This window comes from Castor canadensis, chromosome 2 (genome assembly GCF_047511655.1).
Source record: "Castor canadensis chromosome 2, mCasCan1.hap1v2, whole genome shotgun sequence".
NCBI lineage: Eukaryota > Metazoa > Chordata > Mammalia > Rodentia > Castoridae > Castor > Castor canadensis.
The window spans coordinates 135,862,065-136,006,243 of record NC_133387.1 but is presented as its reverse complement, the minus strand read 5'-3'; the positions used below and the strand labels follow the sequence as shown (position 1 = coordinate 136,006,243).

The following is a 144,179-nucleotide window of genomic DNA, read 5'->3' as shown; positions in this document are numbered from 1 at the left end:
AACATGGTATCACTGTTCATGCTTGTTCACCAGCTGGAGGGAAAATTGTTGAGTCCAAGGCTCGAGCTCTGGGTCCTGGTCCAGTTTAGAATACTCGTGCAAATTTTGGCAAAGTACTTCTTCTAAATTTTAATTTCCTCTTATGTAAAATATGTAGGTTGAACCCCAAATTTCTACTTTTACCTTCAAAAATAAAGTATCTTACACTGAAACTAAGAAAGTTAGCTATCACTGACCCACTACAGAGGAACATCTAAAGGAAAACTTCAAGAAGAACAAAAATGTTCCCAAATGAAAAGTCTGAGGTGCAAACAGGAATGACAAGCAAAGAAAACAATAAATGTGAGGATGATCCAGAATATGACTATGAGGTTTGAGAAATTAAAACAAAAAAAGGCAAGACTAGCATGCAAGTTGAGTAAAAGAATTATTTACAAGGCATAGGGAATTTTTAGAATTGCATGAGTAAAGAAATTGATTAAATATGGACTTTATTATGGTAATGATTCTAAATTTGTCTTAGATATGCAATAATGGGATAGAAATACAGGGCAGAACTTCTGAACAACTAGACAGAAGATAACGAATACATTCATGTGTAACTATTTAAATAAATAACTTGGAGGAAACACAAATAAGCAAAACTAAAAAAAAATATAAAAACATATTATAAAATTATAATACATATAAAAACTTAAAATATCACTATAATAATTTTTTAAGTTAATGTTGACATACATTGAAATATGAAATATAGGAAGGTGGCTTCATTAATTGAATTAGGATGGCATCGTTCCAACAGTAGTTGAGAAAACCTCTTTTTTTTTTTCTGGTACTAGGGATTGAACTCAGAGCCTCAAGCTTGCTAGGAAGTGCTCTACCACTTAAACCACACTCCCAGTCCCAGGGAAATTCATCTTTGAAGACAAAAAATCTGGAACCTCAGATCATACCATAATCAAATAACCCAGATAGATGTAAAATTTAGATATAAAACTGAAATCACAAAATAAAATATGCTTCATATATATTAGGTTTCTCAATAAAAAAGAATTTTTCTATACATGAAAACAATGGGTAATACAAACCTCTGGAACTTCTACAAGTTAAAACATCACAAGCAAAATTACAGGACAAAATTCTAAGACATATCTGTAACTAATGAATGAAAGAGGATAACAATTGCATGTTATCTGTCACCTAACAAATAACCAAAGCCTCAAGATCTGAAGTCAGCGAGGCCCTGCTGTTCTTGATTGAGCTGATTCTCAATCAAGCAACTAATGTCTGCTCCTTTCCACCTGTCTCTCAACCTCCAGCAAGCCTGGCACGTATTCATTGTGATGGCAGAAGGAAGGAAAGTGGGAATATGTCACAGACTTTTAGGAGTTCAGGCCCCAATGTAGCATACATCCTAATGACCAAGGAAAACCATGTGGTGCTATGGTTTGGATGTGGTTTGTTCCCAAAGTTCATATGTTATAAACTTGGTTCCCAGTATGGCAGTGTTCAGGTGGTAAAGCCTTTTATGAGGCTGGTCCTAATACATGATAATTAGGTCCTGGAGGCATAAATCTTGGTGAGGATCAATGCTGGTCCTGTGGAGTGTGTTAGTTCTCACAAGGGTAGATTGTTAGAATGCAAAGCCTCTCCCATATGCTTGGCCTCTTCTGCTTATGGCCAGTTCCCAGGGCCCTTGCCAAGACACTGGCACTATGCATTTGAATCTGTAGAATAGTGAACTGAATAAATGTCTTCACTTTAAGGTTATCCAACCTCAGATATTTTGTTATAGCAACATAACAAATACATATGGGGTGGAAAGTAGACTGCTTTTAAGAAAGGATCTCCAAATTCGCAGGGCAAAATTTGTGATGGATCTAGAAAGAGGGGAAAATTTGATACCATTGATATAATTTTCAACCAAGAAAATAATCTCATCCTGATTGATAAATTGGTAAAGGGTTCAGGTTTTTGCTGAAAGGAAATATACAAAAGGCAAATAAAAATATAAAATCTTAACTAGAGCAAGAGAAATGTATCTTAAAAATAATATGCAGAGATAAGGTATTTTAAACTTTATTGTAATTTAATAAATTTTAAAATAAAGAAACATATCACTTCTTAATCTGTTTTCTAACTTGATGATGTCCAAGGAATGGAGATTTGCATGGAACTGGTGTACACACATGTTAGAACAACTTTGCTGAAGGAACTCTGGGCACTGTGCATCAAATGTGTTCCCTACATTACCTGTAACTTACAGGAGATAAATATGCCTGAAGAGGTTTGTAAAATATAGAACATTAAAAAAAGATCATTACCAAGCCATCATAGCAATACCAGGCTGTACTACAGGAATTTATTAAATTTTGAGAGGGAGAGAGGAGGAATGCGTATAGGAAGTCAGGCTCTAAGGTAAGAATATGAATGGATGGTCCCCAGATACAGGCCTTCCATGAAATAGAAGGGCACGGCTCCTACCCAACATCCACCTCTACTTTACATCCTTCCTAAGAGAGCCCCAATGTTGTCCAGGTATCCACTCCTGAATACCTGAAATTCTGATAAAAATGTGACAATTTATTTATTTTTTTAGATAAACTGCATTATATAAAATACAATTCTGCTGAATTATTTTATCATAAATCATTTATGCAATCTTTTATTCACTGATACTTGGTAATATAAACAGGTACAGTTTGAAAGCAAAACTAAAATCTGTAATCCCAGCAAAAAAATTTTGTGAGTAATTTGGACAAAACAATTTTTCAAATTCTTTGTTGTCTGAACTCTTTATTATTATTATTATTATTATCATATTATTGCTGTGCTGGGGGTACATTGTGACAAAAGTGCTTATAACATATTTTAGTTAAATTCACACCCTCCATCATTCTCCTTTATCCCTTTCCCACTTTCTTAGAATAGTTTCAACAGGTCTCATTTTCCCATTTTCATACATGATGTACCACAATTTATACATAGAATTTTCCCAACCAATGATTACTGGGTCTGGCATGGTCATATGACCTGAAATACGCCAATCATAACAAAAGGACAAACATAGATGCCATACTTGGGGGAACAGCCCTTCTTCCTGTTGGTTTTGAACAAGGAAGCATGTATACTGACTGCCATTGTTGCAACTACACAGGAATCAGCCCCAGAAGGAAACAGAGCAGAGAGATAGGAGGAACTAGGGTCCCTGATGCCATTGTTAAGTCTCTGATCACCATTTCTGGAGCATGCTCTCCCTCCCAGCTCCCAGTGATGTAAGATATGTCTCCCCATTGGTTAAGTCATCAGGATTCTAGGTTTTCTGTTCCTTTTGGCTAGAGGCATCCTAACCAATATATCTCCCACACACATACATACATCTTCTAAAATATCTCCTACCAAAACATGTGCACCTTTTTTTGCACTCTTCAAAACATGGTATAGAAAAACATCAGGCAGATCACTGGCCCCTTCTGTTCTCTTTGAGAGAAGACCCGGAAAATGAGACCAGCTTGCCTGGCTCCCTTCCACTAGTGTGTTAGAACCACTTCAGCACCCACCCACCCATGAAGTGAGGTAAATAAAATGGCAGAATCCCATCCTCTGTGGATCTACTTGTGTATACAGACACAAGTCCAAATCCCAGACTAAGTCTTTTTTATGAGGCCAATAGAGCCTGGCTTTATGCTACATCTCTAACCATATTCCTGATTCAAGGCACTTCCATCTTGCGCTCAGTTTTATGTATCTATGGGAATACTACTTGCCTCTCTACTAAAAATGGTTACAGTTCCAATATTTTCATATCTGAGAACCAAACTGATGAAAGATGTGCTACGGTAAATGTCTCTTACAAAGACATGAGTTGCAATTTTGTCCTCCATATCACAAGTTTTTAAATCTCCATTATAGTGATTATGACCTTTCATTTGAAATGTTCTTGAGATTTTTTTTAGGAAAGTCATATCCATATGATTAAATATAAAAAGAATATTTCAACACACTGCCAATAGGACATGAGGGTCCAATAAAACAAATGTTCTGATAGTATGAGAAAGTTCAAATTTTTATTAAGATTATATTGAGTTTTAGCACTAAGTTGTAAGCTATTCCTATAGCACAAATGCAAAACCTCATCAATTTTGACTACATGAGAATACAAATTCTCTTCTTCCAAGTACCTTAATGAATAATTAATATCATGTTCAATGATCTGACTGCAAGCACCAATCAGCTGGCCAAAATAAATTGGATTTGGATTGAAGAAATAGTTCCCAATGCTCATCACAAAGATTACTGTTTCTTTTAGGAAAAGCCTATAATAGTATGAAATAAAGCTCTGTTGGAATACCTCTTTACTATCTGCATGAATAATCATTCCTTTTGGAAACTACTGTGTCACAGCATGAGCTGATAGTAAAGGATTGTTTGTAAAAGATAATTGCAAATAACAACAAAAATTAAGTTGATTTTTGTGGACTGAGGTACACATCTCCTTTTCCTTCTGTTTAGAATGCTATTTTTATTGAAGAGAAATGTTGATAGTCAGACCTCTGTCCACTGTACTTCCTAATTACACTGAAGCTTCATTTGGTGGAAAGAAAAATGTGGAAAGGCTGCGAAATGTGGTAGAGCCCATCAGAGCAATGAAGTCAAAAAAGTGGGAGGTCATCAGATTTCCCTGCAGAAGGCTGCAAAGCATAAAATGTCAAAATTAGAAAAATACGCAAAGTTCATTCCATTGAATCATCCATCTAGATGATTTGAATTCTTATTACAAAAGAAATATCAAGTAGACATTTTTGTCAGAAGCAGAAAATCCCAGGGCCTACCTTCTCTTATTGGGTTCGGGGTGGTACTTGGTATTAATAATAATGAAACCACAGAATAAGCAAAGCAATTTGGAAGTGATAGAAAGAGTGAGATAGGCCAGCACTAATCCAAGTTACTCAGAAGGCAGAGGATCAGGAGGATCACATTTCAAGCCAGCCCAGACAAATAGTTCACAAGACCCTGTTTTTAAAATAACCAACACATAAAAAAAAAGGACCAGTGGAGTGGCTCAAGTGGTAGAGCACCTGCCTAGCAAACATGAGGCCCTGAGTTTAAACCATAGTACCACCAAGTAATTCAGAAAAAAATTTTTAAATATTTGCTTCCTTTGATCCCAGCACTATGGAACAAAATTATAATTTTCATGCTCATAACCAACTTCCACTTATAATATATATCCAATTTCATAAACTAAGAAAAAAAGATTGAGATAGGATTTTTATACATAAAAATACAGATATGCCAGTAGAAGTAAGGGTAATTCATATTTGAGCTAAATATATTGTTTCAAAGTCTAGTTACAGGAAAATTATAGGCATCAAATGCTCTGTATGCAAATGTATCACACTATTTCTACAGGGTTAATGTAATAATCCACACAACTAGGTAAATAAATAATAGTGACACTAAACTAATAATTTAATCAAAATAAACATTGTCATAAGTACTTCATAAACATTATCAAGTCATCATCATTGGAAAATAAAGACAACAATTAATTATGGAGCAAAGTGTTCCGGACTTCCCTGTGAGTTCCTAATCTCTACCTATAAGCATGCACAATAGGAGTTTTGCCATGTTGTCAATTGCTGAGTGCCATTTGTTAAATTACTACTCCTTGGTAAGCTGATAAGTGGACATATTTTAGTTTATGAATACTGAATTTAATAACCCTTAATTCAGGCACCTTCTGTTCCTAACAAAGATTAAAAGCGAATGAAATTGAGTTATCTGGGTGAAAACCACATAAAGAAAAACTTGAATTTTGCATCTATTGTTGACCCATCAGGAAGACTTTTGTGGTCTAGCAGTGAGCCATAGAAAGTTGAATAATTACTGCTGTAAAGACAACCTACTCCTTAATGACCTCAAATTTAAAAGTCAGCAATCCACAAAGATGAAAGGATTTTTTGTTTTCCATTTACTTCTGTCCACAAATCTGAACTTTCATAGCCTCAGGCTGAGTAAAACTACTCTAACCTCTTCCACTTGGCAACCTTTTAATTATAGAAGGCTGATTTTGTCCTTATGAGACTTCTTTCCTTTAGGTTAAATGTCCCTATGTCTTTGGGCACATCTTAGAATCTCACCACATCCTGGTCATGGTCTGCCAAACACAAGTCTTATGCTGAGTTTGAATAGCTAAAAAGGAGGAGATAATCAAGGAAAAAATTCTTAGTGAGAAAGATCTTTGGCACAGCCAAAGATATGACAGTAGGAAAAACACCTGGTTAGCTCAGGGCAGGGTGCAGTGAGCCAGATCCATGAGGAACTGAGGAGAAAGTGCTGGCAAGCTAGACTGGAGCCAGAGACCATGTACTGCCCAGCTAGGAGTCTGGACTTTACTCTGTGTTTGGGAAGAATCCAAGAAGGCTTTTGAGAACAGGAATAAAATTTTCAAAGTAGTATTTTTAAGAACATTAAATATGACAACAATCTAAGGCTAGCCAAGAGGCAAGACATTCAGTTAGAAGACCACAAAGCATTAGTGGCTATGGACTTGGCGCTGGAGCCAAATTGCCTAATATGGAATTTTTTGCTTTAGCATTCACTATGTGAGCTTGAGCAAGTTCCTCAACCATTGCAGGCCTTTTTTCACAGCTGCAAAGTGGGCATGAAAATATTACCTACTCCATAGATTGGTTATAAGCATTAAGTGAATTAATATGCACAAAGTATTTGCTATGTGACAGATCATAAGGACTTAAATGTTGTTACATTATTATAATCATTATTATTATTTATTATTATTATCATCATTATTAATAATTAATAATAATAATAATTAGTATTATTATTATTAGTCCACACAGGATATAACACCAGATCCAGAACGTGGTTATGGTAAAAGGAACAGAAAGGAAGGGGCATGCTGAAGAATTATTGCAAATGAGACTTCTTACCTTCCTTCATAACCTTCCTTTGTCTTGCCTCCCATTGCTCATCTGAGACATGGGTTTGGCCCTTTCTTCTAAGATACAGAACAAGGCAAGAATGTCCACACTCATCCCTTCTATTCAACATAATAATGGAACTCCTTGCCAAAGCAATTAGATAAAGAAAGATATAAAAGCCATCCAAACTGGAAAAAAAAGAGATAAAATTGTCACTGATGACATGATTTTTATATATAAAGATTTCACCAAAAAACCTGCTAGAACTGAAAAATATAGTGAAGTTGTAGAATAAAAACAAATCAACACACAAAAATCAGCAGTATTTCTTTAAACAACAAATTTTCCAAAGAAATTATAATGATACCATTATAGTGTAGATCTAATCTACAATAGATTCAAGAAACCCTTAAATGTTTACGAATAAATTTAATCAAAGACATGAAAGACCAGTGTACTGAAAACTGTAAAACACTGATAAAAGAACTTGAATATGACACAACTAAACGCAAAGATATCTCATATTCATAGATTGGAAGAATTAATATAGTTGAAATGTCCACAAAAGTGATCTACGGATTCAGTGCAATCCCTATCAAAATTCCCAAGTCATTTTTCATAGAAATAGAAAAAACAGTCCTTAAATTCATGTAATACTATTAAAAATCCCAAAGAGTCGAGACAATCATGAGCAAGAGGAACAAAGCTAGAGGCATCACACTATATGTTTCAAACCACAGCTGCTGCCTGAGTTACAAAGCAATAATTCCATCATGAGTTGCAAATGCACTTAACACACCTGACCTATTAAACATCATAACATAACAACACACTACATTGTACAACATCAGGCATTTAGCCTCCTGTTCACCTGCTCACTAGAGCTACAGCTGATGGCCAATGCCCACCATCCTCAGAGATGTACCACATATGGGTAGCCTAGGAAAGGATCAAAAGGCCAAGTATGGTTTCAACTGAATGCACATCTCTTTTATATCATCATGAAGTCAAAAAAAATCTTATGTCAGAGGCCATCTGTATACTACAGAGTGATAACAATTAAGACACCAAAGTACTTGCATGAGTAGAGAGTCCAGAAATTAATCCGTACATGAACAGATGATGGATTTCAACAAAGGTGTCAAGAAAAAAAGTGTATACTACATATATAGACATATACATATATATGCACATACATATATACACATATACACATATATATATACACATATACATACCCACACATATAATATGAATGAAAAAAAGAGAGTCTTCAAAAAACAGTGCTGGGAAAACTGGACATCCACCTGCAAAAGAATGAAATTGGGCTTTTATTTCATATCATACACCAAAATCAACATAAGATTGACTAAAGACTTAAATGTAAGACCTAAAATTGTAAAACTCCCTAGAAGAAAATATTGGGGGAGAACTACAGATCGTTACTGATCAGGTTAATGACTTGACTTGCTAGATTTGACCCAAAAAGCTCAGGTGACAAAAGCAAAATAGACAAATGTGATTATATCAAAACAAAAAGCTTCTACACAGCAAAGGGAACAGTCAACAGAGTGAGAAGACAGCCTGTGGATTTGGAAAACATATTTGGTATCCATATATCTGATTAGGGAATTACTCCCAAAATATGTAAGGAATTCAACTCAGTACCAAGAAAAGAAATAATCTTATTTTTTAAATGTGGCAAAGGACATTCTCAAGAGAAGACATACAAATGGACAAAATACATATGAAAAAGTGCTCAAAATACATATGAAAAAGTGTTCAGCATCACCAATTGTTAGTATATACAAATTAAAACTACAATAAGCTATGATTCAAACATATTCACATACCTATTATCAAAAAGATGAAACATAGGAAGTGCTGGTAAGGATGTAGAGAAAATGGAGCCTTTGTATAATATTAATGGAAATACAAATCAGTACAGTCATTATGATAAACAGCATGGAGATTCCTCAACAAAAGTTAAAAATAGAATTACCATGTAACTCAGAATTCCTTCTACCAGGCATTTAACCAAAAGATTTGAAATTAGTATATTGAAGAGATATCTTTCCTACCATATTCACTGCAGAATTATTTATAATAGCCAACCTACAGATGAAAGGAAAAAGAAAGTATATAATACCTATATATATAAATATATACAGTAGAGTATTACTCAGCCTTTAAAAAGAATGTTTACAACAACCTAGATGGAATTGGTGAACATTGTGCTAAGTAAAATAGGCCAAGCTTAAAAAGACAAACATTTTGATGTTCTCACTTATATGTGGAATCTTGCACAATTAAACTCACAGAAGCACAGAGTATAATGTTGGTTACCAAAGGATGCAGGTGAGGTGAGGAATGGGGAGATTATGGCCAAAGGGTACAAAACTTCAGTTATACAGGAAGAATAAGATTTGTTTGTTTGGAAATACATTGCACAGCGTGGTGAATTTAATCATTTTAAACTATAGAAAGAATAAATTCAAAATGCTCTCACCATAAAATGATAAGTATTTGAGGTGATGTTATATTATTTTTTATGTCTGTAAACCATCTTTTAATTCATAAACCAGAACATCATTCATATACTCCATAAATATATACAATCATAATTAGTCAATTTATACTTATAAACAAGACATAGGTTTGGGTTCAAGCATATGTGAGACTATAAAGTGATAAGATAAACTTATTTAGTAGGCAGGGTATTCATTCAATTTCCATCAATAAACTTTAACAGTCCCATCAACTTTGGACATTTAGAGAAAGGGTTCTATCTGTACAAACTATATCCCCAAACTCTTGGCTCCAGTATTATCTTGAATCCTCTATTTACCCCTCCTCTTTTAGCTGTTGTCAGGATCTAAAGCATTTCCTGGACCAGGGACATAAATACAAGGTTCTAGAACCTCACCATCATTCTCTATTAATTAGATAACTATGTTTATAACATAACATGTGGGAATTAGGGTTTGAATTATTTAAAATAACTTATTATCATATTGCATCATAAAACAAAAGAAATACTATCATGCATACAAACCTACTCGGCTAGGCTTACATCTTCTGGTCATCCATATATCTACTTGATTTACTGTCATAAAGAATTGTTGAATTTTTGTGGCCTAAAAATGAAAAGGAGGTTTCCTGATAAGTAAATTACATTCAATTTCTACAACCTCAAACCTTCTCCAGCCCTCATACCTAAGAATCAAAATGGCATTAGGGGAAACAGTATATTTATTAGTTTGTGATGTTACATAGTTGAAGAAATTCCAGAAGACAAAAAAAAATTGGAGTTGTCATTGAGAAATGTCACCTAGAAAAGAACGACCTCATAGAAGCTCCAGGAGGAAGGAGAAGTTGTATGTTAACTTAGGAAAGACAGCTAATAAAAATACCAGACTTCTTAATATGTAGGAGGATTAAAAATGTTTATTTATACACATTTGTTCTATGTGTTATCAGTACATTGCAGATGTTTCACTACAGTAGTGACTGGCATCTGTTTACAAAATGATGTTCTAAACTGTTATTCTGACTTAAATATGCAGAGTTATTCCCACCAAATGAGCCCCATGCTTTCTTCCAAATCCCGACATTGTAATTCATATTTTAGATTCTTATATTGGCTGGGTCTCCATCTGCCACTCCCCCCATCCTGCAGCATTCTTTGGATACTTTTTATGTTCATGCATGTGCCAACTCATATGTTCATCACACACTATGAACTTTTTATAGTGAGTCAGCCCAAGATGGCACAAGGTAACACCTAATGGATACCCTTCATCAGTGGACAAAACCTATGCAAGACCTGCAGCTATTCTACCTCTCTCTCTTTCTATCCTACAGATGCTACAGAATGGAGGTTCTACAAATGTTGATGATGTCAAAATATGCCTTAAACCAAGGACTTGATCAAGAAATGTCTACGGGTAACTTCAGGACTGGATGAGGTGGCTCAGATCTAAAATCAAGGCTGCTTGGAGGAAACAGATAGGAGGGCTGTAGCTCCAGCCCAGCTAGGCAAAGAGTTCATGAGACCCTCATCTCAATCAACAGCTGGAAACAATGCACAAGCCACATCCCAACTATTCAGAGCAGCACAAAGAGAAGGATCACAGTCCGGGCCAGCCTAGTCATAAAGCAAGACTCTATCTCAAACGTAATAGCCTATGCAAAAAGGGCTAGGGGCATGGCTCAAGTGGTAGACTGCTTACCTAGCAAGTGGAAGGCCCTAAGTTCAAATGCCAGTGCCTCAAAAAAAATAAAAATAAAGAAGTAACTTCAATTCCTGAGACCTAGATTCTCTGACTCCATCAATGTTTTTAACACCTGATTGTGCTACAGAAAGGCCATCTTGTCTTAGTAATGTCTGGAGGTTCTACTCAATACTTAGCCAAATTTACCCTTCTAAGACATAGAACCAGGCCATAATTAAAATATGGGTAACACCACCGACAAATGGATTAAGAAAATGTGGTATTTATACACAATGGAATTTTATGCAGCCATGAAGAAGAACGAAATGTTATCATTCGCTGGTAAATGGATGGAATTGGAGAACATCATTCTGAGTGAGGTTAGCCTGGCCCAAAAGACCAAAAATCGTATGTTCTCCCTCATATGTGGACACTAGATCAAGGGCAAACACAACAATGGGATTGGACTTTGAGCACATGATAAAAGCGAGAGCACACAAGGGAGGGGTGAGGATAGGCAAGACACCTAAGGGCGGTAGTTCCTGCAGCAGTGGCCAGCTGTGGGTCTGAAGGTCTCTGCGTCCCTCGGGTCCTTCCCTTTCAACATTCTGTAACCGCGTCAGCCTACCTCGCTCCTCAGCGCCATGACCACCACCACCACCTTCAAGGGTGTTGACCCCAACAGCAGGAATAGCTCCCGGGTTTTGCGGCCTCCAGAAGGTGGATCCAATTTTTCATTAGGCTTTGATGAACCAACAGAACAGCCTGTGAGAAAGAACAAAATGGCCTCTAACATCTTTGGAACACCTGAAGAAAATCCCCCTTCTTGGGCCAAGTCAGCAGGTGCCAAGTCTAGTGGTGGCAGGGAAGATTTGGAGTCATCTGGACTGCAGAGCAGGAGCTCCTCTGAAGCAAGCTCTGGAGACTTCTTAGATCTGAAGGGAGAAGGTGACATTCATGAAAATGTGGACACAGGCTTCCAAGCCAGCCTGGGGCAGAGCGAAGAGAAACCTGTGCCCGCTGCTCCCATGCCCAGCCCAGCGGCCCCTGCACCAGTGCCATCCAGGAGAAATCCCCCTGGTGGCAAGTTCAGCCTGGTCTTGGGTTAACTCTGACTGTCCTGAACTCTGTCATTTTGTTTGTTTGTTTTCTCCATGCTTGTGAACTGCACAACTTGAGCCTGACTGTACATCTTTTGGATTTGTTTCATTAAAAAGAAGCACTTTATGTACTGCTGTCTTTTTTTTTCTTTTTCTTTTTCTTTTTCTTTTGAAGAACAGGTTTCTCTTTCTGTGTCTGACTCCTTTGGGTCTGTGGGCCATGGCATGAGTGTTTTCTAGTAGTAGACTGGAGGGAAAGCTTTGTGACACTTAGTACCATGTTTTTAAAGAACAAATGATCTGTTCTCAGCGTGTTACAGGCTCTTTTGTACTGGGGGTTTTTGACAAACTGTACTTGGCTTATCGTGATGGGACGCACCATCAGCAGTGCACCGGCACCCCCACCACACCAGGTTGTCTTTATTCAGAGCTTCTCTTGGTGTGCCCTTTGCCAAAAGCATCCTCCTGTGCCATATGGAACAATAAAGAGGCCTGCTCCTCCCTCCTTGCTGCCTGCAAAGCAAAGGAACTGCCTTTTGTTTTTAACCTTAAGACCTAAACCATATCCTAACAGGACAGGCTGGCCCATGAGCAAAGCCTACTGTGTGATGCAGAGGGAGGCCTCGGATGTACAACCAACCTGCCTGGAATGACAAGTGGTGAAGCAAGTGGTCACTCCATCTAGGAGCCGGGCCCCGGGGCACTGTTCTTAGTAAGTAACTTGAGGCTGTGTGCATGATGCTGGTGCTTGACCATGAAAGGAAAGTCCCATCCTTAAATATGTTGTACTTCTCCATCCCGGACTGTTGCTTAAAGTAAACAATATCCACATTTTGAAAAAAAAAAATGACACCTAAAAAACTAGCTAGTATTTTTGTTGCCCTTAATGCAGAGAAACTAAAGCAGATACCTTAAAATCAACTGAGGCCAATAGGAAAAGGGGACCAGGAACTAGAGAAAAGGTTAGATCAAAAAGAATTAACCTAAAAGGTAACACACACACAGGAAATCAATGTGAGTCAATACCCTGTATAGCTATCCTTATCTCAACCAGCAAAACCCCTTGTTCCTTCCTATTATTGCTTATACTCTCTCTACAACAAAATTAGAAATAAGGGCAAAATAGTTTCTGCTGGGTATTGAGGGGGTAAGGGGGAGAGGGAGGGAGCGGAGTGGGTGGTAAGGGAGGGGGTGGGGGCAGGGAGGAGAAATGACCCAAGCCTTGTATGCACATATGAATAATAAAATTAAAAAATAAAATAAAATATGGGTAACAGTAGAATCTAACTGACATGCATACTTTGGTCACTCAATGAGTTCATTCACATAAAATGCTTAGCACAGTGTCTGGCTCAGAGTAAATGGTCAATAAATGCTAGCCATTATAACATCAACAAGAGGTGGTTGGGTTTCTCCCCAGCTTGCTGTAGACCTCCAGTGTGGCAAGAAGAGGGGTTGTTCCTACATACCAGGTTCCTACATACCATAGTCCAGGTCTAAAACATGGACTCTGGTAATGGGAGATTTTATGGATGGGCATCACTGTTAAACTGCTACTTTGTATTCAAATATGTATGTATATTAATAAAATGTCCAATAGAAAAGCTCCCACATTTTGGAAAAGAGCAAATATCAGGACCAAATCAGAAAGTAGAAAAGAAGAATCCAGAAAATGATACATTAGTCCATTTAACATCATTAACCCTGGATGGTTCTGGGACAGATTATCAAATGATCAGTTTATAATCACGGAGAAAATTAAGAGCTAACAAGTTCTATCAAATAGCTTCAAGAGCTGCAAATCATACTGAGTTAATTTGACCAGAAGGTCTGGTTATCTAAACAAGGACAGCAGGGATGGGAAAGCCAGAAATAAGTGTCTCCTGAACTCAGTGCTGTTTTGGCTTCTGAATATCAAGGATTTTCAGAGACAAATTTCCAAAACTTGGTCTGAACCACAGAACTTTTTTTTTAATTGTTCTAGAATTTTTTTTCTTTTTTTTCTTTTTTTATTATATTCATGTGCATACAATGTTTGCGTCATTTCTCCCTTCCACCCCCTCCCTTACCCACCCCCCGTTCCCTCCCTTACCCCCCCAACCCCTCACTACCAGGCAGAAACTATTTTTCCCTTATCTCTAGTTCTGTTGAAGAGGGAGTATAAGCAATAATAGGAAGGACCAAGGGTTTTTGCTAGTTGAGATAAGGATAGCTATACAGGGAGTTGACTTGCATTGCTTTCCCGTACATGTGTGTTACCTTCTAAGTGAATTCTTCTCAAACAAACCTTTTCTCTAGTTCCTGGTCCCCTTCTCCTACTGGCCTCAGTTGCTTTAAAGTATCTGCTTTAGTTTCTCTGCATTGAGGGCAACAAATGCTATCTAGTTTTTTGGATGTTTTACCTATGAACCACAGAACTTTCAGAGGGTTTTCTCAGAGGGTTTCTTGAGATGACTTACTTGGGTTATTGTTTGCAGGGACTGTTGCCTATTTCTATCCTTTATAGATGTAGTTGAACACAAGAGTACCAGAGTAGTCGCCACTGTGAGCTAAGAATTATGTACACACTGTCTATAATCCCCCTCCTTCCCTACTTCAACAACATTGAAAAGTAGCTCTTTTCATCACACATATTTGAAGGATAAAATGAATTATTAAAGTTCTTTACATTGCTGATATGTGGAATTGCTGAGGACCACACATCAGTCTGTGTCTCTAAAATCTGAACCAATACAAATTGTCAAAATCACAATTCATAACAAGTTATCATTAGCTTCTTTCTTAGGAAAGTGAATCAGTTAATCTACATATTTCTGTAGTCTCAGACTACTTTTGTTTAAGATGGGTGGACATGTTCAATCTTAGAGAAAGGAAATGCTTAAAAATATATAAGCCAGATGAAAAGGAGGGTATTGTATGAGGCATGCTATCCTCATCTGTAGATGATCATGAAAGAAGGGAAGGGTGAAATACAGGAAAGCTTACATCTCAACTTTTGAGTAAATGCATGATGTTGTAGTATAACTTCTTGGTTCCTCACTGATTAACCAACATAATTACCTCATCTTCGACAGCAGCAGTTACTCTATCCACCCCTCACATACAAGTTTAAAGTCTGAGAAAATCACTCCTATTTGTCATACCCTGGGGAAGGTCCTGGTACAGAGCACTGGTTTGTTTAAAGAGACATAGCATAAAATGCAAAATAGAAAAAAGTTCTAGAATGCTAACATTAGAAGGGGTTTTAGAGATCCAGTCCCACCTTTTCGTTTCACAGGAGGAGATTCCAAAATCCAAGGAAGTTGTGTCACTATTTGCTCAAGATCACACAGGAATTTGGTTTTAGTCAGGTTAAGAACCCTGAGGGACAAGAAAGTGACTCTATGAAAGATACATACATATCTCATACAAAAATGGTACCATATTTCCTCTTCCTCCTCCTCCTCCTCCTCCTCCTCTTCTCTTCTCTTCTCTTCTCTCTCTCTCAATAAAAATGAATAAACTCATGATAATGGCACACTAATGTCAGTTACTAGTGAGATTTTAGACACTAACCAATATACTTTGAATACCTGTCAATAAGACAATGTTTTGACAGAAAGAAAAAAAGGTAAGAGTCCAAGGATTCCAGGAAGGCAAGGCAATAATGTGATATGATGACCAAAGGCCCAGAAGCAATTTTCCTTTATATAACAAAATCCTTCTCAGAAGGTTGTTCAGTTCATTCCCCAAACTTTAAAAAAGAGGCAGTCACACTTGAGAGAAGTGAAAATAGAACAACACATATGTTTAACCTTTCATGTAGGATCTACTTTCTTTCCTTTGTAACTGAATCAAAGCTAGAAAAGAAATGGCTTTATAACATTACTCTCATCCCAAAACCAGACGAAGTCACCTCCAAAAAGGAGAACTATAGGCCAATTTCCTTAATGAATATCAATGCAAAAATCCTTAATAAAATAATGGCAAACCGAATCCAACAACACATCAGAAAGATCATACACCACAACCAAGTCGGTTTCATCCCAGGGATGCAGGGGTGGTTCAACATATGCAAATCCATAAATGTAATACAGCACATTAATAGACACAAAGACAAAAACCACTTGATCATCTCAATAGATGCAGAAAAAGCCTTTAATAAGATCCTACACCACTTCATGATAAAAGCTCTAAGAAAATGAGGAATAGAAGGAAAGTACCTCAACATTGTAAAGGCTCTATGTGACAAACCTACAGCCAACATCATAATTAACAGTGAAAAACTGAAACCATTTCCCCTAAAATCAGGAATGAGACAAGGATGCCCACTATCCCCACTCCTACTCAACATAGTACTGGAATTCCTCACCATAGCAATTAGGCAAGAAGAAGAAATAAAAGGAATACAAATAGGTAAAGAAAGTGTCAAAATATCCCTATTTGCAGATGATATGATTCTATACCTTAAAGACCCAAAAACTCTACCCAAAAATTCTTAGACACCATAAACAGGTATAGCAAGGTGGCAGGATACAAAATCAACCTACAAAAATCATTAGCTTTTCTATACATCAACAACAAACAAACTGAGAAGGGATACATGGAACCAATTCCACTTACAATAGCCTCAAAAAAAATCAAATACCTAGGAGTAAACTTAACAAAAGATGTGAATGACCTCTACAAGGAGAACTACAAACCCCTGAAGAAAAAGATCGAGGAAGACTACAGAAGATAGAAAGATCTCCATGGACTGGTAGAATTAACATAGCAAAAATGGCTATACTACAAAAGCAATCTACATGTTTAATGCAATTCCTATCAAAATCCCAATGACCTTCATCACAGAAATTGAAAAATCTACCCTAAAAGTTCATTTGGAAACACAAGAGACTGTGAATAGCCAAGGCAATACTCAGCAAAAAGAGCAATGCTGGAGGTATCACAATACCTGACTTCAAACTAAATTACAAAACAATAGCAATAAAAACAGCATGGTACTGGCACAAAAACAGACATGAAGACCAGTAGTACAGAATAGAGGACCCAGATGTGAATCCACACAACTATACCCACCTTATTTTTGACAAAGGGGCCAAAAATATATGATGGAGAAAAGACAGCCTCTTCAACAAATGCTGCTGGGAAAAGTGGTTAACCATCTGCAAGAAACTAAAACTAGATCCATGTCTATCTATCACCCTGTACTAGTATGAACTCAAAATGGATCAAGTACCTTAATATCAGACCCCAAACTGAAGTTTGTACAGGAAGGAGCAGGAAACACTCTGGAACAAATAGGTATAGGCAAGGACTTCCTCAAAAGAACCCCAGAAGCCCAGCAACTAAGAGAAAAAATGGACAAATGGGACTTCATAAAATTAAAAAGCTTCTGCACAACAAAAGAAATGGTCTCTAAACTAAAGAGACCACCCACAGACTGGGAGAAAATATTTGCTAACTATACGTCAGACAAAGGACTGATAACCATAATATACAGGGAACTTAAGAAACTAAACTCTCCCAAAAATCAATGACTCAGTTAAAAAATGGGTAACTGAACTAAATAGAACTTTCTCAAAGAAGAAAATCAAGTGGCCAAAAAACACATGAAAAAATGTTCACCATCTCTAGCCACAAAGGAAATGCAAATCAAAACCACACTAAGATTCCACCTCACCCCTGTTAGAATAGCCATCATCAAAAACAGCACCAACAACATGTGTTGGTGAGGATGTGGGAAAACAGGAACCCTTGTACACTGCTGGTGGGAATGCAAGCTGGTGAGACCACCCTAAAAAAAAATTTGGAAGCTTCTTAAAAATCTAAACATAGATCTGCCATATGATCCAGCAATCCCACTCCTGGGGATATACCCAAAGGAATGAGGCACAGGTTACTCCAAAGGCACCTGCACACCCATGTTTATTATAGTGCTATTCACAACAGCCAAGTTATGGAAACAACCAGGATGCCCCACTACTGACAAATGGATTAAGAAAATGTGGTATCTATACACAATGGAATTTTACTCAGTCATGAAGAAGAATGAAATCTTATCATTTGCAAGTAAATGAATGGAACTGGAAAACATCATTCTGAGCAAGGTTAGCCAGGCTCTGAAGACCAAAAATCATATGTTCTCCCTCATATGCAGACTTTAGATCTAGGGTAAATACAGCAATATTGTTGGACTTTGGTCACATGACAAGGGGAGAACACATACTGGAGGTATGGGGTTGGATAGAAAACCCAAAACATGAAAGCATTTGATGTCCCCACTCCAGAGGAATTAACACAGAAACCTTAAAGTGACAGAGGTCAACATGAGAAGGGGATCGGGAACCAGTGTAAAGATCAGTTAGCAATGAATCAACCTGGGTTGTAACACATTTGTACATGAAAGCAATGTTAGGAATCTGTCTGTATAGCTCTCCTTATCTCAACAAGAAAAATGCTGTCTTTCTTATTATTGCTTATTTCTACTCTTCAATGGAACTAGAGAAAAGCACAGAACAGGTTCTGCCTGGAAGGGAAGGGGGAGGGGGGAAAGGATGGGGGCGGGGGCAGGAGGGAGAAATGACCCAAACAATGTATGTACATGTGAATAAATGAATTAAAAAAAAAGATTTGGGAGGAAAAAAAAAAGGAATGGCTTCAGTGTCTGGTGGATTTTGTTGACAAAGAGAACTGAATGAGGAGGGGCAAAACTTGAAATGTCAAAAAGAAAATTAGATGATTCATAATAAAAAAAAAACTGACTTGACCATCCAGAAATAATGCTATGGGAAGGACTGCAGAAGTGTCCCAGAACCTGGTGTCGAACCTGGAGGTGCTGCTTAAAGGGCTTGCATAGGCTATGATAGGTGCAAAGAGGAGAAAGGAAGCCGGCTGTTGATTCCTAGGACACCCAACTAGTTGGGGACCAGAAAAAAGTCAAGCTGAATGGTCAGAGGTACTGCCCTCCCAGGGGGACAGCAGCTGAGGATATAAATGCCTCAGGAAAAAATGGGCAGTTGATTCTGATGATGGCTAGTGAAAACTTGGAAGAACTGCACCAACTCACTTGGGCCTTGAGAGAGAAGAGGTGAGAAGGGAAGAGCAGAGATAAAAGGTGTAACCTGCAGGCTGAGAATTTTGCAGTTAAGCTGAGTCAAAACTCTCCAGCACTCTCTTCCCCCATTCCTCCTCCTCACCAGAATGGCTTAGGGACTCTTGGTAACATCCAAGGCACACACAGAACAAGCAACTTGTGGGTCCTGCTAAAACATTTAAGGAGGAAGGAACTTTCATTTCACTGTTCTTATGACAGACCCTAAATTTGGTGCTCCAGAACTTTTTGCCTCATGCAATTCTCTCTACAATCCTAGCAATACAGTCTTTATCTTTACCTTTTTATAGGTGACACTCCAAGTTTGTCCCTTGACCAAAGTCAAAAAGCTTGGAAATTATAGAGCCAAAATTTGAACCTGTATCTGTCTGACACCGGTGTCTATATTCTCTGAAATAAGACAGGTATGTACTTTAAGGCCTTGAATCATCAGGATGTGTTTACTACCAAAATATATATGTTTCTGGGCTTTCTTTCCACTGAGGCCTAAGAAAAATAGGTAAAAAAAGAGAAGACTATTTTAGAAGATGAAATACAAGCTTTTTTGACACAGATGGAACTTCTTGAAAGTACTCAGGTTTTTAAAGTTAGCTCTCTTGGGTGTTCTTTTTAATATGCATGTCACAGTTGATAAGGTGTCAGCAGGAAGGAATCATGTAATACTTAACGGCAGACATCTGAAGAACATAATTGCCCCAGCTGACATGTGTGACTGCTCCTTCATTATCATGTCAAGAGGACAGTTCTGCTTATAAATTGTTTGCAGTGAAAATAAAATAGGAAGCACTTGCTTAAAGTTTATTACAGCCTTTTACAATTATAATTATAAAATGTTCTTCCTTGGTGTGAATACTTGTTCTTCAGAGGATTTCTCTTAAGATCAGAAAAGAAAATGTTATTTTGGTAGAAGATGTTAAGCACAGAAGTTCCATTCACAGAAACTTTAGTTGAGTATTCAACCAGATTCTCTAGAGAACATGAAGTATACACAGCCCATTGTGCATTCTTGCACAGATTTAAAAACATCCTAGCATGTTGCCTTGCTGCAGTTTTCCTGGGATATCAAGGACCCAACTAATCTTCAGGTCAATCTGTAGCAGAATTTAAATTTAAAAAGGAATGGGATTTATTATAGTCAGAACCAGGAAAGCTCTAACTTCCCAGCAAAACCAATCAAGCCAGGAAGTGGTTTTCACACTTGTTAAAGTGAAAGATCCCTGGAAATCCCAAAATCAACCCATGGTTCCTTAGCATGAATCAATTTCAGTTTTACAGTTGTCCCTTGTTATCTATGGAGGATTGGTTCCAGAACCCCTCCCCAGTAAATACCAAAATCTTTATATAATCTATACAGATCCTTCTGTATACTTTAAATTATCTCTGGGATACATTTAATACCTAACACAATGAGATGGTATGGAAATAGCTGTTATACTGCATTGTTTAAAGAATAATGACAAGAAAAAAGTCTGTACATGTTCAGTACAGACTCATGTTTTCCCCATTATTTTCCATCCATGGATGGTTGAATCTGAGGATATGGAGCCTCAGATACAGAGGGCTGGTTATATACTCAATAGTCATACAATCGTGGAGATTAAAAGGCTCTTAGAGATTTCCTTATCTAATGTAACATTTCATAAATTGGAGTAACTAAGCTTTGAGACATTATAGGCCTTATATGGAGTTAAATTGCTAATAAGTTATAGAGCCACGAAGCAGACCCAGTGCTTCTAACTCCAGGTCCAATCATCTTTCATCTAAAGATCATAAATCAAAATCTCTGGATGCCTGAGAGAAGAAAAAGGAATTAGAAGAAGAATCAGGAAAAATGTGTCTTTGGTACCTTCAACCTTTCTGTTCTGTTCCCTGTGATCAGAGAAATGAGAAAAGCATGTGCCAGATTTCTATGAAAGAAGCATTATAGTGGTATACATTATACTGCCTATATTTATTGGCCAAAAATCAGTTAATGGCCTTACCAAATAACCAAGGAAAAATATTTGACTATGTGACCAGGAAGCAAAGGAAATTGGTTGGCATAAAGACATAGCCTCCCTGTAATTTTCAAGCCCCTTGGCTTCTGAAACATTTTAATTTTCTTATACTTCTCTCATTCCTTGACTCAGATCCATTTATTGAACAAGAATATAGATCTTGTTAATGAAGAATCATGTAACCACAACAAGTTTATTCCATGAATATTTCCAAATTCTTCCCCCAAACAACAATATGAAGGTAACTATGATTCAGGAAAAAAAGGGATTTCCAGAATATCCAATTTTTTTGAGGATTGTGAGAAATAGGAACTGAGCTGCCACTAGTAATAAGAAATACAAATGTCATCATGAGTCTCTGGATAAAGTGAATATCTATGAAAGGCAAATGATAAATGTAATTTTGCCCCGAGACTATTTCAGAGAGGATTCCAAGTGTTTAATTGGATAAATATATCTAACAGTTAGAAGAATCCTCACATTTGTTCTCTAACTTTTGAAATGAGAGCCATTATAGTAGGAATGACCAAGTGGAATCCTTCAAAGTAGCCCCAGTCTTAACCAAAATAATAAGTCAAAAGCAATATTGTATACCAAGAAGAATTTCAAAGATTTATCACTATACTGTAAGACCTAAAACAACCAGGGGTGATACTCTCCATCATAAATGTTGGGCAGCTGAGGAAACAAGATTAAATATGGCAGATGTCAGTAGACAACCATAAGCTTAACCAAGGGGAAGCCCCAAGTGCAGATGCAATTGGAGCAAAAGAAAATGGCCTTGTGCACTTGCTATACAACTATTGATCTGGTGAATGTATCCTTTTCTACCCATTTTAAGACAAAGGATTTATTTGACTTCATATGGCAGGGACAGAATTGTACTCTAACTGTACTGCCTGATGACAAAACTAACTTTCCTGTTCTCTGTCAAAACATAATCAACAAGGACCTCGATCATTATGATATTACATAGAACATATTAGTGTTCCTCTATATTGATCACATCATACTAATTAGACTAATGTGGATCCACACTTTAGATGCCATGTAAGATTACATTATGGTAGACAATACAAGAAAAACCCAGACACAGGGGTCTCCCACAACCATGATTTTTTAAGGAGTGCAATGGCTTGGGGCATGCCATTACATCACCTTTAAGGTACAAAGACATATTGCTTCAATACTTGCCTCCTAGTCTAATACTTAGCAGTCTCTTTGGATTTTGAAGGTTGTATATGTCATATTGGAAAATATTAACAGTATACTTCACACCTGCTCCTTGCATCAGATGACTTAATTTTGGGTAAGATGAAGCCTGTGGTGCAAATTGCCTTACTATTTAGTTTGTATGAGAGCCAGAAGATATAACATCGTTAAAGGTATCCATAAGAGGATGTCAAAAGTGTCTAAAATCTTTGGCAAATTCAAATAGCAGAGGCACAGGATAGATCCCTAATACACTAGAGCACAGCTAAGCCTTCTGCAGCAGAAAACAACTGATTTGAAAAGTAGCTCCTGGTGTGCAGCTTGGCCTTAAGAGCGATAAGACAGATCCATAAGGTATGATTAAATTAGTTAAATAGAGAACTTGGCCCTATGTCCTTAACCACTATTACACAAATGCCTCTCCTTTAACTCACAACCTTGGCCTCCCTTGGAATTCTCTGTGATGAACTAAGGAAGAAGAAAAAAGTCGAGACTGATTCACAGACAGATCAACACAATATAGTGTCGTCAACAAAGTGGCCTATGAGCCACTCAAAAGTGGCTGAAAAGATGACAAGTAAAAGCAAAACATTCTAGTGAGCATACTTATATTCAGTAAACTTGGTGATCTAGTTTGTGTGGAGACAGAATCACCTAACTAATATAAGACACAGGTTCCCAATTTTTTGCTGGATAAGGGCCTGGAAGTAACAAGATTGGAAGCCTGCAGACAAGGAGTTATGGGGGAAAGGTATGTGGGTAGATCTAAGGGAGTTAAGGGCGGGGACACTTTGTTTCTCATATAAATGCTCATTATTTAATAAGCATTCTTCAGAAAGAATCCTTAACAACCAGAGAAACTAACTTATCCATGGAGATTAACCAGCCTCGCTGCTCACCATCGCAGTGTGTGCACCATGAACCAACGAGCAGACTATTCATGATGACAAGACAAGGCTGGATACAGAGGCTCAGGAATACAGGCCCCAACTCACCAAGACTGAGGTACCCTCTGCCAGTAACTTCATGTACAAATCTTGTGCCTTTTATATGAAACTATTTCTCAAAGACACTAACCAATCACTTCGTTCATTACGTCATACTCCTTCCACCCTATACAAAGCAACTACTGCCCTTCTAAATCTGCTACAGGACCTTAAGTGGTGCCCATGTTCACAAATGCAGAATTAGAAAATGTGGGAAGTTAATATCCCATGGGGTGAATCCTTTGACCAATGGGAGACAACAGTCAGTGGATAAATTCTTCCTATACCTCACAAAAGAAACTGTGAGGAGATAGAAGAAAAAAGGAAGATAAGAAGCCTGATTAAAAAAGAAAGAAAAGGTGAAGGCAGTGGAAGAAAGAAGGGAGGGAGAGAGGGAGAGAAGAAAAAGAAAGAAGGCAGGGAGGGAGGAAGGAAGGAAGGAATGAACGAACAAACGAACGAATGAAGGAAGGAAGGAACGAAGGAAGGAAGGAATGAAGGAAGGAAGGAACAAAGGAAGGAAGGAGAATGAGAGGAAAAGAGAAAAAAGCCAGAACAGCAGGCACAGATGTCAGCAAGAAGAAGCAGCAGCTCAGTTGAAGGAGGAAGAAGAAACCCCTCAGCCTCATCAGGAAACTTAGGGACATCAATTAAGAAAGTAACTTCATAGCAAAACATAATAGGTCCAGACAAACAACCAGAGGAAAATTTCTTTAGCCACTTAGACCCAAGATTGAAAAAAATACTGATTTTGGTCAAGGAACTATAACTATTCAGAACAGAGAGACTCCTTGTCCCAATATTTCAATGGCCTAAATTTAAGCAGACTCATTGAAGAAGCTCTCCCTTTTCCTATCCTCCTTCCCTCCCTCCTCCTCCCTCCCTCCTTGTGTCCTTCCCTCCTCTCTCTCTCTCTCTCTCTCTCTCTCTCTCTCTCTTTCTCCTCTCCCTCCCTCTCTCTCTCATTAGTGCTATGCATACTTTGCCCAGGTACTTCTTCAAGCCTGGAAAAAAAAACATTTCTAAGTAATTTCTAATATTACCAAGCTAAGAACTGCTTTGCATCTCACTGCAGAAGTGACAGTAGTTGGGATTTTCGCTGATAAGGAAGGGCTTTCCTTAATCAGTGAAGAGCTGAAAAATACTATTAGTGCTGATGGAAAATCCCACACTCGTTTCTGTGGTGATTAGTTTCTGTGGCCATTGTGGAAATGACATTCCTGAGCTTATACCAAGGAGAGTAAAGAGTGCTGTAGAGTAGTTTAATTTTGAGTTTTCCTCCTAGAGAGATAATTAATCCAGGAAAACAACAAACTCTCAAGAATCTTTTTAAGCATGCTTTACATCTTTGACCAAACACCTGAAAAAAGACCACAGGGAGCTCCAGATTACTGAGAGAGGAAACAGGTGAATTTTAAATGTTTCTCAAAACTGAAAAATTATTTAGGAACTCATACATAAAAGTGATTAAAGTCTTCATGCCACTGAAAAGTTACATTTCAAAGTATGACAGACGACATACTCTTGTTCAAATGTGAATCTATGGCAGATTTTGTTTCTGACGTTAAAAGAATTGTATCAAGTAGACAGTGGTTTTTGCTCTGTTTTTTCCCTGATTTTAAAATTCCTTAATATGGAGGAGTAAATGTTCTTTTTCTGTCAAAAAATAAAAGTTTGTTGCTTGACTGCTGGACAGGCTGAACTGGATTTTTTCTTGTTTTTTCCTCTTGGCATTCTTTGTTGTTCATCTCACCCATCTAGATGTACAGCAAAGCATAAGCTACTTGTCTCCAGTATTTCTTTTACATAGTTCTATGACGACTCCCTATCTAATTAACTAAGTCTTTTCTTAGGCAGAAAAAACTTCTGTTTTGGGAGAAAAGTACAAAAGAGCAGCAGGAGTTCCTAAGTCTTCATGTTCCAACTTATAGCCATCCTGACCATGCTGGCAGGCTGGGCACTCTGTCTTTGGTGAAGACCAGAGATCCTTCCTGTCTTGCACACCTTGGGAGGAATTTGCATGGTTATGTGATTTGCAAAAGAATCATCAAATTTGAGAAAGATGGCAAATATTCCCTCCATAAATATCCAATCCTAGACTTTCTATGATCCACACCTAGCAATTGGGTTGAGCATAGGAGTTTACAAACACATGATGTGGGGTCAAGTAACGTTCCTTCCATGCTGTCCCATATTTTCCTGTAATCATTTTCCTTGTCTGCTATAGCAGTGTTCATGTCAAAAACAATCTGCCTTCAGGACTGACTCTTGGTATTTTAATTTTCTCTCACCATTTTCAAAATTAAAGGGGCTTTATTTTTATTCTAGACTTGCCTTCCTCCCCCTCCCACCAGACTGCTAGGAATATAGTCTATCAAAAAGGAATAAAACCTGCTTTCTCCACCCTCATATCACTAACCTTTTCATCAATGCTAACCAGAGGGGGCACTATCTCTTATTAGGTCTCCTTTGTGTATATTGAACTCTAGGCATGATGAAACCCAAGAGATTAGTACACACTGTATACAGTCCCTCCCCAAGTTCATTACTTCTGCGGCTCACTTAAGTGTCCCTTAAAATAAAGGATTCCTCCATCCAAAGACAAATACCTTTGAGGACCTATTAAAAAAAGCAATCACTCTCAGCTGGGCACTGGTGGCTCACACCCATAATCCTAGTTACAAGGGAGGCTGAAATTGAGAGGATCCTGGTTTAAGGAGTACATAAGAGATTGGGAGGGTTGTGGTTCTAAACCAGCCAGACCAAAAAAGTTAGCAAGACCCCATCTCAACCAGTAGCTGGGTGTGGTGACACACACACCTGTCATCCCAACAACAGTGGGAAGCCTAAAACTAGGAGGATTACAGGCCAGGCCAGTGTGAGCAAAAAGTGAGACCCTAAGTCCAAAATAACCACAGTAAAAAGAGCTGGAAACATGGTTCCAGTAGTGGCCAGGCCAGTGTGAGCAAAAAGTGAGACCCTAAGTCCAAAATAACCACAGTAAAAAGAGCTGGAAACATGGTTCCAGCAGTAGAGTACCGGTCTATCAAGCACAAAGTCCTGACCCCCCAGTACTTCCAAAAAAAAAAAAGTCTCATGGATTTCTTTTCACATCAGATATTTTTAATTCTTGAAAAAATAAAGAATTTCAGCTCTACTTCTCTAAAAGTAACAGCAATTTCAAGAATTCTAAAGTTAGAAATACCCTTGCCATATCACTCATTATAAAAAAGAGGCAAGATGATGTACAGTTAAGAGCATAGGTTTAGGAGTTATTTGGAACTGTGTTCAAGTTCAATTCCACTAGCTGGTGGTTGGGAGCAATTAAATAAAATTCTTCAAACCAGAGTATTCTCTAGAAAAGGAGAATTGAATAAAATATAGTACAGAGAAATTATTTATGCCTGGGTCATCTTAAGTATTCAGTCAGTAAATGTTATAGTTGATTTTACTTATAAAATCTAGATTCCTTAATTTCAAAATGAATAACAGAAGGTCAGAGAGGTAAGATGAACTAGTTATGGTTGTGTATCAGCATATTGACATAGAGAAGTCTTGAACATTGAAAACAATAATTAATCAAAACTCATTTCTTAGCCCATACCATAAGTAAAGGATTGGATGTCCCAAACAAGAAAATGTAGACTACATCTATTAAATGTTTTATCTTAAAGACACTGACCAGAGTAAAAGTGGTAAATAAAAATAGGAATGAACCACAGTCTGATCTTTGAAGTACTTAAATTTTATTTAGAAAGTTGAGATAATCTAAATTCATTAACAAAACTTTTTCTAAGCAAGTGCCAGATACATGGAGCAAGCCAAAGGGTTTTCTAAGAATGAAGAGATGAAACGTATCACTTCCCCTGAGCAGTCAGAGAAAGCTTCTTGACAGCACTGAGTCCAAAGATGAGGTTTCTGATTGGGCAGCTAAGGAAAGAAGGAACAAGAAAACACAAGCAAAGTCCTAGAGGCAGAAATAGACAGAAGTCACTAAAGTCTTCAGGGATTTCACAGAAATATAGTCTTTGTATCAGTACAGTCTCACCTATACATGTTTTTCAGAAATAAAACTTTCTTTCAAACATTATACTTTAAGTCTTTTTCCATTACTTTTGGAACATAAACACTTTCATAAGTGAATGCAAAATGTAACTGACAAACCAAGGACAAAAGATACATGCCCTTTAGTGATATCAGGAATATGTTGTCGGTTATTGCCCTTAGCAGTTCCTTTTTTAAAAATATATATATAATTGTAACATAATAATTGTACATACTTATGGGGCACAATGTGATATTTTAATACATGTACATAATGTGTAATGATCAGATCTAGGAATACACATCACCTCAAACACTTGTTATTTCTTTGGAGGCATTCAAAATCCTTGCACTACTTAAACATTTCATTGTTAACCATTAGTTTGCTTTTAAAAGCTTCCCCTTTTGAAAGAAACCATTATGACAATACATTCCAATTCATCTTCTTAAATTAAAATCAGTGGAAGTTGGCTCCTCTGGGAAGTTGGTAGTGAGATAGAGTTAGGAGTACAAAACTTTGTTGCTGGGGAATAACACATGTGAAAGGAAAAAGGGCTACAGTAAGATGGGTTGAGTGGCAGTGTTAGACTATGACCCACATCAGCTAGCCTAGCAAGGAGCTATGAGTCATCTGTTGGGTGGAAATGACCAGACTCTTGTACCACAGTCTTGCTTAGTCACTCACAGGGGCCACCCTGAAAAGAGCATAACCTCAGCTCAAAAGATGGGATGACCTGGATATAGTCAACAATTGGAAACTTCAGATACCACATTACCCACAGTGGAGATAGAGCTTTTGTGAAGAGGAATGTAGCTGGCTTATTTCCATAACTGACAAGTTCACCCCTTGTATTATGTGGATCTATTTCTCCAAACAAGTTTGAGAGGAATTTTTCCTGGGTTCTCATAAGCCTCTTTACCTGAAAAGAAACTAAAAGAGATATTACCAAGACAATCTACAGCCTCATTGCTGCAATGAGTCTCAGGACCATAGCTGCTTCTTTAAAAAAAGAAAAAAGTTTTTATTAGTATATGATAGTTGCACAGAGGGCTTCATTGTGATATTTCCATATGTACATATACTACAACCTGGTTTGGTTCATTCCCTCTATTAATCTCCGTCGTCCCTCACTCCCTTTCTTTTTTTTTATTATTCATTTATTCACATGTGCATACATTGTTTGGGTCATTTCTCCCCCCTGCCCCCTCCCCTATCTCTCCCCCCACTTCTTCCCTCACTTCCAGGCAGAGCCTGTTGTGCCCTTATCTCTAATTTTGTTGAAGAGAAGACATAAGCATAATAAGGAACACAAAGCGTTTTTGCTAGTTGAGTTAAGGATAGCTATACAGAGAGATTCCTACCATTGCTTTCATGTACAAATGTATTACAACTCAAGTTTATTCATTTCTAACTGATCTTTACACTGGTTCCTGATCCCCTTCTCGTGTTGACCTCTGTCACTTTAAGGTTTCTGTATTAGTTCCTCTGGAGTGGGGACATCAAACACTTTCATGTTTTGGGTTTTCTACCTATTCCCATACCTCCCATATGTGCTCTCCCCTTGTCATGTGACCCAAGTCCAACCACATTACTGCATTTGCCCTAGATCTAAAGTCTGCATATGAGGGAGAACATACGATTTTTGGTCTTCTGAGCCTGGCTAACCTCGCTCAGAATGATGTTCTCTAGTTCCATCCATTTACCTGCAAATGATAAGATTTCATTCTTTATCATGGCTGAGTAAAATTCCATTGTGTATAAATACCACATTTTCTTGATCCATTCATTGGTAGTCGGGCATCTTGGCTGTTTCCATAACTTGGCTATTGTGAATAGTGCTGCAATAAACATGGGTGTGCAAGTGCCTCTGGAGTAACCTGTGTCGCATTCCTTTGGGTATATCCCCAGGAGTGAGATTGCTAGATCATATGGCAGGTCTATGTTTAGATTTTTAAGAAGCCTCCAAATTTTTTTCCAGAGTGGTTGCACCAGCTTGCATTCCCACCAGCAGTGTATGAGGGTTCCTTTTTCCCCACATCCTCACCAACACCTTCACACCCCTTCTTGAAATGACTTGGACAGGTTTCAATATTCCATATTCTATATTCATACTTGTATAGAAAGTACTTCAACCATATTCACCCACCTTTGCCCTCTTCACTTACCCTCTCCCACCTGCTATTGTCCTCCCCTTAACATGACCTGCTTTTATATTCCTATCTTTCATTGTTGTAGTATCTGTTCATTGTTCAGTGAGGTTTTGCCTTGGTATTTTACATGTAAATATATTGTATTTTAATCAGTCAACCCCCTATTTATTACTCTCTAGTTCTTAATGACTTCCTCCTCCATTATGCAGTCTGAACTCCCTTCACCCTCAGCAACCACCTTTCTTAGTCTGTGGCTTCCCTACTGGTGTGACTGAAACCCTCATTTCTGTGTAGTCTGAGCCCCAAGAAACCATATCTTTGTCAGCTTAGGCTTTCTGTTCTTGTCTATTGATAGACACAGTTGAGCAAGAATGTACCACGAAGCACCCAAGTGAATCACCCACCTCCATTATAAAAAATAGCTCTATCTCCCATGAAGTCCAAGTTTGATCATCCTTGACAAGATGGTAATTATTACTTGTTCATTTCTGTGCATCTTTTCTTTTTGATGGTGCTGGGGATTGAACCCAGGTCTTGTGCACACTAGGCAAGATCTTAACCACTGAGCTTCATCCTCAGCCCACCTGCTCATCCCTGGATACCAGGATCCAAATGTCTCAAAGGATAGCCATAGCTTATAATTTTATGGAGCTCTTGATGTTTCCCCTGGGAAAAGTGTGCATCTTTTGAAAACAGAGTTCCTTCTCTAATGTTTCAAAGCCTAAGGTTGCAAGGGTAAGAGACAAAAAGTCCCCAATTAGGTCATTGGGAATTATGGTAAATGGAGCCATTCTCACTTCCATCCCTTAGTTCCTGGGTCTATGTGTTCTTTCCTTTGGGGACATGGCATTCCATAAGGGCCTTTAATCATGTGTGTGTACTGCATCCTGGAAGATGGCACCATGTCCTCAGAGTGTTACCTTTGACCTACACTTCAGCTGCACCTTCAGCAAGCTATTCCAACACTCTACTAGGCCAGATGCTTTTGGGTGGTACAATGTATTCTACATGGTAAGTGTATACTGAAAGAAGAACTTTGGAACAACTATAGTGAGTCTGGGCTATTTGTTCACATAGGTGGTTTGTGCACCATGGTCTTACTGTTCTAAATCTGACCTATACCACTTCTAGCTTATAATAGAATGATTTTGTGGCTCACCAGGACCTTACATATCATAGGAAGTTCTCAGATCATGATTACTTGGTCCATGACCAAGTATTCTGTGTTTATTAGAAACTGTTAGGAATCCAAAAGCTGTTTTTCAAAAAGTATTATAACCTGGCTTCAAAAACTGATGGGGCTGCACTTTTATTCTCAAAGTTTTCTGAATCAAATAGTCTAAGCAACAGAGGTTCTTATATTGGAATCTGCACATTACATCTTTTTGTAATCTGCACACATCTTGATTTGAGCCCCATTCAAAGATGGTAGCCTTTGCTGTCACCAATAGACTCAAACATCATTCCTACACTAGAAAATTGGGACTTTCAAAACTTCATGGCTAATAATATTCTGCAGTAACCTCTACTGGTCCACAAAGGAGAACCAACAATGAAATTTTTAACAATGGTAGAACACCTTTTTAGAAAAGGTGCCTTCCTGAAGGCTTTGGTAAGGGGTATGTGGCCTCTGGTCCTTCTCATGGAATATAATCCTCTGACATATTTTCTTCCCTGACATTAGTTTCTCCACTCCATCATGTTCACTTTTCTTAGACTTTTATTACCTTCCTCCAGTATCTGAAATGGCAATTCTTGCATTTCCATTTCACTGCCCCATGTCTAACACCTTTGCCAATGTGTCAAATCCTTTGTTCAACAGTGTCTATAAGCCAGCAAACTAACTCCTCTTTACCCAATATCATACTCAATAACCCTCCAAATCCAGTACCATGGCAAACCTCTGGCTCCTGTTGGTACATGATAAGTCATGTAACTCCTTTGAAGTGCGATACTCTTCTTCCCTTATCAGTGTCAAGATATGACCAATTGGGACATGCTAAAATATAGGCCTAATAGCCAAGAGAATATGTAGGACAATATCTTGATAAGGTAGCACAGGGATCTTCTCCTGCAGAGGGCAGCCTACATGTTGGTTACCTGGCTTACAATGCCTTCTTATATAGAAGGAGTACATGTTAGCTCTTTAAAGGAGAAAGGGCAAACTCCACAAGCTCTGAGAGCTCAGAGGAGCCAAGGAAGCCAATATCTGGGAGGCAGCCAATAAGTAGTCCCCATCCCATATGTCAAAAACCCAGTTTTTCATCCAGAGCCCTGATCTTGGCATAATATATTTGCCCCATCTGTATGTATAGTCAATTGTCTTGGAAGCTCAGGGTTCTATTTCATCTTTTTTGATTAAAAAAAAAAACAAATGCTGAAAATAAAGACCTTTTTGTAAACTACCAATGAGGACTTCTGAACTTAGTATTCATTATCTTTCTAAGGCAGTAGTACAACTTAATAATAATAAAAGCAGGTTCCATTTTCCTCATATGGAATATTTCCCCAATTCTTTTCAAATGCCTAAATCATTGCTTTGGAACATTCTCTCAATTCATCAGAGAAATTTTTTGCAATAGGTGAAATACTTCATGCCAAAGACTAGCTGTACCCATACCCCAAACCACTTGGGATGTAGCTCTCATTGTCAGCCAAGTCATGAGTGATCCAGGTCCCAAACTTCATCTTAGCACCTGTTTCCTCCAAGCATTCCTGGAACCACTGTTGGTCAAGTCCTCTGGGAAGCAGATTTTGAGACAGAGTTAAGAATGCAAATAGTAGATTGAAGAGTAACACCTGTAAAAAGAAAAGGGAGAAAGTAGGGTTGAATAGGGGAGATGGCAGACTATATTCATATGGAGTATCTGCTGTCCCAGTGGGAAATTCTGGATCAATGATTGTCCATTAGGGCAATCCCAGTTCAGAGGCTGAAGTAGATTTGAAGAAGAAAACCACAGAAAGCTGCCAGAAAAATGTACTCCTTATGAATAAGCAACATGTCCTTTCTTGAAGGGGGATCTGAGTAATACATCTGTGTGTCTGCTACTATGATATCTAAAATAATAAGTTTTATCTTATATGTGAACATGAATATGCATTGACATGAGATCCATTACCACTAGTGGATATCTGGACAAATTCTATGTGCCTTAATGAGTCTGTTGACCCTCACACATCTCCAGAAGCCTCTCAGTTCACCTCAGTTGTTTCTTAGTTTGTATCCAGATATTTCCTTGGCATCTCCAGGTCAAAAGAGACTGGGCATAACCTGAAAGAGAGAAGCAAATAAATCCAGTAGCCTTACCTTTGAAATTGTATTTTGTTTTCTAACTATCTTCCTCTGAAAAGGAAGTCAAAGGACCTACAGCTGAATCAATCAAAGAAACCAATCATGACCACAGGCTCTCCAATCAAACTGAGTTGAGAAAGTTCCCAAGTTAGTAACTTGCAGGTTATACAGGAGTTACAATAGAAAGTGCTGAAGATAAACTCTGACTTTATGGTGTTTTCAAAATTTCCCAGAGTCAATAGAAATGCTACAAAACAGAGACCAGAATAGAGATGACACATTCATACAAGTCCCTGCTTGAGAACAATTACTTAATGGAGAAATTCTTTAGGAGATACAAAAAAATGTATCATTTCCAAGAACCATCCATTCACCCCATTTGTTGCCATTTTAGGGAAGCTGCAAACACACGTTTTCCCAAAAAGCAAATTTCTAGCCCTAAGACTTCAAGTCTCTTCTCCCAAGGAGAATTATTATTGATTTAAGAATGTGTGCAGGAGTGGGTCAGGGGAAATAAAGAATAGTAGAGGGGGTGAATTCAACTATGATAAATTGTAAGAACTTTCATAAATGTCACAATGTACTCCAAAACAACAATAATTAAATAAATAAACAAAAAATGTGTTTAGGGTAGGCATGGTGGTATATATCTATAATGCAATCACTCCACTGCCTGAGGCAGAAAGACTGCAAGTTCAAAACCAGCCTGGGCTACATAGTGAGTTTAAGGCCAGCTTAGAGTACATAGTGGGACCCTAGCAAAAAAAAGAAGTGTTCAAGCTGAATAGAAACAGTGATTAATTGCAAATAAGTTAAATGCTAATGTTATCAAAGAATGTTTTAGTCCAGAAGCTTCCCCAAAAATGTGGTAATCCCTAGAGAAGGTGAAAGAAATGAAGAAAAAAGAAACAATAGGGTTTGGATGCTCTGTGTCCCCATAAAGGAACAGAGATAATTAAGACCTGAATGTGTGAAGTACCCCTGAGCCTGGGGTGAGGAGGGGAGGAGCCACACCAGACAGTGACCACCAGCATACCCCGACTGTCTTCACCTCAGAATTCTGAGGTTACCAACTGAGCATATGATTCAAAAGACCAGAAGAAATTCATTTTGTCTAAGGAGACATAAAACGAATAGCTGTTTCCCACATTCCCACAGACCACAGAAAAAGAGTTCTCTAGGATATAGAAAGAAGACCAACAATCATGAAAGGCAGTGACCTCAAGGCTGTGGCAGAGCAGATAGGACTTACCACATAATGTGCACAAAAATGATTGAGAGCTTCAAGCTGCAGCAAATGAGCATTCTGCCTATTACAGGATTGCAGGGTTCTTCTGAATATGGGGCTCTGTGTAACTGTACACATCTGCACAGCCAAGAACCCACCTCTGAGGAAGCTGAATGTATTGTTTATTTCTGGGTAAAGAGATTTGAGTGCTGCCTTTAAAAAAAGAAGTTTTAAAGAATTTGTGGTCAAGGTGAAGTGCAGTGGCTCATGTCTATAATCCTACTAATCTTGAGAGGTAGAGGTCAGGAGGATTGAGGTTTGGGGCCAAGTGGGCAAAAAGTTAGTGAGACTGCCATCTCAACCAGCAAAAACTGGGTGTGGGAGTGTGTGCCTGTCATCTCAACTATCCAGGAAGTGTAAATAGGAGAATTGTGTTCCAAGCAGGAGTGGGCATAAATGTGAGACCCAATTAGAAAAAAATAACTAAAGCTAAAAGAACTAGAGGTATGGCTCAAGTAGTAGATGGCCTGCCTATCATGTCCAAGGCCCTAGAATCAAGCCCCAATACCACCAAAAAGAAAAAAATTGGGGACATATTTTAAACTTCAAAAGTTGCCTTCTGGTCAGAAATTATTTATATTCCTCCCACAGGCACAATGGTCACCTCCTAAAACCCTTCAAAAGTCTTATCCCTTTATGTCATCAACTTGAAATTCAGAACCCTGACATTAAAGTCAAGTCCAGTGTACACTAAAAAAATATCTATTTAATTATCTATCACTACATAACAAATTGCCTACAAATTCAATGGCTTAACACAAGAAACACTTACCACTGTGGTTTCTGTGACCAGGATTTCAGGAGCAGCTTAACTGGTAGGTTCTGGTTCAGGATCTCTCATGAGGCTGCATATAAGATGTCAGTGAGGGCTAACACCATCAGAAGGCATGATTGCAGCTGGACAATCCACTTTTAAGATGACTCCCTCACAGGACTAGTGGCAGGAGGCCTCCATTGCTTCTAGGCTTTTGGTAAGAGGCCACATGGGTCTTTCTATGCTAAAATGAAAAGAAAAATTCATAAAGTGAATGACAAAGAAGAAAACAGGAGAAAATCATAGTGCCTTTTATGTCATAACCTGAGATAACACACAGCATCACTTCTGCCATATTCTATTTGTTAAAAGCATGTTAATAAGTCTAGCCCTCCCCTGGTCAAGTAGAAGGTAGGTGAGGAATTGAAGAATGTGAAGACTTATGTTAGAAATGAGACCTGTTGAAACTATTCCAGGAATTAACTATCTCAGGAGAGGGATATAAAGACGAATGGTGGAGGAGGTAAATTCAAGAATAATATATTTGATATATTATAAGAACTTTTGTAAATGCCACAATGTACCACCAACACAAAAATAAAAAAGGAAAAACAAGAATAGAATATTTTCCTATAAGTATATTATTCTAAGTTGCATAAAAGGCAATAGTACTAAAAGCAGTGGACCAAGGAAACATTCCAAAGCCCTCCCATGATGATAAGAAGGAGCACACTAGCTTTCTATGAGTTCAAAGGCTAGGTCCCATCACTGACACTATTCTACTTTTACTTAGATCAATCTGGGTCTGACTATGACCCTGAACTAGGGGGAAGACAGCTATGGGTATTACATCTGCAACTTTAATTTATGGATTCCCCAGTCCTAGCAGAACCAACCAGTGAGCAGATAAAGTACAGGGAGTGACTGATGTTTCCTGGCTGTACCATGCCAGCCTCTGCAAAGAAGAACATGTCTGTCAAAGGAATTTTCATTGTTAACTTCACTGTTTCCCTGTTCTGTTTCACTGTCCTGTACTTCCTTTTGTCCATCCCATGGAGACCTAGATTCTTTTCCCTGAATTTGATCCTCTGCTCAGTATCACCAAGGATTGGTGAGAATCAGGTGAGGAGCACCACAATAGATCAAGAAGTCTATGGGGAAATCTGGAAGTTGAAGGAGGAGCACCCCGAAGAAATACTTACATGAGGTGTAAAAAAATTAAGAGATACAAATTAATACAATTTTGAGGCCAACATATGTGGATATGTTTCTAATGTAGATTATAAAAGCCACAAAGAAGCATTATGATATAATGGAAATGAAAGTAAATTTAAAATTAAGAACCCTGAGTTATAATTTTGGCTTTGGTATATCTACTGTGATATTGGACAAAACATTTATAATGAAAGAGAGAGAATATTTGCCCTAATTTTCTCACTCAGTGTTCTAAATAACAAGTAATAGATAGCAAGAACCTAAGCCACATATATATAATGAAGCTGAGAGATCTATAAACGTCTTCTTAGGAATGTAGAAAAATTCTGCAATTCAGGAATTAAGACCTCCCAAGTAATCAAAGGAAAGCACCTGTCAATTAAGTCCTCTGAACAGGGGTGGGAGGGAGGCAAGACGTCAAATGAATTGCAAGCTTTCCTTTGGATAAAAGACTTGATCTCCTTTGCCAGTTTTACCTTGAAAATCCTAGGATCAAACCCTAGAATCTTGAATCTTACAGACAAACCTGGACAGGTGTGTCAGGTAGGCACAGTGATGTGATTGTTTGGAGCCCTGGAGCCTATGACATATAAAGGAATGGAGAAATAGGCATTTCCAAAAGAAGAAGTCTATATATCTGAAAAGGTGAGGGAAGGAATTCTGGACAAATAAAACAACAGTTGAAGAAAGGAAGGGAAGGAGGGAGGAAGGAAGAGAGGGAGGAAAGAGGGAGGCAAAGGAGGAAGGAAGAAAAGGAAGAGAAGGAAGGAAAGGAAGGGAGGAAAAGAAGAAAGGAGGAAGGAGAGAAAGAGAGAGAGAGAGAGAGAGATTAAGAAGGTGGATAGCTGATGGACCTGAAACCCTGAGATCCATGATTCCATGATACTTCAGATTTGTGGTAGTAAGGATTGGGTAACCTGGCTTTTTTGACAACTACAGTACTGCCAATACATAGGGTACACATAATGTACAATGACTGATGCTTAAATTAGTTTTTTACAGCACATAACAGCCCCAAAAGCCCAGGCTCTGTGGACTGGCAACTGCTGCTGGCCCACCCGCTGGAAAACCATTTTTCTCTTTTTTTAGGCTTCTTTTCTCCTCTCTTGGAAGATCAGTAACACAACACAGAGAACTGCAAAACAAGTTCTGCAAGCATCTGGATGTTCCAAACCCACCATAATTCATGGACACAGAACCTCCACTCCTTCCTGACTGCACTGTCCTGGAACTGACCTGATTCCACCAAGTGACACTGCAAGCCCACTAGGTGAGCACAACAGGACATCTACTCTGGAGGGAACCACATAGTCCAGTGCAGCTGGTGGGCAAATTGCACCCCTCCTGGACAAAGCTGGTAGCCAAATAAATGGAAGAAAATTTTCACCTCCACCTGGTGGGGGTGGAGCAGAACACTGAGATGATCCAGCCTGTGTGGCCCAGCCAAAGTCTGGTGAAAACAACAACACATTCCACCACCATGGAGAAACTGGTAGTAAACTGAAACTGAAAAACTTCCAAGAGAAAAGTGGTGGACCAAAAAGTTCAATTCTAGCTCCCAGACTTGCTCTGTGGGCAATAGGGGTTAGCAACTGCTCACATAGCAGCTCCCCAAGAGATCACTTCACTTCAGAGAAACTTCCTACACCAGATAGCCCATCTCACCAAGAAAAGCCTGAGCTAAAACACCCTGAGCAGATCCCCCAAAGCTGTCCTTTAGGGAGGGGCAACATTCATTGCCACACAGCCCAGCATACCATCCTTAAGAAGGGGCAGAGACACTGAGAAAACTCCTGTCAAAAGTGTCAGCATCTGGATTAGAAATCAGAGTAAAGAGCACAGAACACACTGATCTGAAAAGAAACCCATTCCTACCATTACCAATGAAGGAATTTTGGCAATAAACACATATTTTTTAATTTTTTCATTTAAAATACCTATCTCCCTCTTCCATTCAGTTCATATGTCAATGTGCTTAGCCCTCACTTGTTCCACTTCCCTTTCCCTCTCCTCATTTTTGTCTTCTCTTATCTTCTTTTCTCTCTTCCTTTCTTCTCCTTACCTTTCTTTCCTCCCCATCCCTTTCTCCTCACTGTCCCAACCTCCTTCACACTCATCACTGACTGAATAGTCTATTATACCAATTTTATATGTTAGCACTAACATAATCTGCAAACCTTGACAATAGGACCCTCCTTAAAAACAACTAAAGTATACCGTTACACACATTAGGGCCTTATTACCCTGTAGCCCCCACACCTTATACCTCTTCTCCTCCTCACCCCCTCACCCCCTGATGCCTCTTCTAACACCATCTTTGCAATTACCTAAGTATTAATCTCTATGCAAGCAACTGTTTTCTCCCCCACTACCCACTTTTATAGATAATATTGCCAATGGTTTTTATATTATGTAAATAAAGGGTTTGCCATTGGATCTATGAAGGTGTTATTGCTAAGTTATGCCTCTAGGTGAAGGAACAGAAATATTACAACAACCTAGCTAACCACTAGGTTATTTGGAGCATAAAAATTAAGTCAAGAGAAAGTTAACAGGTGATTAAAATCCCCACCTAACTAATCAACATCACATGAGCAAACATGAGGTGTAAAATAAGGTAGGGAACACTACTCCTTAAAAGACTAACAATAACATAATAGAGGAATTGGTAGAAAGTGAAGGGGATGAACCCCAGTTGATGATGTCAGAAGAATAGTGATAAGAATGTCCAATGAGCTTAAAGAGGACATACAAAACAATTCAATGAATCCCAAGAAAACATGAATAAAAATTCTCAAGAAGACACAGAAACAACTAAATAAACTCAGAGAGGATTTCAACAAATGCCAAAATGAAACTAAGGAGATTATAAAAAGAAAAAGAGATAAATGAAATGAAGACAGCACAAGATATGAAAGAGGAGTTTAACAAAGACATGGAAAGTCTCAGAAAAAGCAATCAAAGAGAATTCCTGAAAATAAAAGTTCCTTACTAGTCGAAAGCCACTCCAACGGACTGGAACAAGTGGAAGACAGAATTTCAGTGCTCTAAGACAAAATAGTTGTTAAAGAAAAAACAGAAGAATTATTAGACAAAAGACTCAAGAGTTGCAAAAGCAATGTACAAGAACTCTGCAATTCCACCAAAAGACAAAACCTGTGAATCATGGGCATCAAATAAGGAAAAAAGGTGCAAACCAAAGGTATAGGTAATGTATTCAATAAAGTAATCCCAAAAATTTTCCCAAATCATGAGAAAGAGATGCCCATTCAGGTTCAGGAAGCCTCCAGGACACCAAACAGACATAACCAAAATAGAACCTCCCCATGGCATATTATAGTTAAAACAATCAGCACAGAGAACAAGGAAAGATTATTGAAGGCTATAACAGAGAAAAATTAAATAACATATAAATGCAAATCCATCAAAATAACAGGAGATTTCTCAACAGAAACCTTAAAATCAAAAAGGGCATGGAGTGAGGTATTCTGAGCACTGAGAGAAAAAAATTTCAGTCCTAGGATACTTTACCCAGCAAAGCTATTATTCAGAATTGAAGGAGAAATAAAAATCTTTCATGATAAACAGAAACTAAAACAATACATGACCACTTAACCGCCACAACAGAAGATTCTGAAAGGAATTCTACACAGAGAAGATGAAAACAAACATAGTTGAGAAAGGATGGGAATTATAAAACCTCAAGAGAAGAGCAGACAAGTAATCAGATAGCATAGAATTAGTTATGCACACACAAACCCTTACACAACAAAAACAACTAAATAGAAGGAATCACCACATATTTCTCAATATTAACACTGAACGTTAATGGCCTCAACTCTACCATCAAAAGACACTGATTGGCAAACTGGATTAAAAAAGAAGACCCAACATACAGTTATTTATTAGAAACCCACCTTATATTCAGAAACAAACATTCCCTTGGGGTGAAATGGTAGAAGATTTACCAAGCTGATGGTTCCCAAAAACAGGCAGGAGTTGCAATACTTATATCAGCTAAAGTAGACTTCAAATCTAAATTAGTCAGAAGAGACAAGGAAGGTCACTTCATACTAATAAAAGGAGTGATACATCAAGAAAAAATAAAAAATAAATTGTTAACTTATATGCACCTAATGTTGGAGCACCCAACTTCATTAAACATACACTACTGGACTAAAAACACAGATACCCCAACATAGTGGTGATGGGAGACTTCAATACTCCTCTATTACCAATAGATAGGGCATTCAGACAAAGAATCAACAAAAACAACTCTAGAATTGAATCACACCATAGATCAATGGACCTGACAAATGTCTACAGAGTTTTCTATCCTTCAACAGCACAATATACATTCTTCTCAGCAGCCATGGAACTTTTTCCAAACAGACCATCTTTTAGGTCACAAAGCAAGTCTTAACAAATATAAGAAAATTGAAATAACTCCCTGCATATTGTCTGAACACAACAAAATAAAACTAGAACTCATTCTATGAAACCAGTATTACCCTCATCTCAAAAAAGGACAAGGACACACACAAAAAAACAGAATTACAGGCCAATCTCTTTAATGAACTTAGATGCAAAAATCCTCAATAAAATATTGGCTAACCAAATTCAACAGCATGTCAAAAAGATCATACACCATGATCAAGTCAGTTTCATCTCAGGTATGCAGAAATGATTCAACATACACAAATCATTAAATGTAATACAGGATATTAACAGAACCAAAGACCAAAACCACACAATCCTTTCATTTTAAAAACTCTGATGAAACTAGGAATAGAAGGAATATACCTCAACATAATAAAGGCTATTTATGAAAAGCCTATAGCCAACATCATACTAAATGGGGAAAAACTGAAAACATTTCCTCCAAAGTCAGGAATGAGATAAGGGTGTCCACTTTCTTCATTCCTATTCAACACAGTCTTAGAATTCCTAGCCAGAGCAATAAAGCAGGAAGAAGAAATAAAAGAAAGACAAATAAGTAAGGAAATATTCAAACTATCCCTTTTTGCAGATGACATGATCTTATACCTAAAAGACCAGAAAAATTCCATCAAAAATTCCTAGACACCATAAACAACTTCAGCAAAGTAGCAAGATGCAAAATCATTTACAAAACTCAGTAGCCTTTCTATACACCAACAATGAACAGGCTGAGAAAGAATAAAGGAAAATGGTTTCATTTAAAATAGCCTCAAAAAAAATAAATACCTAGGAATAAACTTTTAAAAGGATGGAAAGACCTCTACAAGAAAAACCATAAACCTTTGAAGAGAGAAATCAAAGAAGACTACAGAAGATGGAAAGATCCCCCATGCTGATGGATTGGTAGAATCAATATTATGAAAATGGCTATACTACCAAATGCAATTCATGTGTTCAATGCAATTCCCATAAAACTTCAATTTCATTCATCACAGAGATTGAAAAATCAACCCTAAAGTTCATTTGAAATCACAAAAGACTGCAAATAGCCAAGATAATACTGAGCAAAAAAGAGCAACATGGGAAGTATCACAATACATGACTTCAAGCTGTACTCCAAAGCCATAGTAATAAAAACAGAATAGTACTGACACAAAAACAGACATGAAAACCAATGGAACAGAATAAATGACTTACATATGAATCCATGTAGTTACACGCACCTGATTTTTGACAAAGGTGCCAAAATCATACAATAGAGAAAAGACAAGCTCTCCAACAAATTTTGAAGGGGAAAGTTTGATATCTGCATGCAGAAAACTGAAACTAGATCCATGTCTTTCACCCTGTACAAGTATCAACTCAAAGTGGATTAAAGACCTTAATATAAGATCTGAAACTTTGAAGCTAGTGCAGGAAAGAATAGGGAATATATTGGAATTGATGGCATAGGCAATGACTTCCTCAGTAGAACTCAAATGACTCAGCATCTAAGAGAAAGGATTGACAAATGGGACTTCATGAAATTACAAAGCTTCTGCACAACAAAAGAAATAGTCACTAAATTGAAGAGGATTCCCACAGAATGGGAAAAAATCTTTGCCAGCTATATATCTGACAAAGAATTAATAACCAGAATATAAAGGGAATTCAAAAAACTACACTCCCAAAAAAATCAATGACCAATGAAGAAATGGGCAAATCAACCGAACAGAGAGTTTTCAAAGGAATAAGTCCAAATAACTAAAAAAAAAAACACATGAAGAAATGTTCAATATCCCTGGCCATAAAGGAAATGGAAATCAAAGCCACGTTAAGATTCCATATCACTCCTGTTAGAAATAGCTATCATCAAAAACACACACAACAAATGTTGGTGAGGATGTGGGGGGAAAGAAACCCTCATATACTGCTGGTGGGAATAAAAATTAGTACAACCACTATGGTAAACAGTATGAAGATCCTCAGAAAACTAAAAATAGAACTGCCATATGATCCAGCAATTCTACTACTAAGGATATACTTGAAAAAAATCTAAATAAATGCACCTGTACACCCATGTTTATTGTAGCATGATTCACAGTAAGTTAAGCTATGGAAACAGTCAAGATGCCCCAGATTAAGAAAATGTGGTATTTATGTACAATGGAAATAAAAAAATGAAATTCTTTCATTTGTAGGTAAATGGTTGGAACTGGAGAACATCATCTTAAGTGAAGTTAACCAAACTCAGAAGGCCAAGAATCTCATGTTTTCTCTCATATGTGGAATATAGACCTAATACAAATACAGCAATATTATGACAAACAGACTAAGGGAAGATCACATGCAAGAGGGGGAGGGTAAAGAAGAAAGTTAAGAGGGGAATATGGTTGATGTACTCTCTATGCAAGAATGAATATAGAACTTTTAAACCTGTTGAAATCAACATAAGAAGGGCACTAAGGTAGAAAGAAGAAAAATAGAGGTGATGAATCAATTCAGTTATAATACACATGTTCATGGAAATGTCACAAGGAAATTCCCTGTGCAACTATCTTAAACAAATAAAAATGTCTTTTACAAAATCAGAAAACAGGAAGGTGGAACAGGCCCTGTCTGGAGTGGGGATACCAGTGGGAGGGGAGAAGAGGTTAGGACAGGGTGGGGGGGTGGATACTTTGTACACATGTATATAAATGGGAAAATGACATCTGCTGAAACTATTCCAGGAACAGGGGGAGTAGGGGATAAAGGAGAATCACGAAGGGGGTAAACTCAAGTATGATGTATTTGATATTATAAGAACTTTTGTAAATGCCACAATGTACCCCCATGCAGCACAGGAAGGAAGGAGAAAAATTAGACAAAATAAAGCAGAGGTCATTGAAAGGAACTGAAAATATAAAGTCATGCCATCTATGTCATAGTTTCAAAGGTTAAAAAAGATGCAAGGTAAGTGTTTCTACCCACTGAATTTTACCTCAAATAGAACAAAACTGCCATCCCACTATGGGTAATGTCAAGTGAGATATGTTTGAGATAGTGAAGAATGACATCAAGCCATCGAAAAAGAATCACAGGTATTGGGAAAGCCTAGAGCTGGTCAGATGAGGCAGGCATTTAGGGGCTCTCAAGGTGGCTCTGTGGATGACATCAGAGGTATTTGGGACAAACACAGAAGAGACTATGATGTGAGTCTGAATAAAATTTTAACATGGATTTATGCCTCAATTATATCAGTTAGGCTGTTATTGCCTAGGAAACCACTGACTCCTGAAATAATAATGCTAAAGTCCTAAACAAATTAAAAGTATCAATTTTAGAAGTGATAGAAAACATCTATTTAAAAAGACATGTTTAGAGCAACTGCCGTGTCCAGCTCTGAACTAAGAGTTTCACATTCGATCTCATTTAATCTTCAGGGTCTTTAATGTGAGTGTGGAACGCAAACTCCTTGAGAGGTAGATTTTTGTCCATTTGGTCATTTTTGTATTCCTAGCACCTAGAACAATGCCTATAATGTAGAAAGCACTTGATAAATAGTTGTTGAAAAAATGAATCAGCAATTACTTTCATTTCTCAGACAGTAAGACAGGCTCAGATAAAGTAATTAAATTACTAAAAGAAACACAGATTGTCAAGATTTTAAACCTGATATATCCAATATCAAATCTTACCCCTTAAAAATCATTTTTTACCAAAAACAGAACTTCCAAAATTTTCCATATCCATTTATTCTTTAAACCATGCACACTTCCAAAAAGAATTAGAAGTACATAATATATGATTTGCTTCATTATTTATTTCATATTTCAGAAGTGAAGAAAACAGTTATTCTCTATTTTGGTCAGTGAGAAAATATTAGATGATGAAATATTTCTATCAGAACAAAACCATTTTATATGGCATAAAAATTATAAGAAGCTTGGTATAACCAGGCATGTACTATAGACATTTCCTGAATATTGGTAAAACTCCAGAGTTAGAGTATCTAAAAGAGAAGACAATTTTCCAGATTGGGGACTCTCAAAAGGAAAATTCTACCAATATGTGGGGAGCAGATTTATGAGAATCCTATGAGAACTTGACATAACCACAGTTGTGCTCAATGATCTATAGGATGAGTTTGGTACAGCCCCAGCCACAGAAGACAGTGAGAAGGCAAAATGCTGCACAGCTGCTTTTCCTAAGTTGTTTATGTTCAGAGAAGTAGGAATTCAGGTTTCCCTTGTTACAATGTCACGCCTCTCCCCAAGAACTGTTGCTCTACCTCCTTGTTTACCACTGGATATAAAAGACTCACTGAAGGAGGAGGCAAGATTTTTTGATGGGGGATTGATGGAAGATTTTTTCATGGGAGGTTGATTAACTGACTACAGGCTGCTTGAGACTGCCGCTGAAGCTGAGTTATGCTAGAGATTAGAGAAAACATGGGACAGTGCAAATCTGAACACTGAGACTTAAAGAAAAGCTAAAGAGAACATGGGACAGTACAAGTCTAAGGACTGAGACTTTAAGAGTTATGCTAATGCAGTTTTTAGATGCAGCTGCTGTTGTTTTTGTCTGCAAGTCTGAGCACCTAGACTTTTTTTTATTATTCATTTATTCACATTTACATACATTGTTTGGGTCATTTCTCCACCTCTGCCCCCCTCACCACCCTGTCCACACCGAAACTCTGAAGTTAGTACAGGAAAGCACAGGAAACACTCTGGAACTAATAGGTATAGGCAAGGACTTCCTCAATAGAACCCCAGCAGCTGCAACTAAGAGAAAGGATGAATAAATGGGACTTCATAAAATTAAAAAGCTTCTGCACAACAAAAGAAATGGTCTCTAAATTACAGAGACCACCCACAGAGTGGAAGAATATATTTGCTAGCTATACATCAGACAAAGGACTGATTACCAGAATATACAGGGAACTTAAGAAACTAAACCCTCCTAAAATTAATGAACCAATTAAGAAATGGGAAACTGAACTAAACAGAACTTTCTCAAAAGAAGAGATTCAAATGGCCAAAAAACACATGAAAAAATGCTCACCATCTCTAGCCATAAAGGAAATGCAAATCAAAACCACACTAAGATTCCACCTCACCCCTGTTAGAATAGCCATCATCAAAAACACCACCAACAACATGTGTTGGTGAGGATGTGGAGAAAACGGAACCCTTGTACACTGCTGGTGGGAATGAGAGCTGGTGCAACCACTCTGGAAAAAAATTTGGAGACTTCTTAAGAATCTAACATAGATCTGCCATATGATCCAGCAATCTCACTCCTGAAGATATACCCAAAGGAATGTGACACAGGTTACTCCAGAGGCACCTGCACACCCATGTTTATTGCAGCACTATTCACAATAGCCAAGTTATGGAAACAACCAAGATGCCCCACCACTGATGAATGGATTAAGAAAACGTGGTATTTATACACAATGGAATTTTACTCAGCCATGAAGAAGAATAAAATCTTATCATTTGCAAGAAAATGGATGGAACTGGAGAACAGGCTCAGGAGACCAAAAATCGTATGTTCTCTCTCATATGCAGATTTTGGATCTAGGGCAAATACAGCAGTGTGATTGGACTTGAATCACATGACAAGGGGAGAGCACCAAGACTTTAAAGGGAACATGGGACAGGGCAAGTCTGAAGGCAAAGACTTTAAGAGAGATTATGCTAAAGAAAAGCTAAGAGAGAATGTGGTACAGAGCAAGTCTAAGGAACGAGACTTTAAAGAATAGAAAGGAAGACTTTGAAGCAAGGTTTTAAAGAAGAGAGAAAAGAAAAGAAGTAAAAGAAGAGTTATTAGAGAAAAGAAACAACGAAGCTGCTGTGCATCTCCATCTAAGCACCTAGCACACCTGGCCCCAACTTTATGCATGTCTGTCTTCTATCGTTTGTCCTTTCTGAGTCTCCCATCACCCCCAGTTAGGTCAGGGAGGAACAAGAGAGCACAAGAAAGCTCTCCACACCAATACAAATTTCCCTACAGAATGTTAAAAGGGTAAGGTAATACACTTTTTAACATTGAACTCTGCCCCAATCACAAGTAACCATAAGCCTACCAATGTAACAGATAATAGTAGTTTGCCTCTTAGGAGTGGCAAAGGCACAGAGAGATGTCTCAGTGCAGAGGCATGCAAAGACCTGATGGATGAAGAAAGTCCAGGAATTCTGAGAAAATGCCTGCTTGCAGCCTCAGAGCTCATACAACAGCTGAATGCTGAAGGAATTTGAAGACTGTGGTATACTGAAGGTAACTATAACAAACTCAATTCCACAATAACAAAAGAAGAAGGATTTTTTTTGAGACAATGATATGTTATTCAAGTTGATCTTGAACTCAGGGGCTGAAGCCTTCCCAAATGCTGGGACAACAGGCATGCAACACCACTCCAGACAGGAAAAGACTTCTGCACATGAAGAGGACTGCCCACTTTATGGCACAAATTATATTTCTCTCAATCTCATTACTCTACATAGAATGTTCAGAATCCAATAAAAAATATGAGTCACACAAAAAAGAAACATACAATCACATATTATTAAGAAATAAAACAACAGAACCAAATTCAGTGACACCCTAACAAATATAAATATCAAATGTGAATTTTAAAAAAACAATTAAATTGTGTTAGACTATCTAATGGGAAATGTAAACATTGTGCATGAAAAAACGGGGAATTTCAGGAGAAAGATGGAAACCATTTAAAAGAATCAAATAGAAATGCAAACCAAAAGCACAACATTTGAGCTAAAGACTTCCTTCGACAGTTTTGTGAGCAGACTGGACATATTGAAATATGTGAAGTTGAATATAAAGAAAAAGTATTCAAGCCAGGCACAGTGGCTCAAGCTTATAATCCTAGCTATTTATGAGACAGAGATTGTGAAGATCACGGGTTGAAACCAGCCTACAAAAAACATTCACAATGACCACTGGCTTCTTATCACTTTTATACCATAAAATGTTTTTCAATCAATGGCTGAGTACAGTGATCCCAGCTACTCCGGGGAGCACAAATGGGAGGATCACAATCTAGGCCAACCTAGACATAAAGCCAAAAAATAAGCAGCACCAAAATGGTCAGTGGAGTGCCTCAAGTAGTAGAGTGACAGCCTAACAAGCACAAAGCCCTGAATTTGAACCCCCAGTAATGTCAAAGAGAGAGAGAGAGAGAGAGAGAGAGAGAAAGAAGGAAAGAAAGAAAACAGTATCCAAAAGGAAAACAAGGAAGAAAAAGTGGGATAAAAAAAGAACACAATGGAGCATAGAGCATCTAAAAGTTTGGGGAAAACATTAAATGATCTAATAAACATAAATTAGGAGTCCCAAAAAAGAGTAAGAGGAAGAAAGGAGGCAAGAAATATTTGAAGAATAATAGCTGAGAATTTTTCAAAATTAAAAATCGGTTATTCCAGAATTTTAGACCCCATGAAATTATCTTTCAAAAATGAAAGTGTGATAAAAGTCTTTTCAGACAAACAAAAGAGAATTTAGTGCCACCAATCTGCAATACAAGATATGCTAAAGGATGTTTATCAGGAAGACAGACTATAATATCAGATAAAGGTATGGATTTATGCATATAAAAGAAAGAGTATAATTTTAAATATATGTAGGCATATATAATTTCTTATTTTTGATTTCTTTAAAAGATAATTGTATAAAGTAAGAGAAAAGAAATCATATATATCATGAGATTTTTTTAAATATATAAAAGTAAAATGTAAAGAAGAACAAAAGGGATGGGAGGGAAGAAATAAAAGTATACTTTTATAAGGTCCTCACTCTATTATGTGAAGGTAGACTGCGATAAGTTAAAGATAGATAGATAGATAGATACATTTTAAGCCCCAGAGCAACAACTAAAAACTAAAATGGAAGTATAACTCTAATTACATGTGTTTGTGTCTCTGTGTGTGTGTGTGTGTGTGTGTGTGTGTTAGAGCCCTTTCTATCTGTGGGTTCCACATTCATGGATTCTATCAACCAGGGATCAAAAATATTTGGAAAAAGAATGGGAGGCATGGTTCAAGTGATAGAGCAAGTACAAGGGCCTGAGTTCAACCCTCGGTACAGTACAAAAAAATATCGGGGGAAAAATTGCATCTGGGGCTGGTTGTGGTTGTATACACCTGTAATCCCAGCTACTTGGGAGGAAGAGATAAGGGAGAACAGTTAGAGATCGGTCCAGGCAAAAAGTTAGTTAGACCCTAGTTCAAAAACAAGTCAGGTATCATGCAAACACCTGTGTTCACAGCTGCTCAGGAGGCAGAGGTAGGAAGATAATAGTCTGAGACTAACCCAGGCAAAAGAACCAGAGCCTATCAAAACAAACCAAAGTCCAAAGGGCTGGGGCATGACTCACAGATGCTTGCTTAGAGTGCTTGAGGCCCTGAGTTCAATCCCAATGTCTCTAAAAAAGAATTTTACATTTGTACTGAACATGTAAAGACTTTTTCTTGAAATAATTTTCTGTAAAAATACTGTATGATATCTATTTCATGGAATTTATGTTGTATTGTCTATTATAGGTAATTTAAAAAATATTTAATGTATATGGGGGGCTGTGTATAGATGTTATACAAACACCTGGAACTAATCCCCATGAATACCAAGGATGACACTCTGCGTGTGTGATATACATGGCACATATTACACATGTGATTCTGTATAGTGTTAGAGATGATTGATGATAGATAGATAGATAGATAGATAGATAGAAAGATAGATAGATAATGTAAAACTATATCCCCATAGTATAGATAAAATTCAATCTTAAAAAAATAAACTTTGGTTATTAAATAAAAAATAGGGTGGAAAAAGAGAAGGAAAAGGAGCAAAGAACAGATTGAATGAATGGAAAACAACTACCAAAAGAGTGAATTTAAATCCATTCACAGAAATACCTGCATTAAATCTAAATGGTCTAAACACAACTTTTTTTTAAAAGATTGGTGTTTAAGAAACAAGAAACAACTATTTTCTATGTATAGTAAACTCACTGCAAATATAAATATAAAGATAAGTTAGAAGTAAGATAATGGAGAGAGATATACCACACATACAATAAGCATAAGAAGCTGGAGTGAGTATACTAATATAAGAAAAAGACTGGAACAAGAACTGGGATGAGAGACATTATTTATGATTAAAGGGTCAATTGAAGAACTTCCTCCCTACCATCGTCTAGGCTATTATCACATATTTTGCTTCCATATATATTATAAAACTCATGACACATTTTTGCATTTATGTAGCTTTCTTACATTAACAATCTTCACTGAATAACCAAATAGTACAGAAGGAGAATTATCTCTTTATAAAAACATTTTAACTAATAAGTAAAGAATAAAATGTAACTACCTTAGTACTCCCTATAAATCACTGGATCTGCATATTGAGTATCAACCACTGCAAACGATAACAACCTGGTATTCTGTGTCTTATAGTGAAAGAACACAAGACTACCTACAGATGTATTAAAAGGATTGATCAGCTTTCAGGAAAGCTGAACAAGGGAACAAGGGAACACGAGGATCTGCATTGTAAGCTTGCAATCAACAAAATCCAGACTACTGAGGGGTGAAGAGGACGGAAGTAGGCTGCATATGTACATGTGAAGACATAATGAAACTCACCAAGCACTGTATGAAAAGGGGGAAGGAGAGACAGGGAAATGGAAATATGAAGGAGGAGATGAACTTGATTAAAGTACACCATATGCATGTATGGAATTATCACAATGAAATCTCCTTGTATTATTAATGTATGATAATTCAAAAATAAAATTAATTTAAAACAAATCCAGACTATGGGTAATGCTACCTGTTAAATGATACCCAGGTTCTTCAATAGATAAAGTATAAGGAAAATAAAGCACTAAAGAAGGAACTATAAATTAAAGAGACCTAAAAGTAAAATGAACAAATCTAAAATACAGCATCTGGAGATGGCAGAAAAGAGTACTACAAAATCTGGTGAGTGGCTACTTTGGAGGGAAAAAAGGAGGAATGGCCATTATAACAAGCACATGGAGAAGCTTTGGGAATAAATGACAAAATTTTGTTTCCTAACCTGGGTGATAGTGACAAGAGTGCTTGCCTCATAAATAACTCATTAAACCATACATTTGCTTTGTGTGGCTTTTATTATCTGTGCTTTAGTTTACAATAAAAAGGTTAAGAAAAAATCAATGTGATCTCAAATCTCAAAGCTCAAACTGAAAAGAATTTACACAAAAGTGGGAAAATAGGGGCTTGACCAAAGATAGAGTCTAACAAAAGACCAAAATCCCTACAGAGAATACAGAATAAATTCAAAGAAAATATTAAAAAATAAGAAAAATAGACCCGCTGCTCAGGGCAAAAGGATTAATGATAACAGATTCCTGTGACAGCAGAAGCCAGAAGCTCTCTTTTCACTTAATGAATAGGATCTTTGGCATTTCTTAACCAAAACTTCTCTGTCTTTTTGATTCAATGTCCAAGATTGGTAAAAATATTCAGAGATGCTAGCTATTCCCTGAGAATTCAGATTTCCATATTTAAATCCATTACATTCCAGGATGTAAGAGTGATGTGATTAAAGCAAGCTGTCAGACATCTCTGAGGGGTCATTTATTAGGATAAATTGGAAATTATAAAGGTCTTTGGACAACTATTTAAACTATCTAAGCCACAAAGATTACCATTAATGTGCAATTATATATAAATAACTGTACAAAATGATCATTAAACGTATTTACCTTTTTACTTTTTACTGTAGCCACAGTACTTGATTCTTCAAATATGGAACATTTGGTGCTTTTAGATTTCATTTCTTCATTTTGCTGAAGTACCTTGATGGGGTATGCTAACACCAGCATTTCTAGTTGTGATTACAGTTAAGTAACTGCTAATTATATTCTCACAGTCTAGAGCACTGTAATGGAAGTCAGACGGCCTGATGTTAGTCTGAATTCTGTCATTATCTAGTTCTATGACCTGGTCGAAGCAAGCTCTAGGAAAGAACTTAGTATCTGTAAAACATGGATGTTGGGTTATATCTTAGGGTCAAAGAGAGTATTTTCACTTTAATAAAAGGTTCTGAATTTTGAAGTATTTTCAGATTTCAAGAGAAAATGGTGTCATTTTCTAGCATCTTTTCCAAGTTTGTGGTTGATATTTGGTGAGGAAACCACATCCAGCTTGCTTTCTTCCTATTGAGTTCAGAACTCCAAACTCAGACAAGTCACACCCCAGGCTAACACAGGATGGGTTCCACCATAGACTGCCAACAGAAAGGTTTAAGAAATTAAGGATATTAAAACTCGTCTTTTCAAACTGACTTAAAGTTTATGTGTAACTGTTCACTCATCAAATTGGAAAAGTGACAATACCTGTGGTTGGTACAGCAGTGGAATGTACTGCTGGCAGAAGAACAGATTTGTAGAATCCTTTCGGATGTGAATTTGACAGTATCTATCAGAAGTTAGGATGCTATGCCCTCTGACTCAGAAATTCCAATTACAGGAATTTAACCTATGTAAGAAGCTGTATAAGTACATAAGAATATGCATGTAAGAGTGGATTTCATGGTTTGGATTGTGAGTGTCCCCCAAAGGCCTATCTATGCATTGAAGGCTTGATCCCCAGCTATGGCACTATTGACAGGTGGTGAAAAATTTAAGGGGTGGGATATAGCAGAATGAAGTTGGGCCATTGGGGCATGCCCTTAATGGGACCTCAGTCACCATGAGCCACCCACCTTCACCCTGTAAGCCTGACATGATGTGCTATGCTATCACACTCCTGAAGCAACAAAGCCAGTGGACCAAGGACTGAAACCATGAGCCAGACCTTCCCTTGATTAAGTTGATGTTCTCAGGCATTTTGTAACAGTGATGGAAAGCAGACCAACACAGATGACCTTATTTGTAATAATCAAAAATTGGAAGAGACTCAAATGTTATTCAGTTGAGGCTCAGTTGAATAAATTTCAGTACAAACAATGAAATTCCATTCAGTCAAGAAAAAGAATGAGAAATATCTTTATGTGCTGACATGTGTACTTAAGAATTATCATTGTAGAACTTTTGTAAATGTCACAATGTACCCCCAGTACAATAATAATAAAAACAATTTAAAATATTTTAAAAAGAAATTATCGGTGGGAGATGGGGGAGGTGGCACAAGCAATGTATACACTGTATACAAACAATGTAAGTAAATGTAAAAATGATAAAATAAAACAGAAAAAGGTCAAAAAACATAAAAATAATTTTTCATTGCATAAAAATTAAAGTACAAAAATATGCAGAGTATGGGCTCCTCCACAAAACTATAGATGTTTAGATATACATGCATATGTACATGTGTTGGTATATGAGGTTACATCAGCACAGAAGAAGTCTGAATTACTATGCATGTCAGCAAACATGGCAATGCACCTATTGGGTCTTCTGCTGTAGGGAGCATAAGTGACAGTGGACCCAAGCTATTGTGCCCTTAAATCCATCACTACATTAGCACCAAAACTCAGAGACCAATCCTAGTCAATAACTAAACACGGCAGAGATAAAAAACATTAAAAAGGCAGGCACATTCCTGGAGGGTGCATAACCCCTGAGGAGACTTTGTCTCAAAGATTGGCCATTACTTTGCTCTTAACTCCCTTCCTTCCTTCCCTCTTGTCCTTCACAGTGTTTGTTTCCCTCAATAAATCTGTTACATGTCTAATCTCCAACTTCCAGCTGCTTCTTAGAGTAACCAGAGTAACTCCAAGTTCAGAGTAGTTGTCTCAGAGAAGTGTGAGGATATATAAATTTTTTTCTCTACACAATATTACTTTAGCAAATTCTTTTTCTTAACAATCTAAAAATAATAATAGCAACAAAACCTGCATGAGTTCACAAGAACATTACAAAAACTCACACACAGGTACTCTGGTCCTTCCTGCTACTTGATAGTTTTCATTCTTATTAGATCTCGAATATAACCTCAGAAAATAGGTTGATTTTGCATTGTCAGCCTCTCTCTTAGAGGGAGACCTTTAGCTCTCTGAGTTCCAGATATCTTGATCCATTTCAGTGTTCTTTCTGTTTAGCAGGTTACTGTACTGAAGGTCCCAGGGATGAGAAGAGAAGCTACACTATCAGTGACCCAGCAAGCTGTGATCAGAGCTCATTCAGTCACTCAGTCCACCTGTTCTGCACTGGCTCACCCTTCTTGTCTGCTGATTGTGTTTAGCAAGCAATGTTTCATTCCACTGTTGTAAGCTATTGGTGGTTTAAATCCTTTCTTAAAAGATTTTCCAGATGTTTAGTGACAGATTTAAGGAAAGCCAGGCTGGAATTCAATTCTTGGGCACCCAACAAGCAGACACAGCACAGTCCTCATTTTGCAGGGAAGGAATTGCTGGCTGACTATAGCTGGAAACCACATCAGCTTGTTTCCTCTCCCATTTCCCAAGCATTTACACAGGATGCACAAACTTTCAGGTTCCTGAACTCCCCTAAGAGCCAGGCTTACACACATGCATCTCCAAATCCAGGCTACTCTAAATATTAGTTTGTGAATATTGTCATTGCTATCATGGTGATTTTAACATTAGCAAACTTGAAACCATATTGCTCATTTGAACTAACATTTGTTGGGTGTTTACCATGTTCTAGGCACTGTTCTCTACACTTTGAACATTGAGTCTTCACAATCATCCAAAAAGATAGATATTATCCTAACTTTACACAAGAAAAACCTAAGTCTAGAGAAGTTAAGTGACTTGTCCAAAGCCACACAGCTGAAGTTTAAACCAGAGTAGTGTGATTCCAGATAAATCCATTTCATGAAACTATGTGTACTGTCCAAGAAAAGCCAACTAAAAAAGATAGCAAAATAGGAAAATTTATCTTCTTCTGTATACATTTTCTGATTGCTGTTCCTCTTTTCCCTGCCCTAATAAATGCATCTTTTCATCTTCTCTTCCTGTTCTGTCTTTGCAAAGTGGTCTTTCATTCTATGGAAATCTTGTCCCATATCATCCTTGAGTCAAGACACCTGAGTAGATGCTGAAAAAGGAAAAGTTTCAACTTAGCCCCAAGGATAAATCTGATTACACAAGCCTAAAGGAGAGACCTAATGATAAAAGAGGAATTAGAAAAGATCCCATGGTGGCATGTGAGTCTGAGATAAGCTAAACCAAGATGTAATGGGGTAAGTGCCTGTAAGTGCTCCTAATGCAATCTTCAACTGAAGAAGAACTCAAGATGTTTAAATTATTCTGAGACCTGAGTGCTGTTACCCCCAGGAGCAACCCAGAAAAAATGAACACAAGTAGTTGTGGAGGGTGACACGTGAGAGGATGAAGATTAGAGCATTATCAATAAGAAGTAGGAGATAATTTTAGTATGAAAAATTGAATTTTTTCTTCCCTGGAAATAGAGCATTTTTCCAAAATTAGAGGTACCTATAAGTAAAATCAAGACCTAGCGCCACAAAAAAAATCACATACTGATATAGAAAGCTACATTAATTTTTTCTCAGACAACCTCCTTGGGGAGGACCAAATGTCAGTTGTCTTCTGCCCAGGAGAAATGGAAAAGGAAATATTCCCTGCATTGACACCAACCACCTACAAGCTAAGAAATCCTTTAAGTCAGAATCTCAAGGGGACAATAATCGTAAAATTTTTAAGTTAGCTCTCACTTTTTTTCCAGAGCAAGAAACTGAGAAAGGAGAGCATCAATTCCCTGGTGAGGATGGCCAGAAGCCAAGCAGAAGCTGAGGAGATTTCTCCAAGAACTGTGAGGCCAGTGGTTGGTCATAGTCAGAAGAACCTGACTCCCTCAGTACTCACTCACATCATGTATGCAGAATCAACATACATGTCCTCAAGGTGATTGAGATGAAACTAAGTACTTGGGGCAAATAGTGCCAACTGTTGGCCTGAGTATCAATGGGAAAGGACAAGAAGAATGCCAGGTAATGTTGCATTTAGTATATGACAGGTTGTGGGGACAATAGCACAGGAGAAAGTAAGTAAAGAAAGGTAATGTGAAAGGTGAAGCCAAAGTGGAGACACCCCCCTTTATTTCTTTTCTTGACAAAGCCACAAACCTTAAAGAAGACAACTTAGGAACTGAGTCTGATCTTTGGTGCACAGGGTCGTTTTGGTTCTGCTCTACACTAAAATGATACCCCTGGTTGACTGTGAAAGGTGGATGAGAAGTATAGGAGAGAAATTTAGCACCAGCCTAGTGGAGCAAGCACAGGATTGAGTAGTTCAAAATTTGTCAATTTCTAAATGACCCAATGAATGTTGGACTAGTGACAAGAAAATCATTTCATATCATATGATCCAGTGATACCACTCTTGGGCATATATTTGAAGGAATGTTAAGTCAAGATACAATAGAAATACTTGGACACTCATGTTTATTGCAGCACTGTTCACAATAGACAAGCTATGGAATAAGCCTAAGTGTCCTATAGATGAGTGGATAAAGAAAATACATACATATATATGCTTTATATGTAGATATGTATGTATATATGTATATATATGTACATGTATATGCATATATATAATGGAGTATTATTCACCCATAAGGAAGAATGAAATTGTGTTATGTGCAGGAAAATGGATGGGCTGGAGATCATCATGGTAAGAGAAATAAGTCAGTTTCAGAAAGACAAATATCACATCTTCTTTCATATGTAGAACCTAGACGTATATATGCCCACATATGTAAAATAAATGTGGGACTGTTTGAGGGAATAAGCAGAAGGGGAAAAGGAAAAAAGAATGATAGGGATAGAATGACACTGAAATACATTACGTCTATGCATGAAGACAGAATAATGGAACCACTAGAAACTCTTTAAAATAGAGGAGACAGGGAAGAGAAAAAGCAACAGAGGGGGTCAATCTGGTCAAAATATAATACACCCATACATAGAAATAGCATGGTAAAGTCCCTCTCTGCAATTAACATACACTAATTTTTAAAAACTGAAAACCATTTCAAGTGACCACAATCTTTGTTTTGGTGCAGTTTTCTCAGGTGGAGGTCACAGTGTTCCTTAATTTAGTTAGCCATGGTAAAACCATTTGTGTTCACTGAAAGGCCGGACTCAGTCTTGAGGAGAAACTTGCCTTCACAGCCTGACTAATAGAAGTTCTGCCCAGCTTGTGAACATCGTCCTTTGGGGCCATATTAGAACATAAGCGCTTCCAACATGACTGATTCCCTGCTCATGCCTGCACTTCCCAGACACTTCACCTCTTCTGAGAGGCTCCTTTCTTCCTTTCCTCCCTCCATCAGAATGCCTGCTCCTCCCACACCACGGCCTCAGATAACCTAGCATTCTTTCTTAACCCTGGAAGTTTTCAGGACAGTCTTCCTTTCAAATGTTTGGTTGTATACTCTGGTTTCTCTTCAGATGCTATAAATCTTTCATCTTTTTTTCCAAATGTTTGGTTGTTGCTGTAATTTGGAAAACTATGCTTGAAATTCCATTGTACCTACATCTAAATTATGTCTTCCTTTCAGATGTCCTCTTTACCCAGAAACGACAGACTTTTTGTCCCAATTTTTATTTAAAAAATAAACCACTCATCCATTGCCAAATATCTACGCTTTGCACAGCCAAAAATTAGTTAGCATGCCACAAAGTTCCCCTTCCAAACCCATGCAGAGATAGATCACTAACAGAACACAGAGCTCTGTCATTGATACCTCATTCTACTCAGAATCCTCAGAGCAATACATCTTCACAGCCAAGAGTAATTATTACACCTTTCTTCCACGTTTTGTCAACCTCTCTATACTGGTGTCTCACTGTCCAAAGGATTAATTAGCAAGGGTTTTCTATCACTTGTATATTTTTATGCCAAGATATCTGTATTTTAAATTCTGTCCTGCACAACAAATGTATTTTAAAAGAAGATACCTATGTGGTCAGTCCTTTATCTAAGGAATACAACTTTCACTGTGTTATTTCAACAGTTCAAGTAGATGGGTAGCACAAACTGAGGGCCCTCCTGGAGCTTCGAGTGGAGTCAAGTGAAAAATCTCAAAATCATCTCTGTCCAAAATCAACCCAAGCATACCAGTTTTTTGAAAGTTGTCAAATTAGGACATTGTATGTCTCACAGAAAGAAAATTACTACAACATGAATCCACTCCTTATCTACAATAAAACACAAAAATATAGGCACTCTACATTCTCCAGGACTGCCTAAGTTCTCTCTGAGGCCAGGAAAGTTCAGGAACAGTAGAAATGTGTTCTGACTCCCTACATCTTATCACTCTGTCAAAAAATGTATGCATACATGAATCATGCTTATAAAAGGTGATCAGCAGACATATTTATTATAGCAGAGCTGTTTCAGAAAGTGTTTAGTGTCTAGGGGATTATTTTAAGGATGATAATTAGCATTCACACACCACTTCCAGAAGTAGCTCTATATTAGCAATGCTGTTTAATTCCTGAATTTATAATGTCACATTTTATAAGATCAAATAAAGATGGAGACAAAACTAATATTGGGTGCCACTTCCAAACAGCATCACTGAACTGTCTGAGGACAGTTTACAGGGATAATAATAGCAACCTGAGACTTTTGGATTCGTTACTGTAACTTTCCATGATGGTCCCAATGTCAAATATTGAATTCCAGACTACAGAATGGAACCTGGTTCCTTCAGTAAATTTATAGAGTGGATGATTTTTTTTTTTGGAGTTTGAATAAAAGGTGTAGTGGGCTATTTCCCTTTAAACATAGAAAGACAGGTTATCAAGATGATAGATTCATAAGCTTTTTCCTCTTCAAGTTAAAGCCATTAGAATTAGAGTACGAAAATGTAAAACAAAGCTTTTTTGTGCATTGATATCCAACTTGGAGGTACTTGAAAAATTGGGATTTCAAAAGACATCAGGATTTGGTCTTCATGTATTTTATAGGTATGCAATAACGCATATTAGAAACAGTCTAAATGTCTACCAGTTAGATAATACATAAGAAAAGCCACTCATATTATTGCTTTTGAAAAATATGTAATTAAATAGGAAACTATGTGGAAGAGTACACAAACCTTTTTACAGTAGTAGATTTCCCCTGGGGAAGAAGTCTGAAAGTACAGGGTGCTTATTTATTATTATACTATCTGAATTTTTAATATAAGCATTTTCATTTAAAAAGTAATTGCATATGCAGAATAACTATAATTTTGAAGAAATGGACTTATCTCTGTATTTACTCCTCTAAACTTTTCTGTTTTCCAAATATTCATGTTATGTTTTAAATGGAGAATACATAATTTTAATATATCACAATAATCTTTTGATCAAATAAAAATCACTACGACCTATGGAGATCCTGCTCTCTATTTTATTCTCTGCTGCAATAACAAAGACACAAACCATTAAGTTTTAAGTGTCAGAAAGAGGGTTAAATAACCAAGTAGCACTTGCATCAAGAAGTCTGGTATTACACACAAACCCCAACTGATGTGGGAGTTTATTCCTTCTTATCATTGATTGCCCAGGAAGCACATAATTGGGAAAAAATGAAAATTAGCCATTATGAAAATTTAGAAGATATGAGCCTGATATTGCAATCGGTTTACTATTTTAAAAAATAAAGACAAATAATGGGGTATCAAAAATAAAGGTTTATTTTGCAAAGTATCTATAAGCTAATTTAAAAAACAGCTGATAAATGAGTTACACTGGCCCATTCAGATCCTTTTCTCTACAGACCCACAATAGTGACACAGAAAAACATTAAGAACACTGTTGAGTTCAGAAAGCAAATTACACTATTGATTCTACTGAATGTGTGAGTAGATGGATAGCTGGGTAGATGGGTGAATGGAAGGATGTACAGACAAATGGATGTACAGAGGGAAGATGGACATGTGGACATATAGTCAGATGAATGAATGAGTACGTGAACAAATGGATAAAAAGGAGAAAGGGTAGAAAGAAGGAATACAAAAATGTTTACCAACTTCTAAGAATAGTTGTTTTTTTCTTTTCTGAGAGGTAAAGCCATGATTAACTTTTAATTCCTTTTTGCTCCTTAGAATTTCTGATTTTTCCCACATTAAACATGACATTTTGAAATTTTCGACTAAACTTATGCTTGATATAGGAGTCGGACTTCCAGAGAAATTCAAGGATTTGCTAAAGTTCACCATATTAGCTAAAGAAGCAATTGGACTTTAATCCTGACTTGTGAATCTTATAGGAGATTTGGTCCTATAGTCTTGGGCATGGTCTTTGTTATTTGCAGCATGTTTTTATTCCTGCAAGACAAGAAGCCACCTTTCTGTGTTCTACACACTCTTCACACCATAACTTCCAGAACTAATGACCTCCATCAGTCAAGGGTAAATTCATATACTAGGTGCAAAGATCATTTCTGTTCTCCTTAAAGAAAAGACATTGGTCTGGTTTTGGCTCATTGCTTTTTTATACCTTCTGGAAGAACTAGGTTGAAGAAGTCCTCCCCAGAACTAGGAGGCAGGGGACCCTTGTTTAAAATATTGCTGTGTAGAAAATGAAACTGAGAGTGTTAGTGGCTGTTTTAAACTATGTTTCTCCACAATATATGTTCTCTTTCCACAGAGCTCAGCTCACTGGTTTTCAGAACAATCTGGTACTCTCAAGAAGAGTGATTACCACATCGGTTGTTACTGGAAACAGTATCTATTGTCCTGATTATTCATTGTCAAGAATTCCTTGTAATCAGATCAGTGAAACATTGCAATCCCAGAGCAGTCCCTGCAGTGTCTCTTACACTGTTTCTGTGAGCATGTGCAGAAGAGGAATGCAAGTTTCCAAATTGCTTCAGCTGTTCCTTCTGTTTGTTTTGATTTGGTTTTTGGATTTTTGAAACCGGGTCTCACTATGTAACCCAGACTGACCTGGAACTAACTCATTATGTAACCCAGCCTAGCCTCCAACTCACAATCCTTCTTCCTCAGCCTCTGAGTAATGAGATTGCAGAGGTGAACTACCACGCCCAGCCTTATGGAATGCAGTCCTCATGCCCATTTCCTCTTCCCATTGAACAAAACTATCCAACCCAACAATGCTGATGTACAAGTGAACCAGGCAGTCAGGATGATACATACATGTTTAGGTAAAGAAGCAAGTGAAATGCCCAGGAAACATAAAATTACCTTTCATTCCCAAAAGGCAGTGGTAGCAAAGAGAATGGAGAAAAAGGAAAAAGTTATTAGATTATCAGAAGCTATTGTTCAGAGCTTTGCTCCTTGAGCAGCCAGAGATTCTTTATGTGAACCTCAGCTGAGACAGACAGAAGAATTTCAGAACTTGGAATCTGAGTGAAAATCCATCCAAGACTTCTTTGGGAGCTAGATAAGGACAAAGGCTAAAACTTGCTCCCACATTCAGAATTAAGACTGGTATCCTAAATCCTGTACTTTGAGTCTGTGCCTGCTTGATGCATACTTGTGCCTATATACAGCTGGTCCTTTCCCAGATCTCAAAGGTCCACCTCATGAGCAGGTTAGCCACAACTGGCTTAGAACCCTGGAAAAGATCAGGGTTCTAATAATAATAGAATAATAGATACTAATAATAATAGTTGCAAACATTTATGTGGCTTTACAAGGTACCAGTTACTCATATATTAAGCTCTGCAGGCCTCATTTATCCCACATATAAAATGGGACCGCTAATAGTACCTGCACCCTTGTGTGAATAAGAATTCAATTCATTAGGGAAATGTGCCAAATGTCACATGACCAACAGATAGTATGGAGCCAAGATTCATGCTGAAGTGGTCTAATTCTGGACTCTGTGCTTTAACCACTTGTGTGAACCATATTTCTAACTTCTATAAACTTGCTGAAACATGTGCCCTTCATTCAGATGTCAGACCTACCTTATTCTAAACTGTTCAATAAGATGTATGAGTCACCTTGCTGTGGCCTCCAGTCTTCCTTGTCATTCAGTACCCTCTCCTTCCAGGACCACACTCTTCAAATATAAACCAACTAATCCAGAGCTCACATCTCCAACCAACTCCATTATGAGACTTCTACATTCTAGGCCACTATATGCCTGTTCTAATTATCCTGGGGCCACACACCCGATAACTAAGCAAAGCCCTATGCCCCAGTGCCTACTGAAGTTACCCAATCTAGGCAATCCTCAGCCTCTTCACCCTGCCTTTCCCATTCTTTCTACATAAGCCACAATAAAAGCTCAGTTCCCCCTGCCCCCTGCCTCCTAACTGACCATGATACTTCCTTGTGTGGTTCCCCCATGGTATGCCATGCTCACTCCTCTTGGCAATTGTAAGTGATAAACTGTCTTTTCTTTTTTTCAGTTAAGTGACTACTTTTTGTCTGTATTTTTTTATTATTGTTTTACTGGGGGTACATTGTGACATTTACAGGAGTTCTTATAATGTATCATAGTTGAATTCACCCCTCCATCATTCTCCTTTATCCCTCCTCGTCCATTCCTGGAATGGTTTCAACAGGTCTCATTTTTCCATTTTTATACATGAATATATAATATTTCCAACATATTCACTCTCCTATACCCTTTCCTTATATCTCCCCCACTGGTGTCAATCCCCAAACAGGATCTGTTTTACCTTCCTGTTCTCTCTTTTTTGAAAAAAGATATTTTTGTTTGTGTAAGATATCTATATAGGGAACATCATGATATTTCAATGTATATTTGTATTAACTGTCTTTTCAATGACAACATCTCTTGATCTGTTTGTTTTGCTATATACCTCAAATTTTGATACACATATTTACATTTATATTTATTTATATTACTATATGTTTTAGTTTTGTTTTTGTTTTGGCAGTACTGGGGTTTGAACTCAGGGCCTCACACTTGCTTAGCAGGTGCTCTTCTTAAGCCACACCCCCAGATCTAACACACATATTTTTAAGTGCTGTCCTGTTACACTCAGTAAACAAGTCCCTATGAATAAGATCAGGATATCTTATGTGTACTCAATTCAATTTATCTCTGAAGATTTTTTTTGTTTCCTACCATTGCTGGATGGAATTTCAAACAATCCATCTGTATATGCGGCCAGCCCTGGGACACTTCCCTAAATGAGTTCTATGAGCCTTGGTCCCAGCTTGTAATGGTGCTTCCTTCCCACAGAAGTAGGTAGGACCCCTTTCCTTAAGCAGAGTACTATCAAGGTTGCTATACATCCTCAAAATATATAGAGGTGCAAAATATGCAAAGTGTAAAGGATGCATATTTTCGTTAAGAAAAAAATTTAAATCTACAAATCCCCTGCTGAATGTATTTTGGTTAGTATTTCTGTTTGTTTGCTATTTATATGGGTGGGTGGAAATAAATATAAACCACAAAATAAGGGAAAAACTTTTTCCTTAGTAACTCATATAATGTAAAGGAAAGTGATGATTGGCTATACCTCAGGTTTTAGGAAGGTAATACATGCAGTCAGAATGTTTTTTCACCTTTTGTTGGAAGAGTCACCTTATGGTCCCCACAAAGGTTTAGGTTTTCACAATGGACTACAGACAAAACCCCATTGTGGGAGCCAATATGCATGCAGGCCAGCTCAAAATCCCAAAAGTGCCTGAACCAAGTTCTGAATTCATAATTGCTAGTTATAAGAGACATTATCTCACAGATCAGAAAATTTCTATATCTGTATTTGATAGGAAACAGAAGGTTAATAAACCTTGCCTGTTCCTTCACTCTAAAGGTCTGAAAATAGACATCCCCATATAATCAAAAGAATCAAAAATACAGTCAAACCAGAAAAGGAAGGTCCTCCTAATGTTGACAGTCACTGAGAAAGCCAACCTGCAGAAACCCAGTGCAAGCAAAATTTAAAATCATAGCATCTCTGCAAGGCAATTTGCTAAAATGAAACATTGAGATCCCACCATATCTAACTTGCTTCCTCATTTAAGTAAATGGTATTTGTGAGAAAATGCTTTATTTGCATCAATGTCATACGTATCAGATGTCAGGTTGTCTCAATTCAGATATGCATTTTAAAGCTGTAAACATATGGTTACAATTTCTGTGGAGCTGTTTAGGAAAATTTTATGGATCAAATCCTTAGTCCTGACATCCCAGCCAGGCTCAGAAATTTTTTAAAGTGCTACACAGCTCTTTACTTCCTAGAGGCTCATTTATAATAGGAATTGACTGTGGAAGTATTTATATGCTCTTTGGTGTTGTCTGTAATTACTTTCTCAGCTGAAGTGGTAGAAAGGAGGGAGAAAGGAGATGAGAAAAGCTTGACTAAATAAATAAAGGTGTCTTATGGGGAATCTCGTTCATCTCTTTGGTCTGGTAATTTTCTCTTATCCCTGCTACTATAATTGAAAAAATAAATGCCTGAGTTCTACCACAGATATTAAAAGAAACATCTCTGGGTTTTGTTATGTGGCTCCCCTAGGCTGGAAGTTGGAACAGCCTCTGTGTAAAAAGCAGTGTCCAGAGAGGCAACTGGGAGCAGTGATAACTGAGTTTCATCTCCATGGCTATCCAGACACACTTGAGAAAACCACTTTCACTTTACCTGGGAGAATATGAAAAATGTGTGTATATTGTATGAACAAGTCCAAGGTGGGGTACTTGAAAATGAAATTGCTATTCTGAGAGTTACTGATCTAACACTCAAAACCCCACACTGTGTCATGCGCTCTGTGCTTCATGATGAGGAAGTTTTGTAAAACCCAGAGACTCTGGGCTACGCACAACGAAGTCTGTGACACTTAAAGTGACATTCGAATAAAATTCCACCACATTTGAAATTAGTGAAGACTTTGAGACAGTAGTAGTCCTTTCTTTCTCTCTCATATTTCTTTTCTTCATCTTTTTTTCTGACCATAACTCACAGTCTTGTACTTGCTAGACAAGTGCTCTACCACTTGAGCTATGCCCCCCAGCCCTTTGTATATTAGTTATTTTTCACACTTTTGCTTGGACCAGCCTGGGACTGCAACCCTCCCATCTCCACCTCCCAAGTAGCTGCGATTACAGGTGTGAGAACCCCTCCCAGACCTCTCTCCTATTTCGTTTCTCAGATGGATCCATTCTGTCTAACAGAGCTCAGATCCCTCACTTCTATCACTTCATTTGCCTACTCACTGGAGAAGAACCAGTGAGGACTACAGAACATCAAGAAATAGACAGAAATCCCCCCAGCAGTAATCTGCAATCAGACTGCATCAAATGCAGGCAGCACTTAAATAACAAGGATACAGTGCCTTTTCATTCATTCATTCATCTGTGATGCTTATAAAGGCATGATTAGTGTTTTTAACAAGGCAGATGTGTACATAGTCAAACCTCTGTATCTGTTACTTCTACATCTGTAGGCTCAACCAAGTAGTGAAGATCAAAAATAATTTTTAAATTGTGTTTTTACTGAACATATATAATTTTTTTCTTATCACTACTCCTTAGGCAATACCACTATTTACATAATATTTTACATTGTATTAGGTATTATAAATAAACCAGAAACTATGCAGAATTGCAAAGGTTATATCTAAATACTCGGGGGCTTGAGCATTCTTCGTGCATATGTATGTGTGTGTGTGTCTCTGTGTGTGTATGTATACGCATATATAGTATTAGTACATATGTATGTATAATATATATGTGAATATGGAAAATTTTAGAAATGTTTTTAAATTTTAAAAGCAAACTTCTGAGCAATAAGTACAACACCACACTCTTTTTTTAAAAGCTAGTCATTACTTATATTCATGTGCTTTCCTGTGTATAGACAAGAAATTGATAACACGGTCACATCAGGGAAAAAGAATTGGACAAGTAGTGGCCAGAGATGAAAGAATATCACTTTTCAATGTGCACCATTTTGTTGTCTTTCCTTTGTGTATGTATATTAATAAGCCAGAATAACAAAACATTAAGAGAAGTAAAACAGTGACTCACATGGTCTTAGAACAGTGTCATCTCCCAAAGAAACAGAAATAGCGGACAAAACAATTCAGGAAAACTCAAGTGCTTTATTTGCATTTCCTGAAAACAGAGAGAAGGTTTGTTCCTCTGTTCCACATTCCTTCACACAATAGTTATTCCAGAACCTTTCTTATCTGTCTCTCTAAACTCCCAAGCCTAGACCCCAGAACTTGCTACTTTTTCCCCTCTTCTTTTCTCCAGACTGTGCATAATAAACAGATTTGTTGTGAATGCAGGGCCCCATTCTCAGGCAGGATGGAGAAAACTCATTGCACCAATCCAGAAACTTTAACTGGGTCAGCGAAGAGCACAGCTGAGGCCCAGCTGTATTGTTAATTTCTCATCCCATTTCACCATAACTTATTGAATGATGAGGAGAAATTGAGGACTGGAGCATGGAAAACTGTAATCAGGACTCCTGGTTATCTGTTTCATCTTCCAACGAGGATTGACTGTATAGTAGTAAGGCCAGATAGGGGACCAGGAGAGCCTTGTGCTCATAAACACGTTGCATGTCAAAAGTGGTGAAATGAAAACAGATATATGTACATGCATTGAGGCAGGCACACTACCATTTGAGCTACAACTCCAGGCCTGTATTGCATTTATATGTTAAGATGTCATGGTTTTTAAGAAATGCTTGATATTTTCTTCATCCCCAGCTCCCAGAACATAGCTCCTAAAACCTTGGTGATTTCCTGAGTGATAGTAGTGCTAGATTAATCTTGTACTTTAATCTTTCATCTTTAGTTCATATCACGGACTTCCTGGTCCCCTGGAATTTTCTGCATGACAGGAACATCTTTTGCTCAGATGAGGTGACTCTTGGTGGGCTCCTGGATGAGGACTGGTCCCCAGAAAAACCAAGTCATGATCAGAACCTTGGAACTCTCAACACTACTTCCCACCCTATCCTCTGGGTAGGGGAGAAGTCTGGAGATTAAGTTAATAACCTATCATGCCTATTTAATGAAGCCTTCCTATGAATCCCTACAGTACAGTGTTCAAAGAGCTTTATAAACACCACCACATCAACATGGGGGAGGGTGCACTCAACTCCATGAGGTCAGAAACTCTTGCACTTGGGACCTTTTCAAACTTCAACCTGTATTCCTCTTCATTCAGCTGTTCATCTGTATTATTTATTATTTCCTTTATTAAAAAAACAGTACACATAAGTGTTCCAAAGTTCTAGGAGCCACTACAGCAAATGTTCAAATGCAAGGAAGGGGTTGTGAAATCTTCCAATTTATGGCCAATTTGTCAGAAATACTAGAGACCTGAGTTTGTGATTAGGGTCTCGTGAGATTGTGCCCTTGGCCAGTAGGATCTGACTCTGACTTCAAGGAGATAATATTTGATTAGGTTGAATTTTAGGACAATCAGTTGGCCTCTGCCCAAGAATTGGCCAGTGTTTAAAAGAAAAAAACATACATTTTGATGGGCAGTGTTAAAATAAGAGAGTGTAATAAGACAAAACTGTTTCGTTTGCTTTTTCCTGTTATATATATATGTACATACATGTATGCACGTGCACACACACACACACACACACACACACACACAAAGATTGGTGATACATAAGCCTCAAGTATAAAGGAGAAGGTGTCACAAGTCAAAATAAGCTTTGAAGTTCTGCCAAGCTCCACTTTATGGGGACATCTTTTAGCCCCCCATCCTCCCAAGGGGGTCTTTAAAGTCTTGGGAAATTGGGTTGTAAAACAGAGTATAAGCTCTGATTCTATATGGCCCCCCCTTCAGCTAATTTCTGTATTCTTTATTAAATAAATTGGTAAGTTATTCACAATTAACAATGTATGCAGGTATGTGTGTGCCAACAGGAAGCCCACCTAAAGCACTGATATAATTAAAGAAAGAAGGTGACCATCACAAAGGGATTTAGTCAATCGAGGCAAACTTTGGCAATACTGTTCAATCTGAGTAGATAAGAAAACTCTACTGATTTAAAACTGGTGGCATGTCTGTCCCTGCTGTAGACCAGGGTGCCTCATGCAATTAAAACATGATACAATGAAACATTAACCTTTTATAATTAGCAGCATTATTTTGATACTCTGATCACAAGACAATGTTTGATTATAATCTAGTCTCCCATACAGTGAGCTACAGAGAGAAAATAAGTTAAACAGAAGACACAGAGCCTGGCTCTATCCACAGTTCTGTTTCTTACTACAAACTAATTCATTTTGATTTTATACATCAGTCTGTGAATTTAGTTAATGGGAATGTGTCCCTGTGAAATTTCTCTACATTTAGTGAGCTAGGAAAAAATGTACATTTCTCAATCTGAAAGACTGGGCCTTGGACTAACGAGCCTCACTTCAATAGACCTCTTGGAAGACAGCCTATAAGCCATTTCAGAATTCACCATTTGCAAAGATGCATGTTCAGCCTTTTAAAAAACATGTGCAGTAATGAACTTTCACTACACAAAGTTTAGAAAACATATAAAGTCAAAAGAAGATAAAAATCAGTCATGCAACCAACTTTAGATATCGCCCTCTACTTCTGATTCTGAATGTGTCTGTAAACACATACGAAATTTGAATCATACTAGAAATAGCTTTGTAATCTGTTCATTTCACTAAGCATTATATTTTGAACATGTGCCAGGTCATTAAATGTGTCTTGAAAATAATCAATCCTCTTTTGGAAACTTAATTCCTATGTTTTCTTAGAATAAAACATGTTCTGATGAATGTGTCATCTTCATACATAATTCTTGACTTACATCTCTGAATAGTTGCTTCAGGTAAGGTCCTTGAGGAAAACATTGATTCAAAAGTCATGAATGTTTTTAGTGGTTTCATCTGTATAGCCAGATTACATGCAAAAATTTACTGCACTGATTTTTATGAATAACAGCAATTTTTCTTTGGGGACCAGAATGAGAATTTTTCTAATCATTCACCAACAATGGAGGAGCAATTATAATTTTAAAAATTATAATTTGAAAGATAAATCTATTTGCTCTGTAATAATTTACACATATCTTATGCTTTGTATGAGTATCAACATTTTTTCAAATATTTGTGGCTATTGTAGTTCTTCATTTGTGACTTCATTCACTCTTGACTTTTGTACATTGTCTTCTGGGAGTGTTCCCTAATTTATATAGTGATTTCTAAAATATTCTCAAATTACTCTCATGTTACATATTGATTTTTTCTATCCAGTTGATCTCATGCAGACTATGCTATGAGAATGGGGTGGGGGTAGGGGCAGGTGCTTTTTAAGTTTTTTTCTTTCGTCTATAGATATTCTTCTCAGCAAATCAGCAGATTCATAGGAGCAGACTATGGCTCCTGCTGCTTAGCACCCACATTTTACACCAATTGAACCCCCCTTCTCAGTCAGAAATAGCAGAATTCACGTAACCTCATTACATCAGGTTGTTAGTAAGGTTAAATTCCATTCTTACAGTTAGCATCAGAGCAGGATCTGAAAGAAGTACTTTCCATGAGGAAGAGTTGGCAAGCCAAAGGAATGTGCCAGCAGAGGGAGTCAGGTTCAGAAACAAGAAACAGAAAATCCAGGAGTAGAGAGGAGACAAACACAGGTGTGGTCATGAGGGAAGCCCGGTAAACCCCACCAGACAAGCCAGAGAGATTCCAAAAGCAGTTTCTTTATCTACTTTCATTCCTTGGAATTGTCTGTTTCCAAGGTGAGGCTGTGTGTAAGCATTACAGTAAGCCACCCAATACTTGAATTTGAAAGGCTTTTGTTTCCCCCATATCCAAAACAAAGATTCTAGAATAGTGGTTTCCAGTCAGTGATGATTTTGCCCCATGGGGAAAACTTGGCAATGTCTATAAACATTTGATTGTCATGACTGGGGAAGGGGAGTAATGATGGCCACTGGTGTCTAAACATTCTACATTGCTCAACCTCACACAATCAGGCGTTATTTCACCCAAAAATGTGAATAGATCACAATAGCCAAGTTATGGAAACAGCCAAGATGCCCCACCACTGACGAATGGATTAAGAAAATGTGGTATCTATACACAATGGAATTTTATGCAGCCATGAAGAAGAACGAAATGTTATCATTCGCTGGTAAATGGATGGAATTGGAGAACATCATTCTGAGTGAGGTTAGCCTGGCCCAAAAGACCAAAAATCGTATGTTCTCCCTCATATGTGGACATTAGATCAAGGGCAAACACAACAATGGGATTGGACTTTGAGCACATGATAAAAGCGAGAGCACACAAGGGAGGGGTGAGGATAGGTAAGACACCTAAAAAATTAGCTAGCATTTGTTGCCCTTAACGCAGAGAAACTAAAGCAGATACCTTAAAAGCAACTGAGGCCAATAGGGAAAGGGGACCAGGAACGAGAGAAAAGGGTTGATAAAAAGAATTAACCTAGAAGGTAACACCCATGCACAGGAAATTAATGTGAGTCAACTCCCTGTATAGCTATCCTTATCTCAACCAGCAAAAACCCTTGTTCCTTCCTATTATTGCTTATACTCTCTCTACAACAAAATTAGAAATAAGGGCAAAATAGTTTCTGCTGGGTATCGAGGGGGTGGGGGGGAAAGGGAGGGGGCGGAGTGGGTGGTAAGGGAGGGGGTGGGGGCAGGGGGGAGAAATGACCCAAGCCTTGTATGCACATATGAATAATAAAATAATAAAAAAAATGTGAATAGTTGAGGAATTTTTCTAGAGCAAGTCAGATTTTTTTAATAGTTCCCCCCTTTGCATTTTTCTTAGAAAGTGATAAAAGAAAAATTGACCCATATTTTCTTTTATTTCTATTATTTAAGTTTTATGTTTTATTATTCTTAGAAATGTCTGGTAATAAGAAAGCCATGTGAATGGCCAGAAGATCAGGAAACTTACTAAATTTATAAAACAGGTAACAATATCTTCATGACTTTGATTAGCATATATCACAAGAAAATGTGGCAAAATTTCTTAGAACTTATTTGATTAAATCCACTCTTCTGTGAAGGTGAACTGGAGAGCATGAAATTCTATATTCTAAGTGGAGAGGGAAATGTTAATAAATTCCCTCAGCAATTGTACAGAAAATATGGAGCCTACATACTACAAAGTTGATAGCACACGGATACCATGTTCACTTGATCAAACAAATGTTCAAAATTGGCAGGTCAGGGTAGGCTTAAGAAGGGGTTATACAGGACATTGTGGTCAGTTCAGTGGCCATCAGGCGTATAGCAGATAACTATGGCAAATATCTCCTAATCGATGGGATTTTTAGACATGGCACCAAAGGGTGACACTAAGAGGATACTCCAGGAATGTTCCATGAAGATGTGAAAGTAACTTAGATAAATCTTGTTGCACATTTGCTCTTTTGAGCTGGTCTTCCAGTGTTACATCCTCTCTCCTTTATTATTGCCAATATTATGGGGTCCATAAACTTTCCTTAGATTCTGTGAGGCAGATGGTTTCTGTCCTCATATCACCATCACAACCCATATTCCACACTAAGCAATAAGCATGATTAAGAAAGACAGACGGAATGAGCCTGCTAATATAAAATATGCCCCACCATTTAGAATGCTTGTCCCTGGAGAGCAGCTCTCATCTGGAAATTTACTTGTCTTCTTGTAAATTTTTGATCACTTGAAATAAACAAGACTCACACATCATCCTTGCTCCTCCAGAAGTCAGATTCTCTTTTTTTTATTTCATACTTGAATTCACCCCTCCACCATTCTCCTTTATCCTCCCTGCCCCCGTTCCTGGAATAGTTTAATAGGTCTCATTTTTTCTGTTTACATACATGAGTACATAACATTTCCACCACATTCGCTCTTTCCTTATATCTTCCCCCTCTCACTGGTACCAACTCCCAGACAGGATCTGTTTTGCCTTCTTGTTCTCCATTAAAAAAAAAAAAGGGACAATTTTATTTGCAGAACTCAAATTCTCTTCTCTGAGTCTACCCCAAAGCAAATATTAATTCATTGTATCTGTCAGTGACCTGGGAAGTAGAAAAAAATAAGGCATTTTCTGCCCAGTTACTTTAGCTTCTTTTCCTACTGAAATGTAAGCTGCAGCCCAAGCAGTTCCTTGAAAATTCAAATAGCAGCATTTTTCTGGTCTGCACTTCCAGCAAATTATCGCCATGACTCTATTAGGTGCTTCTGTCGCCTTTGTCCTGCCCCTTGACCTTTGCATTCTTGTATTCCATCTTTCTTCAATACATTCCTTACTTGTATGCCAATCCCTTTAAGCCTAAGCACACTCACTTCCCTAGAACCTATGAACCAAATTAACACACATAAGCCCGGTTAGTGCAAAACATCCAAGAGGAGAAAAATGAATAACTGGGGTACACAATATGGCTTTTTTCCATAAAAATAGCAAAGATCGGTGACACAAATGTCATATGTAGCTCTAAGCAAAAAAAAAAAAAAAAAAAGGATTTGATATATAAAGATGTGTAAACCCTTCTCTGGGCCTGTCTATAAAACAAAATATACCAAAAATGCTCCCCCAAAAATATTAAATAAGCATTTATTTATTAGCAAACAGTCATAATTCTATGAGATTATTATGATCGGGGCTTTGGGGGAGAGATGATAGGAGCAATGTAACTAATGTACAATATAAATCTAATCAGGATTGTCACTATGAATCCCCCCTGTGAAATGAATATCTCCTAATAAAAATTTATTTAAAAAGAGATTATTAAGATCAGAGATTCTTAATGTTTTTCTTATGTAATGCTATTGTATAGATCAAAGGCTGGCAAATCTGTTCTGTAATAAGGTTTCTTTTCAAGCTACTCATCTCTGTTACGGTAACCCTACCATAAACAATATCCAAATGAATGAGAATGGTTGTGTTTTAATAAATGTTGTTATGGATGATGGAATTTGGACTTTATATTATTTTCACATCTCATGAAATTCCCAGGGATTCTTCTTTCAATTTTTTTGGCAGTTTAGAAATTATCCTTGGATCAGGGGACATACTGAACAAGCAGGAGGAAGGCTTCTGCCCATGGGCCATACATAGCTTGCTGTAGTTTGCCGTAGACTAACATCTCCTATTCAGGAAGTGATTCTGAAGTGCTTCACTGGGAATCACTGCATAATAATGCTTCTCTGTGTTGTTTTGTGATCAACACTTTCCTGGTCTGTATTCTAAAAGTTTGCACACAGTGCTTGCTTCTAGTGAGTTAGCTCAAATAAGAAAACCAAAGAATACATTCTAAGAGCAAAGATTTCTCTTACAGTGCATTAATTAGTTGGTTCTCAGATACAAAGTAGTCTTGTGAATTTGTCCCTTTCCCCCAAGTTCACATAATCATTCGAAGTTGTAGTATCTCATAACTGAAGGAAAAATGTAACATGAAGATAACAGCAAATGTTAAATCCCCAGACAAGGCAGAATCACTCAACATTATTACTATAAATTTTAGCACATCATTATCAACTCAAAAGAAGTTCAAATTATGTTAAGAATTTTTTTAAGTCTAAGTCACAATAACTTTCAAATTGACTCAATTGCTAGTCTGCTCAATGATGACAATAAAGACATAAATTAGAACCTTAAAATATTAGAATTCCCAAATAACAAAGTAGATGCACAAAGTCAAAATGTGCTAAAGGATAATTCCAACAGTCACATGGCCACAGTAGAGATAGAGTAGAAAATAAACAAATAGCTAATGATAGAAATATATAAGGACAAGTCTCATAAAATTAATGAAAGCCTCGCTATTCCCAAAAGAAGTATATAACAAATAAAATCCTAACTTAATCTGTGCCAAATTGTTCCTACAGTTGATCAATCATAGAATGATACAAAGCTCATGATTCCCAGACCTCACCAACTGGATGGTAAAAATGGGTTCCATCACTAATTTTCTCTCATCCTTGTCCTCCCACACTGTACAACCAAACTTATATGAATCTCATTTTTAAAATGTTATCTTTTTCATGAGGCTTCTAGATCTTCATTTAAATAAATTTCCAGTGTGTCTGTCCCCCAGTCCTTTAGAAATGGCATGCTAGTGTGAATAAATGAATAATAATAAAAAATTTAAATAACAACAACAAAAAAAAAGAAATGCATGCTAGAATCCTGACACAGTGGGAAGAAATAAATGAAATAAACAAAATGCTTAAAGTGCTGGCAGACCTGAAGTTTAAACCTTGTCCAGTGAATTCAACTAGCTTTGTACATTTGGGACAAATTGTTTTACCTCTCTGTACCATGGAGCAACACAGAGACCTCGTACTTATCCAGTGCAGCAGTTTTGAAGCCCTTCTGCAGCAAAAGAATCTTTATTTAGAATGTAGTTTTAACCCATAACCCCAAAATACAAAACTGGAAAAGCATAGCTGCTCTGTTGAGAAGCCCTTTCCACCTATGGTGACCCCAAACTCTCCTTCACAGAACCCTAGACTTTTGAAGAACAGGGTGAACACTGCTGTCCCTATGCAATTCTCTCTTTTTACAAGTGAGGAAATTACTAAGAAAATGAAAAATGACCTTGCCATCAACCAGTCAGTGACGTTTCCAAGTGAACATGAACAATGGATAAAAGTAATGCTTGGACAAGGCCACATGGCTGCTGGGTTTAGAATAAGAGCGATAAGACCACTCCACAGCCTCAATGATCATGAAACATTCCCTCTTCAAACACAAGTGACTGCTATTTCTCTTCCAAATGCAACCCCTAACCAGTTTTAATTCACCTTTCATCTTTTAATAAAACTGATTAAAATACCCAGTCACCAAAATGCCCCTACATTTTGATACCATCCAATCGAGAACTGGGCCCTGCTCTTCTAATCCTTCTTGAAAATAATCCAACATAAACCTGAGCGCTGTAACAGGGCATTCCCATAATGCCACTTTGTTGTTACTCCATGTGTCTTTGGTAGTCTTTGGCTTTAATAATATATTATTAGCATTCTAAGTAATGTCCTCAAGAGAAACAGAGAAGCACTAATGATGAGTTAAGAGACGAGCAGATAGATACGCTCCTGGAGTTGTAATTAGACATGATAGAAAAAACAGAGGCTAATTCCAACCTTTACCTGACAAAATGCTACCAACCCCTGGATGTTTAGCAATGGTGGTATGGGAGACAATGAACTACCCTGAATTAAAAAAAAAAAAAAACAGTGTTATTGCTTACCAGCAACTCTGAGGTAGAAAGGAGGTCCACCACAATCTCTGTCTGCCTTGTCCCACTCACAGCATCTGGCACAGAGAAAGGAATCTCCTCAGTAATGCACAAGCACAAAGAACAGCTGGGCAACTAGAAAAGGTCAGTCAAATGCTCCTACAAGCAAAGCCTACAGTGACCAGCATCATCCTGGGCTGGATATCAGCACAAAGTGCATTCACAGTAGCCAAGTTAGAGGGGCTTCCATGATGGTTCTGAAATAGAGGAACTGATTTTCTCTGGGCCTCACCCATAGTAAGAATTCAACAAACTTTTTTTAAAAAAAGGATCTCACCATGTAGCCCAGGCTGGTCTTGAACTCATGATCTTCCTGCCTCAGCCTTCCGAGTTACAGACCACACACCACTATGCCCAGCTAACATTTCTTAAGTTGAATCCTTGAGTTTCATTGAGCAGAAACTACCTGAAGTAGCAAAAGTAGAACTAAAACAAGCTTTGAGTTCTGTGTCATGTCCATGGATAAAGAGGGCAGGTTTTGCCCAGTCCTACTTTACTGACGGTAACACAGAGATTTGTTCAAAATCATTGCTGTTTTCATGAATTAGTAATGGTAAATGGTGAAGATGTGGGAGGGAGACTGAAAGCAGCAACTATACTGGGGAAAGTTATGAGGTCCATGATCTCCTGATGAAGCTACTGCCTTTTTGAACCTCCAGTAATTTCCTTTCTCATTCACTAAGAGGCTAGAAAGCATAACATCAGTAAAGCCTCTTCTAGTCTAGGTTCACACCTTTAAATAGTAAATGCATTTCTAAGAACTAAACTCCCAAACTAAAGCTACCTACTTGGATCCTGTTTAGACATCATCAGTCTCATCAATTTCAGTCTCTCATCACTGCCTTTCTGCTCTGAACCTCTGCTCATCCTTCAAGGCCAGAAAAAGTGCCAGATCCTTCCTGTGCTTTATCTGACTATCTCCTCTCCAACACAGCCCACCAAAGAAGTCACTACTCTCAGGTTTTCAAATACCTTGTGCAGTCATTGACCTGTACTTACTTTTTTCTTTCCTCATCTCATGACCAGTCTGTTTTCCTTGAGTACAGGAAATGCATATTCATCTTTGACCTCCAGATATATATAAAGAAACATTGTATGTGTTAGATTTAACTGTTATCCAAGTATGTGCTTTAATATAGCACTGAACTTCACCCTCTTCTTCCAGGAAACAGAAAGGGACTGAATATAAAGATCTTACTGCGCTGATATCTCAACCCTCTAGCTTGGTGTTTCTGTACATGGCAGTCTGTCCCCAGCACCATCTCCCACAGCACCCCAGCTCCTGTGATCCAGCTATGCTGACATGTGTTCCCTTCCTTCAAAGTCAGTCTAGGTGATATCAATGCTAGTGGTCCACAAACCATGCTTGCAGTGCCAAGGAGCTTGATAAACTCGAGCAGTGTCTTGCCATTCAGAAGCAGTAGAACTATCTGTAGCCAGAGCAACCTCAAAAAAGACCATCCATGTCAAGGAAAACATGTGTTGCTAAGACATCTGACAATCTGATTCTAAAAAACAACTTCTGAATGTCTATGATAAGTAAAACCATGGATTATAGAAGTTATTGTCACCTAATGGCCTAAACCCAGAGTGGAAAAGGGAATAATACAGAAAAAAATAGCAGCTCTGAAGTCCAAACTCCCAACTTTAGACTCCTCAATCTGTATACCTTTCGGTATTCTCAGTGTCTGGGAAAGACATTGACGATTCCACCACATTAGGAAAACAGCAGGAAGGATGTAATCGAAATGAGCAGTACCCAGCCAAGCACTGTAATAAGAATTGGTTGAAGCAGCAACTTCAAACGAGATAGATACCAGTGGGAAGTTGCGAGTGAGAACAATGAGAAAACTGGTCACTTGAACTCAAGGTCGATGGAAGTGTGTTGGGCCCTGGAATGAATTTAACCTTTCCCAAGGATGTCAAGTGACACTGAAAAATGTGCACGATGGCAGTCCAGCCTATTCTGATGTCTTTAAACACCTTGAAGTCAATAGGAGTGAAAATATAATATTAATGCTCCCAGCATCTAGTATAGAGCTTGACACACAGCATTCACTCACTAGAATGAAACCTAACCAGAGATAGCCTTCGGTTTTACATAATACTTCATCTGTTCATGTTATGGCCAGCCTCCTTCCCACAGGTTGAAATAAGACCAACTTTTTGACCATCTGTTGAGTAGAGAGATTTTCTCAAGTCCCTGGGTGATATAATCCATGATTCACTGAGTCCTCCAAATTTGTGCATCTAAGATACAAGGGTTAGGGTCTTGTATACTGTTTAATCACAGTAGTGACTGTCTCACTAAAGAGCTAGGGAGACATCAAGGGTTTCATTAAGTTGTGAAGGAGGAAGGAACTAGAGAACTCACTGTCCTTCATCCAGCAAAGGTTTTTCCCAAAGACAGGGGAACTATGAAGATGAAGTCACAGTGCCTAGAGGCCAAGAGCACGGGTTTTGGTATCAGACAAATCCGAGTGTCATCTCCACCACTTATTCATCACTGGGGGAAGTTACCCAACCTTACTAAGCCTCAACTTCCTCATCTATCACATGGATTAAGTAAGTAACTCCCTAAGAGGATTGTTGTGAGGATTAAATGAGATTTTTATATAAAGCACTTGGTACAGAATCTAGGCCACTGCACTAATAGTAGCTCAGTATCAGATATACCATGAACTGAATGTTTATGTCTCTCAAATATTTCATTTGTTGAAATTCTAACTCCCAAAGTGATGGTACAAGGGAGGAGAGGCCCTTTGGGCAGTGATTAGGTCATAAGGACCAGGGTGATCTCTCATGAATGAGATTAGTGCCCTTATCTAAGAAACCCCAGAGAGTCGTGCCTCTTTCTTATGAGGACACAGCAAGAATGTGCCATCTACAAATGGGAAATGGGCCCTAGACAGACACCAAAACTTCCAGTGTCCTAGTCGTGGGGTCCATAGCTTCTAGATCTGTGAGAAATAAATATCTATTGCTTATAAAGCACCCAGTTTCTAATATTTTGTTATAGCAGCCCAAACAGACTAAGACAGGCACCAATGGAGAAAGTCTTCCATGCCAATTATGGCTACATAACTAATTCTAGAATCAATGTTTATAGCATGAGCTGTACTTCAAATTTCCTTCCTTGCCTGAGTATGCAGAGACTAAGAAAGTATCTTCTCATTCTCGCTTTTCCTTTTCACTCTTCAAAAAAAGTTAGATTGCTATTTCATTCTAATTATATCAATTGTATTCCATTTTTCCTCCACTATTGTATATGAAATGGGTAGATGATAGTTAAATTCACGGAATAGGTAAGTGATGACAATTTTTTAGTATCTTAAATCCACTGGAGTTGGCGGCTTAGGCCACTGTGCTAAAAAGGATTTTGATGCTAAATCAAACAGTGAGAAAGAGCTATGATTAATTCCTCAAGGGGTATTTTTCACGCCTCATTTTATTCCACAAATGGTGAATAACAATGCCTAGGTAGCATTATAATGGAACAAAAGAGGGAACAGACAGCAATGGTAGATTGAAGTGCAGAGACTGGTGAGCCCTCTTAGACAGTGAGACAGTTTTCATACAGTCTCCATGTGCTTCTACCAGCTACCCCTACACACCCACCCTCTAGCCTTCTCTGCCCTGCTCCCTGTTCATCATGCAGTTCATCAGCATGGCTTGTGTGGCCCATTAGCTCTGGTTGGCTTTCACCAGTGGAGATTTTCTGCAGGAAATACACATGAGGAAATGGAGCACAGTCAGTATGTCTCTGGATATCTCCCTGCAGGCTTGCCTCAGGCTGACTATGTCTCCTGACTAAAATTATTTGATCCTCTCAAATGTAGTTATTCTATTGCAATTTGTCTCTTCTTCCAGGTTCCAAAACCCATTCCTTCTTCCTATCCCTTTGGAAATGAGGTGAAAACAGCTCCAATACCAAAAGCTCTGAGTGATTTTGTTCCAGTGACCTTGTGAATCGTGTGTGAGGCAATCAGAACAGTCCCATCTGGACTAAGGTGGTCCCACCTCTTGGTAGGAGGGAACTTCCCAGAACCATTAAGCCTCTTCCCAGTGTCCAGAATCCAGAGATAAGGCCTTCATAGCCACCGCAGGCAGGATAAAAAGTACAGCCCTAACCTTCTCTTGTGCAAAAGAAGATGATAAAACATCCAAAGAGAAAAGGCAATGCAGGATACCTCTGAGAAGGCAGGCTGTGAGGGAGCAATCAAACACTATTTAGGGGAACAAAAGGAAGAGGAATTAGGGCTCCAGGCCTCTGGCCCTTAAGCAGGAAGAACAGTAAAGCTCACCCCAATTCTATTTCAGTGAGACTCTTTTTAAGCTTCTCCAACACTTCAATTCACTATCTTCAATAGCCTTTTCATCTCTCAAAGTCCAGATCAAATGCCTTCTGCTCTGTGGAGCTTCTCACTCACAGAAAAAATTAACTGTTCCTTTTCTGTACTCTTAAAGGATGATAACCTGTCCTTTTGTTCTTACTTTATAAGATGTATACACCTTTGCCTCCCTCAAATGGTTTGTGAGCTTACTATTGGCAGGGATCTGTCTTAATGATTTCTGAATTAAAACAGGCCCTGGATCAAAAGTAGAAGAATAGTGAATGTTCACTGAGCTTGTCAATACGGACAAACTCCATTATCAATAGGACATAGTACAGTCCTTCTTTCCCTTACCCTGTACCCAGATTTTTCCAGGTATGTTATTAATGGGAAGATAAGTCTATAATGCAGGAGTAGCTGGTTTTTACTTTATCTTAACCTGGATTCCTCCCCCAAAAAAGTGGAACCTGAGACAGGAGCTTATGGTAATAGAAGTCAAGGTGGTGCTGGAAAGAGTAAAATAGAAAAGGAGAGAAAGCCAATATAAGCTATGGTATTAAGCCAGGTCATTGGGAAACTGGAATTCCCTCTCACTAGGGACACTGTAAAAAGCCATGTAGAAATTACTTCAAAATTCCCCCAAGGGAAAGATGAGAGGATAATTTATCCAGATGTTAATATTACCCATTGCTTAAGGATTGCTTATGGGTTCTTAGCTTTCTTGCTTTTAGGTGTGTAGCTATGAATAACCGGCAAATTTCTGGTGATGTCTCAGGTGAAGGTGGCAGAATGCCCCGGGGCAGAAAGCAAGTAATAAATGGTGCAGTTGAAGTGAGGTACCATCTAGTTACAGCTGAGCACAGCTGGTTGCCACAGCAACAGTTAGATGAGAAAGATGGGCCAAGTGGATGTGGGGCAGGGCACAAGAAGTGTTTGATATATACACCTTAGCATAATTTTTATCAGCCCTCTGTGATTTTCGTATCTCTTAGAGAATAAACCTCACTAATCCTAGGATTATAATTTTTAAATTATTGTAAAAAGAAATTTGGGGGATGATATAATTAGAGTTTCCCCACATCTCACAGGGCTGTGGGTAGTGTTATGATAAACATCCAAACCTCAATGAGGCTGAGTCTAGCTTGGGGTTCTGGTCCCTCAGCTTCCAGAAAACTTTGCCCAGTCATGTATCCAAATCTCTAGAGGTCACCTCAAACACATTACTATGTGCTCCCTTTCCCACTGCAGACTCTCTTTTGTAAGTCCTTCTGCAAGCAGAGCCTCCCAGCCACCCCAGCTGCCCATGCTCACCTTAAGACAGCACTGGTAGTTTTACATTCCTTGCTCCCAAAGTCACCAAACCCTTTGTTAACGGTGCTGGTATAGTCTGTGATTAGAAGACTTCCAAATTCTTTGTGTCCCACTGGAAGACTCCATCACAGGACATGTAGGTGTAAAGGGGGTTTATTAAAAATTAGGAAAAGAAACACAAGAGGGAGCCTGGTGGGCACAGATGGAGTCTGGAGGCCAAGAGACAGAGAGCTTCTCTTTCTCAGGAGTTTTAAAACTTATGCTAGTCTATGGGAAAGGAGGAACCAATTGATTCCCATCCAGTGATAAATGGGTGGGGAGAGACATGGGTGGTTCCCAGCCAGGTAAGTGTGGTCTGGGCTGTCCCTGAGCCAGACGTGGGCAACCCACATATACATATGAGTATACTCTACATGAGTCCCAAACTTTCCCTACTTCTAGCCTGCCTCCCCTCTCAGTGCCCAGATAGCATATTTCTTTCATTCTTTCTACACTAGAAACATACTGTGCTTCCTAGGTCATCACAAGCAAAAAGCATACAAGCAGCCACTTCAGAACCCATGACTCAGACATAAAGACAACTCCTTCAGCTTCAGCCCTAGTCCAAGGAGCCTCTCTCTCCCTTGTTCCCTCCTCCAGTCTCCACCACCATCAACACAGCTTACACAAAAATGGACTCCTTTCTCTTCCAGCCAAAAATGTATACCTTCCTGCAAATAAACAAAAAAGGCAGCTGCTCACAGCCCATTCCAGCAGTGCACTAGATGTGTCCAGGCCATAACCTCACTACCAGGCAACTATTTGAGAGTTCCTACATGCCAAAGGTTGTGTGCATTGTAGCTCAGAATCCCAAGGATGCAAACCATTTAGGCCAAACACTCGCAAAGATTTTTGTGTTTGTGTTTTCCCTACTGTTATAAAATGAAATTCTACCAGATGTCCTGATAGAATTATATACTAGTGTTCTCTCATATTGCTTCATTTTAAAGAGAAAAGTTTTGTTTTTGTTATAGTTGGTGGCTGGCAGAGGTACCTAACCTCCAAGTCCCATGTGCTATTAGTAACTCTAAAGAACAAAGGAGTGTCACTGGGTAGATATAGATATACAGATATAGATACAGACATATATGTCCAGTGTACATCCAGTGTGTGTGTGTATGTGTGTACGTGTTACTGAGATTTGAACTCGGGGCCTCAACGCTTGCTACCACTTATGTCACACCTCCAGCCCTCGCTGGATATATTTTTAAATGACTAACTTCCTTTAATATGAGCTTAATGAATATGCAACATCAGTCTTTACTTCTGGTTACAAAAAAAAAGTTCACTACTTGGTACAGCTTGACCAGCTATCTGAAGAACAACAGTTGGTAAACACCCAGAGCAGAAGAAAATAGCAATAAAATAAGGTTGCATATTGACAGCTGAGATCTTGTGTGACATCTGTGGGTGGTTCTGTGTCTCCAGGATTAGATTTTTCTCACTCCAAAGGAGTCATCCATGAATTCTGTCAATCAACAACTCAATCATAAGTTCATAAAGCCTTTTCCCTATCACCCCCTCAAAAAATATCCTTAAAGATGATGCTAAGGAAACAATTATATATCACATTTATTCCAGCAAAAGGCAACATTTTCCCCTTCACTAACTTACAAATTGAGCATGAATTTTTATCCAACATTTACCATGCCTCCCTTTTACAAAAGAATTCAATTTATTATTCTCCTTGGACTTCAAATTTAAAAAGTAACATCAAAGTCTAACAAAAAATGAAAGCTCTTGTTCAGACATTATTTTGTTTTCCTCTCCTAAGTAAATATTTGCAGTTGCTGGAGGAGCTTATGCTGATGTGTCTGTAAATTGAATATATTTTTTATGACAAGGTAAGTAGCTGGGAACAAAGGGATGCAAGGCAAAGTTCACCTGTGCTCTCTTCCAAGTGACCTCCAGCCCACTGTGCAGGTGACATGTTTAGAAAGAAGATGATTTGGTCTCCATGGAAGCTCAGTTTGTGGGCTCTTCTTTGGCAGATTGACAGCTGTGCTAAATGATGTTGAAATTACATGTAATAGATTTTAGATTATGACTATTGTCCTCTGGGGACTGAAGAGCCCCATGTAGTGAGAGGAGACTCTGTTTGGTTAGCTTCCTAAGCTTCATTCCAGAGTTAAAAAGGCTTGTCTTATTATAACTTGACCTTTTTGTTTAGGAGGGAGGTGGTAAGTACCGAAGTAATTTAACTAATTAGAAACGACACCACAGGTCCAAAATAACAAGTCATTCTTTTCTAAAATGAAATTCGACCATGCTCCATAGAGTTTTGGACACAATTCTTCCCCAGTTTAAAGCTCAATTTTTTTCAATGTTGTCATAGCAAATTAGCATACAAGTAACCTAAATTAGCATTTGAAATTTTACTCCTTGCAGGACTAGTGAAATGCTGACCAGGACCTCCAGATATTGATTAATTGATGAGCATGATTTATATTTTGTTCTGTTTTCATAAAACAGAGTGGAATTTGTGTGAGGAAGTCCAGGAGAGAGGAAAGCGATGGAAAGGATGCAGATGTCAATCCCAAGGAAATGAAGCAGAGAAGCAAAGACAGACTTGAACCTGAAGACACTTGAGATGGAGCCCCAAGGACCACCCCCCCCCCCGGAGAAATGATGGAGGAACTAAGAGCCTGAATGAGAAAACAGAGGTGTAATATGTGATAAATTTGACTTAAGAATATTACCTGTGATTTTACGCAAGGACTAGAAGACTGAGACACAGTTTAAGCACCTGAGTTGAAACAGGACTTTCTTTGTCATACATAGTACACTGTCACATAGGTCATACCCTGCCTTTTCCCTTTTAGGACAAAAAGGGTACGTTTGCTCAATAATTAACACCTCTGATCAAATAACTTGAATATCTTTGCAGGAAACAATCATTTTATGAGGCAATTGGATAGAGAAGTAGGAAGAGGATGGGAGGAGAAAATAAGTGAGAAAGATATTTTACACTTCACCAAAATATGAAATAGCAGTTCCTGTTTATCTCCTCTGGCATACCATCACCCCCACTCCCAAATAAAGCATTAGTCATATGGAGACAAGTTCTTTTTCTGAACTAAGCAGACCAGTTTAGACAAGAGTAGGCATTCTCTCCAAAAAGATATTTCTGTGGTCTGAAGTTCATTCAGAACCAGGGATATCTGTAAGGCCATCTGCCTACATCTAGGAGCAGTCTTTGGTCCTGCTATTCAGTGTAGCCCTGGACCAGCAGCAACTTCTTATGGGCCCCATCCTGGACCTAAGACCTCCTTGTTGCAAAACCCTACATGATCCATAGGAACATTAAAACTCACACCAAGCTCAGATGACCAGTCCTTGCACTAAAGGCATTAAGAGAGACAAAAAGGGAGAACTTAAATCAGAAGAATTCTAAACAATAGTGAGGGTAGCACTATTCCCTTTAATTCCTATATCCCCATTAAGAAAGAAACTTCCCAAAATGCACATTTGGCAAGGGAAGTTAAAAAGTACACATATATCTGTTTAGCATTTATAAAAAGAAATGTAGAATGAATAAACCAGAAAACAATGAATCTGGTTGTTTACAAGGCGTGAGGGGAGAGAATGGGTAGGAGGCATATGGAGTTAGACGCACACCTCTCTGAGTACATGCTAGTAGAGTTTTAACTGATAACAACATGTCAGTGTCCTTCATATTCAAAAAACAAATGACAGGAAGAGGAAAGAGAACCCCAAAAACCTAAAAGAATTGAAACAATGACCTTTCACGTGAATACCATAAACACAGTGAAGGAGAAAACAAAATAAAGTAGTAATCTGAGTAATTTATGGAAATGGTATTTGTATATTCTTAGTCTTGGGCAGATTGAAGATAGAGCAATAAACAAATATGAACTCTTTTTAATACATTTGGCAAAGCAATTCTGAACCTATTTTAAATGTATTATAAAACTGAACAAATGATGAATGTATTGATCTGTCAGGAGCCAAGTATCAATGCCTGCTTGAGACACAGAGTAAAGGTTGTTCCTCTGAACCCACCATCATCAGAACAGGCAAAGGGAGTTCAGAAAGATACACAAAGAAGAAGGTGAAGGGAAGATGGAGGCAGAATAGAGTGATGCAGCAACAAACCAAAAAATGCCTGCAGCCACTACAAACTAAAAAATAAGGAACAGAGCCTCCCTTTGGAATCTCCAGAGGGAGCCTGGTTCTGCACATACCTCCATAACTATCAGAGAATAAATTTCTATTGTTTGAAGCCAGCAACATGTGGTAATATGTTTTTTGGTTTGGTTTGGGCTTTTTTTTTTTAATTGGTTTTTTTGTTGCTGTTGTTATTGTCCTTATTTTTACATTGAGTAATTTCTTACAGCAGTCTCAGGAACCTGAAGAGCAGGTGCATTATTATCTTTACCCTCCAGTTAAGGAAATAAAGGCAGGACAAGGTGGAACAACTAGTAAATAGAAGGGACAGTATTTGAACCAGGAAATCTGACTCTGAAGATGACACATAGAACCCCTACTTCACAGTCTTTCTATCATGTAGTCATTTAAGAATATAACTATATTTAGTGGACACCTTTCTGTGTCAAACTGTGACTATGTAGAAAAGCAACCTACAAAACTATTTAGAGGGATACTTTGAAACCTCAGTAAAAGTTCATAGAAATGATGGGCAAAGAATTAAAAGAAACAAGTACCTAGCTGGGCTCAAAAGAAAGTAAGATTCTCAGTCAGTGCAGTAGCTCACACGTGTAATCCTAGCTACTCAGGAGGAAGAGATCAGGAGGAGTGTGGTTCAAAGCCAGCCTGGGCAAATAGTTGGCAAAATATCTTGAAAAAACCCATCACACACACACACACACACACACACACACACACACACACACACACACACACAAAATCCTCAATAGCCAGTAATAAAGAAGGAACTTAAATCTGAATTTATAAACTTGTGAGCCAGGGTGAGGTTTAACATCTGTGTGACACAAGAGACAGAACGCACAAGGCAGAGTAGAGGAACCGAGATCCCTGCACAAAGCTAGAATTCTTGAAGGGTGGACCCTCAGTGAAGTGGGCTAGTTATTCTCCACTAAATAGCTCAGGGAAGGAACAAAGAAAGCTCATCTTAGGGCTGGCAGAGTGGCTCAAGTAATAGAGTGACTGCCTAGCAAGCATGAGGCAAAGGGAAGGAAGGAAGCTCATCTTCATGGGAAAAAGCTCTCCCCACTAGGAGTAGCAGGTCCAGGCTTGTTCCGTTCCTGACATGTATACGGGAGTCTGAATTTATACTACCCACATGATGTGGAACTCTTTACCCAATAAATAAGTATAAAAATGGGCCCCAAATGAGTGAAACCCCTGGGACTTAAAGCAAAAGCAAGCACAAAACTGTTCAAAACAAACCTTCTTAAGCCCAAAGTAAGCAGAACATTCTTAGGAAAACACACACACACACACACACACACACACACACACACACACACAATGTATTCCAGCTGGAAATAAGTTCACTTTTTTTTTTTTAATTACAAAACGTAGGGGAAAGGAGTCACTACAAGGAAATATTGACAGTCGTGGGCAAACTCAGAGAGTTGCATGGTCCATAAAACAGCCTAAAGGAGACTATTAAGTAATTGTGTTTCAAATGACAAAATAAAAGGACTTTGAAACATAAAGAAATGAAAGGCCATACTGGGGGCAGGGGGGTGGAGAACTAGTAGATTTGAAAACCGCCAAAGAGAACTTCTAGAAAAGAAAATGTAAAATGCAATGAATAGATTATAGAACAGATTAGAGATAGCTGATGTGAATGCAGATATGAGGGAACCAGGCAAGCTGCAGCAATGAGAGATAAAGAGATAGAAAATGGGAGACAGCCATGGAGAGATGAAGAGATAAAAACATATCTTAACTAGAATTCATTCCAGGAGAGATGAGACAATGAGGTAACAGTAATAATCAATGTATAATGGCTAATAATTTGTGAGAATTGATGAAAAATGGGGATATTAGTCAGGGTCTAGGCAAAAAAACATGCAAATCAGATAACTGAAGTGACAATTTTAAAAGGTGAATAAAAGAAATGCAAATCAAAATGATATTGACATTCTGTCTCACACCAGTCATAATGGCTTTTATCAAGGAAACAAACAGCAAACCAACAAATGTTGGTGAAGATAGGGAGTGGAAGGGCTTATATACTGTTGTAGGAATGTAAATGACAGCAGCCACTATGGAAATCAGTATGGGGTTCTCTCTAAAAATAGGGACTACCATATGAGCCTGCTGTACCCCTCCTGGGCATACATCTGAAGGAACATAAATCAACATACAACAGAGATTCTTGCACACCCATGTTTATTGCAGCACTGTTCACAACAGCCAAGCTATGGAATCAACCTAGGTCCCCATCAACTGATGAATGGATAAAACAAAATATGGTATGTAGTATTATTTAGTCATGAGGAAGAATGAAATTATGTCATTTGTAGGAAAATGGATGGAACTGGAGATCATCATGTTGAATAAAATAGCCAGATTGAGAAAGACAAATATCACGTTTTTTTTTTCTCATATGTAGAATCTAGATCTGAAGAAAAAAAAGACTAACATGAGTGTAAAATGGGAACCATTTGGGTATGGGAAACAGCACAAGAGCAAAGAAGGTGAAAGGAGAGTGTGAACGTGGGCTGAACATGGTCAAAAGACACTACATGCATGTATTGAAATAGCAGAATGAAACCCATTAAAATTTGTTTTAAAGGGGGGAGGGGAAGCAGATAAGAAATTGTCATAAAAGAGAAACAATGAGTTATTAGAAAGGAGGGTCTAGGGAGAACAGAGAGTCAAAGGATACGGGGAGAAGGAGGTTACCAGAGCTCAGAGAAAGAGCCAGAACAGTAGCTGTGCTTTCAGTGGATCAATGCAGTCAATCCCTGCAAAGCTGAATTCAGGGAAACTGGGGAGAGTCCCTGGACTTCACCCTCCTCCAACCCTCAGAGCTTCTACTGGTGCCTCCCATTGAGGAAACTCAACCAGAAGCCAAGGGGGAAGGGAAGGTATACACAATCCACTGTTAGCCTTCTGAGTTCAGATCATCAGATGAAGGGGCTGTCATCCCCAGTACTACTTTCTCAGTTATCTTAATCCCTGCCCTACATTTGTAAATAGTCCTAGACAGGGTGAATAGGAATATGCCATCTGCTTATGGCCAGATCATGACAGCTTTACTGATAGGTGTGTGGTGTGCATGTGTGTGTATTATAAGTGGAATAGGAGAGTAGGGAAGAAAAAGGACAAAGAGAGAGTCTAACAATATCAAAAACTACCATTTTGATGATTTGGGATTTTTTTCTTTTTACTTACCATATTTCCTAATTCTGCACAGTGAATATGGAGTATAATGGCACAAAGATAGATCTTTTAATAATATTCAGCCTATCAAAAATATGAATTCCTAATCAATTCACTCACTGCTAGACTGACATCATCCCTAACCCAGAATCTATGCCTGATGTCAGAATTAGAGACATAAAGCAATGATGTATCTGGGGAGGGGGAGAAAGGGGAGGAATTCAAACCAGGTGTTAGGCAATGATTTGTAAATAGTGAATTATCTCATAAGAAGGGTTACATATATCCTTACTTAATCTCAGTAAAATATAGTATCCTAAATTATGCGTGGCCATACTTTATAGAGTTGGCATCCAGGCCTGTGAAAGGCAACAAAAACTCTTACAAAACCTAAGTTTCATCTTATGTTCCATGTATGTAGGAATGAAATTTCAATTTAAAAAGATAGCAATGAAATTACACCTTTTAATATCTAGAATATATCAAGAAATAGGGAGCAAAAAAAATCTAAAGGCCTATCAATAAGGGATGGTAAACTAAACAAATTAATACATTTATTAAATAAACTGTGACTATATGCCTCCCCCCAAAAAAAGAAATAGGGAACTGAACTTTCACTTTGGCCAAAATCAAAGCTTCAAGTTATATGCATAAATGCTTGCTAGCTTTTTTTTTTTAAATCTACCCACACAGCTAATCATTACTTGAAACTCAAATATCCATTTGATGGGGCTTGAGGTGAAATTTGGCTTTTGATGGATTAGAAGGCGGTCCTCATTTAATCTCTGGCTTCTGAATATTACTGCCTGGAGTGTGACACATCCCTTCTGCAGAAGGCACAGTAAACAGGCTCAGAGTCAGAGGAAAGAGTGCCATCTACTGTAATGCCACTCAAATCTAACACTGCACCCTGCCTCCCCAAAGACCTTCCACTTGACAGTGCCTGCTCAGACTAGTTTGTGAGAATTAACAAGATTTCAGCCGGGGGATGGAGGGACAAGATCCTATGGCCACAGGCCAACACTTAACTATATTAAATTCCCAAGCCTTTGGTGAGAACTATTTGTTATTAACAATGTAATGCTATTAGGCAGGAATAATGATTGATGGAAGTCATTTTACTAGGCAGTCAGGTACAAGTGTCAATTTCTGGCATTTATATGAGAAATGACATCATCAGCCCAATTCTCTGGTGAGGAGTGCAGGAAGATATAAAAGTCAGAAGAGTCAGCTATAAGCCTCCTGGTCCTGCTTAGTAATGTAAGGAACTACTACTCCCTCATACCCCTACCCATGTCCCTGGACAGATTACCCAAGTTCTGTTTTCATCTTTTATCTGACATAGAAACTCATGTTGGGGTGGGAAAGATAAAAAGAGTCATTGCAGCTACACATAGGTGATCTTCTGTGCTGTAGAAAGTACACTTTTGTACATCTCAAGCAGGGCAGAATACCAGGCTTAAGCTCAGTCAGTAACAGGAAAGCAACAGAACTTCGTGTGTAAGGGAGGATCACCAAAAGGTCCACCAGTAATTGACAGAAGGGACCAGCAGTCAGTTTCCAATGAGATGAAATCCAAATGAAGTTTGTTTTGGGGATTGGCATGCAAATCCCTTCCAGCTCTAAAATTTTATGTCAATTCACACCCTAATTAAACTGTATGCTAAAACACAAACCACAACCCAAATCAACATCAGAACCAGAGTATGCTGGCTTTTTTGCTCTATTTCATGAATTCCTACCCCATCACCCAAAGGTTTGAGGAGTTTTGTATTTAATATCTCTGCTCTTGAGCCCATAGCACTTCTTGATCACATTATTCTCTCACTGGATCCTCTTGATTATAGAACTGAAAACTTGAGGGGAGAGAAAAAATATACCTCATTGCCACCACCAGAAAGTTTAAGTATACATGAAGCAATTGCAGAAGACACGTTCCACAAAGCCCATTCCTTTGTGTTACATTCTTCCTGCCCAGTGAAGAGTCACCTCACCACTAATATGTCAGCCCATTCGTTTGTTGGGTTTTCAAACCATCTGTGGTGAATTCTGCCATCTGGCTGCCTTAGAATGCAGGGGGTTAGTAGCTGGGTTTTATGGATTTCTAGTAAAGAATGAAGTATTCTCTACTATGCCAGCAAAGTTTTAATACTGTAAATTGGCATGATGCTTGCTACTTTTCTTTACTCATCTTTGGATTTTTTTTTAATATATAGGATTAGACTTTGAAAAAGAGTCTGTTAGACAAACCCACTAAACCCACAGCCAGGCCTAGTTCTACTGACAACCTTTCCATTTCAACAGGAGGACTATCAGACAAGGACATACACACTTTGGGGGGATAGGGAAATAAAAAATCAAGTCTTTGACTTTCCATTGTGCTTTGCAGTCCTTCTGTGTGCCTTCTACTTATTCTTTGCATCAGCAATTTCTAAACTTTATATGCCTTTCTAAATCCCTTGTGTCATCATGCACACTAGTTTTGCTCAGAGGGGAGAATAAGTATATAGGAATAAATGCCTTTCACTTTCTGCTCCCCCATGACCCTGCCATTTCTACCTCTTGGCTTCCACTCCTAAGCACACTTCTATCCTTGTGAGATTTTCCTCCTCCTGTCCAGAACTAATCATTCCACCTGAACTTCCATCTCAAGCTATCCTACCACCTTAGAGACTTGGCTCTGTCATCATTGTCATCCCTTTTGTCTCTGCATCTCTAAAATTTCTTATTCAGAAATCTTACATATTCTCAAATATGAAAGGAAGAAAGAGACAGGAGAGAAAGATGGAGATAAGGAAAGAAAAGAGAACAGAAGAAGAGAGGAATGGAGGGAAGAGAAAGACAGGAAAAGGGGAGGAGGAGGAAGGGAAAGGGATAGGAGGGGAGGGGAGAGGAAGGGAGGAAAAGAGGGAAAAGAAAGAAAAGTTTTCTCAAGACAGCATCTCCTCTGATTTTCACTCAATTTTCTCCTCACTCTATAGACAAATTATCTATTAGAGTCTGATCTCTACTTATATCTCAATTTCCTCATGAACTCCTGTTCCATTAACTGTGTGCAACCTGGGTTCAGTCTTCAATACTTCACTAAAACCTGATTGAAGTGCATTTCTGCCATTGCATGTGTGATACACATCACACAGTGCCTGTCATATACTGAAAAAAACAATAAATGTTATCACAGATATAGAATTTCTCTGACAAATGCCCTCAAATTGGTAAACCAAGTGGGCACTTTCTAATTCTTCCCTTACCCCTCACATGGATTTTCTCCTTCAGCAGTGCCTCCTTCTCTGAAATCTCCCCTATTGGTTCCCAAGTCCATTCTGTCTCTCTCCTAGAGTCTTTTCTACCTCTGACTGTTCTTTCTTAATTGTCCTTTTGGGCTCCTATCTCCCATGCCTGGAATAAAAACCACTTTTAACCTTCATCATGACTCTGTGCTCTTACTAGGTGACTTCCTCAATTCCTTTTAAGTACAACTATAGAATAATAAATGTGGTGTGGTTCCTTGATGGCTAAGTAGATTGATTTTTTTTCCTCCTAGAACTCATTCATTTTCAGTGACAAATGCATATTAAGTCCCTACTATGCACCAGATCCATAGCCCACTGCACTGGACATCTCTATGGAGATGATTCATAATCATCTAAACTCAACAACTTGTTCAAAACTTAAATTATGTCCCTGCACACACACAAAGCAGAATTCTTTCTATTTCTTCTTTAAGTAAATAATACTACTCATCTTCCAAATATACCAAGTAATAAATTTATAACAATCTTCAAATCTATTTTATCCACCTCTATGTCCAAAGTCCTTTGGATTCTACCTGCTGAAATCCCGAATTACTCTTTTCCTCTGGAATCTACCAACCCTGCCTCAACCCAATTTAGCCCAGGCAAATAGTTCATAAGACTTTATCTCAAAAATACCCAGCACAGAAAGGACTGAAAGAATGGCTCAAGTGATAGAGCACATGCTTAGCAAGCATGAGGCCCTGAGTTCAAACCCCAGTACCACCACAAAAAGTGTGCAGACTGGCAGATTAGATTAAGGTACTTTTTAGACCTGACCATTTGTTGTCCTTAAGACAAAAAAAAAGTAGACTGCAATAAAATAGAAAAGAAATGTACCTCATTGGCAAATTCTGAGCACATGAACTCCAAAAGCAAGCAGGAATAGCTGTACTCATATCTGACAAAGAATACTTCAAACCAAAGCAGAGGTCAAGTCAAAAGACAAGACTACTTCATAGTGATAGAAAAAGGGGAATATAACATCAAGGGAATATAAAAAGTGTACACCAAACCTTGGCATACCTAATCTCATAAAACAAACTCAAGGGGACATAAAAGCACAGAAAGACTCCAAGACAATAATAGTTGGTGACGTTAGTGCCCCATTCCCACCAACACATAGTTCATGCAACCAAAAAATCCACAAGGAAACTTCAGCATTGAATGATTCTATAAACCAAATAGATTTAACAAGCAACTATAGCATATTCTACCCAACAGGTACAGAACATTCTACCCATCAGGCACAGAATACACATTCTTCTCAGAAGCCTACAGAACTTTCTCCAAAACTGATCATATTTTAAAATGTAAATTAAGTCTTAACAAATACAAGAAAATTGAAATAACCTCCTGTATTCTTTTTTCCATTTTTATTAGCATATATTCATTGTACAGGGGGAATTCATTGTGCCAATTCCAAATAGCCTTACACTGTACATTGGTTAAATTGTCCTACCATCTGTGCCTTCCAACCCCTACCCTGCTCCACCTAAAGAAATTCCAATATGCACATATGAATAAAATAAAATAAAATAAATAAATAAAAATTGAAAAAATAAAATTGTTATTTATTAAAAAAAAGAAAAAAAAAGAAATTCCAAGAGGTGTCATTGTTCTATTTCATATATGTATATGAAGCCTATCGACCCTATTCCCTCACCTTTGTCTCCTCCATTCACCCTCCCCCATCCTACGAATACCCACACAAACACTATTTTACAGTCCTATCTTTCATTTTTCATCCCAAAGTCAATGTTCAAAGGGGTTTCTATATTCTGGATGTACCCCAGCTGTAAATAAACTTTACTTTGGTCAGTTCAACCCCCTTTGTTACTCTTCCTTATCCCTTCCCTCACATCCCCCCATTATTCAACAGCTTTCAGTACATATTGTTATATCCTTTCCCTGCACAGATGTAATACATTTCAATATTGTTGACTATCATTCTCTTTTTCTTTCCCTCTGCCCCCAATTTCCATAGAGTAGTTACACTATTAGAAACATGTTCTACATATACATGTGTATATGATCATGTTTAGTTTTGTTTATACATTTATCTTTTGGATCTATCTTCCACATATGAAAGAAAACATGCAGCCTCTGTCTTTCTGAACCTGGCTCATTTCACTTAACATGATGTCCTCTGATTCCATCCATTTACCTTCAAACCACATAGTTTCATTCTTCCTCATGGCTGAATAAAACTCCATATGTGTGTGTGTGTGTGTGTGTGTGTGTGTGTGTGTGTGTGTGTGTGTGTACTTAATACTACATACATATAGTATCTTCTTAATCTGTTCATCAGTTGTAAGGCATCTGGGTTGTTTCTATAGCTTGGTTAATGTCAACAGTGCCTCGATGAACATTAGTGTGTAAGTGTTTGTATTATATCCTGACTTACATTCCCTGGGATGGTACCATTGGATCACATGGCAGTCCTAATTTTAATTTTTTAAGTAAACTCCACACTGCTTTCCATAATGATTGTACTAATTTGCATTCCCACCAACAGTGTATAGTTTCCTATTTCACTGCATCCTCACCAACATTTGTTGTTGTTTGTGTTCTTGATGATAGTCATTCTAACTGGGGTAAGAAGAAATCTTAGTGTAGCTTTGATTTGCATTTCTTTTATGACCAGGGCAGTTAAGAACCTCTTCATATATTTATTAGCCATTTGAACTCTTCCTTTGAAAATTCCCTATTCAATTCATGTTCCCATTTCTTCATTGGGGTGTTGATTCTTTGGAGGTTGAGGTTTTTTTTAACTCCCTGCAGATTCTGAATGTTGGTCCCTTATCAGATGAATAGCTGGCAAAGATTTTTCTCCCATTCTGTGCAACTCCTTGTGGTATAACCCTGAGGTATCCTATCATATCACAACATAATAAAACTAGAAATCAATAACAAGATAAACTACAGAAAATATTTAAACATATGGAGACTGAATAATTCATTTTTGATAAGGAATATTAAAAACTTCCGAGAATCAAATGAAAAACAAGCCATATCCAAAAGCCGTAATAGATGGAAAGAAATAATAAAAAAAAAATCAGGACAGAAATTAACAAGAAGGAGACAAAAAGAACAATGCAAATAATCAATGAAACAAAAAGCTGGTTCCTTGGAAAGATAAACAAGGCTGACAAACCCTTAGCCAAGTTAACCAAAAGAAGACCCTCATTAACAAAATTAGAGATGAGAGGCTGAATCTCATAACAGATACCGAGGAAATGGAAATTCAGAGGATCATTTTGACTACTTTAAAAACTTAAATTCTTAGAAAACTGGAAAATCTAGAAGAAATGGATAAATTTCTAGATGCATATGTTCTACTAAAACTGAACCAACGTGACATAAACTACCTAAAGAGATCTATAACAAGCAATAAGACTGAGGCAGTAATAAAAAATCTCCCAATAAAGAAAAGTCAAGGACCAGATTCACTGCTGAATTTTAACAGAACTTAAAGAAAAACTAGCACTACTGCTCCTCAAACAGAAGAAACACTACCAAACTTACTCTATGACATCAGTATTATCCTGATACCCAAACCGGGTGACACAACCAAAAAAAGAAATTTATAAACCAATTTCTTTGATGAAAACATCCAAAAATTGTCAAAATTACTCACAAACTAAATGGAACAACATACTCAAAAGATAAGACACCATGATCAAATTGATTTCATTCCAGGGATGCAAGGATTGTTCAACATACATAAATCAATAAATGTAATACAGTACATATACACAATAAAGGGCAAAAATCACACAATCATCTCAAAAGAGGAATAAAAAGCCTTTGATAAGACTCAACATCCCTTCATGATAAAAGCCAAGAAAAAAGTAGGAGTAAAAGGAAGAACCTGAACGAAATAAAGACTGTGTAAAATAAGCCTGCAGTCAACATAGTATCAAATGGGGAAAACTTAAACCATTTCCTCTAAAGTCAGGAATGAGATTCTCTCCACATTCAACATAGTGCTTGAATTCTTAGCCAGAGCAATAAGGCAAGAGAAAGAAATAAAAGGTATACAATTAAGAAAGGAATAAATATAATTATCCTATTTGCAGACAATATGTTCCTATTTTTAAAGGGCCTTAAAGACACCAAAAATTCCTCTTGGCTATGTTATCACAACCACATACCTCTGTACACCCTTGACTCTGCAAGAGGTCCCAGAAGAGATGAGTTGATGTCAGAGAAACCTAAGTGATGAAGACTGTGCTGGCTTAGTCACTTTTCCAATGATTTTATTCTTTACAGCTGAAACTGATCTCCCTGGTTCCTATCTCCTTTTGTACTAGTGCTCAGCTCCTCATCCCACCTCCTCCAGTGGTTCATTAGATTTGGTTTATTTTCACCTACCAAAAAGTTCAGTCACATCATGCCTCAGACACTGTGATTGCATCGGGCACATTATAGTGCACAAGGCTGGCACACCATCATGGATAAAATAAGGCATGAAGAAGAATGGCCAGGGTTCCAAGCTAGAGCACTTGGATTCACACTCTAGCTCTGCCACTTTCTAGCTTGAGTAAGACACATTACTTCTCTGTGGCTAGTTTCCTCATTTGTAAACTAGTGATGATATAGAACTACTTGGTAGGGTTGTTGTGATGAACAAGGTAAATCATGTTAAACACCATTGTCTAGCACATAGAAAGTGCTCTAAAAAGTTAGCTAGTTTTATTATTATAGTCTAGTAGGAGATAGAAAGTGAAATAGACAAATAAGCAAAATAATTGTTGATTGTAATACATATAACATAGACTAACAGGAGCTGAGAGAGTGGGTTATTTTAAACAAAGCCAGAGAAGACTCTGAGGAGGTTAATTTGAGGTCTAAAGGTTGAGAAGGAACCATCCATACAAATAGCTGGGATAAGAAAATACTTAGCAGAAAAATAGAAGGGACAGCCAGTACAGAGTCCCTAGATAGAAAGGAACTTAATAAGCCCTAACATTGAAAGAGGGTCAGGGAGCTAAGCAGACTGAGTGAGGGAGTGGCACAAGAGGAGCCAGAGAGGACCAGATTATGCAAGGGTGATGGGCTGCAATAGGAAGTTTCTATTTCATTCTATGATAAATAGCAAATGGAACGCCATTGGAAAATTTTAAGCCAGAGACTGACAGTATCTAATCTGCATGTTTTAAGATTACTCTGGCTAATGGATTGAATAATAAGCAAGAGTAGGAACAGAAAGATAATAAGAAGGCTATTGCGGACATCCAAGACACAGATGATGGTGACTACAAGTAGTGAGTGAGTGGAGGTACAATGAATAAATAATCAAGTGTTATCTGGAGAGAAAATGCAGTGATCTCTGCAAGAGACCAGAGCTGGCTGAGGCATCAAAGGTTAAGACAATCTGAATTAACCTCCTTTACTATAACCTGAAAGGAAGAACTGCCTTTATTTGTAAACATGGTTTTCCATGGAAGACAGGCTATCACTGTTACCCACAACATAAAGCCATGGCTTACTGGTGCCCACAATGAGGTATCAGTCTGAGGTTGATAGAAATGAATTTGTTACCAGGATGGATGGACAGATATCTTATTTTACTCCCGATATATTTCTGTAGCTGTTGTGTTTTTTTTAAAGTCATCAGCATTATTCTTACATATCATCTAAATAATAAAAAAGTAAACAAAATGGGCATTACTACAATAATCATGGAAGAATTCATAGACAGGTTTTAAACCATTTACAAAGCAATAGATATAGATCTCATAAATTATATTGTTCTACAGTGTTATGCAACTCCATTTGTAGCAAATATATATGTTTTATAAATATTTATAAAAATAATCTTATTTTAACTGATTAGATTGATTTTATGATATTTTTATAAGCGATAATGGTCATATACATGATATTTTTACTTTAAAACATTTTTATTGTAATAAATATCTTATAATACAAGATCCACCACTTTAAAGTGCCCAGGGAAATGGCTTGTAGTATTTCCACAATGTTATCTGACCACCAGAACTTCTAATTCCAGAATATCCCATCATTCCAAATAAATTTCTAAATCTATTAGCAATCAACCACTAACCTATTCTGTCTCTATGGTTTTTCCTATTCTGGACATTTTATGTATATATAGAATAGTACAATCTGTGATATTTTGTGTCTGGCTTCTTTTATTATACATGATTGCTTTTTATGTCACAGTCTAGTCAAGAATACATTCCTCAAAGAAGAAAATTAATCTTCCTTCATGAGAGGGTTTAGATTTACTCTAGACAAATGAGACCTGTCTATAGTCTCTATTTGCTTTTTCTGGCTCAGGTCCACACATAATACACATTTTAAAGTCACATTTTGGTATCTTCTTTCTCTGCTCCCAGTCAGTTGCAGCTTTCTCTCTCCTAATCTCTTGTCATTAAACAGTAGGTTCCATTCAAGAAAATCAACTTGTAATTTATCAAATGGCCAATACTTAAGCATATTTCTCTATATGTTCCACTCCCAAACTCTATTATTTCATCCCAGCTAAAAATTAAGTGCATTCAGAAATGTACCACTTAAGGAAATAAAACATTTTTAAATAAGGAGAGTAAGAGAGAGCTATCTAGGATCAAGGGGAAACAAGAAAATAAAAGAAACTACCCAAATTTAAGGGCTACTGATTCCCAGTCTACTTCTTTTGAGATGACTTTCAAATCAAAATCTTAAGGTAATTAGTGTTTGATTAACTTAGGGAACATTAACCTAATATGAAAACTAATGACCTTAGGAAGGGCATACTTCTTACCATTCTGAAAATAAGGAAACAGCAAATGGAAGGAATCATACAATGAAGAAAGTAAGTAGAGCCAGGACTAGAAGATAGGATGGGTTTTATGAGAAGTCAAGTCAATTATCATTTGTTAAGTCAAAGCATGAATGAATACTAACAGATGGGAAGACAGAAAGGGGACTCAAGGTTAAAATGTATTTAAAGAATATTTTGAATTGATCACATTCAAGCAATAATTCACAAGTAATTTGTCTGTATAAAGATGTCTGAATGAGGAGGCTTTCAACTCCATTGCTAGCTAGGAATTTTGTATACTATACCATATATATGTGTATATATATATATTATATATATATATATATAATTAATATATTTGTATATATAATTTATATATATATTTAATATATTTATATATACTTAATATATTTGTGTATATATATATAATTTTTATATATTTAATATATTTATATATACTTAATATATTTGTATACATATAATTTTTATATCTTTATATATGAATATATTTGTATATATGTAATTTATCTATATATGCATATATTTTTTTTTAAACCAGTACATGTGTGTGGTAGAAAGTGTGTATCCCCCACAATGACAATCCTTCAAGTTTATGTGTAGAAGGTGATCTGTTTCTGAACTTACTGAGTTCATATGAGAGGATCCATTTCATCCATTTGGTCCAAATCTAAGATGACAAATCTATCTGACTACCTAAAACACCAATTTCTAGGGCTGGACAAGAAGCTAAACAAAAAGTGCAGAGAAATAATAAAATCCAAATGAAAGCAAATACAAAATGGTTGTTTTTATGTGAACCACATAATTTTTGAAGTCCAAGAAATAACCTCAGGGTAGGGAAGGAGAATAAGAGTGGAGAAGAATGTAGCACCATTAGAAATCACTACAGAATAGCAGTGTGCCCTTCCCCCGGAAGGTTTGAAGGAAAGCCCAGTTGGCCCCCTGGTTTTGTCCCTGTATCCCTGAGAAATCTCTTCTTGACCCAGGAGCAAGGTAATTCTATTAAACATAAGTCAGATCACATCCCTCATCTCCTTTACACTTTCTTATCATTTCTTTCCTCTTTCAGACTAATTGCTAAATCCTGCAGAATCCCATAAGATGTTAATTGGTGAGGCCCTGAGTTAGGAGCCTCCATAGAACAAATCCCTCTGTTTTGCTTCCCCAGCATCCATATACCCTTTAAGGCTGATGAAATTCCAAGGTGTGGCTCTTAGTAGGAGGCAGGACCTCCAACAGTGTTGAAAAGACCCACCATGCCCTGTCTCCACTTTCTACCTGCCAGAAGAGAATTGCATGACGCAGGTTAGGCCAGTACAGTTTGTGTTTTTATAGCACTTCTTTGAGATTTGAGGACAGAGGCTATTTTCAGTAATAAAGTTAAGCACACAATGGCTGTCATGTTGCATATGGTGGCAGCATCACCATTCATGACCATCTCCAGTGGTACCCACAAAAGCATCCCCATAAGACTACTCTTGTGCTAGAGCCCTCATGTTCTTGTCTCCTGAGCTTTCTTTGGCTCCTGTCCACTCCCTATAGCCTGAATCAGAAGTCTCCTTTTATTCTGAGAATTACTATGGCCTCCCAATAAATTCTTCTCCTGCTTAGATAAGCCAGAGTTATTTTCTGTTGTTCACATCAAAAATCATAACCAGGCCAGGCACCGGTGGTTCATGCCTGTAATCCTAGCTACTTGGGAGGCTGACATCAGGAGGATTATGGTTCAAGACCAGCCTGGGGAAATAGTTCATAAGCCCCTGTCTCCAAAATAACCAGAGAAAAGGTGGACTGGAGACATGGCTCACATGATGGAGTACCTGCTTTCAAGTGAGAAGCCCTAAGTTCAAACCCCAGTCCACCCAAAAAAAAGAAAATCAAAACAAGTATGATGGATGAATCTTCAAATATGGAGAGGAAGAACAGGAGTCTAGTAAGGTATAGAAAGCCAACTTGCACTGCGTAGAAAAAGTAGACAGAATTGTGTATCCAAAAGGAGGTGGCCTAAGGTGGAGTCTTAAAGGAGAGAAAGGAAGTCTGAAGAGTATAGCAGGAGCCTGTGGAGGAAAGGAATCAGGAAAAAAAAATTCCAGCAATCAAGAAGAGAAGGAGGGGAGGAGAGTGACATGGTAAAGAAATATGCTATCAAGTCTTAATCTAAACTACCTTATCATTTGGAATCTCACCTCCTGCCTTGCATCTTAAATGCCCATAGTTCCTTTTGTCACTACAACTACTTTTAAATAAGGTTTGCCCTAGGAAGGATGTCATCTGCTAGAGCTAAATCAAGCAAGACCAACGTATAAGTAATTCTGACTTAATTAAAAAATACAGTGGAATACAGGCATGCATTCTGCTTCTATAGGATTATCCACAGGTTCTGTCATTTGGTTGAGTAATTAAGGCATTTTATAGATTGCTGGCCATTATTCAGGAATGGATTTATTGAAAGCTGAAACCTTGAAACAGTTAAAGAAAGCTATATTTATGAGGTTTATGAAGTTAGTTGTGGCAGGAATTCCATAAGCCCCATAGGGAAGTGACTGTATTATTCCCAGTCTCACCTTCTTGATTCCTCTCCATCCCTGTCTCTTTTCCTAGTGTCTTCATGTTTCTGTCCTACTCCACCTGTATGTGTCTCTCTGCATGTCTCTTTCTTCTGTGTCAATTCCTCATCTCATATTCAAAAGGATTTATTCCATCTCATAAATATTTATACATGATAACAAAATAACGCAGATTCAAAGTGAATAAGAAAAGAAAGGAAAAACAAAAGAAAGACACAAAGTAAGGTCAGAAGTGAGATTAATACAAAAATGGATGAAGTCCTACTCACAAGCTACGAGAGCCATAAATTTTGCTCTACACTTTCTAGCAGTCATTCCAAAGATGGAAATAGAATTCAGTGTCCATAAGATAAAATTATACCAATTGCTTAAGCTTCCTAAATCTGCATAGTAACATAGTTTATGAAAATGATCCATCGCAATGACACAATTTGTCAGAAAATTCCTCCACCTCACAAATGGCCCTGCCACACTTAATGAGCAGAAATAACTGGCAGAAAGTTCAGTCACCTTCCCTGCTGGAAGAGCAGGTTTCCCAGTGCACCTGATGGGAGTATTATTTCACACAGCAGGTAATAAATTTGTGGAATTCATTACCCACAGGAGAAGGTGCAGGCAGGAAATAGAAATGGTTTCAGAAAGGGTTGGTCAAATTTATAAATGGTGAAGCTGTAAATGGCTCTATTCTATTTTATTTAATAATATTTTATAGTGTGATCCACCCTGTCTCTTGACCTGCTATCTTAAAGTGCATCCATATAGCTCCTTACCTGTCTGATAGAATTTGATACATATAACATTTGATGTATCTTTATTTCTACATAGAAAGATATTTTTATTCAGTCTAAAATATTCAAATTTCATTAGCTTTTTTTAAATGCAGATGTTTTAACAGTCTTTACTTGCAGTATGTTTCATAGCATTATCCAACACATAAGTAAATTCATGATTCCAATACTGTGGTCCCAACTTAAACATGATTTTAAAACAAATTAATCATGTTTTGACAACCCAACTGAAGTCAACTTAGCCCTGGGAATGTTTTGGAAACCTCATCACTCCAGGCACAAAAGGAAGTGAGGAAAGTAATGGGGATGGATTCAGCTTGAACAACAGCCCTGTTCATAGGAAGGGTGTGCTGAGGCTCTGCTGTTTTCTATAGCAGCTGGTGTCTCTCTGTCCTATGCTCCTGCTTGCATCTAAGAGAAGGGAAGAAGTCAGGGGTGGCTGCATGCTCAGCTTTGCTGAAAATCAGCATGGCTCCTGCTGGCCCATCTCCAGGGGTCACCCATCAGTGCACCATGGTAGTTTTGAGAACCAGGCACTCACTCAGTCAAAACTGGCCATGGGGCATGATGATGAGAGGCAGGGCTCTGCTGGGCTTCGGAGCCACTATCTTCTCTTAATTTGGGGGAAATACTGGAGAAATAACCAACTTTCTAAGTGGAAAAAGGTAGCCAAGCTTTACTGGCTTATCAGGATAAGAACTTCTGAGCATCCAGAAAAGGAATTGCTATTGTGTGCTTTGCTTATAACAGGAGACGCTGAGGCTCAGATTGGCCCTTTGGGCCCTTTGGGATTCCATTTGGGATGATTTTGGAAGAGAAAAGGAGGAGGAGGGTGGTAAAATAGTTTTACAGCAGTAAAAAGTCAGCTGTTAGTTGTGTTAAAATTTTGATAACTTACAACACAACAGGAGTACATGTGTGAGTTAGGCACAGGCCAAGATAGAGGCCATAAGACTCTCCTGGGTTGGCCTTCCCCTTGGTGACAGAATCCACAGAGTCCCAAGTAAATAGGAATATCACCTTGGACAGATTCTTTATGGCCTCTTCATCTTCCTCCTCATCTATAAAATTGGGCAGTTATACCACATTATCATGAAGGTCCTTTCCAGCTCCAAGCTCCTATCTCTCTGTTCCAGGCTCCTTGTACTGTTTTTGTAGACAACAGAACTAAGTCCCCTGTTGAGGATATTCCTGACACTTCTCCTGGCTGCCTGTGAGACAAACATGATGCAACTAAGGATTGATTTTTCTTCTGGTAGCAAAAAAGCAATACTCATCTCACCAGTATACTCATGATGAAATGTGAATGCAAATCTTCACACACTAACATTTGTACCAAGTCAGAGCCATTTGAAGGAATCCAAGGTCATACCAGGAGAGAGCTGTCAAGACCAAGTGGGCTGCTCATTTCCCATCACTTTGCATTAAGGATGAATATGACATCTATCTCCAGTGCTGATCTTTAGATCCAACGAAGTCTTACTTAGCTACCATAGTGCCTGCCCTACATACACTATGCTACGAATCTGTGAAAATTATTATGTAAAGCACCTAACACATGGTAGGCCTTCAGCAGATGGTGGTTTTCTTCCTCTTTGAGTTGCGATGTCTAAATGCAGACCTTGACAAAAGGGCTTGGGTACAATGGATTACTTGGGAGATGACCCTCAATACCAAAGGAGGGAATAGGAAAAAGTGAGACAGAGAAGGTAGGAAAGTCAGTAGAGGGCATGATAGCATCCAGAAAACCACTGGAGACAGTGAGTCAACGTGTGGGAGCAGCTCAGAATCAACCCACCACGACAGACCCCAAACCTGGGTGTGCAGCAGAATCACGTGGAGGGACCCACCCTGCCTCTGAGTTTCTAGGCCAATAGGTCTGGCAGAAAGAGGGGGCCAGTAGGAGTGTTCATTTCCAACAGGTTTCCAGGTAAGGTTGGCCTGTAGTCTGGGCCACACTTTTAAGAACCTCTGCATAAAAGATGGAAAGCTGGGGCATTTAGCCACTGAGACCCATCCCCTACTAACTGACAGGGTCCATTGTTTGAGAATTATCCTCAGGGATTTTCTGGGGGGAGGAGTACTAGGGTTTGAAGTCAGGGTTTCATGCTTTCTAAGCAAGCTTTCTACAACTTGAGCCACACCCCTACCCTTTATTCTTTGGTTTATTATCAAGATAGGGTCTTGTGCTTTTGTCTGGGGACAGCCTAGGACTGCAATCCTTCTATTTCCTTCTCCTATGTGGCTAAGACTGTAGGCATGTGCTACCATGCCAGGCTTGTTTTTGTTTATTTGATTGGTTGGTTGGGTGGGTGGGTGGGTGGGTGGGTGGTTTTGTGGTGCTGGGGATTGAATCTAGGGCCTCAGGCATGCTAAGCAAGTGCTCTATCACTGAACCACATCCCTAGCCCTGAAAGATTTATTTTTTGAGATAGGGTCGTGCTAACAGTTTTGCCCCAGCTAGCCTAGAACTGCAATCCTCCCATATTTGCCTCCCATGAATCTAGGATTACAGGCATGTGCCACCATACCCAAACCCTCAGGGGTTATTCACACAAACACACACACACACACATTTCCCAGTTGGTAAAGCAAGTTTGAGCAGTACCCAAGCAATCTTTAAAGGCAGATCAAAAGAGAAACAGATGCTCAGCCTACAGGCTACTGTCTCTCATAGGTGTTGGTGAGCACAGATAAACTTAGGGGTAGAAACCAGGCATCAAAAGCAAGGGCTATGCTTTCCCTTTGTTGTTGCTATATTAGTCTCTAAGCTGAAGAGCTGTGGTTTCTTACTGGTTGAGACAATTCCAAATGCAATGATTGTGAATGTAGAGAACTCCCTCAGCCCAAAGGTAATAGCTGTGATGAAGGACTTTTCCATGTTAGTAATTTCTTTAGCAAATCAAGGAATGAGGAAGAGAAGAATGAGGCCAGACCCACAATGGTCAACTGTGAGTGACTCTTCAGGGACCAGCAGACCCACTGTGGCCCAATGCAAGCTCCTGACCCCGCCAAGGCACTTCTAGCAGGCAAAGAGCACATATTTCACATGCAAATCATGCAGAGCACAGAGCTCACATGCTCTTTGTGCCCTGTGGAGAAAATAGCTAACACTGGTGATAAAACGGAACTGCTCCACTTTTCTGTTCTGCGTGTACGTTTAATTGTCAACACTGTAACCGCTTTAACTGCAAGTAAGCAGTCTCATTGCCCACCAATCGCCTGATGGGAGAAGAGCAGGCAGTTTGGAAATGATTTTGAGATGAGAAATATCATTATTATCTTTTTGCATGAAGTTTTGTTTGCATTCTTCACTCCCCTCATCCTCTCCTCAGCAATTATATTTTTCCACAAATTCAACATCAAAATGTTGCTACAAGCCAAAGCAAAATATTCCAGCATTCATCTGAGTCCTGAGGCTTTCATTTGCTAATTCTAAATAACTGCTGTCATTGGGGTTTTATTTTAATCTTTCTCCAAACGCTTTTATACCTCTTAATCCATTCATTCTCCTAACAGTGCCTTGGGCTTGGGATGTTGACAGAAACACTCTTTGCAAATGAGGAAACTGAGTTACAGAATGGCAGCTTGACTTGTCTAGGAACTGACTGGCAGTGGATGAGTTGATTCTCCTTATTGTGCAGAAGGACACACTCAGTTGTACTCATGTGGCTAGAAAATATGGAGAAATATTAATCAGAGGGGAGAATTTCCCATATTTCTTCTTCCCTTTATTCAAGCAAGTAACAGAACTTCCTGCTCTGCTCATTGCTCCAGGGAAGGCATGAACTTAAAAAATCAAATTAGTTATGCATGTCAAAAGAGCTAGAAGAAAGGATTTTAAATATTTCACCACAAAGAAATGATGTGTTTGAAATGATGAATATGCTAGTTACCCTGATTTGATCATTACATAACATATATATTTAGGACATCACATTGTACTCCGTAAATTTACACTCTGTATCATTTGAAATGAATTATTAAATCATAATAATAATAAATAAATTAGACCTGGATAATTCCATGGGCTTTCAGAGGAAGATAAACAGCAGAGCAAGAGTCCTGAGGAGATGTAGCAGAGACATGAGGTAACAGAGACAGGAAAGAGAAGCCTTCCCTGAGATATGGAAAGAGGGAACTGGGTCCCAAATGAGCAGTGGGATCTAAGTTGGCACTTAGGAATAATACCTGGGATCTTGACCCTAGAAGCAGAGCCAAGCAGTAGTGTAGGAAGAGGAATCCTCAGAATGAATGAATATTAATTATCTGACAGAGGAAAAGTGACTCTGAAATATAGGATATTAAAATAAGTGGTTTTCACACACCAGAGTTTGGGGTTGAGATTCAAACCTACCATGATTATCTTGGTATCAGTAGTATCCCTGAACTGTCACCAGGACACATCTTAGATAAAATGATGAAGCAATGAAGGTTTTTCTGGACTCTTCCACCCCAGAATACTTATGTCCCCTATAGGCCTTCCCTCTGCTTCTTCCTAGCTCCAGAGCTGCATCTTCCAAAATCTTTGCTCAGGACATACCTTCCACTACCACCATCCAAACACTTCCCTGTAGTACTGACTATGTTACTTAACAATCATCCTCAGTCTTCTCCCCACCCTAAGCCTCAGAAGCAGTAGATTTATCTGCAGAAAGTCTCAATGAGACCACAAGGTTGAGGAATGCAAGGATCTAAATAAAATGTTAGTTAAAAAAAAAAAAAGATGAGTTGTGAGCTTTGTATGTTATCAGAAGAGACCTAGGTTTGAACCTCAGCACAAAACAAGCATTTTCAAGTACATATATAGAATGAAATAATATTTGGCAATAAAGAAGAATGAAATTATGTCATTTGCAGGAAAATGTAAAGCAAGATAAGCCAAGCTCAGAAAGACAAACAACACAATTTGCTCATATGTGGACTCTAGACCTACAACATAATCTGGCATGATTATGAAAGGGGTCTCTTTGGGGGACAAACCAGTGGGAGTGGGAGGGAGAAAGAAGTGGGTGGTGGGGGTGAATGTGATCAAAGTGCATTGTATATATTATGAAAATAGCATAATAAAACCCAATAAAAACTGTTAAAAAGGAGAGAGATGAGGGAGAGGGGTAAAGAATGATTAATATAGATGGGGTGAGTTTGATCAAAATACATTACATGTATGGAATCAAGTATCACAGTGAAACTCCTTTGTGCTGTTTGTGCTAATAAAAAAGTGTTACGCATTTTCCAAATGTGGACGTGGCCATTAGAGTGTTTCAGACATTTGGTCAATGCAGGTCAAACAGTTCAGAACCACTACCTGATATGAACTCACAGAACACTGAACTGATGGAGAGCTGAGTGAACAGGGGAGACCTTAGCTCTGCCATTTACATCCATGTGAGTTAGGACAAGCACCACAGGTAACTACTATCTCACAGATTCATAGTGACATGATCATCATCTCTACCACTCTTTCACTGATACTTACTGAAAATTTGTCATGGAATGGGTATTAAGTGCCTTTCAACTGCACACAAACTGTTGGTGCAGTTTAATATGAGGAAACTAAGGCAGGAAAAGCTGAACAACTTTCCCAATATTGCAGATGACAGTAATTTGCAGACAGAGAGCAAATTCCATGGTGTAAGATGGAAGTTCTGAACCATCCTACTATTCCATGTGTGGGGCTGTTAAGAGGATGGCGTGAGATAGTTTAGGACTATGTTACATGTGCTTGTGCCATGCAAAAGGGTAAAATCATGGGAGAAACAGGTTTCTTCTCATTCACAGTGTTCTGGTCAAGGCTCTTTGCTGCAAATAGACAATAAATCATTGGCAAAACTTAGGCAAAAAAAAAAAAAGAGAATCAACCCCCAAAGATATTAAGTGACTTGCAAAATCTTAGAATACCCACCATATAAGACAGGTAGACAATGATAGTGAAGTGCTATGAGAACAATCCACTCAGGACCCACCACCATCAATGTTGTTCTAGCCTTCAACCATGGCTCTGTAGGGTTTTGCCACCCCAGACACTCCCTGAAGAGTGTCACTCACAGGCTTCAAGAATAATAGTTAGCTAACTTGCCATCATTTACCTTTCCTTCAAGTTTCAAGGACTCAGTCAGAAATAGTTGGTTGGCCACACTTAGGTCACTCCATATCTTGCTAGTCATCTAACTAGTCAACTATTACCACAGTCATGCTGCATGCCAACCTCCCTAAAAATAGAAGGGTTTAAAACAGCGAGCATTTATTTTTCTGGTCACAGACTGCAGGTCAGGTCCTGATTTGTTCTATGTACCTCTCATCCTCCTTGAAACAGAGGCATCATGGGAATCTTTCCTCATGTATAATGTCATTAGTAAAAGAGTGTAAGTTGAAACACATGGTGGCCTTGTGAGGCCCTGGCCCCAAACTAGTATACTGCCACTCCTATCTATATCCCATGGCCCAAAGCAAGTTGTGTGGCCAATCCAGCAGAGTAGGGAAATAGGCTCTCCCCACTTTATTGGGCAGGACCATGAAGTCACACAACAAAGGACATGGATTTTAATGAGGGATGGTATAGATAACTGCAAATTTACTTCACCATGTGGATCAGGGGGGAAAAAATGAGTGTGTTTCTATTTTCCCCACAAATAAAAAGTCAGCCAAGATCAAGAGTCCGCCACTCATTTTAAGGGCACAACCTCCTGTAGACAAGGGGAGCAGCCTACAGAATCTCAGAAACTGAGACTCTCCCCCAACTCCTCTTCCCACTTCACATAGTGAGTTACAATCCCAACACAAGATCCAGCTTAAGGTCAAGATTCAATTTCAAGTTTTTGAAGACGTGTGCTTATTCAGTCTATGTTAGCCTGTGATACCCATCAATTCTGTTATTTCCCTGGGTAATTTTTTTCAATTTTTATTAGAAATGACAGCTCTTTTATTAAAAAGCAGGAAACATTATATTGAAGAAAAAAAACAGCAACTGTAATCAAGTGCTAAAGGATATGAAAGTCCTATCTTGTAACAGAGATGAACTAGCTATGTCTTTAAAGGATTTGCAGCTTCAGTGGTTTATTAAATCTGACACCAGGCTTGCAATTACTACCAATTATTTGGTCATAGTGTCAGTTCCATTTAAAGTGAGAAAGTTAGTGATGGCAACAGCTTATTTTTAATAACTGATTTCAGAGAAAACCATTTTGTGTTCAATTGCTACTTTCTGACTTCCTGACCTCCACATAAAAGTCTTAACCTGTGGGGTTACTTGCATGAACTCACCCCAGGAGAGCAGTCACTAGATGTTATTACAGGCTGACAGTGAGTTATATATTCACTCAACCATTCATGCATACTACTATACATAGATGCTCCCACCAGGTGCTAACCCCCACTGTAAATGCCTTCTAATATGCTGCATTCAATGAAATGCTCAACCAGAGAATTCCCACCCATGTAATTAAGCAAACCTTCATCCTCTGAGCAGGAAGAGATTTCAAAGGCTCTGTTGTGATTATGTGTGAGAAAATGCATCCTGGCCAGTCTATGAATCAACACACTCTACTCACTAACTAAAGAACTGAAAGGATTTGTTTCATTGTTTTTGTTTGAATTTGTGGTCCATTTTGTGAACAAATGGATCACTTGTTTGTTCGTTTCAATTTGTGGTCCTTCAAGTGAACAGTGCCTCACCCCCCACAGGCAGAAGTAACTTCAAATATAATATTGCCAAACTTAAATAAAGCCACCTTTTCAAAATCCACAACTTTTTTCTATTTCAAGGCACTATCTCCCACAAACTATCAGGTCTAGGTACTTCTGTCACTATTTTATACCTTAAAATTCTTCCCTTCTACTTCTAGGTACTTGTATTATCACATTTACTCCCCACTCTACCTTGGAATTTCTTTCGTAGCTTGGCTTCTTCTGTTCTCTTGTTTTCTTAAGGTACTATTATGATTCTGAAATATAAACAATAACTAAAATAATCCAGAAAACATATATGTTATGTTTTAACTATCCAATCCACCAAGGTGTCTGAATAAATAAAGTGTCTAGATTTAGCTTTGGCATAAAGAATGACAACTAGCAAGAGACTAGTTTGAGCACACCATTTTCAAATTCTGTCACATCTTTTGATGAAGTGGAAGAGAAAAGAGAGATGGGGAAGAAGGAGTTGGGAAGAATGGTGTCTATTCTTATTTAAACAGACAAGCCAAGGAAGACTGAGAAGACCAATTCACCTTTTGGTAAAGGCTTCTAACTTGAGGCAACACATGTAGTGCTTGCTCTGTCTCATGTTCTGAATCTCACTTCAGCACAAACACAGCTGCTTTAGGAGACTGAGACTGAAATAGAAACCCAGCCATGGTGATGAAATGTGACAACCCGTCACAGAAAGGACATGTTTGATGTGTTTTCCAACTGGATGTTTCTAAAATTTATGGCAGTTTCAGACAAGATTTCCAAAGACATCCTTTCTCTTCCTCATTTCAAGCTTCTGCATCTATAATACCCTTATCACAGCTGAAGAGAGGCACCAAGGGCAAAGATTCCTCCCAACAAGTTTCACAAATTACACTTCACTCTTCAGAAGATGTATCTTTTCTTGGCATATCAGGTACCTCTCTCAGACCCTCCTCGCTCACCTTCCCCACCAGCACCACCTCTGATTGAGGCTGAATTATTTGCCCCCTAAAGGCCTGGTTTTCTCTTCTATGCAGTGAAGAGATTCAGCTAAACAATCTTTAAAGCCCCTCTCAAAGTGTAACATTAAGGAACACAGATTTTACAGCAAGCCTAAGAGCATTTTCAAGGGTATATTCTACTGTTAATAGTGTGTGGGATGGAAGACATTCCAGAAATGTGATGAGAAAAAAGAAACATATTTTATAATCAAGATCAAACTTCCAGTAATAGTCAAAATCCTACCAAAATAAGCCCTCCACAGACAGCTACTCTGAAAAATGGACATAACAGAAGAAGCAGCTACATTGGGGCATAAGAGGGTGAAGAAAAGTAGATCTAGTGAGACTCCCATGAACAAGGGAGGGCATTATATGGAATAAGTACTTCAAGAAAAAGGAAAAAATATCCATGATTTCTCTGCTCTAGGAAATCAGAATACTGGCTCCAGGGTAATGGCAATCATTGAAAAAAGGAAATTTTGGAAGGAAAGAGCCAGAAAGGGGATACCCAAATTCTGTCTGTCCACATCATGAACTATGTATGCACAGGGTAGACTGAAAGTACCTCAGTTAAAGGTGGAAGATCTGAAGCGAGTTTGGAACTGGAAGAAATTAAAGCTCATATCCAACCAAGTTAATTGTGCACTAGAATGAAAAAAACAGGACACATCAAAAGAAGTTAACAGAACCCAGAGTCTCTACAACATCAAATTCATTATGCCCATAACACAAGCAAAAAAATATTCAAAATACAACAAATCAGTTTAATAGGGAGTGCTATCATAACAGTTACAGAGAAAGTGGAAAAGAAGAATGTATGGTATTTATTCACCAACTCCTTTTCCAGGACATCTGGCTATGTCAGATCACCCAGCAGTATTTTAAATTATCACCTTCATAGTTTTTAGTCATTTCTCTAAAATTTGTATTCAATGAGTTCTCCATTCTAGGTGATCACAAGAGATTGTTACTGCACTTCATGCCCTAAGCTGACAGATGATCATTCCCTTAGTACACAGGACTTTTGTCACCGTTTGTTCCATCTAGCAAGCATGGATTCTCTCACTTTCCCTGAGGATCTGTTGCTTGAAATTTTCAAGATTAGAAATGAGCTCTAGCTAATTAAACAGAAAGGAAATTTATAAGAAGGATCAAAATAGTTCATAAAAGTGAGAAGGAGTAACATCCTGCTTTCAGCCGTGGTAGACTAAGAAGAAATCTCTTTTAGTTCAGCTTTATTGAGATATGATTTTACTTGAGTGCAAATAAAAATTGTACATATTTAAGATATACAACTTATGTTTATATATATATATATGTACACACTGTGAAATAATTACCACAACCCAATTAACATACACATCACAGTTATCTTTTTCCTGTGTGTGTTTGTGTATTTTGAAAACACATAATACCTTCAAAATTTCAGTTATGTAAAATGAATAACTTATGGAGTTCTAATGTACAGTAATGTGATTATAGTTAGTAATACTGTACTTCACACTTGAAATTTGCTAAGAGGATAGATCTTAAGAAATCTACTTTAAATATAAAGATATAGATAAGTTAAATAGTTAATATAGATAATAGGTAATTATCTATATTATTATGAATAAGTGAATAGGAAAATGTACCATGCAAAAACTAACAAGAAAGCTACAGTGGTTATCCTAATGCCTAACAAAGTTGACTTCAAAAAAAGAATATTTTGAGGCCCAAAGACAAGCGTTTCATAAGTACTAAGGGGTCAATTCAAAAAGAAGTGATGGAGAGACTAAAGAACCAGTCTTAGAGCATAGGCAGGAACCATCAGAACCATGGTAGAGGCAAGGACATAGTCAACCATGCAACAGCTAAGGCCACCTACATGGGACACTTCTTCCATGGTAATTTCTACCTCAACCAGCATCACCTGTGACTGGTTGCAGCAGTCTTGAGCCATGAGGCCACCTCAACATAAGAATTCCATAGTAGTGTAAGCCTTGTCCTACCCCAGTGATGTGCTGGTCTTGACAGGCTGTAGGCTCAGGCTGCAATACAGCCTTGCAGTATTAGTGGACACAGGAAAGATATAGAAGTCTGGGGCTATTCCCTCCACAGTGATTCTACCTGGAAACTGGCAGAATCCTACAGTACCTTACCACAGGCAGGTGACTATGAATGAAGCATTTGGGCCTACCCTGGTCTCAAGGAGAAAGCTTTGAGAACAGATTGCCCTTTCTAGATTCTCCTCTGGTTCATTCTGAACAATAAATACACAGAATGTGGGCATGAGGCAAACCTCAGCTTGGATTGCCCTCTAGTGCTGATGATATAGTAAACTGGCAAATCTGGGGCATAAGGCATCATCTAATACTAAAATAATGGAAACAACTACAGGCTCAGAGGAAATCAGCACCTTGCTTAGAACTTTGGGAAAGACAGACAAAAACAAAGCCAAACCATAAAGACTGGAATAAATACTTAATCCTTCAATACCCAGTCACATCACATACAAAGCATCAAGAGTTTTCAGGAGACTATGACTAACCTAACAGACAACATAAGGTACCAGAAACTAATGTGACAGTGACCAGTGCAGGATAGAAGTCACATGGAGAATTTTAAAATAGCTGTTGTTGAAGGAAACAACAAGCTTTAAGAAAACACAGAGAAACAATGAACTTATTGAAGAAGGGAGTATAAAGGAGAAAGATGGAGGGAATAATTCTAATTCAGGTATATTGTAATCACTTAGGTAAATGTCACAATGTACCCCTTGTACAACTATAATATGCTAATAATAAAAAGAAAACACCAAGAAACAATTAAATAGTCTGACAGAGAAACTTAAAGATGGGAAGAATTTCTAAAAATAAACAGACTGTGCTAATGTGTGTTATTGTTCTTAATTTACTTTCTAATTTATTGTGTTTTCCAAAATATCTCTAAGTAATATATGTTGTTCTTATAATCAGAAAAAAAAATAGAGATAAATAATGATAAGAACCAAGACTCCTTACGAAAAAAGAGAGAAAAAGTAAATAGTATAGTTTCATGGAGTTGCCATTCATATTTGATTCAAAAAACAATTAGGGACCCCTTGTCACATGTCAGACATATTCTGGGTTCTGAGGTACATAAGAATAGATGAACTTCATCTTCAGGGAGTTTATCTTCTCCAAAATGGTGTGAAACATTGAATTACAGAATGGATTTGGACAGGGAAGGATGGTGGTTGGAGCACGGCTGTCTATGATGGCACTCAGTGCAAGTTACCCATGTTTAGGATGTGTGTAAACCTCACAGAGACACACAGAGGCAGCGAAGAACCAGGAGCAACTGACTGGAGCATGTGCTGAGACTCTACCACATGCTGCAAAAAAACAAAAGAATTGGAAATGTGTTCAGCACTATTACTGCGCTGACATCTAAATCAAAATCATTACATCTGACCACAGTATAATCAAGGAGAGTCTTCCAATAGAGATTCTTACAGAATAAAGGCATGATGTCTGGAAGAAAAAAAAAAGAGGAGGTAGACAGGATGAAATTTATGTATTTGTCACATAATAGGTGTTCAATATATTTGATACTGATAAAAACAGCCTGTCATACTTGTTTTTTAAAATGAGCAGTAAGTATAAGTGTGGTCCCAGAATTGAGATGTCCTATAAATGTGATTAGTTACCAGAAAAGTTTTTAACATCAGGAATTAGATATAACTTTTACAAAAATTATAGGTTACAGAACTTTTATGGGAAAAATATCAGGAAGAAATTAAGCTATGAGTCACACAACTATGTAAAGACAATCAAGCAGAACCAATTTCAGGCTTCTGTCAGGGCTGTGTTTATGATATGTTATAGCTAGGTCCGTCCTGTTAAATAATGGCCATGCATTAAAAGTCCTAATTACCATCCTTGGATGCCTGTCAGCAAGACACCGATCAGCCTGATGATCAAGTGGTATGTGTGGTCATGTTAAAGAACTGGTAGAAGAAGCCTAGAGGCACCCAGGGTGGGTTGGACATTAATGAAAGGAAAGAAAGGAATCTGGCTTATTATCCTCCTGAGTGATGCATGCTACTTTCAGTCTTTAAGTCAAGAAATAAACCATCCAGGGGATGTGCCTTCAGCTGAAAGCATACCTCAATAGGACCCCACCCACAATGAGAACAAGAACCACACAGGTATCTGTTCTTCATAGTATGACATTTGTTTCCAGTCTGGATGCTCCACTGTTAACAACCACAAAAACAATCTACAACGTAGAATTTCTGAAAACTGTGAGTGGATAAGTATTTCTTAGTAGACTCTAAGTTTTTTAAAAACAATACTTATTTCTTAAGTTTTGGATAATTTTTAAATATGATTATTGATATAATATAGCTCTGGAGCTAAAGTGAGTTAAAAGTCCATTTAAGAGTTGTAGTGTGTGGCTGGGGACATGGCTCAAGAGGTAGAGTATTTACTCAGTGTGCTTTAGGTCCTGGGTTCAATCCCCAATACCTCAAAAAAAACATGCATTGTGAACTTGGGAAAATTATAATCACTGTGCTTCAGTTTCCTAATGTAAAAATGGAAATGGCAATAGTAACCTCCTCATAGGGTTATTACAAGGATTAAACATGTGGATACAATTAAAGGATTTACATGTAGTAGGCACTTTCTGAATATTAATTATTATTATTATTATTTAAAATCATGTTCCAGAGAAACAATGAAGCATCAGAATCTCAAAACCTATTTTAGTTTTTATATTAAAAAGCTTTATTGCATGTCTTAGAACATGTTCAAAGACCAACTCTTAGCCAGGTTAAAACCAGCATTCATCATCATGGAGCCTAGTAAATGATAATAATGCTGTAGTTTTATATCTAGTTTGATTTGAGAACAATGAAAGAATTTTGAAACCATTAATGTTTTCAAAATATATTTTAAGCTACTCCCATTCATAGGAAATAGAGGTAGTAATCCATGACAAAATATAAAAGACCTTCAAAAAACACCTGTCCACAAAATATCTCATGCATTTATTCAAAAACATTTATACAAAACTGAATATGATATGGCCTTGTCCTTGAAAAAATCATAAACCATGGGACCAATCAACAAAGGTAATTATAATATTAATATGATGTGCTTATTAGTATAACAGGCAATGTAATAACTACAGGGTAAATGAGATGAGGTGATTATCGCCAAAGTATACTAATGCTCCTTAGAAATAAACTAGATGCTAAGGAAAATTAATAAGAAACTGGAAACCAAGTATAAATGCCAGAGGACACTTTTGGTAACATAGCTAAAACCTTATCTTCTATAGTACAAGGTCAGAGAAAAAACAAAAATCAGGATGTAATAGTCAAAGTGACTGAACTTCAAAGAAAATTGAGTGCCTAATAAAGGCAGTCTGTTATACCAAAGTCAGGGCCTTATTTGGGAAAAACCTATTGGGAAGGGAGGGAAGGAAAGAAGGAGCACTAAATATAAATGCCAGGGTGCTTGGTCCAAAGCGTTTATTAGGGAAGCCTGCTTACAGGATGTTGCACTTTACCCACATGAAGTACAGTGAGAAGAGATATTCTACCTAGGTATGTTCACAGCAAGGCAATCAGAGCACGGAGTTAATATGAGGGTTTAAGGAACTTTAGCTCAGATCTAGGAGCAGTATCTTTCTGGGTAACAATCAAAACTCTTTATCAGTATCTGGGAATGTTGGACCCTGGCTAGTGCTCAAGTCTGCTGGGGAAAAAACTGCAGGTGCTGGGTAACAGGGAGTCAAGCCACTCTGATTTTTTTCAGTCAGAACCAGAAAGCTGGGAATCTATGGGTCCTACACCTCCCTAGTAAGTGCTAGTACTCACCCTTCCAACCCATCTCTGAAGACAACGCAAAGACTTCTCCTCAGCAACACAGTAGAACCTACTCCACCTCCCCTCTGACCACTAGGCCTATAACTAGGGTTAAATCACAGCCTAACCCAGCTGAGAATGCACTGGACCTGATAAGGAAGGAAAGGGACTATCTGCCAGAAGAGTTTCAAATTTAGCCACATGTTCTATTTCATACCAGCATGTACCAGAGTAGTACTTATTATGATAGTGCTTAATCAAGGTGACTGAATGGAACGTAAACTTAGAAAAGCAGTCATCAACTTGAGGGTAGTCTCCCAAGATACAAAATTTAATACCTTGGCAAAGTCCCAAGGTATTCCATTCAATTCTCCACTACCCCCACAGAAAATATGGATTCTGGAGGATGGATGTAAACCAGGGGCGGCAAATTTTGTCTGTAAAAGGCCAGATAATAAGTATTTTAGGTTTTGTGGGTCAGTGTAATTCTGTCAGTGTAATTCAACTCCTATTTTAGTGTGAAAGTGGCCACAGACAATATATAAATAAATGGCCATGACTATATGTCCTAATAAAACTTTATTTATATATTAAAAAAAAAGCAGCAGACTGGATTTGGCCTCCAGAATTTTCTGTCCCTCAATGTGGACTACCATCAACTTGACTAAACATTATACCAACTTTAACCAGCCACTGTGTCATGTGTGGCACCTGCTAGAGCAAATTCATACAGTATAATATAGCTGCCCTATGGTTATGAATCTAAAGACTTAATCAGGAAAAAGTGGTACAGCACCTGCCTAGCAAGCATGAAGCCCTGAGTTCAAATCCCACCAACACCAAAAGTAAGAAAGAGAGGGAGGGAGGAAGGGAGGGAAGAAAGGAATGAAGGAAGGAAGGAAGGAAAGAAAGAAAGAAAGAAAAGCAATTCTCTGTTATCTCAGAGAATGAAATCCATCTTTCAAAATGCAGTATAGACATTGAATCAAGCACTACATGGATCTCTGTGCTCCAAGTAGAAAGAACACATTAATGTAGAAATCACTCCACTTGCCATCACTCCCACTGACCCACTTAGGAAATTTGTGTTTACTGTGCCCACAGCTTTATGCTCTATAAGGAAGAGAAGAAATACTTCTACCAGCCCCATAAAACTATAAGCTGCTGCCTGAACACTCTAGTTCCTTTACTCTGCCTTCTTTCCCAGTCCAGTTCTCACCAGAGGCCATGGCTCTCGGGTTCTCATTTCTAAGTAAAAGGGACTTCTAATCACATCTAACATTCAGTAAGTTGAAAAACCTAGTAGACTTATACACTCGGGTTTCACTTAGGTCACATGGATTTTATTTATTGATATGAAATTTAAATGACATAGAATTAAGTATTTTGACCTGTATAATTCAATGGCATTCAATACATTCACATTGTGGTACGACCATCTTCTCTCTCTAGTTTCCAAACATTTTCAACATCCTGAGAAGACCAACGTTTCTAAGGCTCATATCCCCCACAGTCTGGGTTCTGGTTTCAGTCACTAGTGAGCCTAGTAGACATGGTCCCTGAAGGTGAGAAGAATCCAGAATTAACAGTGCAGGAGAGGGACAATGGATGCCAATGACATCCATCACCAGTGAGAGAATCCCACTGGTATCCTGCACTGTCCCAAAAATACATGGAACAGTGGCGCTAAGGGGACTGTGAATGGTAATATATAGCAGAGGTGCACCACCCAGATTTCCCCTTTAAAGCAAGGCAAATAAATAGATAAATGAGAGAGATTTTTTTAAAAGTTATTCTTGTGCTTTGGAACCACAAATTCACTAGAATATTAAAAGCAATGTGAGGTGATGAAATAAAACACACTACTAAAAAACAGAAGCACATCATATAAGCCCACTATTATGAAATGAGCATTTATATGTTCATAGGAAAGAAAAGATCAGATAGCCAATGTGTCACTATCTGTTATTTGGCAGGGTGATTTTTATTGCATTTTCCTTATCCATATTCTCTGAGTTTTCTGTAAGGATTTTGTGTTTTAACAACAAGGAAAAAGTTACTGTTTTAAATTTACTGAAGTAACAAATATATTTTCCTCAACAGTTTTACTCTAAAAAATGCAAGCATTTCCCTTTCTTTCATTTTAGATAACTAGAACAGGGCTCCTGGGTTGGAGGCCATTTTAGATGTCAATCTACGAAGTGGTATAGAAAGACAGGAACTAATCCGTGAAACATTTTAATTGCCTTCATAACCTGAATTACAAAAAGGAGCTATCGCCTTTGGGATTTCTGCCAAGGGCTCACATGTGCTCAGACTCTCCCATCTCCTCCCATGAGCATTACTGAAGAGAAGACATCACAGAGAATGGTGGAATAATTAATGCAGTGCCAATCAAATGCTCTGTGAGCTCTTCTTACAATTCAAGGGCTCATCCCTTCTTCGAGATCCCTAAGAGCTGGCCTTGCAACATCAATTTAAACATCTGTATTGGAGAAATCATCCCCTGCTGGTCAATACCATACACAACTACCTTGAATACAATGGATTCAAAACTAAATTTACCAAATTTTCTCCCTCAAAACAGTGCATTTCATGTCTTCTACCCTGAATTCCACCCCACCACAAACTATGAGCAGATCAGTGACCCTCTTCGATTTCTCTATATCACCAGTGCCTAGAAGAGTGCAAATAATGTAATAGCTGCTCAATACACACCCACAGAATTATTACCAAATAAATAACATGTGCCCCAATGGTTTTCTTGACAAATATAGATCTTTTGATAAGCTTTTGTCTTTGATCGGCTTGTCTATTCGAGTTCTTCTGCCCTTCCTTTGATTGTGACCCTGTGCTATCTTCTCAGAAGTAGTTGGTTTCCGTCAATTCTTCCTTTTTGATAATTGTCTCAGAGTCTACACCAAGGTCATCTATTTCAAGGATCCTGTTTGGCGTCAACAGTCTATGTATAGTCACATCCTCCTGTTAACCCTCCCAAGTAAGATTTGACAGAAAAAGGCATTTTTGAAATTTAAGGGTGAAAGAATAGCTCAATACGATAAAAGCTCAGTAATTTGAACTAAGTGAAGGGAAGGTCAGTCTGACAGTGAAAAGTACAAATTATAAAATCATTTTTTCATCGTTCTCAAGTATAGGAGGCTTATAGACCAAACTAAAATGTCCCTTTAAAAAAATGAAATATATATATGGTTGAGAAGAGTGAAGGAAAGGCAACTAGAAGCAGAGAGGTAACCAGTCAGGGGCCAGGACTTCAGGACACCAGAAAAGATCCAAACAATAAGAACCAGCGTCTCTGTAGAGGCTGCTGACCTTTCCAGAAAGATGAGAGGCAGCTTGGGCATTATAAGGAGAGAAATGTCTCCATATTTTAACCTAACTGTCTCCAAGAAATCATGACCAAAATGAATGCAGAGACCAAAGCCAAGCAAGCTTCACTACTGTAGTAGTTAGAAAAAAGGACTGTGGATCAGGACTGAGCAGCTACTGGACGTCACATCAGTCCTCTCTTGAGTATAGGGTCCTTGAACGATAAACACACCTACAAGCATCAAGCATAAGACCTAGACCTCCATGAGGGCAAACACCAAGACAATGTTGATAACTGTCACCCAGTAAACAATATGGAAGACATGGAGCTCACATATAGTTAGATGGGTGGGATTTGGTTAGACAGAGGGAAGCGGCTTCATTGGGAGGACAGTGTGAGTATATGAGAGCTAAGGAGACAGAGTCTAGGGACTGGCCAGTTATAAGACCAACCTGCTGAAGTGAGAAGAATCAATCACCATGCAGTCGTGGTGTGCCATCTGCTGCTCACAGCAATGGAGACACAGACAAGACAGACAAACAAGACAGACAAAACCCTGCCCTTAAAGAACTTACCAGGAACTGTGCCTGTTATCATTTCCTAAAAACAGAGCTCTTGTGAAAAAATTATTAGTGAAAGGAAAAACACATGTAAGAAAATTGAAAGGGAAGATGTACAAATAAATCACACCATCATAAATAAATAAATAAATACAGAGTTTTTCCAGCTGATATTGGCCAAGAAGTGGGAGGCAGTTACATAAATCTATGAAAATGTCCAGCTCTGCTGCTGTATTTCTTTACAACTGTGAGTAACCTGGAAAGAGGTTAATCGAAGATAAAGAAAGGAGACAGCAAGTGTAAAAAAGAGCCTCCAAAATAATTATACCACTGTGAAAGACTCACCATCTCAAAACAAATACAGTCCTGATTCTTTTTTTTTTTTTTGAGAAATGCTGAATCATGCCTTAAATTATACCTTTATTTACTTATGAAATTATTAAAATGTCAAACATTTGCAAATCAATCAAGTTTCTAGGAAGAATTTCAAATTGAATATTTTCTCATTTGCATGGAAAAGCTTTTCACAGGATTATCTAAGTACAGTATAATAATACATCTTCAAACATTTTGATTCCTACCTATTTTGTTCTCTTCTTATAAAATAATGACAGATTCATTTCAATTTTTGGCTGCAAATATTATTTCAGAGAGCTGCCACCAAGTGTAAACATCTTCATTCACTTTCTCTTAAATTAAACCATTTTATTGAATAAATTATTCAATGTCGAGGACCTAGACAAGGGACCACATTACTCTGAAAAAAAGTTGAAATATTTGTGTTAGACACTAGCAAATTGTCATGGCAAACAGGGTATGACCCACTACCCCTACTCCCACCTTCAGCATTTAAGTTCCTTAACTCTCTATGACTGAATTATAAATCCGGAAAACTCAATTTGGTAACTGTGGGAAGACAGATCTTAATTGAAAAGTTCATTTCTAATGAAATGCGAGGTGGTAAAAGGTTGGGCTGGCAGGGTGGATCATTTGAGTCTTTATTAATAACACCAATTCATTTTAAATCAGTGAAGCACCTAATTAGCATCAAGCTTTTCAAGTTCACCACACATTCCTGTGCTTGGAATCCATAATATTTTTTTAAACTTTTTTTATTTGGTAATAGATGTTTTAATAATTTGCTTTTTAACACAAGGTTACTTGTAGCCAGCTTAAACTAATTATAAGTGTGTTGAGTTTTATTAAGCCACTGGTACCCATCGGCCAGTGACAAATCTTTCTAAGTCTTAACTTGAATTCCCTGTAATTATTCTGCAGTCAGCTAAGACTCCAGCAAAGAGATGAGTGAGGCCCCTTGAGATTATAGCACCTTGAATAATCAGAGGTGGTCACAGTGGTCAATTACTGTTTCAGTTTGTTTCATAGCTGCTGCATGTAAATCCGTTTACTGGGAGCTTAGAGAAAGCCTTGATGGTATGTGTTTCATTGCCTTTATCTCTGCAACTGCAGCCATTCTGTGATGCTAGGCCCTGAGGGCTCAAAGGGACCATCTCCATAAGAAGTAAGGGAGCAGCAAACAGAGCTGTGTTTTTGAGCAGAAGACAAAAGAAAACTTTCTGTTATTCTCAGGGTGGAAGAAAAACAGGATTGCCAGTATAGTGGAAAGAGTTTAGGACTGAGGGTCCAGACATGTGACTTTCCTAATCCTCCTTGGCTGAGATAACCAACTAGTCAGTCCAATCACAACAAGATGATTTTCTTCTGGATCCTTATACTGTCATGCAATTTTATACAACAAGAAATACAATGTCGAGTAGCAAATGAAAAGTGTTAAAAAGAAAAAGGAAGAGGAAGAAGTCCTATCAAGATAGTAAATACAAACAAGTGAACACACTCCATAAAACCTGACTATTCTACTGTGCTTTCTTATGAGCAGAACAAATGTGCACCATTTCTGGTTTAATTTTCTGATAGCTTTTTAATACCTACAGGATGTTACTAAGCTTATGAAGATAAAGAAGAATAACTATCTTCAACTCAAAAAAGAAAAGTCAGGCACCAGTGGCTCAGTAATCCTAGCTGCTCAGGAGGCAGAGATCAGGAGGATCCTGGTTCCAAGCCAGCCTGGGCAAATAGTTCATGAGACCCTATCTGAAGGGGTGGGGGAGCTGGTGCAGTGGCTAAAAGCACAGACCCTGAGTTCAAGCCCCCGTACTGCAAAAAAAAAAAGAAAGAAAAAGATATACACAAAGAACATAATTAGCAAGTGATGTGGATAAATATTGTTCATTTAAATAGGTTTCAATAATCTTGCAGGATACATCCATGTTTATTGCGGCACTATTCACAATAGCCAAGTTATGGAAACAGCCAAGATGCCCCAGCACTGACGAATGGATTAAGAAAATGTGGTATCTATACACAATGGAATTTTATGCAGCCATGAAGAAGAACGAAATGTTATCATTCGCTGGTAAATGGATGGAATTGGAGAACATCATTCTGAGTGAGGTTAGCCTGGCTCAAAAGACCAAAAATCGTATGTTCTCCCTCATATGTGGACATTAGATCGAGGGCAAACACAACAAGGGGATTGGACTATGAGCACATGATAAAAGCGAGAGCACACAAGGGAGGGGTGAGGATAGGTAAGACACCTAAAAAACTAGCTAGCATTTGTTGCCCTTAATGCAGAGAAACTAAAGCAGATACCTTAAAGCAACTGAGGCCAATAGGAAAAGGGGACCAGGAACTAGAGAAAAGGTTAGATCAAAAAGAATTAACCTAGAAGGTAACACCCACGCACAGGAAATCAATGTGAGTCAATGCCCTGTATAGCTATCCTTATCTCAACCAGCAAAACCCCTTGTTCCTTCCTATTATGGCTTATACTCTCTCTACAACAAAATTAGAGATAAGGGCAAAATAGTTTCTGCTGGGTATTGAGGGGGGGAGCGGGAGGGGGTGGAGTGGGTGGTAAGGGAGGGGGTGGGGGCAGGGGGGAGAAATGAACCAAGCCTTGTATGCACATATGAATAATAAAAGAAAAATGGAAAAAAAAAAAAAAAAAGAAAACCTGTGCCCCTTAGGAGTCAGTAAAAACTACCTCAATTATTTCCCATTACCTCTGGCAATCACCAACATATTCTGTTTCCATATATTTGCCTATTTCTTACATTTCATTTAACTGGACTCATCCGATATGTGGCATTTTTAATCTGGCTTATTTCACTTTAGCATGATGTTTCCAAGTTTCACTCCTACTGTGTATTAGTATTTCATTCCCCTTTATGGCTGAATAAAATTCCATTACGTGGAAAAAAAAATAATAATAATCTTGCAGGATTCAGGAAGTAAACTTCACAATTTAGAGATTTCTAAGCCTGGCTGTATATTTGAATTTTAGTGCAAAGATTTTTTTTAAACCGCACAGGTGCCCAGGTTCCAATCTAAACCTCAGAGAGTAGACACTTGGAATTTATATTTTGAACCAGTCCCCTAAATTGTTCTTATTTGGTCATCCCAGCACCAGAAAAGTTTCAAATTTTGAAAGCAATAAAGCCATTTTCATAACTTTCCTAGTTCTAAAGAAAATCAAGCCAGATACAGTGGTTCATCCATGTAATCCAACCTACTCAGGAAGCAGAGATTGGGAGGATCTCAGTTCAAGGTCAGCTTGGCCAAAAGGTAGAGAAGTCCCATCTCAACTAATAAGCTGGCAGTGTTGGCAGGAGCCTGTGATCCAGGTATGTGGGTGGCATAGGTAGGAGGAGGATTATGGTCTCAGGCAAGCCCTGGGCAAAATTGCCTCAAGGCAGGGAAATGGGAATACTTCTTAGTCAATCCCACAATCTAACTAACTTCATCCCAATTCATTCTATGCCAGTCCTCTCCTTCCTATAATCTTTAACCTGAAGCATGCTTTGTTTGATACAGTCAGTGATAGGAAGAAAAGAGAAAGGTGTATGATTCCCCTTTTTAAAGCAGGTTTCTGTGAGTGTGGGAAAGGATCAGTGGGCAGCACTTAGATTGCCTAAGGACAGTTGAGAACACTTGGAAAGTAAAAGCAGCTAGTGTGGCTTTTAAAGCCTGCCAAAATCATTTACTATAGATGAAGAGATAAATAAGAAGATCAACACAATAAACACACTCTACGTGGTGATAATGACAGATGTAGAACCCTGATCCCTAAATTCCTAGTATGTTCTCTCCACAAGATGTTCCCCTCCTCGCCCTTATTGGCTTGTGGCTGGCAGTAATAGAGGGACATGTGGTCTATGTGCAGTTCCTAGACCATACCAGAACATTTCTTTATATAAGAACTTGATGGCCATACAAATAAAGCATTCACCTGTGCTTTTAAGTATCTGCTATCTCAGTCTGTCCCTTCATCAACCAGAGAGCAGAAAGTTTACATGTTAGTGGCTTCATTTCCCCACTAACAATCCATTTATAGCTAAGTAATAGGTTTTGAAATTGTGAGCCACCATCCCTGGCCTCTGAATTTATCTAAGGTTGAAGGAAACCAGGTCTGACACTCTGGGCTGCTAAAGGCCACAGGAAAGGATTGTTTAGCACCCCACAGCAGGACCAATATGTGCTTTCATCTCCATGTTGAGAAATATAGAATGGCTGTGAAGCCAACAACCTACATAAGAACCCAGTTTGCCCAGCTACAAGGGGTTCTGTTCTACTCTCAGCAAAGTCCCCTCAAAGGAGGGAACTTCATTTCACATTCCCTACCAAATAAAACTACTGGAATGATTAGATACCCACACGTAAAAGAATGAAGCTGGGCCCTCATTTCATACAAAAATTAATTCAAAATGGATCAATAACCTAACTATAAAACTCTAAACTGTGAGCACTAAAATTACAAAAGTTTTAAAGAGAAGCTTAAAGTCTTATGACCTTGAATTTGCAATAGATTCTTAAATATGACACTAAAATGATTATAAGAGAATGAAGAGTAAGCCACCCAAAAAAAGGAAAATGACTTGGGAATCAAGATGACAATGGTGAGAGGCTTAGTTATCCAGGATAAATCTCTCTATTAAGCTGGAACAAAAACACCTACTGTTTTCATGTGGGTTAAACAAGTTGCTGCTAAAATTCAAGAAAGCAATGCTAGTTATTGAGTCAATACTAACAACAATGCTTAAAAGTAAGGTTTTTGGTTAAAAAAAAACATAATAAGCAAAAGGAAAAATAGATAAACTAGACTTTATCAAAATTAAAGACTTTTTGTGCACCGAAAGAGATTTTAAAAAGGGAAAAGTGGCCTGCAAAGTATGAGAAAGTATTTGCAAATCATCTATCTAGAACATAGAAAAATTCTTACTACCCAATAGCCAAAATGAAAAAATTACAATTTAAAAATGATCCAATAGCTATTTCTCCAAAAAAGATGTACAAATTCTCAAGAAACACAAGAAAATATGCCCAGCATCAATAATGATTACAGAAATGCAGATCAAAGCCACAGTGAGATATATTCCACATCTATTAGATTGGCTATAATAAAAACAATAATAATTTTTTTAATGGAAAATAAGTTTTGGTGAGGAGATGGAGCAATCAAGACCCTCTTAAATTGCTGGTGGAAATATAAACCAAAGGTGCCACTGAGAAAGGCAATTCCTCAAAATTCCTCACAGAATTATCATATGATTCAGTCATTCCACTTTTGAGTATATACACAAAAGAATTGAGATAAACACACATTTCATTTCAGGGATGCAAGGATAGTTCAATATATGCAAATCTATAAATGTAGTACAACATATAAACAGAAGCAAGGATAAAAAAACTCTTGATCCTCTCAATAGATGCAGAAAAAGCCTTTGATGAAATTCAATACCCTTTCATGATAAAAGCTCTGAAGAAACTAGGAATAGAAGGAATGTTCCTCAACATAATAAAGGATATATATGACAAACTTGCAGCCAACATCATACTAAGTGGACAACAACTAAAACTATACCAACAAAAGTCAGGAATGACACAGGGATGCCCACTTTCCCCACTCCTATTCAATATAGTTTTGGAATTCCTAGCCAGAGCAATAAGAAAAGAGCAAGAAATAAAGGGATTCAAATAAGGAAGGAAGAAGTCAAACTATTCCTATTTGCAGATCACATGCTCCTATACCTAAAAGACCCTAAAAATTCTACCAAACTCCTTTGGCAAAGTAGCAGAATACAAAATAAACATGCAGAAATCAGTAGCCTTCCTATATGCCAACAATCAACAGACTGAGAAAGAAATCAGGAAAACTATCCCATTTACAATAGCCTCAAAAATAATAAAGTACCTTGGAATAAATTTAACAAAGGAAACCAAACACATTTTCAATGAAAACTATAAACCACTGAAGAGAGAAATTGAAGAAGACATCAGAATATGGAAAGAACTTCCATGCTCATGGATTGGTAGAATCAACATTGTGAAAATGGCCATACTACCAAAATCAATCTACATGTTCAACACAATTCCTATCAAAATTCCAGTGACATTCTTCACAAAGATAGAAAAATCAATCCTAAAATACATATGGAAACACAAAAGACATCAAATAGCCAAAGCAATTCTGAGCAAAAATTCCAATCCTGGAGGTATCACAATTCCTGACTTCAAGCTATACTACAGAGCCATAGCAATAAAAGCAGCATGATATTAGCACAAAAACAGACAGGAAGACAAATGGATAAAAATAGAAGATCCCAACATGAACCCACACATCTATATCCAACTGATCTTCAAGAAAAAAGCCCAAAATATATGATGGAAAAAAGACAGCCTCTTCCACAAATACTGCTGGGAAAACTGGATATCCACATGTAGAAGATTGAAACTAGATCCCTGTCTTTCACCCTGTAATAAAATCAACTTAAAGTGGATCAAAGACCATAACATAAGGCCCCAAACTTTGAAACAACTCCAGTAAGTAGCAGGAAATACACTGGAACAGATAGGTATAGGAACAACTTCCTAAACAGAACTCAAAAGGCTCAGCATCTAAAAGAAACAATGAACAAATGGGACTGCATCAAACTAAAGAGCTTCTGCACAGAAAAGGAACCAGTCACCAGACTCAAGAGACAGCCAACAGAATGGGAGAAAATCTTTGCCATCTGATAAGGTACTAATGTCCTGAATCAATAGGGAACTCAAAAAACTCAGCCCCCAAAGAATCAACATCCCAATGAAGAAATGGGCACATAAACTAAACAGGGAATTCTCAAAGGAAGAGGTACAAATGGTCAGTAAATACATGAAGAAGTGTTCAACTTCCCTGGCTATAAAAGAGATGCAAATCAGTTAGATTTCATCTCACTCCAGTTAGAATGGCCAGAATCAAGGGTAGTAACAACAACAAATGCTGGCGAGGATGTGATGAGACAGGAACTCTCATACACTGCTGGTGGAAATACAAATTAGTACAACCACTATGGAAAACAGTATGAAGTTCCTCAAAAAGCTAAAAACAGAACTTAAATATAATCCAGTGATATCACTCCTGGGCATTTACCCAAAGAAACATAAGTCAGGATACAATAGAGACACCTGCACACCAATGTTCATCGCAGCACTATTCATGATAGACAAGCTATGGAAACAACCCAGATGCCCTACAACTGATGAATGGATCATGCAATTGTGGCACATATACACAATGAAGTTTTACTCAGCAATAAGGAATAATAATATATAATTGGAAAGAAAATGGATACATTTGGAGGACATCATGTTAAGTGGAATAAGCTAGGCTCAGAAAGACAAAGGTTGCATGTTTTCTTTCATACTTGGACAATAGATCCAAAAGATAAACATATACACAAAAACAAGCATTATAATATACAAACTCATATGTATAACATGTTTGTAATAGTAGAACTGCTCCATGGAACTCAGGCAAAGAGGGAAAGTCAAAGAGAATGATAGAGTATAAATAATATCATAAAACATAACATCTGTGAAGGTAGAGGATATAAGGATTTGTATTCAAAGCTATTGAAAAATGGATGAGGTGAGGTAAAAGGTAAGGGGGAGTAATGGTAGGGGTTGGACGGACCAAAGTAAAGTATAACTCACAGAGGGGATGCATTGAGAATCCCCTTTGAACATCAACTTAAATATTAGATTTTTTTTTGTGGTACTGGAGTTCCAACTTGGGGCCTCATGTTTGCTAGACAGGTGATCTACCACTTGAGTCGAAGAGACTTAAATATTAATAATGAAAGATAAGACTATAAAATAGGTATAGTGCAGGAGGTTCAAGTGGGAGGCGGGTGAATGAAGGAGACTAAGATGAAGGTATATGGTTGATGTACTTCATATACTTATGTGAAAGGGAACAAAGAAACCTCTTACAATTGCTTTATGTGGGGCAGGGAGGAGGTTGAGAGGGAGAGATGGTGGGAGTGATCTAGCCAATATAAAATATACATTGTACATTGTATATTGTACATAGACAATATTCAGAATTGTCAATATGAATCCCCCTGTATAACAAACATATCCTAATAAAAAGATAATTGAGATACTCAAATATTTGTACACAAATGTTTGTATTAGCACTATTCACTATAGACAAAAGGTGGAAACAGCCCAGATGTCCATCAACAGACAAATGGATCAACAAAATGTGATGTATACATACAAAGGAGTATTACTCAACCATAGAAAGAATGATGCTGGCTATCATAGTGTAGATGAATCTCAAAAACATGCTAAGTAAAAGAAGGTGGACATGAAATCTCACTTGTGCATGATTCCACTCTATACAGCTTTCAGTATAGGTATATCCCTACTGTAAGAAGGCAGTTTAGTGTCTTCCAGGAGCTGGAGGGAGTGGTAGTAGTGATGAAGAGTGACAGTTTAATGGGAATGGTGTTTTCTTTTTAAATATGAAGATGTTTGGGAACTAGATAGAGGTGATTGTTACACCACAACATGAATGTACTAAATGGCATTGAATTGTACAGTTACAACAGCTAATTTTATGTTATATAAATTTTACCTCAATTAAAAAAAAATCCACGTGACCTGAGTGAAACCCAAGTCTATAAGTCTACTAGGTTTCGCAGCATACTGAATATTAGATGAGCTAAGAAGGCCTTGTGACTTGGAAATAAGAACCCTAGAGCCAGGGCCTTTGGGTGAAGTTTAGGTGGGGAAACAGAGGCCAGAGTTAAGAAACTGGAGGTGTTCCAGAGGCTGTGACTCTGAAATTGAGTAAGAGAGACAATGAGCAAGAGAGAAGTAAAGGACCTCCCCCCAAGTCCCTGCCCTGATTCAGGAGTGAAGAAACAGTTTGATAAACTGCAGATTTGGAATTGAGGTGGGATTGAGCTCTTCCTTCCTTGAGCCTTATTGACCTGTGAATTATATCTTCTTTCTCTTAGTTCAAAGTAACTCATTTTTCACATTTACCAATATTAGAGGACATTTTGCATTCTACTTTTATAATTATATCCTACTACCTATCCCTACTCCCAGGTTCTATGCTCTTTGAAATCAAGAAATATATTTTTCTCATCTTTGGTTCTCTCCTCCTCTCCACTGAGTCCTGATTCCCCAGCATACAACACAAAGCTTCCTATCAATTTGTTGCTCACTAATTAAATTCTGTGGATTAAGCAGAGAGAAAACAAAACTATGGAAATTTTATTAAATGATGATCTGGCCTAAAATTAAGTAATAGTCCTGGCCTGGTGTCTCTCTTCCTCCTGGATATGATTTCTACATGGGTAGCTTTGGTGTCATTCAAAATTGCCTTCATAATTGTGTAGCCTCCAGACTATGGTATAAGCTCATAAATATCCCTGCTCTATCTGACTCGTCTTTGTATCCCTAGTGCCTACCTCAGTGCTCAGCATGTAGTTGGTACTTAAAAAAAAATACCTGAAAGGATTTAATTGAACTGAATCATAGTTAATCTGATATAGCCTACATGAATGGGAGCTAAAGAGAGAAGGGTGGTAATGGGACACAAATCTTCTCCTCTCTCTTGGGGTCAACTGTCCCCTTTCAGGAGAGTTTTCCAAAATGAAGAAATGGGACATGGTCTTCACAAGAAAGAGTCCTTCATAGAAAATGACCCAAGCAGCTGAAGTACTGCCTAGGGGGTCACAGCAGGGAAGAAGAATCTTAACATATCATGAACAAAACTAAATGAAGGCAAGTGTTGTTTTATGGAAAGAATGTTCACCTTAAAGCTTTTCTGACACCTCCAAAAAGGAGAACTATAGTCCAATTTCCTCCATGAACATTGATGCAAAAATCCTCAATAAAATAATGGCAAACCGAATTCAACAACACATCAAAAAGATCATTCACCACAACCAAGTAGGCTTCATCCCAGGAATACAGGGGTGGTTCAACATACGAAAATCAATAAATGTAATAAACCACATTAACAGAAGCAAAGACAAAAAACACTTGATCATCTCAATAGATGCAGAAAAAGCTTTTGATAAGATCCAACACCATTTCATGATAAAAGCTCTAAGAAAACTAGGAATAGAAGGAAAGTACTTCAACATTATAAAAGCTATATATGACAAACCTACAGCCAGCATTATACTTAATGGAGAAAAACTGAAACAATTCCCTCTAAAATCAGGAACTAGACAAGGATGCCCACTATCTCCACTCCTATTCAACATAGTACTGGAATTCCTAGCCACAGCAATTAGGCAAGAAGAAGGAATAAAAAGAACACAAATAGGGAAAAAAACTGTCAAAATACCCCTATTTGCAGACAATATGATCCTATACCTTAAAGACCCAAAAAACTCTACTCAGAAGCTCCTAGACACCATAAACAGGTATAGAAAGGTAGCAGGATATAAAATCAACATAGAAAAATCATTAGCACTTCTATACACTAATAATGAACAAACTGAGAACGAATATATGAAAACAATTCCATTTACAACAGCCTCAAAAAAATAATCAAATACCTAGGTGTAAACCTAACAAAGGATGTGAATGACCTCTACAAGGAAAACTATAAACTTCTGAAGAAAGAGATTGAGGAAGACAATAGAAAGTGGAAAGATCTCCCATGCTCATGGATTGGTAGATTCAACATAGTAAAAATGTCTATACTCTTAAAAGTAATCTACTGTTTAATGCAATTCCCATCAAAATTCGAATGACATTCATTAAAGACATTGAAAAATCTACCATTAAATTTATATGGAAACACAAGAGGCCACAAGAGTATTGCCAAGGCAATACTCAGTCAAAAGAACAATGCAGGAGGTATCACGATACCTGACTTCAAACTATATTACAAAGCAATAACAATAAAAACAGCATGTTACTGGCACAAAAACTGACATGAAGACCAGTGGAACAGAATAGAGGACCCAGACATGAAGCCACACAACTATAACCAACTTGTTATAGTTTGACAAGGGCACTAAAAATATATAATGGAAAAAAGACAGCCTCTCCAACAAAAACTGCTGGAAAAACTGGTTAGCAGTTTGCAAAAAACTAAAACTAGATCCATGTATATCACCCTATACCAACATTAACTCAAAATGGATCAAGGATCTTAATATCAGACCACAAATTCTAAAGTTAGTACAGGAAAAAGTAGGAAATAGATGTAGGAAAGAATTTTCTCAATGGTATCCCAGCAGCTCAATAACTAAGACATAGCATAGATAAATGGGACTTCATAAAACTAAAAAGCTTCTGCTCAACAAAAGAAATGGTCTCTAAACTGAAGAGAACACCCACAGAGTGGGAGAAAATATTTGCCAGCTACACATCAGACAAAGGACTGATAACCAGAATATATAGGGAACTTAAAAAACTAAATTCTCCCAAAATTAATGAACCAATAAAAAAATGGGCAAGTGAACTAAACAGAACTTTCTCAAAAGAAGAAATTCAAATGACCAAAAAACACATGAAAAAATGCTCACCATCCCTAGCAATAAAGGAAATGCTAATTAAAACCACACTAAGATTCTACCTCACCCCTGTTAGAATAGCCATCATTAGCAACACCACGAACAACAGGTGTTGGCAAGGATGTGGGGAAATTGGAACTCTCTTACACTGCTGGTGGGAATATAAACTAGCACAACCACTCTGGAAAAAAATTTGGAGGCTACTTAAAAAGCTAAACATTGATCTACCATATGATGCAGCATTACCACTCTTGGGGATATACTCAAAAGAATGTGACACAGGTTACTCCAGAGGCACCTGCACACCCATGTTTATTGCAGCACTATTCACAATAGCCAAGTTATGGAAACAGCCAAGATGACCCAGTAATGATGAATGGATTAAGAAAATGTGGTATTTATACACAATGGAATTTTATGCAGCCATGAAGAAGAATGAAATGCTATCATCTGCAGGTAAATGGATTGAACTGGAGAACATCATTCTGAGTGAGGTTAGCCTGGCCCAAAAGACCAAAAATCGTATGTTCTCCCTTATATGTGGACATTAGATCAAGGGCAAACACAACAAGGGGATTGGACTTTGATCACATGATAAAGTGAGAACACACAAGGAAGGTATGAGGATAGGTAAAACACCCAAAAAACTAGATAGCATTTTTTGCCCTCAACACAGAGAAACTAAAGCAGATACTTTAAAGCAACTGAGGCCAAAAGGAGAAGGGGACCAGGAACTAGAGAAAAGGTTAGTTCAAGAAGAATTAACTTAGAAGGTAACACACATGCACAGGAAAGCAATGCGAGTCACCTCCCTGTATAGCTATCCTTATCTCAACTAGCAAAAACCCTTGGTCCTTCCTATTATTGCTTATACTCTCTCTTCAACAAAATTAGAGATAAGGGCAAAATAGTTTCTGCCTGGTAGTGAGGGTTGGGGGAGGGAGGAAGCAGTGGTGGGGGGTAAGTGGATGGGGAGAAGGGGAGAAATGACCCAAACATTGCATGCACATTTGAATATAATAAAAAAAGAAAGAAAAAAGCTTTTCTGTCTTTTCACCTCTACTTAAGAGTTTCAATGAGGGGCTGCAGTCTAATCTTACAATTCCATAATGATTAAGATAAACTTTGGAATAACCTGAATGAACCACTAATTTTGCAAAACCGTAAGGTCACTAAGAAGACTCCTTTACAAAAGCTCAAATGTGTGTCTTGTTATCCTGATTATTGCACATAACCAGGTGACTTTGAGCAACTCATTGCCACCTCTCTGGACTGCAGACCCAGTCACTCAGTCTTGTTTCATTGTGATACAGATGAAGAAACCAACTACCCATGACCCGCTTATAATTCTAACATTCTAGCATTATAGAGGCATTCCTTTTGGTTTTGGAAGCATCTTGTTCAAGGTGACCATTTTAAAATGTAAATATCTCTGGAAAGGACTGTGTTGTAATTACATAGTTGTTTGTGCAGTTTTCTGACATCTGGTAGCGAGGGAGGAATGTAAAACTAGAGTAGTTGGTATATTCCCAGAAACAAGAGAGATGTTTGGAGGAAAAAAAGGAATGGAGGAAGGAATATCAACAAAAGAGACAATATGAATTGTCAGTGACTTTGTTTCTGCAATTTCATGTATAGCTAGGACAACTAGGAAATTTCTCAAATCAGCAGACTGTCCATAAGAAAAATAGTTTAAAAATTATTATTAAAAAATAAATACATTACCTTTTTTAAAATAACCAGAACAACCCTTCCAATGTGTTAACAAAAGTCTTTTAAAAAGTTAATGACCTTTTGAGGGAGGGTGGTTAAGAAAGTGACTTTGATCAAAGTGCTCTATTTGTATGTTGTAAAGTCACAATTAAACCCCTTTGTGCAATTAATTTATACTAATAAAAAATTAAAATAAAAATTAAAAATTAATGTCCTTTAGAGACTGAAGTACAAATAAGTATGTCAATAGACTATAATAAAAATCCAAGAAATAGATACACAGATATATGAACATTTATTGAAAATAAAAGTAGGACAGAAGATCAGTGGGCAAAAACAATATTGTCACTGAAGGGTGCTGACAAAGGGCAATGGAATGTCTGTACAGAGTATAATAAAACTAAGTACTACTTTATTTTATGCAAAACTCAAATCTAGTAGATTGTAAGTTCAAATGTGAAAGCCAAAACAAAAAAAAATTAGAAGATGTTATAGAATGTTGTTATCATCTGTTATGGGCTGAATGTGTCCCTTCTAAAATTCTTATGAAGAAACCCTAACCCCTATGTGATGCCATTAGGTGGTAGGCCCTCTAAGAGATAATTACATTATGAAGGTGGATCCCTTAGTACCTTTGTTAAACATCTGTAGCCTTCTCTCCTTCATGAGAGGATACTAATAGAAGTCAGTAGTCTGCAACCCAGAAGAGGGTTCTTGCCAGAATCCAGCCTGGCACCCTGACCTCAGACTTCCAGCCTCCATAACTGTAATAAATAATTTCTGCTGTTTATAAGTCACCCATTCTGTGGTACTTTGTTATAGCACCCGGAACCTACTAAAACATTATCCAAGTCAGGAATGTTTTCTTAAACAGGACACATTGTGCAAAAAACCACAAATAGTAAAAGGGAGGTTAGGTAGGAATGATATATTTAAGAGTCTTGTTAAGAACTTATGTTCATCAAAAGACACTCTGAAGAGAGCCTAGCAGCAAACTGAAGTGTGGGAAAATACATTTGTAACACAGTTTTCAATAAAGGACTCTCTCCAGAATATAAAAGACTTCCTACAAATCAATTTCTCAAAAAGTCAGATAACCAGTAGAAAAATGGACAAGAGGTTTGCATGAGCACATTGCAAGAAAGAATATTCAAGTGTTTCACACATATGAGATGGTGTTCAACTACGTGATCATTGTTACAGGAGAAATATAAAATAAAACCACAATGCTCCCTCCAGAATAGCTCATTTTTTAATGCAAGTGCAAAAGAGAATGTACAGCAAACAGGACCTGTCGTAAGTTGCTGCTTAGGTGGAAGTGTCGATTAGAGCGATCACCTCGGGAGAGTCGAACACTGTCTTCTATAGATGAGGATGCACAGATCTTATGATTCTGCAGTTCTACTACCAAGTGTATATTCTACAGAAATGTGCACACATATCCCAAGAAGATAGCAACATTATTCTGAGGCATCCACATGGTAATGACCCAAATTGTCCAACAATAATGAAATAGAGAAGGTATATATTTGTAGAATGAAATAATATATAAAAATAAAAATGAGTGAGCTATTTCCATATTAAACAATATGGTTGAATCTCACAAACAGAATGTTGACTGAAAGTCACCAGAAACAAAACAATGCATATAATCTGAGCTCATTCAATGAAATTCAAAAACAATATAAACATGGCGCTAACAGTCTGGATAGTGGTTACCTCTGGGGAGTGGGCAGGGCTGGTGACTGAGAGGGGATGCAAAAGTAGAATTTCTGGAAACTGGTACTTTTTGATTCTTATGTAGGGTGGTGAATACATGAGTGCTTGTTTACGATGATTCACTGATCTGTAATATATTTTGTGTACTTTTCTATATGTCTATCAGACTTGACAATAAAAGCTTTTAAAATAATTAACCTCTAACTCAGCAATTTATGCCATAAATTTAACCTAAAGAAACAAGTAAGGGTTTTTTGTTGTTGTTTTGTATTTTTTTTATTGCTGTGCTGGGGGCACATTGCGGCATTTACAAAAGTTCTTGCAGTATGTCAAATATATCATAGTTGAATTCATCCCCTCCATCTTTCTCCTTTATCCCTCCTCTCTCCACTCCTGGAATAGACTCAACTGGTCTCATTTTTGCATTTACCTACATGTGTACGCAGTATTTGCATCACATTCACCATCCCACACCCTTTCCCCACATCCTCCTCCCTCCCACTGGTACCAACCCCCCCGCACAGGACCTGTTCTTTCCTCCTGCTCTCCAATTTTGTAAAAGAAAAAAAATGACATTTTTGTTTGTTTCAGATAACTAAAGAGGGAGTTTCCGTGTGACATTTCCATGTATATATGTATTATAACCCTAATTGGTTCATCTCTATTTTTCTCCTTTCTACCTTAATCCCTTTCTTATGGTGATTTTAATAGTTTAAATCAAGTGCATACATATATTTTTAAAGGTGTTCATTGCAGAGCTATTGCTATAAAAATTTGTCTAATGATTCCACCATATAATATTGGTTTGATAAATTAGAATATATCACAGTGGGTATGATAAATACATGAAAATTGTTGTTATTAATCTATATTTTTCATGTGGAAGAACATTATTTTTTCAGCTTTACTGGAAATAAGTTTAAGGTGTACCACATGCTGTTTTGATATACATATACATCATGAAAGGACTAACATAATTAAGTTAGTTCACACATCCATCACCCTGCCTAGTCACCATTTGTTCTGTTTCATTTTGCTTTTGTGGTGAGAACATTAGGGATTTACTTTCTAAGCAAATTTTAAGTAGCCAGCATAGTATTATTAGCTATAGTGACCACACAGTATATTAGATCCTGTATATTATAATCACAGTATATTAGATTATGAAAATACAAACAACAAAGAAAATAAACAGACAAGTGGGACTACATCAAAGTGAAAAGCTTGTACATAGCAAATGAAACAATCAACAAAATGAAAAAAAGCAACATCCAGAATGGGAGAAAATATTTTAAACCATATATCTGATAAGGGGTTAATATCCAAAATATATAAAGAATCACCCAACTTGATAATAATAAATAAGCAAGTTAAAAACTGGGCAAAGAATCTGAATATATATTTTTCAAAAAATACTTAAAAATAGGCAGCAGATACATGAAAAGTTTCTCAACAATAGTAATTATCAATGAAATGCAAATCAAGCCACAGTGAGATATTACCTCACACCTGATACAAGGGCTTTTATCTAAAAGACAAAATATAACAAGTGTTGGTGAAAAAGTGCACGCTGGGGCACTCTTAGTGGGAATGTTAATTGGTAGGAACATTATGTAAAATAATAGAGAAGTCTGTTAAAAAATTAAACTATTATGTGATACAGAGATCCCACATATGGGTATATATAAGGAAATAAAGTCAGTTCTTAGAAGAGATATCTGCACTTCTGTATTCACTGCAGCATTATTCACAATAGCCATGCATGGACACAACCCCAGTGTCCATCAACAGATGAATGAATAAAGAAAATGCTGTCATGTCATATAAACTGGAGAAAATGCATTATAGATTAAGATAAATAATCTAATCCTAATTTTGGAAATATATGCATATAACATTATGATAAAATAATCATATTAATAGTTGCTATCTCTATGTAATAGAATTTTGGTATTTGTTTTTCTAATTTTTCAACAAATATACGTTACTAAAGTTATAAATAATAGCTACCATTTGTTGAAAACTAATAATGTGTGGAAACCATTAAGAAAGATATGAAAGGCATTTTTTTATTTAACCATCACAAAAACCCAGCTGGATAAGTATAATTATCTTCATTTTACAGCTAAGAAGACTGAGGAGAAGTAAATATAGTAGGTCAAAGAACAGAAAGTAGACAAATTATTGAACCAGGGTCTGTCTGGCTGCACAGCAAACCCTGCTCCTAACATAGTGAGGGTATATTAAGAGGCATTTCACAGCCAGACGTTGAACCCAAATCTCTTTATTCTGTTTTAAATCAAGAATTTCTACAAACTCATAAAGTAGCACACAAAAAACAGCAGTAGAAATTAAAACCTTGATAATTCTAGTTGTGATGTAAATAGGGAATAATAATATGACAAACTACTACCATGTATTAAAGATTACTATGTCTGAGTTCTTGCTGAGAATTACCTCATTTAAACTTCATTATCCTGTAGCAAATTGATCACATTAATGGCTGCAATTCTTCATCTCTTCTTGCATCCATATTCTTTAAATGTAAGTATGTATTTATTGCCCTCTCACTCTGACTTTAGGCTTAGTCATGTGATTTACCTTGGCCAATACAGTATTTGCAACCATGAGCAATCAGAGGCTTGAAAAATACTTCTTGTGCATTTTGGTACATTTTATAGATATCTTTTTTAGAAAAATACTTCTTGTTTGCTCTGTCATCACCATGAGACTATGCCCAAGCAAGCCTGCTAGAGGATGAAAGACACATGGAGCACAGCTAGTCATCCTAGAAGCCACCATTCTAGATTAACCAATAGGCAGTTAACACCCAGAGAAGTAACCAAGTCCAGTCCAGATCAAGAGAGCCACCTGGCCAAAATCTGTAAGACTCCAGCCACGTGAATAATAAATACTTGCTGTTCTATACCACTGAGGTTTTGTGGTTGTTATGCAGTATTGTGTGCACAATCTAATATATACAAACCTTACAAGGTAAATAGTATTATTTAAAATAGGCAGGAAACTGAGGTTTAGAAAAGTCAGCTAGTAAGTGGTGTAGGCAGAATTTGAACCCAGGGCTATCATAATCCAGAGAAATTTCTTTTATTACCATGCTATATATGTTACCTCTACAAATGCACTCCAACCTATAATTTTAAAGGGAGCTCCAACAGTATGTGTCAGCTACTCACTGACTGAAGATTTCAAAATCTGGAAGTAATATTTCTAACTAACTTGAATATCTGAGATACATTTGACACTTTTTTTAAAAAGCTGACTGATGATAGTCCTTGTAGTTTGAACAAATAGTTTTGTGCACAGGGACTCCGGTTTTTCCCTTTCTCTCTCCTGCACTATCTTATGTAGTCCGCAGGCATTTAATTTCTCATAGATGCCTTCAGTACTGACATGTCTCCCAACACTAATTTGTGTGCTTCAAAGATTTACCCTAAAAATGCTGACAAAACCAATAGAAGATGTAAAATTTGACCTTCACTTACACAATGATTGGCATTGACTATAATTCCTTGTGAGATTTCACATAATCAGCATGCCAATGTGTGTATCTGGAGCATATAAGAAGTTGTTCTGTATCAAAAATCACTTTGCAGTTGGGGCAAAGAAACAAATTCTCATATTTAGTGGTCAGGAGAATCAATTATTAGACACACAGCTGTCAACTTTCCATGATCCATGGTATGGAAACACATGGATAAATGATCTATCCACCCAAAGTTTTTCTAACAAGAAATTCTTGGCAATCGAGGGATCAAATAGCAGACAGCTGTCAGGTAGTTGGGGCTGGGTGCTATGAACTTGAGTTCTCTTCCCTGTAGGATGGGATAGCACAAGGACAGCTACTGAAAGGCCATTCTGGAGACATGGCCTCTGTACCAACTCACCTCAGACTGACGGATGTGTCATATACTTCCTTTGCCCCTCAGATCACTCTCCACCTTTGCCCCTCCTATTTGGTACAAGCAGGTTCATGAACCTCTTGGATGGACTCCCTTGCTTCTGGCTTTCATTTGAGTATGCTGGATGCAGAGCCCTGAAAACACATCAGATCGATGGAGAAGTAGAAAATAGAGATATTTATTCTCCCAGTATTCTCCTTGTGTTGTCACAAACGGATAGCTGTGTCCCTCCACCAAAGTGTGGGCTCCTTTCAAGCAGCCCATTCCACATATCCCTCCCTAAATCTGGATTTTGATAATTGCTTCCTGCTTTCATCCCTTCAGACACAGAAGTAGTAACTGCCCCACCGCTTGTAGCTCTAGGATTCTGCACCATCTCTTTTTTTTATCATTATTATTGGTGTACTGGGGTACATTGTAACATTTACAAAAGTTCTTACAATATATCATAGTTGAATTCACCCCCTCCATCATTCTCTTTATTCTCCCTCCCCCATTCCTGGAATAATTTCAACAGGTCTCATTTTTTCCATTTACACGCATTTATTTGAACACAATATTTGCACCATATTTTGATTTCCCTACATTATGTGCAAACCTTTGTGAGTAGTCTCTTTATTAACTTTCCTCGAATAACCTACCCTACTTTGAGTGTGCTCAGACTGATCCACTTGTGTGACCCTAGGAAAGTCCTCTTATTAGTCATTTTCCCAATCTATAGAATAGAGAAAATCTCCCCTTTTATGGAGGGTAGACAGCTTTTTCCCCCTTATTTTTTTTTCTTCAAAATCCTAATCTCAACATCCTTGAAAGGATTAAGTGCTGCAGAATATAAAGACATTGTGTTGAGTCAAGCTGATATTTTAAAGCCTCATTGAATTGAATTGAATTGAATTGAATTGAATGCTAGAAAAACGAGGAAGGATGGAAGTGTGTGAAACACCTGGCACAGGTCTTCAATATAAAAAGAAACAAAGGAGGAATGAGAAAGAAGGAAAGAAATTAGACTTTCCCTGAACTACTACTGTTTGTAGAACCAGTTCTTCTAGTGAATGACAGGCCTGAATCACCTTCCTGTTTTCTGGTCCTTTTTATCCTGCCTCCATCAGGAAAACCTTGTTGTGTGAAAATTAAGTTATGTTAAAGTTTCAGATATAAAAGATGAATGAATATACTTGATACCAAAAAATCTGGATGAAAAGTGGAAAGTTCACCTTTGACCCACTGTTCCTTCTGGCTCTCTCACCTGAATTTTGGACCCAGTGCATGTCCCTAAAATTGCGTTCATTGGGATTTCTCATTAAGATGGCAATTGACAGGTAAAATGCTCATTTCAATGGCATTATTTATTCGTCCAGCCTTAGGCATTAGACGTCTATTTTACCTGACTTTGCAAGGTAAGAGTGAATAAGGACAAAGTCTCTGCTCTCACAAAGCTTATTTCTAGAGGCACAGCATACGGTGTATGTTTAGTTTTAAAAGAAAACCTTTCAGAGCATGAAAAAGAACTAATACTGCATTACTGTGTCCTTTACATACAGGTATAACATAAGAGATTGCTGAGTATTCAAATATAGAATTTCAAATCACTAAATCTAATTCCCAGCCCCTCAAGTCCCTACCCTACCCCACTTCCCACATGCAGGAACCACAAATGCAGCAACGATCTTGAACAAATCTCACCACCTCTGTTTCTTAGTAAGTGACAGAACCAAGGCTATAATTCAGGCCTCCTGAATCTCACCCAGCTTTACCCCTAAAAGCCAGTTTCTCTCCATGTTTTCCTTCTGGTGTTATACTTGTGGTCACTGGGACTTCATCTTTAAAAAGCTTCTTACCTTGGACTCTCACACCTGCTAGTTTCTCTGCCAGCCAATTTCCACACCTTCTTCAAGTTCACCAGGGAGGCACCTCTCAAAACCTCCAGACCAAACTGGTTCCCCATCACAAGCAATTGCAGGGCCCCTCCCTCCCTGTCCACATTGTTTATCACTCGTAACTACTAATCCCTGGCTTGTCTTTCCCTACTAGACCATAAGGACTTCAAGGCCCAGAACCTATGTCTCTCCTGTGTGCAGAACACGGCAGACATTCTGGAAACTTCTGTAAAGAAATGGAGCTCTTATTTAATTTATAAAAGCAATCAATGAGAAAACTGGGACATACACATAAAATTTCATGTGATAGAAAAAATTTAAGAACACAACGGTTCTGTACTTGAGTTTTTAAAAGTAAAAATAATAAAATTGATTGGTTTTTGAATAAAAAAAAAACTAGAAGTCTACTCTCCCTGATCTCACTAAATGAGGAACTATGTTCTCCTTTCCACCCTTTTCTTCATTCCCATATATTATTGATCCTCCTGACATCACTCCCTTCTCTCCTGCCACTGATAACAGGCATGAAGCAGTTCTTTTCCTTCACTTTACTAGTCACAGAGCAGGAAAAATGTCTCCCAGCTTAGGAAAGAGAAATTTCCTCCTAGAGTCTCCAAGTGGGAGGAGAATGGAGGATTCCATGGGGGGAAGGCTTTTCCCCCCACACCTGAGGATTGCACAGAGGAGAGCTGACAGAGAAACACAGCTGGCATGCTGGCAGTTCTGTGAATTAATGTGATTGCATCCCAGTAATGTTTCAAGTGAGATATTCATGTAATTCATGCAAATTCAAAAATAATTGAGGTTCATGTTTCTAGGATAAAGTCATGGCATTTTGCTTTTACCTGGACTACCCCCAAAAAGGGTCATTTTTATTATTCCATATTCAAGTATTCATCACCACACACTCACGGATTTTAGAGCCATAAAAGGTCAGCCCTCTTTGATTCTGTGATTGTTTCCATCTGAAGTCAGAAACCGACACATGAATATGCACACACACAACACTGACACTTCCTTCACTGTTCATTAACACTGTGTTCACTGTGTATTTCAAAGTCAAACAAATAATACCTGTCATGAACATGAATTTTTAATATCGCCTATATTTCACTTTAAAATGAAATGTCAAAATGATGGAAAATATTTCCATGGAAGTTTGGAAAGGGCAGCATCTCACCAAAGCTGCCTTGTGAAACCCCTGCACTGATGCAAAAAAACATCGTTAAAACAGCACCACAGCCACTGGGATCAGATTGTTTTTTTGGTATTTTACTGCCTCTGTCATTCCTGGGGTAGCTGTGAAATGTCAACGTGAAATCTGTTTGCAGAGTCAATATGCTTTTCAGGGCTTATGGGACCCACTGTCCTCTTTTCATCTGAAAATGGATGCCGTTTATTTACAGCCTGTTTCAATTCCCTGCTTTTTGGCTCCAACTGCATTTTATTTGCGTGTGATGATCCTCTTAGCATATGTGCCCTTTGTTCTTCTTCATTCTTTAATCCCTACTTCCCATTTTTAATGGCAGTGAAATCAAACAGCTCTGACCTCCCCTTTCTCTCCAAACCTCAATCAGAACTTCTTAATATCAAGCTCCCAACTTCCCTCCCAGAAATAGCCTGCTTCTTTTCCACAGAAATTGTTCCCTGGAGATTAGGACAGGTCTAGGTCAGAGCAAAGCTGAGATGGGGTAAGGAGGAGGGGATGGAGGGCTGGTGGTGGCAAGAGCTGACCAGGAAGATCTATAGCTGGGTTTCTCAGCCTCAGCGCTAGTGGCGTTTGAGGCTTGATAATTCTTTGCCACGGGGCTGTCCTTTGTGTCCTAGGACGTTTAGCAGCATCCTTGGCCGCTATCCACTAAACATCAGTACTACCTCCCAGCCAGCTTCAGCTGTAACAAACAAAATTGTCCCCAGCCATACCAAATGTCCCTGGAGAGAGGCTGGGGGGGAGGTAACCATTAATCTGGGGACACAACTGGAAATGATTATTTTCCCAGAAGTGTTTTCTTCATTCAGTGCCAAAGCAGGCAGGAACACCAAGAACGCCTACAAATTTCACAAGAACTGCAATGCACAGCCTCTCTAATACCCTAAAACACAGGGACATTTGTTCTCCATTTGGAAAGTCTTTGATTTGGCCAGGTAGATGTGACCTGATGCTATGGTCGTGACTATCTATGATCCCCATCCTTTTCACCAAAAGAAGTTTTGTGGTCTCCAACCTAATAATGTTTACCCATCGTGCTTACATATTACTGGAGCTGGAAGTCCAAGATAAAGGTGCCAACAGGACTGGTTTCTTCTGAATCCTTTCTCCTGGATTGATCTTCTGTTGGCGCTTCATGTGGTCTCTGTGCAGAGGCATCCCTAGTATCTTTTTTGAAGTTCAAATTTCATCTTCTTATAAGAACACCAGTAAGATTAGATAAAAGCCTACTTAAGTCCTCATTTTAACTTAATTATCTCCTTAAAGTCCTTTTTGTCTAAATATAACAACATTTTGAGCTACTGGGGATTGGAGCTTCAATTTGGAGGATGAGGGACACAATTCATCCCCTGACATCTGCATTTCCCATTTCAACACTGCATTCTCCAAAATACTGCCTCAGAGCCAAAAGTTTCCAGGCATACAGCTGAGTTTGTGTGAGGAGTGTGTACGTATGTTTGTGTGTGTAAATGCACATGTACACAGGCATTCTTTTTATGTTAAGTATTTCCTTATTTGGAAGGTTTTTTTTGCAGATGTAATTAGGATAAGTATCATAATAAGATCATTTTGGGGGCCACTGCCACCCACCCACCAACCCACCAGCCACCAGCTCCAAACATGCTTCAGAGACCTTCAGCAGACCAAACAGGTGAGCCCCAAGCATCACACGGTATCCCTCAGCCACCCCTGGAATAAACCACACAACCCCCTGGACAGACTGATCTCCCCATAAAAAAAAAAACTGAATAAACAATGGAACTGAGAGGAATCCAAAATAGCAACTGGGACACAGTTGCAGACAGCATGAGCTCCCTGAATCAGAGACCTGGCTGAGAAGCTGGAGCCACACTTGGAGGAGGTGAAGCACTAGGGATAGTTGAAACTTTGGCAGCCTAAACCAAAGTTAAGGCTTCTCCATGCCACAATACACTGAGAGAACAGGTGGGCCACCACCCCAACGCTGCCACCACCAGTTACCAGCTCCAAACATGCTTGGGAGAACTTCAGCAGACCAAACAGAATCCTTTCCTGCTAGAGCCACACTTGGCAGGAAAAAAATAAAAAAAAGAAACAAAACTCCGAAAT

At 37.9% G+C, this 144,179-nt stretch overlaps 1 long non-coding RNA gene and 1 pseudogene across 1 annotated transcript; one reads left to right on the top strand and one right to left on the bottom strand.

Annotated features, from left to right (window-relative positions):
- The first annotated feature begins 11,707 nt into the window (after nt 1-11,707).
- On the top strand, nt 11,708-12,392 carry LOC141420800 (jupiter microtubule associated homolog 1 pseudogene; annotated as a pseudogene).
- A 16,437-nt stretch (nt 12,393-28,829) lies between these two features.
- LOC141420799 (uncharacterized) lies at nt 28,830-139,401 on the bottom strand. Its single transcript, XR_012445447.1, has 3 exons — nt 138,990-139,401; nt 74,849-74,913; nt 28,830-35,322 (listed from the first exon to the last, which is right to left on the bottom strand). It is a non-coding gene; the product is annotated as an uncharacterized lncRNA (long non-coding RNA).
- Between the last annotated feature and the right edge of the window lie 4,778 nt (nt 139,402-144,179).